General features: G+C 42.9%; 1 protein-coding gene across 6 annotated transcripts; it reads right to left on the bottom strand.

Annotated features, from left to right (window-relative positions):
* Window positions 1-52,455: 52,455 nt before the first annotated feature.
* Window positions 52,456-141,512, bottom strand: NACC2 (NACC family member 2). 6 transcript variants are annotated; one of them, XM_030535143.1, is made up of 7 exons: window positions 83,734-83,855; window positions 82,721-82,960; window positions 80,333-81,259; window positions 68,896-69,063; window positions 64,065-64,170; window positions 63,058-63,155; window positions 52,456-59,360 (listed from the first exon to the last, which is right to left on the bottom strand). In XM_030535143.1, exons 3-7 carry the CDS (start codon window positions 81,195-81,197, stop codon window positions 58,861-58,863), a joined length of 1,737 nt encoding a protein of 578 aa, XP_030391003.1. In that variant the 5' UTR covers window positions 81,198-81,259; window positions 82,721-82,960; window positions 83,734-83,855; the 3' UTR covers window positions 52,456-58,860. The 6 variants fall into 6 exon arrangements, with proteins under 6 accessions (XP_030391003.1, XP_030391004.1, XP_030391005.1 ...); XM_030535144.1 differs by having other exon boundaries at window positions 82,721-82,804; XM_030535145.1 differs by lacking the exons at window positions 82,721-82,960; window positions 83,734-83,855 and adding an exon at window positions 141,436-141,512.
* Window positions 141,513-144,179: the final 2,667 nt, after the last annotated feature.

Genomic DNA, 144,179 nt, shown 5'->3' with positions numbered 1-144,179 from the left:
CTCTTCACACTGTGCTATAAAGCCCCTCTGGTTAGGCAGAAGCAGCACACACTGTCTTTGTTCACACCTATTAGTAAGGATATAAATGTATCAAAAATCAAACCCAAAATTCTATCTCAAGCTAACACACACGTCTATATACTAACAGGGAATGAGCCCCTGTAGTTCCTGCTGAGTCAGTGAGAGCTGTGGATGCTCAGCACCTGTGCAGATCAGACCCTCAGTATCTAAATGGGATCCCAAGAGTTGAGGCACCGGAGTTAGAGGAAAATTTAGAAAATCTGAACTTAATTTCATTGTGCCTCTGTTTTCCCATCTGTAAAATGGGGATAATGATACTCACCCACCTTTCTATGGGGAGATGAATCTCCCATTGATTGATGTTTTCAAAGCACTTTGAAAGCTTGGAATGAAAGAGAGTGTAAAAGAATCTCTAAGCTGGAGGTGGCCATGCTTACCTCTGAGGTACAGAAACATGCTGCTCCATTCATCCATTCAAGGATGGTTACAATGTTGCCTTGGGAAAATATCCAGCATAAACAATGCTCACATTGCTCCAGCTGACACCCCTATTCCCATACAATGGATGGGAATTCATTATGGGTAGAAATACAGGTACCAGTGCTTCCAGTAGACACCAGGCTATACGAGACAAAGTAGCATTCGACAATCCCATGATTTCAAAAACCTCTGGGTTGATCCAACTCTCCTCCTCATGTTCTATTCTCTTATGTCTCACAGCCAATAAAGCAGAACCATTGGCTGATGCGCTTTTGATGGGGAGGATGGAGATGAACATTTGTGTTAATGCTGACAAGCATCATAATTTAGCTTTATGCCAACACTAAAACTAGAGAAAAATTCATGTCCGGGGACAGCTGTGATTTTATGGTAGCAGAATGTGTATTTATTTGCTGGCCTATCCATTATCTCCCCAGTGCTGAATGCTGAATCCCACAACACACATGAAGATGCACCGTAGCATAGCACTGTTTCCTTTCTGTAACAAACCCAGTGATTTTCAACCAGTGGTTCTTGATCTTGTGCTATATATAGCCTCTTAGTACCTTCCTCCTGACTCAAATCAATGGACTCCTTTATGGAGTAAGGTGCTTCTCAACCAGGGGCGGCTCTAGACATTTCGCTGCCCCATGCATGGCGGCATGCACCGAAGCTGCGGGACCAGCGGACTGTCTGCAGGCACGCCTGCGGGAGGTCCACCGGAGCAGCGGGACCAGCGGACCCTTGGCAGGCACGTCTGCGGGAGGTCCACCGGAGCAGCGGGACCAGCGGACTGTCTGCAGGCACGCCTGCGGGAGGTCCACCGGAGCAGCGGGACCAGCTGACCCTCGGCAGGCACGTCTGCGGGAGGTCCACCGGAGCAGCGGGACCAGCTGACCCTCGGCAGGCACGCCTGCGGGAGGTCCACCGGAGCAGCGGGACCAGCGGACCTTCCGGCAGAGCGCCCCCCGCAGCATGCCACCCCAGGCACATGCTTGGCATGCTGGGGCCTGGAGCCGCCCCTGTTCTCAACTGTGGTATCAGAATGTGGCTGCACATTGCGTTTTGGGCTTTCTCACCAAACTTGAAACAACTGGAGTCAGTTCAAGCTCTTTTCACCTCTACACACCTTTAGCTGAAAGTGAAAGATGCTGGTTTTGAGCCACAGCAGGTGTGAGATCAGCAAAACTCTAATGAAATCAGTGGAAATATGCCAGTTGAAATCAGCTGTGGAGCCGGCCTGTTATGTTTTGCCATCCAGATGCTTTCTTTTCTGTATTCCCCTTTACTTTATGTTAAGAGAAAAGCAAATTAAGAGTGAACAGGAGTTCTCTGTAAGAGACTGCACCATGTGTGACTCCTCTGTAGTAGGTGGCATCTGAACACAATATTATTATAATGAATTTGTATTGTGGGAGCACCTAGAAGCACCAGTCATAGACTGGGACCCCATTACGCTAGGTGCTGTACAAAAACCAAATGGCTTTCTGCAGACAATAGAAATGTAAAGGTGCAGTGAACAGAAAGAGTCATATGGCTAAATCCACCACACAAGCATATTTTCCAGCATTCTTCTATATGGAGGAGCATGAAGTTCTAGGTGCTAATGTAACCCACACCCCTTGTGGGTGTGCTGTTCTGTCCCATCTAGTGGGGCGGGGGGGCAGAGGGAAGGAGAGAGAAAGAGAGACAGACAGAGACAGACAGACAGACAGACTGACCTCTACAGCCTTAGCTAATACTCAGCTGGCTTTTAGCTTATGCAGTAGAGGCTCATACACTAAGCTCCAGAGGTCGCATGTTTGATCTGTGTTACACTCCATTATGTAGCGTATTTTCAGGTTCATTGCAAAAGGCCCCATGCAGTATAAGTAACATGGTGCAGCTTTGGAGTCTTAAGCTATGGTATACGACGAGGCTTTTAGCGATACAGCCGTGCCGCTACAGCCATGCCGCTAAAAGGCATTCTCCTGCCGACAAAAAAATACCACCCCTCCCTCACGCCTGAGCGGCCGTGGCTCTCCTGCCGACCATGCGCTGTTTACAACAGCGCTTTCCATTGGCAAAACTTTTGTTATTCGGGGGTGTGGGTTTTTTAAACCCCTCTGAATGACAAAAGTTTTGCCGATGAAGTGCCGGTGTAGCCAAAGCCTTAGACCGGCTGAGCTTATCACACTTGGTGAGACGGGACGGCAGTCGAGAGTTCCCTGAGGAATGCTGTCTTTAGCCAACTCTGCAATTCTTGTTTCTAAAAAGCAAACACGTGTTAGTCAGCTGCTGCATTAAAATTGTAAGTTGAACTCAAATCCCCTTGGTGCAGAGATCATGGAAACCTTCACAAGTCAGCGAGGAGCATTGCACCCGTTATGAAGCAAAACCAATAAGTTCTGCGTCTTTCTGACACTGCTGTCAATATGGCAGCTGCCTCAGGGGGAAAACAGCAAGTGAAAAGAAACCAGACAGATTAGTGGTTTGTGTAAACATTAACTGAGCCAGACTCCAAAATGCCAGGTCTCCCAAGGAGCCTAAATAACACCGCTTCTACTGTAACCTTCATTTAGTCCATCTGATTTGGGTATTAACTGTTAAAATAGAATAAACTTGTTTACACACCTGGCTGTATTTTAAATAGGTTTCATTACTTTGTGACTCTGCAGCTTTCTTTGATGACTAATGACTCAGCAGCTGTTAAAGGCTGAGTGCTGCTGAGTTAAACTTTCATTGAAGGAACTCCCTAGTAGAGCTAAGTGAATTTTCACTGATTTTTCAATTCTGTGGCCAATCCAAAAAAAATTCATTTTGAGTCAAACAAAATGTTTCATTTGACTCAAAACTATTTTTTCCAGTTTGTTTCAGATGTTTATTTACCCTTCATTTCGTTGGGGGATTTTTTAAAAAGAAAATCTAGCTACATTTTGAAATGAAAAGTCATTTCAAAATGAAAAGTCAAAACATCTTTTAAACATTTTAAATACTTTTTCCCAAATTTTTTCAGTGGAAACTCTTCAGTGAAATTCAACCCAGATTCACGAATCATTTTGGTTAACCTGCAACAGCATTTTTCAGTGCATAAAATATTCATCCAAATTTTTTTGCCCAGCTCTCCTCCCTGGGCAATCTTGTAACTTAGGAGGCAGCTCATGGAAATACGGGTGTGGCTGGTGAGAACAGGCAAAGACAGAGGGCAATGTGAAAGGGAAATGAGATCAGGACAGTGGAGCCTAAAACTTCCACCAAGACACAGTCTAATGTTTGTAAGATTAACTGCCTTCTGCATGGTACTTAGAGGGACCCGTATAGCCAAAACTACATCCAATGCCCTTAGCAGGAAATTAGTAGTGATATGTGCAGAATTTAGGGTGAGCATCACAGGAAGTGTCTGAATGCCAAGTGGTATTAGGCTGAATAGTTGCACACCAATGAAAGTGGTGAAAGTTCCATTGCTTGGGTCATTTAAAGCTGTGCTCAAAGGCAAATTCCTTTCTGAGATCCACTGTTACCCTTACCTGATGTTTGTTTTAGCCCTTAGTGTTCAAACTGAGGAGAGTGCTGTGGGGGGGTGGGGGCAGTGAATTTCCTACTTCAGATGGAATTCACACGTCTTCCTGGATACTGCTAAGCCATTCCTCTCAGAGAGATAGATCTTTTACCCCCTGTACCTCTTTTGTAAGGCTGTTTCTGAACCAAATGGCACCACAAGGCAGATATTTTCAAAAAATATTCCTTGAGAAGGTTGCCCCTACATCAGGATACAAGTGATTTCTCTGCAAATAAATCCATCTGCAAATTACTGCAGTCACCGTCCAACCTGCACGCAGCAGGAAAGAAGACTCATAGACTTGAGGTCAGAAGGGACCATTATGTTCATCTAGTCTGACCTCCTGCACAACGCAGGCCACAGAATCTCACCCACACACTCCTGTAACAAACCCCTAACCTATGTCTGAGTTATTGAAGTCCTCAAATCATGGTTTAAAGACCTCAAGGTGCAGAGAATCCTCCAGCAAGTGACCTGTGCCCCACCTGCAGAGGAAGGCGAAAAACCTCCAGGGCCTCTGTCAATCTTCCCTGGAGGAAAATTCCTTCCCGACCCCAAATATGGCGATCAACAACAGAGGGAACAATCCTGCACTGCCTAGGTGGATGGATTAGCTGAGCCCATGAATGTTTCCCATCTCCGCTGCACATGATTCTGTGGAAACACATTGCACCTACTCACCCACTCTGTGTCAACGTCTCGGAATCTTGCACAAATGCTTTGGATCATCTGTAATAAAATACCTGTGTGCCACATATCATGGGGCTGGGCTATAGAGCTGGGACCGGCTGCTGGAAGAAAACATCCTTCCGGATGATGAGGGACCCTTTACTGGCCGCTTCTCTGCTTATGATATACACAGCTGAGTACAACACAGCCCACGGTGGAACTGAATGTGGCTGTAGTTCCTACTGGAATGACTCCAGCATTAACACATCCCTGAAGGGCCATTTCAGTGTTGACTTACTTACCTCTTTGCCCCAGTGAAGTAGCGAGGGGGTGAAAATCGGTGCAGGATAAGGCTCCGCATTACCAAGTCTCCTTTGCAGCACAAGGCTATGTAGATTAGACTGTCTTTGATGTTCAGTCAGAAGACAAAGGTTTTTCATTCCCATCAGGACTCGGGATTGCTGCATTGAAAGACAGAGCAATATTTCCAGCCATGGAAACCCATAAAAAGCAACTGCATTCTCGAAGTAAGGGCTGTTTGAATTATATCTCTGCAGTAATTCCTAATTAAACTGGACACAAACCAGGGAGGGATTATGGAACAGATTACCAAGATCTATATTATTTTGGGGAACAACTATCTCGTTAGCACTAGCACTTCTGCATAGTACACAGGGATATAAAAAAAAAAGAACATAGGGGACTATATTCATGAATATGGAAGCCTTCTTTTCTGGTATTGCGCACTCATAAATGAATCCGCTTTATAGAGCCATAGCAGAGGGGAAATGACTATTCAGAGCCTGATTTATCTGTTCAAAAGCTTTGTGGTACTTCAGATTAATAAAAATATTTAATAAAGAATCAAGATGGTTTGTCTGTAATGCAAAGAGAATCACATCCCTCATATTTTTATTATCGAAAAATTGGAAGCAGGAAGAAATAATGATATAAGCTACTGTATAAATGACAAAAATAGTTGTATGTTATATGCATTGCTGTACAATCTTTTTCTACCCTATAAACATAATATATTCTTATGCCTATTTCAACGGATTCAGTAGTCATATACTGCATTGTGCAGTTTAATACCATCACATCCTCAACAGCTCAGGAAAGTGATTAAATAAGAAATAAATTTTGCTGTCATTGCATTTAAAATCAAATCAAGGATCATTTATTACCCCAAACGAACCAGTTATCCTTCGCTGCTTGTAAGTAGGCTGCTGTTTGCTGAAGCATTTAGAAATGTATATATAGTAAACTCTTTGCATAATAGCTTCTACTATAATATGATCTTTATGAGCCTGCCACTCCAGAGACACTTGGAAGAACCAATAAACAGTACATTGCTTTTTTAATTTAAAGTTATAGTAGGAGACACTTCAGACTCTCTGACTCTCGCTTGCTGTGGTGCAGACTTGGGGCTGAGAAGTTTGGTTCTTGTCATTGTTCCCCTTAACACAATATAACCTGTTGGCCTTCTAGAGTGGGGAGCACATAACTGTGGAGTCTCAAGGCCAGATTCCGTTGTCATTCCCACTCCTCTCCGAATCTGGAGTACCTCAGTTGATCCCCGCAGAGTTACTCAGGATTTACATGAGTATGAGCAAACATAGAATTTGGCTGGCCATCCCTGAGTTCAACACTTTCATCTACCTGTGTGAGAACTAAAAAGTGGCCTGAGGCAAAGACAGATTTTTCATTCCCTTGAAAAAAGCACCCGTGGGAAACTTCAGGGCATTGGCTCCCCCACCACCCCAGTTCGGTGTGATTATCAGGGCCAGTGCAACCATTTAGGTGACCTAGGCAGTTGCCTAGGGTGCTAGGATTTGGGGGGAGGCATTTTCTTCGGCAGCGACCATGGTGGCTGGATCTTTGGCCGCCCCGGTCGCCACCAGCATTTAGGTGGAGGGAGTTGGGGCAGGGGAGCGCAGGGAGGGCTGCCTGCAGCAAGTAAGGGGGGGCAGCATGCAGGGGAACTCCCCACTCCAGCTCATCCCTGCCCCCCCTCCTCCCCAGGTACGCCGTGGCTGCTTCACTTCTCCCACCTCCCAGGCTTGTGGCACCTAAGCTGATTGGCGCCGCAAGCCTGGGAGGTGGGAGAAGTGAAGCAGCGACAGCGTGCTCGAGGAGGAGGCAGGGCAGGAGTGAGCTAGGGCAGGGGGTTGCCTCAGGGTGGAGGGTGGGGGGTGAGGAGCTGCAGTGGGGGGGCATCAGGGCAGAGGGGAGGAGCTGCCATGGGGGGGCACCTCAGGGTGGGGGCTTGGCAGGGGAGGGCACAAGGTGGAAGTTTCGCCTAGGGCACAAAACATCCTTGCACCAGCCCTGGTGATTACACTTGTCTCTATGGTACTCTATACACTGGAGTCACCCCTTCCCTTTGGTTGACAGAGTCCACCTCATCTTGCAGGTTTGCAAGCACTGGTGCAAGAAATGTTTGTACAGCAGTTGGCCAACATGCACCTCTGCAACGATCACAAAATGACTGGCAAGTCCAGGGCTACACTCTGCAGCTCCCATTGTTCTCCGGAGTTCTGCGCAAAGAGTCTGCAGAGGAAGATTCTTATGGCCATGTATGTATTCAGTTCCAGGGAAAAGAACCCACATCTGGAATGGAGAACAGCAGCTAATGGATGCCTTGCCTCCTGCACAAATCCATGGGTGCAGGGAGTTTGGATCTTCCAAACCTTGTCCATAGACAGATGAGCCCTCTCCTCTAGCACTCTGCAGAGGAAGAGTCTTATGGCCATATTTGCATTCAGTTCCAGGGGAAAGAACCCACATCTGGAATGGAGATCAGCAGCTCGCCATGCCCATCCCCTCCACATGTGAGCCATACAGCACACCTGATCCAGGGGCCTTCCACGACACCTTTACAGCCTTCTCCTTTCTGCTTGCATGGCCAACACCTTCCATCTCTTTCCCCACACCTGACCTGAAACTGAGATCCCTGCTACTGACAGTCATTGTACCCTGCTACCCCCCTCTAGATGTGGATCAACATTCAGCAGGTTGTGTTCTGTCACTTTCCTGGAGGGAGACCCGCACTATCTCATTACCAGCTGCTTTCTCTTTGTGTAACTATATATTCCCTCAGGAGGGTCTGAATTATACTGATGCTCTACTTTCAGACATCCTCCTTTATCTTTTCCCTAAGAGCCATGCATCGCTGTGTGTTTAGCAATCTCTTCCCCATGTCTCTCACTGTTGCACTGTCATATCCTCTCGTTAAATATTGTCTTTTCCATAATCCTGCTACACTTTCTCTGATACTCTGCTCACAGCCATTGGTCTACACAAGACCACCCTTCTGGTCTGCATTTCAAAGGACTTTCCAGGTTACCTTTCATCTCATGGACAGGTGGTTTCACATCTCAACTGTTCGATTTGACTGGATCCTGCATCCCACCTTCCCTTGATCCTATGCAGGGCTGAACTAACCCAATCAATGAACCTACTTGTTCAATGCAGCAAAAGTTGTCTGCAACCATCACTCAAACCTGGGATTGGGGAAGAAAAATATGTTGCCTGGTTGAGTTGGTGTTTAATGATCAAACATTGGAGAGCTCAGAGAACATTTTACGGTGCTGTATTTAAAGCAGGGGGTTTGTTTAAGGGAAGTAATTTCTAGCACAGGCACCAGAATAAGTAGCAGCAGTCAGAAAGCTATCAGGATTATTTCAGCATGAGATCTTCTGCATCTCCGTGTTCTGCTTTCTGTCTTCTTGCAGGAGATTACCTCAGTCCTTCTGCTCCTTGTTGATTCTCCTGCTATTCTAACAAGCCCATTCACAACCACCTATCTTTTGTTCTTGTCAGCTTCAAATCCCTGATAGTCTTTACCTCCCACCTCCTTCCACTTGTGAAAGCTACAAACTGCCTTGTCATTATTAGGGCTTTGCCTTGTGTTAGTTAACAGGAGGTGAGAACTCATCTTTTTTTTTCCCATTAGTGAAGGCACACCCAAGGAGAGTGCAATATTTCATGGGATGTCTTTGTACCTCTTACTTTCCTCTCTTGCATGGTTGTCCAATGATGCAACTGGTACATTGTTCCACCTTCTATTTTTTATGGTGCCTGGGAATTCTCATCTATCTGATGGTATTTTAACAATTTCCCATGTGTGCACCTACTGTTCGTGGATGACTAATATCTCCCCTACAAAGTTATGTTCGCCTGTCCCTCAAACATAGCTTAACAGCCATTACTCCTCTTTGACATGATGAGATATACCTCCATTGGTAGTTCCCCTATCTGCCACCTTGGAATATACCCAGTAGGGAGAGAGACACTGTCCAATTTTCCAAGTACATTAAATTTAATATCACTGCCTTGTTAATGGTCCCTCATGTTCTAATGTGTAATATAAGCTTAAAAATTATTTGCATCACCTTCTGAAGCTTCTTTAACTGCTTATGCAATTAAACCGTGCTAATAACCATAATTTTAAAGTCCATTCCTGTTAAAAGATTGTGCCTGACCAAATTTCTTTTGTTAGCTCATTATTTTAATGTCCCTCTCCCCTAGATATTTGCCAAGTTTAGAGTATTTACATATTGTCTTTTGGAATTTATTTAAGAGTAACTGTCACTTCTTGGGAGCATTCCTAATCTATTGTTAACCCTACAAAGTGTCAGCTGATGAGCAACTGATCTCATGCTCCTCATGTGTGAAAAGTCCTTTTAAGGACTCTCTTTCCTTAGAAATTATATATAAAATAATTAAATACATATAATTATAAATTTTTAAAATTTAAGTGACTCAAGAAAAGTGAGGTAGTGACTTGCTAGCTTTGGTTACTCGTCTGGTAACGCTTCATCCAAGATACCATACGGTAACTCTTGAAAGATACAAAACTAAATCTACAGCCTTTGCTTCATATTCATAGGGATTCAGTGATGGATTCATTTAAACTGGCGTAAATCAGGACTAACTCCGATGAAGCCAAGTACAGGTTACACACTGGTACTGCAGGAAAAGTCAGGCCCAGTAGGTGAAATTTCAAAAAACTTTGAAATATACAAGATAGTTTCCATGAACCAACTGTGTCTTACCAGTGGCCTTTAAAAAAAGTTCTCTTGCTAAGTTTTTCTTTACTTACCCGGGAGTTTGCTACTGGAAAACATCATCTTGCTGTGCTGTAAGCATCTCAGTCCTGTTCAGGGACTATGCCGAGGGCATGTTGCTCCTCTGGTTAATTTCTGCCATTTTGATCAGTGTGGGCTAGGTTTGCCTTCCTTACGTCAGCCGTCCTGGCTGAAGTGTCAGACTCAATGCACAATTCATGATGCAATCCAAATGGTTGGCTGGTTGCAGGACTGCTTGCAAAAATCATCAAGAAAGAGAAGTGAACAGCAGCACTGATTGCTCAGAGAATCATCAGAGCTAACTAATTGTTAAGCAGAAGAACATCATCTGTAACAGACACACCAAAGTTTAACAATATGTTGCTTATTCATCTCTGTGGAGGATGTGATGCTAGGAGGATACAGATTCTACCTGGGGTGAATGGCAGTGACCCTGTATTTAGAAGCCTTACACTTTACAACATAATAATCCTTCAGATAATTTTTTGAAGATCACTTGCACCTTCATTGCTTGCACGACACTGAGAGTTGGCAGGGGGACAGCCCACAGATTAAGGAGGTGTCTTTTGCAGGCCCTATGAAAGCCCATGCTGATTGATACCAGGTTTTAAGTGGGACAAATTCATCCTCAAGGTAACTCCACTGAAATCGGTGAGTTACACCAGGGATTTTTGGTGGCTAAGTATAAAATGTGTCTCCTGTTTTTAGCACACTGTGGATGAATGAAGAGTAACCACAGAACCCTAATGTGGGTAGCATTATTTCACTAATCTTATTTAGTTCAATCACATCCAATGACAGTGATTCAGGAGTGCTAATTTAATCTCTCCTTCCTTCTAATTGCTGCATGCTATGAAAAGCTAGGAACTCTTAAATCCAGCAGAATGCTTCTCTCTCCTGGTGCACAGGAGATCTGCCATGCAGTTCTCAGTGTGAGGATGTTAATGTGATAAACAGAATGCTGAAGGGTGACCCTCCCCTTTGGACAATTTACTCCATGATTTTATACTTTCAAATCTTCATAACAGACACATTTCTCCTCTCTAGTTCATAGCGCTGATTCCTAATGCATATTCCATGCTCAGGCTGCACAAGGAGACCCTCTTGACCTCAATGAAAATACCACACAGAGACCATGCAACGGGGCTCTGCAGTGTGCAGTGGAGGTGTTTGCCCTCCAGGGCAGGGGTCGGCAGCCTTTCAGAAGTGCTGTGCCGAGTTTCATTTATTCACTCTGATTTAAGGTTCCGTGTGCCAGTCATACATTTTAACAAGTTTTAGAAGGTCTCTTTCTATAATATATAATATAGATCTATAATATAGAACTAACCTATTGTTGTATGTAAAGTAAATAAGGTTTTTAAAATGTTTAAGAAGCTTCATTTAAAATTAAATTAAAATGCAGAGCCCCCTGGACTGGGGGCCAGGAACTGGGCAGTGCGAGTGCCACTGAAAACCAGCTCCCATGGGCACCTGTGCCATAGGTTGCCTACCTCTGCTCTAGGGGGTAGTTAAGCAAGTTTAAACACTTTCTAGATCAAAGGCACCAAATTCATCTCTGCTGTAATTCTGTTGAATTTGATGGCGTTACAGCAAGGATGAATTCATCCATGAAATCTGTCTATCTTAGATATTTATCTGGTCCCCATCACTGGACTATCTGAGCACTGCTCAGGCTTGAATGTATTTATCCTCACAACACCGCTGTGTGGTAGGCAGTGCTATTATCTGCAGTTTACAGGTGGGAAACTAATGCACAGAGAGTATAAGTGGCTTCTCACAGTCACACAGAGAGTTTGTGGCAGAGCAGGGAATTAAACCAGGGTATCCCAAGTCCCTGGCTAGCACCCTAACCACTGGACTGTCCTTCCTCTCTCAAGCTGAGTTTGACTATCTGGATATTAATGGTTAAGCACTTACACAGGGGTCGATTGTAATACTGCACCACTGCTCCTAGTGATTAGAACCTTAGTTCACCAGTTGTCTCACTGAAGTGAACAAATCTACTTGGGGATTAAAATACTTCTCCATGTGAAGGTATCAGGATCTGGCCGAGGGCACTTTTCATCGGCAAAGCACTTTTTAAACATTAACTGAAAACAATACAACCCCCAGTGAGCAGAAAGTGCTGGGCTTTGCATCATGGTAATTGCTGTGCAGTCCCCAGCTAGTGCGGCGTATTCTATTACACACGGCCTGTTGGCATGTACCATGCTAATTAGAGCTGTGATGGCTCGAGAGTTCATTCATGTTGATAACAGCAGCAAATAATATGCAAGGATGAGTGGTTATGAAGATGCGAAACACACTATCATGAGGAACAATAATAGACTTGCAGGAGACCCATCTTTATTGCCTGCTTGTTAACACTGCAGTAATCTCTGTAGAAAGAGACTTAGCTACGATGCTATAGTAGATACACACATGCAGACCTTTACCTCCACATGGAGTCCCACTGACCCATACGGACTGATCCAGAGATCACTGAAGTCCATAGAAAACTTTCCATTGTTTCAATGAGTTTTGGATTAGGGCTAGTGTGTCTCAACCTGGGTATTGGGGGGTCATGGGATGGGTTTGTGGGGGTCACAAGTGAAGGTGCACTCTTGTCAATCAATTTCATGAACATGCAACTCAGAGGAAATGACTCAAAGTTTCCACTCTGAAGCGGAGCGGACCAGGCTCCAAGCTTCTTTCCAAAGGCTCTCCCTTTGTCTCCCAACACTGTTATGTTTCTGTGTCGTCCTTGAAAACTTATATTCAACTCATTAAGCCAGCGTAAGAAGCCATGATGGGTCGCTGAACAATTTAGCAAAAGGAGACCCTTGATGCTTTAGGACCGTAAGTATTTCAGCTCGTGATTGAAAAAGTCTGCTTTACACTTTTCCCTGGGAGAGCCACCTCACTTCAGTGTGCAAGGCAAGACTTTTATGAAGTGCACCATTTCATCACAGAAAGCTGCAAACAGGCAAGCTGCGTTTTATGACATTCACAAATTCTACAGACTCATCAAAGACCTGATGCAACCCGGAAGGCATTCCTTTTGCAGCGAGTGCTTGCCGATGAAAGAAGCAATAGATCCACATTACATGCAGCGTAATTGTTTTTAATCTTGCAACAAGCCCGCTGTTCTCGCCAGTCCTTGCTTTGGCACAGTCACTGCAGGTAGCAATGCATTTTCCCCAATCGATTTCAAAATATTCGGCAGCTTCAAACAAACATGTTAAACAGTCATTCACTAGTCATGTGGCTAGGCCGCGCTTTACAGAAGAGCATGTTTTCCTCAACTGGAGCATCTGAATTATGTCGAATGAAAGCTACGAACTGTGGTGAGCCAGTTCCAACTGAACAGCTAGGAATTCACACCATTTGTAGCTTTGCTTTCAGCTGCTCACGAATGACATCAGCCATTCATACGCCTCAAAACTGTATCATTTGATAAAGGAATAGCTTGAAGCTTATTTGCCTCTTCCTGGCCAAGCATGCTTGAAACCATGTCATGTGTTGCAGGAAGTCTGAGATTATCAGTTATTGTATGTGCCTTACATATTTGGGCAACACGAGATCTGAAGCTTCAAGAGCATTCTTACTGACATTTCTTGTATTCGACAGCTATTCAGGCTGTTCAAATGTCTCTTAAAGAACTCAAGAGGCTTGTTCTTTCACTGTGGATGTTTCCTTTCCAAATGCCAAATTAATTTCGAAGGTTTCATGCTTTCGGCACTTAGCACTTCACGGCACACAACACAACGAGGTTTATTTCCGATTGTTGTAAGGCCATCCATTAAACAGCAGCAGTCGTATTTGCTGCATTTCGCCTTCCCCACTCCTTCGTTCTGTGAAGTACTTGCTTGAGCTCTCTCTAAAAATGTATCCATTGTGAGGGAAGAAAAATGTACGTACATTATTTGCTAGCGGTGAAAAACAACAACATTGTCTGGACAGGAAGCAGCAGTGAACTCACATGGTTGCGGGAAGACTACTACTATTAATGACACAATATTTGGGGGAAGAAATCTCTGCTAACATAAAAATGTTTAGGAACTGAAATTACTCACTATATTTGCGTAGGTTTGAAATATTAGTTTATTAACGCTGATGGACCAGTATTATTCCTAATTTACTTAATGATATTTAAGGTCGGGGGGTCAACATTTTTTCAAGTCTTAATATAAGGAGGTCACAGAGGGTCACCAGCACAAAAAGGTTGCGAACCAGGCCCCTGCTCAGCAATGCATTTAAGCAGCAAGTCCTTATACCTCATTGATTTTAAGCTTAAAGCTAAGCATGTGCTTTAGTGCTTTGCTGAATCAGGGCCCTCATCTGTAAAGGACTTTGAATGAAAATCTATTTGGATGAAAGGTGAGATATCAATCCAAGGTCACTGTCAGATTTTGAATGGGTCTTCTCCAAGCATAAATGCAAGCACAGTAGTTAAGAAATATGACTTTGTTCCTAAATGTTGGCATTGATGTGGAAGTATTATGAGTTGTTCTATCTCTTGCCTCCATTAGATTAGAGCCAGTGATTGCAGTTTACCTCCAACATCCAATCAGCCCGCCACAGTAAAACCAGCTGGCTGCAACTTTGTTTAAGAAACTTCCTCTGTGTAAGGAGGGGAAAACACCCACAGGTTAATTATGTGTTGTGTTAAAAAAAAACAACACTAGATGGACAGTGGTATACGGAATGGACGTGAGCAACTGATGTCAATCTAGGGGCTAGGTCCAACATTTATTAAAGTCTATTGGCTTCAGTGGAAGTTGGGTCAGGCACGAAGAAGGACATGCCATGTAGTGATGTGACATATGTTGCACTGTGGAGTCTTTGGAACCAGCATCCACACTCCTGTCATTGAGTTCTTGGAGTCACAATCTGGTTCCTGGTCCGGCCCTGGAGCAGAACAACAATGTGCTGCCCTTTATCTGGGGCTTATGGCTAAGCCTCAGTTCAGCAAATTTTACAATAAGCAAGTAAAAAAAAAAAAGAAAGGCAAAGCCAATGGGTAAATGAGTTGTTGCAAATTATTTGCTCAGCTCTAATTATCAAGTTTTGGCATCCATTAGTTAAACTGGTTAATTTTATTACAGAGAAAGCAACAAATCACAAGGCTGACGATAATGAGGATGAGCAGGCATTTAATTATCCGTCTTCTAGACAGAACAATTATTAATTTTAAATGGCAAAAAACTCATTTGGAAAGTTTGGAGTCTGGAGAATTATCACAGCAAGTTTAATATCACTGCCGGAGATCTATGGTCAGAGGCTCCATTAATACCACTAAATCAAGCAAATCAATTCCTACCCCCCACTCCTCCTACCCCTGTAAAATACAGAATTAAAACTAATAGACCTAAAGCCAGAAACTTTGGCTTTGGATCATCTTTGTTTGTCAGCTATAAACAAAGCACTCTAACACCTGTACAATCAAATTACTGAATGACTTGGAAGCTCATTAATCAATGCATAACAGGTAAATACAATAGGGACCTTTCAAGAATGATAGTATCTTAGTTTAGTTTTAGTGTGACAAGCGGATAAAGGAACTTGGGGAGAGGGTTAATTTTTTAAAATTCTGTAGACGCTTTTAAAATAAGCACAAATTTAAGTACCAGTATCATGTTAATCATGTGTGCATCATCCTTGTGCCATGCAGCAGGAAAAGCAACATGGTATTTTCAAATTCAGCAAGGCCAGTGCAATATAAGGAAGACTGACACTTACCTACAGTCTCTTGTCCATGTGGCTTTTCTGGGTTTTCCAGCTGAGCTCATGACTCTGATTTTTGATTGTAATATTAAATAACTGCCCACCTAGGATAAAAAAAATAGTTAAGAGCTTGCAGATACAGATCTGCTGAGGAAAGGCTAAACACATATTGCCTGGCTACGTGACAGCTAAGAGTGGATACGGTAGCAGTCTGCAACTCAAGAGTAAGACCAAGTTGTAGACTGTGGGCTCAGACGGAATACCTAGAGGGTAACATGATGGACTTGAGCAAAGACGACTTGCCACTGAACACGAGGTCCAGTAGTTGGGGCACTGGAATGAGAGTCAGGAGAGTTGGGATCTAGTCCAGCCCTGCCACTAACCTACCATGTGTCCTTGGGCAAGTCATGCCACTCTGTGCCTCAGTTTCCACACCTGTGAAGAGAAGATGATAATTCTGACTTACCTCTGTAAAGTGCTTTGCGTACTTTGGATGAAAAAAGGCCACGTAATAACCAAGTTTTATCATACAGGCGTTCTGCGAGGATAGTCTCACAAAGCAGAAGCAGAGTCTTTCTTGCTGGAGTTACTCAAACCTAGGCCCTGGAAATGTTCTGAAGGGACCAGTCCCACCTTTTTCTGTGGAGATGTGTTGGGTAAAATCCTGGCTCTTCTGAAGTCAATGGGAGTCGTGCTTTTGAGTTCAATAGGGGAAGGATTTCACCCATTGACTCTAGGATCTTTAAGGATAACAGCATGATGTCTGCAGGTTTTTAATTGTTTTACCGAACAAATGCATGGTGCAACATGGATCTAATAAAATCCCAGCGTGGTCAGTTCTAGCCTGGGGGAGCTGCTCTGCTCAGACAAATGAAAGAACAACCCCACAGATAAATAGACTGACCTCCAGTCCTAGTATGGACGCCCTTCTTAGCTGGTTAGTCCCTGGAAGTGAGTCTGATAGATCGATACACGTCAGGGTGGCTGCTCTGCTGCCCGAGGCTGTATGGCAACATTCCAGCAGGGAGTGTTATAACCTCAGCTGGATTCAAGTAAGCATTCGCCACATACAGGGGAGCTTTCAGAAGTGCCCTTAAATAAAATGCACATGTGCTATTAAGGCAAGTCACAGTGGCCCATTTAACATGCTGACTTAACCTCCACTGTACTATGCGGGAGGACTTGTGGCACCCTAGAGACTAACACGTTTATCTGACCATAAGCTTTCATGGACTACAGCCCACTTCATCAGATGCATAAAACGGAACATACAGCAAGAAGATATATATACAGCCAGAGAACATGAAAAGGTGGAAGTTGCCGTACCAACTCTAAGAGGCTAATTAATTAAAAAAATCTTTTCTCCCGCTGATAATAGCTCGTCTTAATGAATTCGCCTCTTAGAGTTGGTACGGCAACTTCCACCTGGCCTGGGAGTGATGGGCCCAGGCTGGCTTGGGAGAAGGTGGGGCTGGGCTGGAGATGAGCTGTTTTAGAGGACAGTCTCTACCAGCAGGATGCTGATGGAGCTTGAAGCAAATTTTAAACTGTGTGGAACCTCAAGGTGCTGCTCTCGCTGATGCAGCATTCCCTGTGGATAGCAAGAGGTGCAAATCCCCGCCCTCGCCCCAAGGTCAGTGGGCTGGATCTGGCCTGCTGCATGCAATAGAATCATGGTGCCAATAAATGGTATGAGGACTGAGTACTCAAGAGTAAGACAGAGCTGACACTGGCATGCTGGCAGCTTCTGACACTCTGGCCATGTCTACATCTAAAATTTTGCAGCGCTGGTTGTTACAGCTGTATTAGTACAGCTGTCTAGGGCCAGCGCTGCAGAGTGGCCACACTTACAGCAACCAGCGCTGCAAGTGGTGTTAGATGTGGCCACACTGCAGCGCTGTTGGGCGGCTTCAAGGGGGGTTCCGGGACGAGAGAGCAAACCGGGAAAGGAAACCAGCTTCCCCGCGGTTTGCTCTCTCGGTCCCGGAGCCAGCCAGCAAACCGCAGGGAAGGAGACCTGCTTGCTCGGGGTTCCGGGACCGAGAGAGCAAACCGGTAACGCCGCGGTTTGCTCTCTCGGTCCCGGAGCCACCCAGCAAACCGCAGGGAAGGAGACCTGCTTGCTCGGGGTTCCGGGACCAAGAGAGCAAACCGGGAAAGGAGACCAGCTTCGCCGCGGTTTGCTCTCGCGTTCCCGGAGCCACCCAGCAAACCGCAGGGAAGGAGACCTGCTTGCTCGGGGTTCCGGGACCGAGAGAGCAAACCGGGAACGCCGCGGTTTGCTCTCTCGGTCCCGGAGCCACCCAGCAAACCGCAGGGAAGGAGACCTGCTTGCTCGGGGTTCCGGGACCGAGAGAGCAAACCGGGAACGCCGCGGTTTGCTCTCTCGGTCCCGGAGCCAGCCAGCAAACCGCGGGGAAGGAGACCTGCTTGCTCGGGGTTCCGGGACCGAGAGAGCAAACCAGGAACGCCGCGGTTTGCTCTCTCGGTCCCGGAGCCAGCCAGCAAACCGCAGGGAAGGAGACCTGCTTGCTCGGGGTTCCGGGACCGAGAGAGCAAACCGGGAACGCCGCGGTTTGCTCTCTCGGTCCCGGAGCCACCCAGCAAACCGCAGGGAAGGAGACCTGCTTGCTCGGGGTTCCGGGACCGAGAGAGCAAACCGCGGCGAAGCTGGTCTCCTTTCCCGGTTTGCTCTCTTGGAACCCCGAGCAAGCAGGTCTCCTTCCCTGCGGTTTGCTGGCTGGCTCCGGGACCGAGAGAGCAAACCGGGAAAGGAAACCAGCTTGATTACCAGAGGCTTCCTCCTTCCACGGAGGTCAAGAAAAGCGCTGGTAACTGTCTACATTGGACAGGGAGTTGCAGCGCTGGTGGTGCCCTGCAGATGTGTACACCTTCAAAGTTGCAGCGCTGTAACTCCCTCACCAGCGCTGCAACTTTCTGATGTAGACAAGCCAAGTCTCCAGTCACAGGCACCACGTACAAACACCTTTAAAGATACCCAGCGGTGATCTTAAGCACAGCTACCCATCACCTCAGGAGACGCACTGAAAGGGCTGCTGCCAAAAACACAAAAAGTAAAAGCAAGGAAGCCTGCTAAACAACCAGTGGGGCTACTGGATGATTGAGATGCTAAAGAAGCACTCAAGCACAATAAGGCCATTGCGGAGAAACTACATGAATTCTTTGCATCGGTCTTCACGGCTGAGGATGTGAGGGAGATTCCCAAACCTAAGCCATTCTTTTTAGGTGACAGATCTGAGGAACTGTCCCAGATTGAGGTGTCTTTAGAGGTGGTTTTGGAACAAATTGATAAACTAAACAGTAATAAGCCACCAGGACAAGATGGGATTCATCCAAGAGTTCTGAGGGAACTCAAATGTGAAACTGCGGAACTACTAACTGTAGTTTGTAGCCTATCATTTAAATCAGCTTCTGTACCAAATGACTGGAAGATAGCTAATGTGATGCCAATTTTTAAAAAGGGCCCCAAAGGTGATCCTGGCAATTACAGGCCAGTAAGCCTGACTTCAGTACCAGGCAAACTTGCCAAAACTATAGTAAAGCACAAAATTGTCAGACACATAGATGAACATAATTTGTTGAGGAAGAGTCAACATGTTTTTTGTAAATGGAAATCATGCCACACCAATCTACTAGAATTCTTTGAGGGGGTCTACAAGCATGTGGACAAGGGGGATCCAGTGGATATAGTGTACTTAATTTTCAGAAAGCCTTTGACAAGGTTCCTCACCAAAGGCTCTTAAGCAAAGTAATCTGCCATGGGATAAGAAAGAAGGTCCTCTTGTGGGTTGACGATTGGTTAAAAGATAGGAAAGAAAAGGTAGGAATAAATGCTCAGTTTTCAGAATGGAGAGAGATAAATAGTGGTGTCCACCAGGGGTCTGTACTGGGACCAGTCCTGTTCAACATATTCATAAATTATCTGGAAAAAGGGATAAAGAGTGACGAGGCAAAATTTGCAGCTAATACAAAACTACTCAAGATAATTAAGTCCCAAGCAGACTGCAAAGACCTATAAAAGGATCTCTCAAAACTGGGTGACTGAGCAACAAAATGGCAGATGAAATTCAGTGTTGACAAATACAAAGTAATACACATTGGAAAACATAATCTCAACTATACATATAAAATGATGGGGTCTAAATTAGCTGTTCCCACTCAAGAAAGAGATGGAGTCATTGTGGATAGTTCTCTGAAAACATCCATTCAATGTACAGTGGCAGTCAAAAAAGTGAACAGAATGTTGGGAATCATTAAGAAAGGGATAAATAATAAGACAGACAATATCATACTGCCTCTATATAAATCCTTGGTATGCAGATGTGGTTGCCCAATCTCAAAAAATATATATTGGAATTGGAAAAGGTTCAGAAAAGACCAACAAAAATTATTAGGGGTATGGAACGGCTGCCATATGAGGAGATATTAAGAAGTCTGGGACTTTTCAGCTTGGAAAAGAAATGACTAAGGGGGGGGATATGATAGAGGTCTATAAAATCATGACTGGTGTGGAGAAAGTAAATAAGGAAGTGTTGTTTACTCCTCCTCATAACACAAGAACTAGGGGTCATCAAATGAAATGTAATGTTTAAAACAAACAAAAGGAAGGTGTGAGAACAACACACAGTTAACCTGTGGAACTCTTTGCCAGAAGATGTTGTGAAGGCCAAGGCTATAACAGGGTTCAAAAAAGAACTAGATAAGTTCATGGAGGATAGGTCCATCAATTAGCCAGGATGGACAAGGATGGTGTCCCTTGCCTGTGTTCGCCAGAAGCTGGGAATGAGCGACGCCATGGTTCACTTGATGATGACCTGTTCTGTTCATTGCCTCTGGGGCACCTGGCATTGGCCACTGTTGGAAGACAAGATACTGGGGTATATAGACCTTTGGTTCGACCCAGTCTAGCCGTTCTTATGCCTTAGTACAAGGATTTCATGGGCACTCACAGACAGTCCAGTTCCAAAGCTTGCTCCCAACACAGGGCATCTGCATCTCCTTGGTACACATGACCGGGCAGAAATGAGGCGAAGACAGAGCAGAGAGAGGTGGGCTGCTGAGCGGGAGTGTTGGATAGAAGTAGGGACAGGTGGAAGGGGAAGCACTTAGCTCTGGCCCTGCTGGTTTGATGCTGGCTGTGGGAGTAAGCAGCACAGACAGCAAAGGACTGGGAGGTCAGGGACTTGCACAGCCTAGAGCTACAGACCCTCAGAGAACTGACTCCACTGGGACACAATGCACTGGGACTTGTGTGTGTTTCTTCCTCCTTAAGCCAAATGAACTCCCCAGCAGGCAGCCTCGCTCCTTGCTCATTCCTGGGACATGCAGCTTCTTTCCAGTTGGCCCAGCTTAGCAAGTGACCCAGCACCAGGACTTCAAACCCATCTGCATTCGTGACCTTGCACAGGATTCTTGAAGGGCATGAGTGGGTGGGAGGGATTGGTTTCCCCAGGAAACGCCCCCACCCCATTCTTCCAGCCAGCCTGATCTCTGCACTGTTCATCGCTGCCAGAAGAATCAGGAGCCCGTGTTGGTGCTAGTCCGGCTCCAGCAGCTCACGCCTGCCAAGCTGCAAAGAAAGCTGTGGAAGGATTAGAGGATCTTGGCAGAAAGTGCTGACGCTGTGCGGATCTGTGGGTGTTTACAGAGTGCTGCAGACAGCTTTCGGCTGAGAGCTCCATGGCTGGAAACATAAGTGAGCAGTGCCCAGGTTTGCTTGCATGAAGCGGTGAAGGGCAGAGAATTCTGCCTCATTCTGGAGGGTGCTCATGGGACACACAAATCAAGTACCCCCAATCTATGCCCTGCACGAAGGTATTTATTGCTTAGGCAGGACACTTGTGTGCCTATTTCAGGGCCTCTGAGTACCCATTTCCCATGGTTAGCTCATTCACTTACACTGTGCAACAGTGATGCCTGCAGAATTAATTCCACACATCCACGCACATTAATACCTGCGTGCAGCCAGGAGCCAGATCCTTTAGTGAAATGCAACATGGTGCTTTCTGAAGCCAACGGCTGTGAAGGATGCAGGCTAGTGACCAGAGATCATGTACCAGAGACTCCTGAGTTCCAGTCCTGGCTCTGACACTGACTCTCTCTGTTGCATTTGAGCATGTCACTTCCCTTTTCTTGGCCTTAGTTTCTCCCTCTGTTAAATAGTGCTGATGATACTGACCTTACAGAAGGGTTGTACATGAGACCATTCAAAACTATTATATATTGGGGAGGGTCTTTCCTTCTTGTTGTAGGAGATCATGTGGCCATTAGAGCGTGCAGTGGTTCTAACAGAGTTGCTTTTCACCAGTAGAAACCAGCGCTCAAATCCAGCCTATGCTCACACGGGAAAAAGAGTGCAGTGGTCATATTTCGATCCGTGATAGAGCCCTGACCATGTCACAAAATCTGCATTGGCAAAGGGATGCTTGCAGCAAGTCAGGAATTAAGTGCATTAGAAAAACTGTGTGCAGGGCCCAGCACTCAGATCAGATGTCAGGGGCTGCTAGAGATCAGGACAGAGCTACACAGACAGAATGAGACCCAAGTGCATTGGAAGAGCTGCCACGCCGGGGGTTAAAAGCCAGCAAAGGATGGGCGGTTGCAGGTCAGGCTAGAGGTGTTTTGGCAGAGCTGCATGGTTTTCCAAGTAGGAATAGGTGGATGTGCTGCAGGCTGGGCCTGGGGCAATGCATTGGCAGAGCTGCCTGGGGGCCAAGGACTGGAATAGCAGGAGCGAGGGGTGAAATTCTTTGGTAGAGCTGCATGGGGAAGGTTTCAGAGCATCTGGCTGTGAAACATCTGGCTCTAGCTTAGTTCCCCACATGCACAACCGTCAAACTCACGTGGGAACAGAAAAGGAAAATCCCTAATGCAGCCCATCTGGGTAGACTCCTGCTGCACTATGCCAAGCAGTTAAAAAAAACCCACTCCAGGCACACAGCTTACCAGCCAAGTTAACACAACCTATAAACTCAGGGCTCAGAATCTCCTGAGCTGGACAGGTTGCATGGAGAGCTTTTATCTGATGTTGTGAATAGAATCTAAAGCGTGGAAAATGCTGGCTTCTGAGCATGCTTTCTATGGATACCCTTTCAGGAGAAGGGACTCATTGTAACCCCCAGCTGAGGCAGCTTCCAAGAGCTGCAACTTTCCTTAACAAAAACCTAACCCAAACTTCTGTTTACCAAAGATAAACTCAGCGCTATTCAGCAGCGCAGCTCAAATGGGCATCCATCTTTTTCCTGGGGACAGACCCATTGTTTGGTAGCACCTTTGTGGCAAATGTTTGTATTGATTAGCTTGGCATCTAAACGATCTATAGGAAAAGAAAAAAAATCCAAACCTCCTCCTTGAAAAAACGAACTTGCTCTCATCATTTATCCCAGGTGGTCAGTAGCACAGATCACATTTTTCAAAGTGTAATTGCAGATAATTGTGCTTCCCCCCCAGTGCCCATCAGCTCGTCTTAGCTGGCATGATAAATGCTAGCTTTTAAGCAAGAATGGATTGATTATTAATAGCTTAGATATCAGTTACAGGAACTGCAATAAAACTAGATTTTAATTTCTCTCTCTATTAAGGAATCTCATGTTTCATTCAATATAGAGAGAAAATACTGGTCTTTGTAAAGATATTAGATTTATTACAGCTATAAAAGACCATTGATGCACTTAAGTATATTTTATATTTGAGTGGGTTTTAAAGAAAAGTTGGTACGGTGTGTACCATTGTCACACCTATGCCTCTAATTCTGCAGCTTTGAGCTGGCCATAATGGGACGGCAGCTTGTCTATAGGCTCCCTGGGTAAGTGATTGTGGAACTGACATTTTGGCTAGTGATTTTCCTTAACAAAGAACCACTTACGCTCCAGGTGGCGAATGACGTGGCAAGCACACGCTTCAAACATAACCGGTGCCTATCTTGTGACAGATCCAACAGTCTAGCCCCCTGGATTTGACCTTCTGTGCCATCTGTGAGGAAAGCTCCATCGCTTCAGCTGTGGCGTGATCAGATGAGTGGCTGATGACTGTAAATGGGGCTTTCCTGACTCCCCTTTGCTGCTGTGGCCTGTAGGAAGATGTAGGCGGCATATTTGCTGGCTCTTGGCTACACTCGTTTGCGAGGGCAGCCTGTCTTCCTCACGGAGCTGCACAATGCCCTTTTCTCGGCTATCGAATGAGTAAGACGTTTAGACTGACATGCTTAACTTGATTGTCTATGTGGATGCAATCGCAATATCGACACTTACACTGGTAGTTTCAAAATGCTTTGGGATGGAAGATGATCTAATGTGTCATATTATTGGGCATTCTCCACCCATCACTGAAATGCAGCCAACTCCCATAGTTGTCCAGAAATACTGTGCATCCCGCGGCAAGGAAAGGAGGGGACCTAAATGCAGGACTGTTTTTCTGCAGGTAAATTGAGAAAAGAGGATTCCAGTGTGAATACAAAGTCAAACTGACGTGAGGTTGGAACAGCACTATAACAATTCCATTGCCACCCCAGAACTTCTTATTTGTGGCTTATCTAATATTATTATATTCTGCAGTTCCTCCTTCTCCAAAAGCCAAGACCCCCTCCCACTTGAGCAAAGGAGAATCTGCACTGACTGTTAGCAGCATAATGCCTATAGCACATGGTGGAGCAGTGATGATCACAAACATACACTAACCAGTTCATTAAAGTACTCACAATACCACTATGCAATCAAAGTTCAGTGAGTGCAAAAATAATTCCAGAGATGTTTTAAGGCTTTAACTTGTCTCTCACAGCCCATCAAAGAAGGAACAACTGCCTATTTTTGATCTGCTATAACTTCCTTGTACTGAATGCCTGTTTGCCATTAAAAATATCGCCCCAGTGTATCAGGAAAATTACTTAATCAGGGACAAGATGCTTCTGCTCTGATTTGTGTCTGGATAAGGAGAAAAAACATAAAAGCTGCCTTGACTGAAGAACATAGTTGTGCATTTTAATCTCTTATAACTTACTTTTATGATGTAATTCTGAATTATGTTATTGCATTTGTATTTAGAAAGCACACCAGCTGGTGCCTGCAGAAACACTCTAAGTTAGGGTTTCCCAAATACACATTAAATTTAGATTTAATAAGACAGTTATCGCATGGGATTTAAACACCAATTGATCATTTATAAAATATATTGCAGCTCAGCAAACCGTGCAATTCGACCATCTTATTACATGATAACTGACACAGAATAAACACACCTTTAATAATCAGCTGCTATTGATGTAACACGCAGCCTATATTCAAGCCCAAGGTTAATTTTCATAGGATAGCAGCGTATGCTGGAGTTCAGCCCCAGGCCTCTTAACTCACCCTCTTCCACATAATGTCTCAGCCCTGTTCTCTTTCTTCTCAAGCACATACATCAACCATGCATCCAGATGACTTGGTTTCTCAAGCCTGTGTGAGTTCATTTCTCACTGGGGCATCATCCGCATCCTTGTCAAAGTCTGATTTATCCCTCTTTGCCTACAATTGAGGTTAACCATGTTGTGACTGAAAAGTGGGAATTACCCTGATTTCAGGGCCCAGCCCAATATCCCAGGCTGGCACTTAGCAGACCTGAAGGAGTCACTGGCCAGGTGAACCAATGAAAGTGACAGCAGGCCCAGCTGAGCGCATCAGTGCCCCATGGACTGACCACCACTCCCACTGGGCCACCTTGCCACACACCACTGCCATCTTCTTAGCTGAGGATGCTGCACCTCGGCTGCCCAGAGGGGCTACTATTTAGCAGGGGATGACAATGCCTCCCTCTCCTCACAAGCTGCCTTCCTCAGCCCACTCAGCTCAGGCAGCGAGAGAAATCTGGAACCAGGATTCGAACCCAGATTTCCAGCATGGGAATGCAGATCAATGACACTTGGGGCTGAGGGAAACTGGCAGCATGATTCACAGAGAGATGCCAGTAATTCCTGTGATTAGCCTTACGTGTTGCCAGGCAAAAAGCTGGCAGAAGATGCGAGGGGATCCATACATTCTCAGGTAGTGCTTGAGATAATTCAGGAAGCTCAGAAGAAAGAGACCATTTCAAGCCCGGACAGGCAAGGGAGGGTAGTTCTCCAATCCCACAGCTAATCGGTACAACACAGAACCACGTGTGACCTGACCTGGCCTCCAATGAGGCCTGTCTCAGCCTGATCCTGCTGCCCCACCAGATAAAGCAGCAGTTCTGCACCCATGTATTTCCACCGGCTTTAGGGGATTTCCGCTGTCCCAGAGATGCCCGTGAAATGGCAGTGTCTCTGGCATAGGGCAGGAGTTGAAAATGCTTCCTTCTAAGAGAGTCATTAATTTCCCTGCACGGCATGCACAATTTGCTTTGCTGCACAGGGAAAACTCCACTCCAGGCTTATTCTTTTAGTGTGTTGGATTATTTTGCATTTTACAGTTTGCTTCCCAGCAATTTCATCCTGACAATGCATTACTGCTTCTCTCCTCCTCTCGCCCTGAGCAATATCAGGGACACACACACCTGAACCTCAGCTGATGTAGATAGACAAGCTCCATTGACTTCAAGGGAGACAGCAGGTGTCTAATGGTTTGAAGACTGCTAAAGTCTGAGAGGCCTGCAGGTTTTCATCTGCTGAAGAGAACCTTGATTCTCATCCCGGGGTGTCTTCCCAGCAGGGATTCCTTAGAGAGACTGCACCACATTGAAAGGAAGATTCCTTGTTTATTTATTTATTTATTTGCCTAGAAGTATATACTAGTGCCTGTAGACAAAGCCCCTTACATTTTACAATCACTGATTAATCGGATATTCAGCCATTTGGCTGCATGGGTGAAGCAGAGGGCAGAGTTTGGACCTGTCGGGGAATTTCATTTTGATCTTCCGTGTGAGTCCTTGTTCTTGGGCCACTTCTGAAGTTAAACTTTCCCTTGTTGCCTGTATTACAAATAAGTGTCAGCTCTGTTGCCCTTGGTGATTATGTCAATCATACCTCACTCATCAAGCCCAACACCTGCTTGGAAAGCAGGAAGGGACCCCCTCCATGTTAATGTATAACATCATTAGCACTGTGACAGAAGAGGGCTTTCATATCACAGGTCTCTTAGCTATGGAGACACGATCAGCTAGTTAAGAACCAGAAATGAATCCCATTTTACACTAGCTATAGCAATAACTATAAAATGTTCTCTCTGCATTAAACTGCCCCTTGAAAAAATACCCACAACTGCTCATTGAAAAATGTAAAAATATTAGCTACCGTATTAGCAGGACCTACATGAAACAACGTGCCCTGGTCTTACACTACCTTAGCTAGCTGACTAGCAAAGAGGACTCCAAGAGCTAGGTCAGTATAACTGCTGGGGCAGGTGACGGCAAAGCACAGTGAACTGTGCAGTCCATAGTGGGTTACGCTCCATTAAGATCGCTGGAGATAGGTAAGTGTTTCATCAGATGGAAGACAACAATCTCTGGGTTTCTGTTTCCCAACCCGTTCTTTTCCTTGTGTATTTTGGATCACAGGCTTTTTGGGGCACAAGGGGTGTGTCACAGGATGTGTGTGTACAGCGCCTAGCGCAGGGTTAGTCACCTAGCTATGTTGGAGGGGTGACGCTTAGACCCCAGCATTTCCTATTGGCTAGCTTGGGCAGCTCCTGACTTAGCATGCTGGCTTCCGTTAATTCCTTTTTTAGGTGCCTGACACCCTCCATGCATTGTACCGGGTGCCTGGGTGCCTAACTCAGGGCTATGAATTCCATGTAGCAGCCTTAAAGTGAGCTGCTGCAACCCTCCCCCCTTGGGAAACTAGCCCTAAAAGTGTATTTTAGTCAGTAAGGGCAGCGGCTCTGGCTCTGATACCCACCGGGAGCAGATCTGCTCAGTGAGCAAGGGGTCATTTGGGGGACTAGAGCAGCACTGTCAACAAAAATCTCCATTTCGGTGCATGTCTGCAGAAGGCATCAGGCCATTTGGCACATATAGAGCCTGCTGTTCCATTGCCTGGCACCTTGTGGAAACACTGACATCGCTGCAAAGTGGAGGTGTAACACTCCCATCAGCTGGAAGACGTTCTGAGCTGATCACACGTTGCACGGGTGTAGGTGACAAGGAGTAGAAGATCAGACCCGGTCGTTTATTTTGAGACAATTACCCATCATGCATTGCTGGAAGTGAGTCTTTTAAAAAATGTTTAAAAAAAAAGCAGCAGCAAAGTTTTTTAAAGTTCAGAGCTGCAGCATGCTGCTCATATACTCTGGATAATTTACTTTTCTAATCAGATTGATTTCCATTCAAATGAATTCTCTTGTCCATCTCTATTCCAGTAATGTTATTTTAAGCATAGGCTGTGTCTTGGCACAAATGTATAATCAAACGATGAGATGCAGAGGGCATTGTGGTACTTTATGGTGGATCAAATAGAAGTTAAATTATAGAAGCTTTTAGGTGCAATAATTTATGTATTGTAACTTTTTTATTGGTCCACAGAATCACATACCCTCCCGGATTTATCTGTCTTCTTAATTTGCAGCTTGGCATTTTTTCCCCATTGCATTGAATTAGACTGATCTAATTTCTTTTCAAAACGGAAGCAAACTTCATTTGGGGTTTGGAATGCTAAATGTGCTAGAGAAAGCCTGATGGAGGCAGCTAGCACAGAGAAGTTAGACATAATCAGGTCAGAAGACCCCCTTTCCTTAGCCACAGCTGAAGTCTTATCCTTGACACAAAAACGCTCTTTCCTTTTGCAGAATTGCCACTTTTCTATTGCAGAATTGAATTGCTTCTGTATATTGACTCATTTTATTTCTTCTGTGCAGAATGTCTTATTTTCACTGGCTGGGTTGTGCAAGGCAACCAGCAATCCCTTCCCTGAATTCAGAGGCCAGGCCAGAATTTAGGGAGAAACCAGCAGCACAGACTTTGTTAAGTTGAAGGAAAAAGGGTGTAGGAAGGATGGTCCAGAGTGGAGTTTGGGAGACCTAGGCTCTGCCACAGGTTTCCTGGGTGACCCTGAGCAATTCATTCAATCTACTCCCTGCTACAATTCCCCACCTGTAAATTGGGAAGTACACGTCCTTCTCACACAGGAGTATTGTGAGGATAATATCCTGTAAGGATTGAAAGGCTATTAGATACTCTGGTGGTGGAGACTATTAAGTAGTTAGAAGGCAAGGGGCAAGAAGAGGAAGAAGGCTGAAAGAGGAAGGGGGATTTGGCCTTCAGTAACTCGGTCTATAAACCAGCAGAAAGGTAGATGATGTCTCACACCTGCCACCAACTCACTGAGAGCTGCTGGGCTGGGAAAGCCAAGCAGGACTTGGTAACAGTGCAAAGAAAGAACTTTCCCCACATTTCAAAGGTGCCTTTGCATCTCCTTAATCAGCACATAGATTTCATTTACCTTGGTCTGGAGCCATATTGCAGACAAGGCTACAAAATATGCAGTGGCTGCATCTTCAGCAAGCGAACCACAGGGGGTCAGCTGACATCTGACCCCTTTCAGGCCTGGCTTAGCAGAGCCAGGTTTCCACAATATCCATGTGCTTTCCTTGATTGTCATCCCCTGTTGTTCTGATGGTGGAAATTGCTGCAAATGCACCATGTCAGGAAACCGAGCTCCTCCGTGCAGAGCTTCCAGCTGATGGCTCCAGGGGGATGAAGAAGAGAGTCTCCTTTGTCATCCTCCACACCTGGGGAGCTATACCCTTCAAGCTGGGAGACAGCATCAGAGTCAGGGGAAAGGTCATGCACTTTTCTAACAGCTGTGCAGGGCTAGGACATTCGTGCAGAGGCCCTGGTGCCCCCACAATGTTCCCTATGCCTACTTCCTTCGAGAACCAGGTGCCATGGCTTCCTAACCAGCTTTTGCCCTCAAAGTCCCACCTTTAGGGAGGGTTTGTGATGCAGAGGTGAAAGCTTCCTAGAGTAACACAGACTCAGAAACTTTGCAGATGGAGGTAGGACAGTAGCACCCATCTGCCCCCACCTAGCCACTCTCCCCACCTGTCTGACCTCACAGCGCAACAGAGCCGAGGGGCTAGCGTGCAGCTGTCCATTTGTTCTCTCTCCACCCACCGAACCCCTCCCCACTAGCACTGGTGGAAGCTGCCATCAAGCCCTGAGTGGAGCCAGAAATTACATGGCTCAGTCTTTTAAAATCCCATCCATGAAGCGTCCTTCTGTTTGAGACACTTAGAGAAAGACCGCAAGTTAATTACCTTAATTCCGGTTGCAGACCTGCTTCATAAATTTGTTAGTTGTTGTCACGTCACTGTCTGCTTCACCGCTCTTGCATCTACCTGAGGACATGACCATTACCGGGGCTTCTCCTGAGGAACTCTCCCTCATTATTGACTTTGTCTTCCTGGTGGGGATCAATATCCCTGGCTGGAGAAAGGCAGGAGCAAACCACAGACTGATTTTTTTAACTAGATCCCAGAAGCCGCCTCTCTTACCAGCACTGAGTGGCAGTAATGGAAAAGCCAAAGGCGATCCTAGTAAAGTTGATTTGTTCTCCTCGTTCTGATGACTTAAAGCAAACATAAAAATGTGCACCTGAAATTTCAAACAAACAATGCTGGTTTAATCGCTCCCATCCTGTTTTGCTTTGTTTAATTAAGCTTGAGTGGCGTGAACACCCTGCCTCGCACCCACAACCTGCCCCCTCCAGTGAGGACACAGGACTGTCTATAGCCTCATGGTGTTTGCACCTTACTACTCCCACTCAAACTGCTCCTCTAAATCAAGCTGCTGAAATTGCTGGTTAGTTTCCTTTTGAAAACGAATGTGTTTGAATTTCTAACGAAGAGTGTCATGGTTTCAGCATGTCAATTTACTTCCCTTTCCCAGCAAAGCCATGCACCGTGGGGGTGCTACGAACTGTCTGCAGGATTCTGGGCAGGACAATAGTTAATTACCAGCATTCATTACTTGTAAGGGGGAAGCAGCTAGAGGCCCCCATCAGGGGACAAGGCTGTACACATGCATAACCAAGAGACGTCCTCCCCCCACAGAGCTGGCAGTCTTAGCATGGGGGTCGCTGGCAGGTCTATGTGTGCCACTAGGGCCTAGTATATGCCCATGCTTCCTGCTAGCCTCTTTTTGTTCCCAAAGCCCAGGCACTGACGTTGCAGACTGCACTCTGCTTGGGAGGGAATGAACGATTAAGGTTTTATTTTACATGCACCACCCAGGGCAGGTGCAGGGTTTGGGACTCCCCACAGCAGCCCAGGCTTCCTGGGCAGCTCTTACCATGGCCCGGCTCTGGATTCCAGCCTGGCCAGGGGGTGAGGCCTTGGCGGGAAGAGGATGGGTAGGGGCAGGACCACAGAGTGGGGCAAGGCTCTTGCATGTGTCCTCCTTTTGCCTATTGTGGTCACCCTACAATTACAACACATACCTCGCTCAAATAAGTCACGTTCTCCAGATTTCCCTTAATCTAACAGTGTGCCAGATCGGAACCTCTTGCTCCCCACGTTGGATCAGACAAGTCAGGGTGGCAGGGTTGCTTGGATGGCTTGTGTGGGTCTAGAGATTTTATTCGATTATAACAGTTGCAGTGGGCTCTGAGTCTAGAGGTAGAAATGAGACAGTGCTCACTGCAGCTTCACATGGTGAGATTCAGCATCTCAAAGAGTTGCTAGGAAGAAAGGGCAAAGTTGCTTATTAACTATTTGTCCGACAGCTGTTAAAAACAAAAAGGTTTAAAAAGACATTGTAAAGAACCGTTCTATAATTTATCAAACGATCAGTTTCGCTTGCTCTTTTCAATTATTCCATTGATGCTGATCTCTGCTCCCCTTCCCAGAATGTCTGTGTGGCATGTTCATTCACTGGTTTGTTTTTGTAGGGTTGCTCAGACAGATTCATAACTAGCAGCAGATCCCATTTGTTATTGTAGGGTTACTCCTGATGAGTGACTGTAGGTTTGCACGTGTTATGGTCACTGAGATGTGCATGCCTGTTTGTGACCAAAAATCATGGCATTATTATTACAAACTGCCAGACAATAGCGTTGGAGGGGTGCTGTCTGCACAGGGAGCTGCGCCAATCCTAATTTAATGCTGTGACGGGTCCAAGTCACAGCCTTAAAACAATATTGGCATAATTGTGTGTGTTTGGAAATGCTGCAGCTCCTACCCATCACCCTTTATTTGTATTTTCTGTCACGAGCGGTATATATCAGCCATCCCTAGCGCTTGAGTGCCGCTCCACAGTCTATTAGAAAATGGCCGGGTGCAAAAGATGCATATAAATAAAGAACTCCATGAAGTGTTCCCCCGCCTTTGATACAGTGAATGTTCTTCTGCAGTGATTTATGGCATCTATGCAATGTTCCTTTCTGACATAAATCTCACAATTCATTCATATGTAAAGAACTAAGGAAAGCAAGAAGCAGACACCTCCAGATCCTGAGGCTATGATTTGCAGTTGAGCATCCTCCCTTAGGGGGCATTTAGTGTCAAAGGTGCACAAGCTTCTGCCTCTGGATCATATCTGTGTGTGTTGGTACCGGGTTCACCCTTAGCTGAGCTATCAAGGGAGGACTGGGCCTTATCTGACAAGGATACTCAAGAAAACAAGTTCTGCGGGAGGGAACCGAAGAAAGAAAGAAAGCTCGGAAATACCAAACCCTGAATAATTCTAGGAACAGCTGCATGGCTGGTGTCGCTCAGTGTGATTCCACTGAATCAACGTCGATTTACACCATCTGAGGGGCTGGCCCACAATGCTTAGCACTTACACGATGCTTTTCTTTCATGGATCTTGAAGCCCTGTACAAAGGTGGCTGAGTGTTATTGTCCCCAGGAAGCACTTTAAAGCACTGGCCTGGTCTATGGTATGTCCCATTCTCAAGGGCATCTGGACTCCTCAGTTCCCCAGCTGTAACACGTGCTAACACGTCTCCTCCCTCTTTGTTTGTCTAATTAGACTTTGAGCTCTTTGGGGCAGGATCTGTACAGCACCTTGCACAGTGAGCACCAACTCTTGGTTGAGGCATCTAGGTGCTATTGTGATATGAATAGTGATAAGAAGCCTGATCTCATCCAAGATCCAGACTCTCCAATGATCTCATGCCCATCGCCAGAGCTTTCTTTCAGACAGAATGTTTGCAGGGGTTGTCTTACTGATCTAGCGGTTTACCTTTGACTAATTGTTGCAATCAGACTTTTATAGTACAGCACTTGGATTATATTGTATTATAAATAACAATACAAATATTAATGTTTCCTCTCCCTCAGGTTTATTGCAGCTTCGGCCATCTCTGGGGACGTCAGACTCCAAATCTGTCATCTCCTCTCTTTTTCTGTTTTGCTCAGGCCAGGAGCTGTGAAGTTGCTGAGCTCATCACCAATGGGTTGGCACAATTTGAGCTCTCAGAAAACAGAGAGACTCTCAGAAAACAAAACATGCCTCTACAGTCAGTCCAGGTTCCAAAGCTGGGCCCCAATCCTGCAGCGACTTGGACATGTGCTTAACTTTACACACAGGAGTAGCTCCATTGACTGAAGTTAAACACATGGATTTGTCTTTGCAGGTTCAAGGCCAATCTGCCTTGTTAACTAATTGTTAACCTGGAAAATGATGAGGTTCACAAAGAAGTTAAAAAAGATGGATTTTCCTTTTTTTCCCAATATATCCTTTTAACTCCAAATCTCCCTGAGGTTTTCAGTGTTTTAATGTATTTTATTTGGAATGTATTACTCTAGTTGCAGATGTGGGGGTTGGAGCAATTTTCATAGTGGGGGTGCTGATGATGGAAACCATGTATTTGGTGTTTGTTATTACTGCTTCAGGCCAGGGGGTGCGGCAGCACCCCCAGTACCCCGACTTCCAGCACCACTGGTGGCAGCTGTTTTAGGCTTTATGTTGTAATCCACAGAGGTTTATGAACCATGGAACAGTGACAAGACATTAAGGAGGTCTAATGAAAACTAAATGGAAAATCCTTTTCCGTGCCACTATTTGCTCTTTGCCAAAGGGTTAAGAGATGAAATTAAAAGGCAAAGTATTTTAAATGGCTGAGAGTAAACGCTATTTTGATCTGTGTGAGATCACCTTGTGGAACTCACAGCTGTAAGATATTCTGAAGGCAAATAGCTTATTACATGTTTGAAAAGGAACAGACATTCATATGAAAAAAGAATAATATTTAATTTTAGGGCCATATCCTCAACTTATGCAAATCAGTGTAGCTTCATTGTAGCCAAGAGAACTATGCTCATTTATATCATTTGAGGTTCTGACTCACAGGATCAGAAAAATGAAAAGGGCCAATGATTCTCATAATACCAGGGCATAAACCAGGTAGGGTTTGGGAAACGTCTTTTGTTTCTTTGAAAAAATGTAGTGAAAATTACAACTTTTTGTTTGGGTTAAAAAAAGGTTTTCATATTTTTGTTGAAAAAATGCAAACCCAAAATTATCTGTTTCCACTGACTTCAAAATGGTAGCAGAAAACCAAATATGGAAATATTTTTACTTTTCAGCCAAACTGCTTTGGGTTTCATTTTTTCAATGAACCACCCCCCGTTCCCCCCCCAACAAAAAAAAAACCTAGTTGAACAGAGATATCTCCAGTGGCAATTTCCATTTTAGACCCCAAGAAGCCATTTTTTGTAAAAAAATAATAATAATAATAAAGTTTCAAATAAAAAATTCCAATCATCTCTCTCAAACCAATCAAGAAGGCAGGAAAGAATTCTTCCGCCCAGCACAGCGCTGAACAATGACAGGCATTATTGTGGGGGAGACGGGTTGTGTTCTTCTCAAGTTGGAGCCTGGATGCCGGAGAGGATTGATTGCTGGTAATGCGCTATCTGAATCACTAATAACAATGTGCTGGCAACAGCTCCAAGCATTTCCCATGCTAAAGCTGGGAATGGTTCTCTCCTGCCTGGGCCAACTCATGCTGTAAACTGTAACCCAAGGAAACAGCCATTTCGTGAGAAGCTCATGGAAACCCCTAGCACTGCGAGCTCTCATTCCAAATCAGTCTCCTGGGCTGGCAAATCCAGCTACGCGCACATGCAGAGTTTCACACAAAAGGGCCCCCACACGGGATCAAACGTGCCAAATGAACTTGCCCTCAATTTTGAACAGTGGTTGAGGATGGCCTTTGCAAGGCCAAAATGGGGTGGAGAGAGAGGGAGATGTCACAACCAAGTGTCACTAGACACAGCCACTTTCGTTTCTGTTAATGATGCCGGTTGAACAATCAGGGTTTGCATGTGGACGTGTAGGAGACACTTCACTTCTCTGGCTCCTCATAATGTGGATTCTACATTAAGAAACCAAACCATGTACAAAAAAGACTGTTTGGGAAAGTGTTAAAAGGAGCCATCATCTTCTATAGGGCAACATTCAGAGCTCAGACCTGGGTTCGACAGGAGTTAGGATGCTTTGACAAGCTCCAGCACAAAGGAGGAAATGAGATGCTGATATTGCTTCCCATCAATACTGAACAGAGAGCAGCAGGATTGCAATTTGCAAATGCACTTTCCAGCCCTGTCTACCAAAAGTTCTCAAAGAGGCCAAGCTGCTCTCTGTCCTGCTCATGAATGGAGCATTAGGGATGGAGATAGTTTGGTGTATAACCCCTTTACCTGCAGGGACCTGCCTTCACATCCTAGTTCAATGAGGACCAAGGGACGTGTGCTGATATCTCACCTGAGGCAGTAACGGGTGCCCCTCTGTGGAACAAAGCACATCACATGTATGATGGAGCACAATCATTAGCATTTACATAGGAGAGGCCAAGGACTGGGATTATTGGGGGAGAGGTGGAGCGCAAGATGCACTGGCAGAGCAGCATGAATACCAAGGATGGGAACAACTGGGGGTCTGCCGTTCAGGACTGAGGGGCATCAGCAGAGCTAGGAGAAAATCTGGGATTCTAATAGCAGGGAGTTGCTGGTCAGGATTGAAGAGCCCTGGCAGAGCTGACCCATATATCTGCCTGCACCATGCTTGGCTCCACCCAGAGCTATTTCGTCTCTCATCAATATGCACAGCATTGTAAAAAGAAAAGAAACTTGCCTTGAGTGCTGAACAGCTCCTGTGACAACAAAGGTTTATGCTGCAAACTGTACATCAAGGATCAGAGTGAGAAGAATCAGCCCCAACCTTGCAATCTTCCCCAGAAAGAGCTACTGTTCCGGGGTCACGCACACTTGGCAGGGGATGGGCCGCTCAGCCTGGCTTGGGAACAGCTAGTACAGCTGTGTTTTTAAAGAGACTGAGCCTCCGCCGGTGTAAGTTACTGCAGCTCCAATGGCTAACCTGCTTTACACCAGCCGTGGATATGGACCAAATACTCTGTTCTGTACTGGTAACTGCCTTAATATCTTTCAACAGCCAGATAGGACCTTGCAACATTTCTCTGATTCCGTGATCCTTAGAACAAACTCATTCTTTCCTCAAGGTGATAAACAAAATTCATCCACTGGTCTGACTAACTAGCCATCTTTTTTTTTTTCTTATCTCCCCTATCTAGAGCCAAGACCTACGGAACCAGGACTGTTAAGTAAAGCTACGGGCAGCCAACAATCACAATATTAGGAGAGGAAAAAATAACCAACCCCAAACAATAGACTCCAACAGCAATTACTTGGGCTAGCAAAGCCTGCTCTCTGTAGGGCATTGCCGGAAGGTGCAACTGCACACTACCCATGTGACCTCCCTACACAGTAGCATCAGCGGACCTACTGGGATATACGCTGGCCTCTGTCTCCTCTTCCACCAAGTGGTTTCTAAAGACAAAGAGTCAGTTCTGGTGCTGCCTGTGTCACTTCTCCAAACCACCCGGGTCCCCCGATCCCTTTTTGCCATTCAAACAGTCTGCATCTTTTATGCCACAAAGATGTAGGTAACACTAGAAGAACTGCATTTATTTATATATTTTTTCAAATACTCAGCACATTACAGGAGCCAGAGCTCAGAGCATGCTTAACATGTTGCTATTTAAAGTTTTTCCTTTTCTGCAATGTTCTTATCACTTCTTATCTGCCAAAGACCAAAAAGCCATTTTTTAAAATAAAGTTTTAATTGCTACTAAGAGGTCTAATCCTAGTCCCATTCAGATTTCCCCGTTGAATTAAATGGGACTAGGATCAGACCCTTAAGAAGGAGAGTTACAGAAACCAGCATTTCTACAACTCTAGAAATCACCCTGTCCTTTTCTAAATCTGTCCTTAAAACAGGCCTGGAACTGTGATGTGATACCTCCTAATCACTCCCACTTGGCATTGATTAAGCAAGCTAATGGCTGAGGCTCCTGTTTTTCTGCTAAATGCTGTTTGTTTAATTACGGGGTGGGCAAACTTTTTGGTCCGAGGGCCACCTGGGGATGGAAATTATATAGTAGGCCATGAATGCTCACGATATTGGGTTGGGGTGCTGGAGGGGGTGAGGGCTCTGGCTGGGGGTGCGGGCTCTGGAATAGGGTCAGAAATGAGGATTTCAGGGTGTGGGAGGGGGCTCCAGGCTGAGGCAGCAAGTTGGGCAGGGAGGGCTCTGGGGTGGTGCTGGGGATGAGGGATTTGGGGTGCAGGAGGGTGTTCCAGGCTGGGACTGAGGGGTTTGGAGGGTGGGTGGGGGATCAAGGCTGGGGCAGAGGTTTGGGGCATGGGAGGGGCTCAGGAGTACAGGCTCCAGGTGGTGTTTACCTCAAGCAGCTCCTGGAAGCAGTGGCATGTCCCCCAATCTGGCTCCAACGTGGAGGCGTGACCAGGCGGCTCTGCTCACTGCCCCACCCACAGGCACCGCCCGTACAGCCCCCATTGGTCTCAGTTCCCAGCCAATGGGAGCTGCGGGGGGCAGCACTTGGGGCAGGGGCAGTGTGCAGAGCCCCCTGGCTTCCCCTATGTGTAGCAGCTGGAGGAGAGACATGCCGCTGCTTCCAGGAGCCACGCAGAGCCACGCCATGCGCAGAACGGGGCAAGCCCCCAACCCCACTCCCTGGCTGGAGCACCCGAGTGGGGCTAGCCCCGGACTCTGCTCCCAGGCCAGATTAAAACGTCTGAAGGGCCGGATGCGGCCCCAGGCTGTAGTTTGCCCACCTGTTTTATTATCTTGTCTTCTACCCATCCTCATCCTGTTTGTCTGTTTCATCCACCTGTCGGATCCTGTGCAATACCTAGATTGGGAACTCCCTGGGGCAGGGACTGTCCGTCTTTTACCAGTCTGCACAGTGCTTAGCACAGTGAGGCCACAGCTGGTGTCCTGAGCCCTACCAGGAACCCCAGATAATTACAACAGAGCTTATATCATAGACTAAACTGCAAAGAGTCTCAGTGTTTTCCAAAAGGTCTAATCTGCAGGAAGCTGCCAGGCAGTGATCAGAAAAAAGATCTGGGGTATTGGTCTCTTTTCAGACTGGCTGCTTGGCCATTTTCTCTCTGGGCATATAACAGGCAGGGCTCATTTAGCCACTCCTATAGTTTAAATCTGGTTCTCAAGAATGAGTGGGGCAAAGTAAACGTTAGTTGAAATATAATCAAATTTATTCACTTTCTAGTAAGTGTCTCAAACAAGGATTTATTTTAGATTAAATAAGGCAGTTATAGTATGTTAATAAAATATCAGTTGGGCATTAAAAAAAGGTAAGGCCTATAATCACATTAAAATAAATAATGTATCTGTAACAATGTAACAAAGGACCTGCTGGTGCCTCTCTGAGAATTCACAGCCACTTCCAGAATAAGTTTCTGTTTGATATTCATGAGCTATGCGGACTCCATCACTCACAGGTGACACAAAGTGGGATCTGAATGTATTGGGGGAGGGGAGTGACAGGCAAAATTCAGAGTGAAAAAAAAGGCAGAGCAATTTGTGTAATGGAGGGGAGACTTAGAGACAATGGGGTCAAATGGAGATGTCCCAGCTTGAGACAAGTGGGAGAAAGAAACAAATGAAGGTACCAGACATTCTGTCAGCTAAGATTTTTGGGAACTTTGGGGTAACTGGATTGTGCACGTGAAATCTGGTGGGTGGCAGCTGCCCCAGGTACGCCATGGTGTGCAGGGGAGCAGGTTGGTGCAGTGAAGATGACATCTGACACAAGGCAGCTATTGCAGTTTCTTCACTGGCCAGCATCCTTATAACAGCTAGAAGTTCCCCAGCCTAACTGTCCTACATTTTACATCACCTCGTCTCCCAAAGAGGGATTGCAAGAGATGTCTATACATTTACTCGTCACCCTAGATATCACAGACCTGGGCAGTGTAGAAAGGGATCATATCTTTAGGGGGATTAACTGATCTGGAACAATTTTTCCCAGTGTGAAGTCAACCAATCAGCTTCTTTAAGAAACTGTCTACTCAGCAAGCGGATACATATTTTGGATGATTGAACCATTAAGAGAGTTAGGGATAGGTCCATTTATTGGAACTATTCCCAACACCGGATGTTCAGGACATAAAAGGATCTGGGTCTGAGACAGCCCTGGGCTTTTGCGAAGCCAACACTTCTGCAAAACCAAAACTGCTCTCTAATTTTGCACCTTGCTGGGCAAAAAGATGAGCATCCATCAATAAAGAAACAAGAGGCCCCCAGAATCTTTGCAATTCAGTGGAGGCTGTAATGGATGGAACAATTGCATATCAGTTTTGCTTTTGGGGGTGGGGGGAAATGACTGGTCATTGCCAAGCCTTGAGAATATGATTTTTTTCCCCTGGAAATTCAAGAATCTTTAGCTCTCTAATTTATCTCCAGAATGCCAGGTCTATCTCTCCTCATCTTTCAGCTCAAGTTGTTAGTCAATTACAAGCTTCTCTCAGGAGCATAGCGCATGGTAATTTCAGACATCGCTGTAATGCTACATTATCATTATTGAATGTATTAAAAGAGGGACACCGAACAGCATCAGGAATAGATCTGTAATGATTCCAGTGATTAAAAGCCTAAAGTGATGTGGTGGAAGAACTAAGTTAATTGACAGTATAAAGTTTTAGTGAATAAAGTTCCTCTACCATGTTTCCTTCAGGAAAGATTTTCAAGAAACTGAAGACTTGCTGAAGTAGGCCCTTTCGCCTTCAGATCCTTCCTTCTGTAAATCAACTGTGACTGCAGCATAACACTTAACAAAAAAAAAAAAAAGAATCCCCTCCCTCAACTCTATAGCAGAATTTGGTGCTACAGAAAGTTGGGGGTAATATTATCATAGCCATGAGCAAGGTGCTGCACAAACGTCCCCACACACCTCTCCGAATGTATGCAGTAACCTACCCTTCTGCCATGCTACGCCTTAGCTCTGACCCAGCTGTGCTGATGGGCCTCAGTCCTGACCTGCAGCACTCTTCTGCCAAGCTACCCCAGCTCTGCCAATGCGCTTCACTGCTGACCTGCGCTACTGTCTATCACTGTAGGCCTAGGTTTCTGGGGAGCTGACACTGCAAATTGCCCATCCTACTGAGTTGTACCACAGTGGGCAATTGTTGATTGATGTCCACTAGGAACTAAAGCCCAGAGCACAAGCTCCATTGTAACTGGTGATCTCGGCCAGGACTGAACATGTCACGAGTCTCTTTGGAAGTGATAGAAACTAAACTAGAAAAAGCAAGAAGAGGGGATGACACCGGTATAATACAGAGGTATAAGGATACCAGAACAGGTATGCTGGTGAATCTCCCTGTATAGACAAGCCCTCACAGGGTGGAGGATCCAGCCCTGATATTGCTCAGGGTCAGGCCCATCAACTGCAGACCCCGAAAAGCGCTTGGCCACATGGAGCACTGTGAGGCTCTGTCAATGAGTTGTGATCACACGTGTTCAGCTTACACGTGACAATGTTTTCTCTGCTGGCCAGCCCAGTGAGCAGCTTGAGCGCTGCAAACTGAGGTCTGCCTTTCGGTGTCGTGCGGCATCACCCGCAAACCTGACCCAGCCAAACTGGGGTTAGAACAGGTTGAAAAACCCCAAAGATTCTGCTTGGGACATTTTGAAAACTAAATTTTTTAATTTCCTGAAAAAAATTATGGTTTTTTACACAAAAAAATGAGACCCAAACCTGATAAATAATGTTTTTCAACAACCTTTTCAATAAGAAAAAAAAGCAGTTTTCAAGTAAGACGTTTCAAATGTCAAAAATAAATAAAATTAAATAAAAAAAGCCAAAAATGTTTACTCAAAAAGGTTTGGTTTTTCCTCAAAAATCAGAAATGTTTTGACCAAAACAAGGGTTACCCTGAACATTTTCTTCTTGGTTGAAAAGCTGTTTTTCACTGGACGATAGGAAAAGCAGCTGTGGCCTGGTGCTAAGGGAGGTGGTGTTTTAAAGTGAAATATTAGGAGAGAATTCCACCAGTGACAGCAAGTGGGCCATGCAACAGAAGTAGAGTTGATCAAGTCACCAAGAAAAGTTTAGAGAGGACGTCAATGGGATGAGGCAGGGAGAAGTCCTGTGACACACAGGCGGTCCATCCGCATGACACACAAGACTTCTCACCGATTCAGCAAGGAAGAGTGTAGGTATATTACAGGGGGAGTTATGTGGCTGCATATCTGAAGGCAGGGCTGACTCCAGGCACCAGTTTAGGAAGAAGGTGCTTGGAGCAGCCAATACAAAGGGGAGGCACTCCGTCCGGTATTGGGGCTGCATGGTATCGGGTCTTCAGCGGCAATTCTGCGGCGGGTCCCTCATTCCCTCTCTTCCTCTTTGAGCTGCCGCAGAATTGCCGCTGAAGAGGAAGAGAGGGGAGGCCTGTTGCCGAAGAAGCAGCGAGATTGAGCTGCCGCCGAAGTGCCGCCGCTCATCATTTTTTTTTTTTTTTGGCCGCTTGAGATGGCAGAAGAGCTGGAGCCGGCCCTATCTGAAGGTAAAGATTCTGCATCTGGAACTTAGTCAGTTTCGTCATGATGTTGCCGGAGCCAGAATAGAATCCAGCTCCCTCTCCAGTAGCTATTTTGCCTCTGCAGGGTTAATAGGAATAAAAACGAATTGTGATCATTGATGTCAGTGAACATGACTCTGACTGCACAGAACGAGCACCCCGGCTGAGTAAGAGGCAGCCATGTTTACATGACCTTTTCTGCCCGCACTAGCACTTGAAAGTGTCCACGTGAAAACATGACTCAGCCTGTGGGGAGGACATTTTGTTGTCTGCAGCAACTTTTAACATGAAAAACAAGTGGGTCATAGAGTCTTAACGCTGAGCAATGACTTCTGATGAGGAAAATGGAAAACCCAACCCACTGGATGGAACATTATGAACCTGTGGCCGCATGGACACAGAGATAAATTTTTTGGACAGGCCAAGTTATAAACTATCCGCTCTTTCTAGCATCCGTGCCAAAAACATCTACTGACGGAAATACAGTATTTGCAAGTGAACAGCCTTAAGACAGGCTCCCTCGTAACTCTGCCTGTGCTTAATTTATTCATGGGAATCATTTTAATGTGACATCATACATATTCATGCAGATATTGATTGTGATAGTAGAAAATATTTGCAGTGTTCTGCAGAATTATGAGGCCAGGAGCTCACATATCCTGGGAAAATCCTTCCCGCCCAAAAGCAGAGCCTCAGCCCCCTCCAACTCCAGGACATCCTGCTGTGGGTGATCGCAAGGATCACGTCTTCAGATGGGGAGGGGATTTGGCAGCAGATATTCCCTTTGGCATCATCCTTCCACTCAGTCCCATAGGGCTAAATTAACATGGATGGAAGCTCAGTTTAATTTACACTGCGGGTGTGGGTGGCATGTTCCTCCCAATGCTCAGGGGATGGCAAGTCAGGGGAAAAGGAAACTGAAAAAGTTTGCCCCAAGTCCTATGAACTGGGTGGCCAAGTGTCCGGTTTTTGACTGGAAAGTCTGGTTGAAAAAGGGGACCTGATGGTGTGGGGTCAGATCTACTGACCAGACACCCAAAATCCAGTTACTGTGGGCAGGGAAGGAGGGGAGGCACCAAGTCATCATCCACGCCAGCCCCTATTCAGCCAGGGCCGCCTTCCACCTGCATCAGGCAGCTGCAGCTCCCAGCCCTGGCTTTGCAGGTGAGTCCCGCCTGACCCATGCAGGGAGGGAGGAGAGGGGAAGAGCAGTGAGCGACGGGGGGAGGCGAAAGAAAAGTGAACAGGGTGGGGCCTCAGGGGAAAGGGCTGGGGCGGGACCTTGGGGGAAGAGGTAGGGCATGGGTGAGGCCTGGAGGGAAGGGGCGGGGCAGTGGCAGGTCCTCAGGGGGAAAGGGTGTGGAAGGGGAGGTTCTGGCATGCCTGCTGGAGTGTCCAGTTTTTAAATATTACAGAGTTGGCAACCCTATGTATGGGAAGAGTTTCATACAGCTCTCAGGGCTCCTGTGGAGATCAAAGTCCAGGAGAAAAGGCACTAGACTGGCACTCAGGAGACCTGAGTTCTAATCCCAGCCTGCCACTGACCCGCTGTTTGCCCTAGGACAAGTTGCCTTCCCACTGTGTCTCTGTCTATGTAGACTGTAAGCTCCTCAAGGCAAGGCCTATATCTGCACAGGGCTTAGTTCAATAGGGCTCTGATCTAGGCTGGACCCTTCAGGTGCTGCCGAAATGCAAATTAAAAAAAAAAGAGAGAGTCCATTTGCCTGTAGTCCTGCCATCTGCTTCTTTCACTCTACGTCCCTGGTACTAGGTACGGTATTGACAATCTTACGCAGTCTACATAAATCACAGCTCTTCAGTCTCCCTGGGCCAGGCAAAGGAAAGGCAGACTTTTCCTAAAACTGCTACTAAATGGATGAAACCTTTTTCCTATTTGCAGTGGGTTGGTTCCACCAGTTTGTCTGGGGTGGGCTAGGGATTGCTGGCCTAGCCCATTTCAAGCTTATAGAATTTCTACAGTATAATGAAACAAACATTATATGGCTGTTTAAAAAAGGCCACCTCCCTTTTTCCCTCTCCGCTTTTCTCCAGTGACATCGTTTACTTTGTTAAATAACTCATTTATCTTTTTATACTCTGCAGATCATAATACACCCACTCTGACAAAAGCGCACACCAAAGACCTAATTTTAGAAATGGTGTTTATAAGTAATCAGTTTGAAATACTGGAGCAGCCATATGATGGTTTTTCTGAAATACTGACGTTTGCAAGAAAGCTGCTCATAAGGAAAATTCTGATTATAACAACTCATTTAGAATAAATCAGTTTGAAATGGTTTATATAACTCAGTGGGATGTGTTGTACATAAGAATCCAAGTTTGTGTTCTCCCTTCGAAGAGAGGAGATTAAATGAAATCCCAAATGCTAGCAGGTTTGGGTGGGTTTTAATTTTAATATATATATATATTTTATAACTAGAGGAAATGCAGCATTTTAACGATTTTGTGGCCAGTTGGGCTAGAGAGGAGAAAATGAGATAAATTTACAGAGAGCAGAATTCTAGGTCTCACAGCCTCTCCTGCTCGCTCTTTTCTTGATTTTGGAATCATTTTTCAAGAGCGAGACCGACAGTTGAGCCTATTTTTTCCTGCTCTTGCTTATGATTTTAATGCCACATTATCCCTGCCCTGATCAATGGTATTTTACACACCGTTACTAGTGTGCGCTCGTAGGCCCAAATCCTGCAAAGACTTATCCCTTTGTGTAACTGCACATTGTGGGTAGTACTACACTGTTGTGTAGCACTGGCAACTTTCTTCCAAGTGCCTGCTCATGGCTGGAGATGGGCCTGCAGCACCCTGCCTCTGTTTTTCTAGGGCTGCCAGGCAGCTGGTTTTCAACCAGAACGCCTGGTTGAAAAGGGATCCTGGCGGCTGTGGTCAGCACCACTTGTCCTGGCTCTGGGGGCTCCTGGAAGCGGTCAGCATGTCCCTTCGGCCCCTAGGCGCAGGGATAATCAGTGAAGCTCCGCGTGCTGCCCAGCCCAGAGTGCCAGCTCCACAGCTCCCATTGGCCAGGAATTGCAGCCAATGGGAGCTGCATGGATGATGCCTGTGGGCATGGAGCCACCTGGCTGCCCCTGTGCCTAGGAGCCAGACATGCCAGCTGGTTCCAGTAGCCGTGTGGAGCCAGGGCAGGCAGGGAGCCTGCCTTAATCCCACTGTGCCACCAACTGGGAGCTGCCTGAGGTAAACACCACCTAGCTGGAGCCCACCTCCCGATCCCTCTCCTGCACCCCTCTCGGAACCCCCTCCCACATGCAAATTCCTTCCCGGAGCCCACACTCCATAACCCTTCCCACAACCCAACCCCCTGCCACAGCCCTGAGCCCCCTCTTCCACCCCAAGTCTCTCATCCTCTGCCCCATCCCAGAGCCCACATCCCCAGACCCCACACCCCTTCCTACACGCCAGCACCCTGCCCCAGCCCTGAGCCCCCTCCCACACCCAAATTCCCTCCCAGAGCCCACACTCCACAACCCTTCCCACACCTCAATCCCCTGCCCCAGCCCTGAGCCCCCTCATTCCCAGCCCCACCCCAGAGCCTCCCCCAGCCAGAGCCCTCTCCCCCTCCCACACCCTGACTGCCTGCCCCAGCACAGAGCCCCCTCCCACACCCTGAACCACTCATTTCTGGTCCCACCCCAGATCCTGCTCCCCAACCCCTGCCCAGTGAAAGTGAGTGAGGGTGGGGGAGAGCAAGAGACGGTGGGGGGGGGATGGAATGAGTGGGGGCCGGACCTTGGAGAAGGGGGCGGGGCAAGGGTGTTTGGTTTTGTGCAATTAGAAAGTTGGCAACCCTAGTTTTCCCCCTCTTCATGGCCCTTTAAGAACTCACTCATATCAACAATAGTTCAAACAGCTCCCTATTGGGGTCCAAGGTATTGAGTCCTCTGGTGCATACAAGCCCTCTAGGTCCCAGACTCAGTGTAGTCTCTCTCTCTCTGTGCTGTATGTTGTTTTGGGCTAATCAAACACATATTTTTCAGCCCATCTGACCCTTACCATCTCTCCCAGGCCTACCTACCAGGAGAGCTTTCCCCCACTCCCTCCTCCTCCTCAGCTTTCCTCCTGTAACAGTGGGCTGGCTAAGAGAAACAAGCCAGGCTCCTGTTAGCCCTGTTCCAGGGGAAGAAGGGTAGTAGTTGGGCTGGCTGAGGGGCTAATTACCAGAGTGGATCCACCTGCAGGCCTGGGTAGCCAGCCTGCCCTGTAAAGCTGGCTAAGAGACAGGAAGCAGGGGAAGTGTGGGCTCTAGATCCCTGCTGGCTGGGAAGTTAGCAGTCTCCCAGAGTGTTGGTCTCTGTAAATAATGGGTGGTGGGAACGGACACAAACAGTAAAAGGACATGGGTGCTGCACCTCAGTTGGTCTCTAACTGCGTTTTTGGAGGGGCTGGAAGGAGACACCACTACACCCCCGTTGTCTCAGGGCCCTGCAGGAGGTGTCTTACTCCCTGCAGTGTCTCCAAGCATAGCTCAGTCTCCTGGGCTTTGCCCCTTTAACGGCAATTTCCTGCTCTTTTATATGGGGAAATCACCCGATTCACCCAGGTGTGGCTGGTCTTGTAATCAGGGCCAGCTTAGCCTCTGTCTCTCCTGCTCTCAGGCCTCAGAACATTTGCAGAATTAGGGGCTTAGACCAAAAGTAGTGGCCAAAATATTTCTGTAGACACATGTGATACAGTCTGATTGTCATAATTCACACATATTTACTGCATGACCTTCAAGGTAAAACATCACTCAGGCACTGCATGCACTGCTGTAGCTGTGAGCTTCATTGCTACGGCAAATTTAATTAAAGCAGAATTAAAATAACCTCCTAGGAGGCTACCAAAGTATTAGTCTGATAAGAACTCCACCCATAAAGAGACTGCTAAATTTAGCTCTCAATTTATATTTTGTTTTTAAAAAGACTTGTACAAAACCCTAAGATCAATGGAAACTTTGGAATGGCTTTTCACAATTCCAGCATCAACAGATGTTTTTGTAAACAAATGAATATTTCCTCCGGCATTGTCTGCAACAGTTAGAACCAGAAAATGCAACTGACTATAAACAAAAGTGACCCTGACTTCCTCGATTTTCATTGTCATAGCTGAGAGAAATGCAAAAAGTAAACAAACAAATGAAACCATGAAAGCTAATGCAATGATTAAGATTCTCGGTTGGTTCAGTCTCCATTCTATTCTATTCTTTCTCCCACCACGATTGCTGTAATGTCCGAGCACATTCCAGCAGTGCATTAAGCAATGTGACTAACATTTGACACATGTGGTTTGTTCTTTCTCTCATCCTCTCCTCAGGCGGAGAACTGTGTGTGCAGTGCAGGGTTTTTGTTAAGTCTGGTAATTTTGTTCAATGGGGATGCTGCTCTGTGTCTGTAGCAAAGAAGGCAGATCAGAGAATGTGCTCCTTGCACTTGGAGTGGAAGCAGTGAGGTTTTGAGGCCCTCAGTTCCTGTAGGAGTTTGTTCCATGTGACCCATCTCGAGTCTCTGCTTCTTTACTGAGGCTGCCCGAAGTGTCAAGGTAGGATGAGCAGTGTGGGCAGATATCCGTTAGGAAGAGGACTGAGAGCCAACACATTGCACACAGGCCACCTGATAGATGCCAATTGCTGAGCAGCACCAGCCTGAAAGCCATGAGCACGAGATGATGGTCTCAGCTCCCGTCAATCCCCTCAGCCAGCCAGTTCCACTCCAAAAAATTCCATACAAGGGGTGACATTATCTGATTAAAACATGACCACATAGATCATTGTTGCAACCACTGTAATATATTTGCAGCAAATCTTGCACAAAGGTTGTCAAGTGAGGTGTCTATGAAAAGGTTATGATTTGTTGGTTATGGTTATGCTATCTGTATGCATGTATCATTTTTGTATTTGAAGTTATAGACTTGGATTTCAAATGTTTGCTCCTGGGATAACACCCACAAGGTAATAATCAACACATCTTGGAGGGACTATTCAAATTGAGTGGCCAATCAAAAGAACATTCAACTGACAACGGTGGCCAGTGATATACAGGAGATCAGACTACATGATCTAGTGGCCCTTCTGGCCTTAAAGTCTTTGACTCTATGATTAAAGAGTTAAGCTGCATCCACATCCGTGAAGCAGATTATTATTATCCCCATTTTACAGATGGGGAAACTGAGGCATGGAGAGAGGTGCTGTAGAAAACCCTAAGGAAAACACATGGGCTATGGCAAAGCTGGGGACATATCCTTGATCTCCCAACTCCTAATCTTTCACAGCAAGAACATCCTTCGTGTTAGCATCGGGTACCCAGCCCTCTGGTTCCCATGCCCAAGGCAGTACGAGGGGGCCTGAGTTGCATTGACAAGTGCCATCAATAGCAGGAATTTCTGGCATGATATGAATGGGCGATTGTGTACTACCTATGCACTAGGCCAGTGGTTCTCAAACCTGTCCAGACGACTGTACCCCTTTCAGGAGTCTGATTTGTCTTGCGTACCCCCAAGTTTCACCACACTTAAAAGCAACTTGCTTACAAAACCAGACATAAAAATACAAAAGTGTCACAGTGCACTGTTACTGACAAATGGCTGACTCTCATTTTTACCATATAATTATAAAATAAATTGATTGAAATATAAATATTGTACTTACATTTCAGTGTCTAGAGAAGTATAAACAAGTCATTGTGTGAAATTTTAGTTTGTACTGACTTTGCTAGTGCTTTCTACGTAGCCTGTTGTAAAACTAGGCAGATCTCTAGATGAGTTGATGTACCCCCTGGAAGACCCCTGTGTACCCCCAGGGGTGCACGAACTAGGCAACTGGACTGAGACACAGCAAATTCATTTCACACAGGGCAAACTGAGCTATCGGCCAGTAAAGGCTTTGACCTCAGCACTTGAATCTGACAAAGAACCAGAGAGCGGGTTTGGGGGATTGTGACTTCAATGTTTTTTAAATGAGAAAATATTCTGACGCTTAAGTTATTTCCATAGAAACTGCTGCAGCAAATAAAAAAAGGGATGGTGACGAGATAATCTTCAGTAAAGCCAAGTCTGGAGGAACACTGACCTGACAAATGCTAATTTTTGTGGTGATGTTTCTCACGGCTGGAATCTATATAAAACCACCAAACACGACACATTTATCGGTTCCCACCATGTAGTACACTCACCTCTGTAACTCCTGTAAATGAATCTATAAACCTATTTCCCGGAGGTGGGCACATGTACATACTGGATCCTAAAAGCCCCCCCCCGGAAAATACAAAATCTCAGCAGTTGCTAGCAGTGGTACAATTTAAAGTTCAATATTGTAATCACCGCTGCATTGTGGTGCCACAGAGAAGGCATGTGTGGTGCAGATAATCATGGCAAACAACTCCAGAAGCAGATAGCAAAGAAAGTGACCAAATTCGGGAAGGATGCGTTACCCAGAAGCCACTCTTTCTGTTGTGAGTTATAGCAGTATTGCATTTCTACTCCTTTCCATCAGAGGTACTTTAGAAACAAACCTCAAACACCCTGTTTGAAAGGAAGAATCACAGATGAGTAAACTGAGGCACACAGAGGTTAACAGGCACACACTGAATCAGTGGCAGATTCGGGAGGGAGGCAGAGAGCAGCTATAAGGAAAAATACCAACTTTTTCTCCAGTAGGGCTGGGAAGAAATCTAGGGAAAGCAGCAGAGAGCAGGACACAGGGAGCAACATGAAAGAAAAATGAAGTTAGCGAGACCTCAGAATGTCCTGAAAACTCTTCCCCAGGAGACAGAATTCCTCAGCTGCCCTCCCTGGTGTTGGTCTAAGCTGTTCGAATGCCCAATGATATGGCTCTCCGTCTCCTTCCAAGCCCCTATGCATTTCTATGGCAACCCTTTCAGTCACCTCCCACCGGATGGTACATCACTCCCAAACAGGCCGGCGGGATGATGCAAGATGCACCCTGCAAAGGCTCTGTCATATCAGGACCCATAAGATTTGCTCCAATGTGCGTCGGGTAGTAAACTGCCCATCAGCATGTCTATGCTGGATGCTGGTTGGGTAAAACGGAGCAGAATTTGAGTTTGCTATGGTGGGCAAAGGGAGACAGCTGCCAGGTTACACAGCATTAATGCTTCACTTTCAGAGGCTGAATGGAACATCTCACTAGCACATTTGATTCACTGGAAAATACTCTCTTCTATGGGGACTGAAGGTGGAACCCATTCACTTTCAGAAGAGATCGGAGGAGAGTATCAACAGCTAAATTGTGAGCCATAGAAGAGGGAGCCAGTGGAGGGATTCAAAGAGGGGGTGACATGGTCAAAGCGACAGACTAGGAAAACGATCTCTCCTGTGTGTGAAATTCACCCATGTAGTAAGCCCTATTTTGAGGGCTGATGTGGTGCTCACACCTTATATTGGTGCTCTGTGCAAAAGTGAGTTTCATCCAGAATGTGAGGTGCATGACAGGCTCTGCCCCCTCTTCCCTGACAGGTTTTGAAAGCAGCAGGAGTAAAGATGATCTTACCAAGCTACACACTGTCCCGAAAGAAACCAGATGAAAGTGTGTGTTCTAGGAGGCAGATCTCGCATGCCCCTGCAGAATGCAGCTCCTGAGATGTGATTTACCGTCTTCTCATACAGCTGGAGGCAGAGGGCAGGGCATTCAATGCCTAAAAGCCCCATGACGATGCAGACTTCCTCCAAGACAAATTCGTTCTCTTCTCCTCCAGTTCCGCCACCCTCCTTGCCAAACAGCATTATTTCTCCAGCATTATAGATTCCCATGACCACAGTCCCAGCTGGTTATTTTCTATCTTTGAATCTCTCCATAAGCCCAGCCACATGGAGAGGGGGTAGACACGCCCCCTTCTAAATTTGCCAGGCTCTGTTACTCATATAAAATGCCAAATCTTGGGTCCTTATGGATAAGAGACGCTCCTGGAGTGCCACTACCTGCTCAGTACTTTAATGAATGAAACCTTTTTTGCTTTCAATGTAAGCTCAGCTGTATGGTGGGAAAAGCTTTAATTTGTTTTGTTCAGCTTTCCCATATTGCTGTCTCCTATCCATTTATCTTAGTTTTATCCTACTGCCCATCACCATGGTATCTGGGTACCTTCCGTGGAAAGCCAATGGCAATACCAAAGCCTGGAGCACTTCTCTTTTTGATTTTTTAGATTATATTAATTTCCTTAATTTAATTTATTCATTTCGGGGTGGTTGGGGGACTTCATTGTGCACACTCTCAGTTCTGTGCACGCTGGGGATGTCTTTTGGCTCATTCTTTGGCAAATGAAGATGGATGGTACCATTAACACGTTATTCTAATAACTCATTTGCATTACGGGACAAGGAATGGCAGATATGGTATGCAACGTGCATATTCATCTGAATTTGCTATTGGAACAAGAGAGGAGACAAATCTGTGATAGAGCCAGCAACACGTCGGACAAGTGCAATGGAGTTCAATTTACTGGTAGGAGGAAGCAGAGTGTGTGTACACTGCTCTATACATCATGTGAGCCCTGTACCCCATGGGCCAATGGAAGCTTCAGCTGCTGCTGAAGTGGTGAAAGATCTGGGCATGGTTTGCGATCAGCTAATGTTATCCATTTACCTGTCTGTGCAGTACAAAAACAAGCCTCAGAGGCTCTATGAAGCAAAAGCACCTGAATTGTCTGACTCCTTTGTGCGTATGCAAGGAAAGACTGACCTTTTATTGATAATCTCTCCATATAAACTGACTGGGAACACAGATCAGCCCACGAGCCTAGCCTCCATCGCATACTTGTTACAAACATGCGGCTTTGTGCTTTCTCCCACGCTGCCCCTCATGTTCGGGAGGAGCTCCTCGTAAACATCAGGAAGGCTACCTCTACATTCACCTTCAAATCGCACCTTAAAACTCCCCTTTGCTGTGTTGCCTACTTCACACGTGACATGTAGACTGCTTGCATGCACGCTCGATTGTGCTGTCCAATATTTTCTCATTGTCTTCTTGTACTCTCCCCTCCCCGTCCCCACCTGCATGTGTCCATTTGTTGTATCTGGTCCTATACTTTGTAATCTCTTTGGGGGCACGAACTGCCCTATTTAACGGAGTGTGTACAGCGCTGAGCACAGTGGGTCCTGCTACAAGACTGGGGCTCCCAGACTGTACAATACAAATAATAAATACTAACACCACAGGAGTGTATCCAGAAATGTGATTCACACCAGGCTACTCTTGGAAATGTCTAGCTAGGATTTCAGAGTATTCATGTAATACTCCATGGAACTTTTTTGCACTTTTTTTTTCTATTAGTACTATACCAATAGAACCTATTTACCTACCAGCTGTGCTGAATTCGATACTGTAAATGTCCATTTTAAAAAATAAAACATGCAGCCAACACTATATACACAGCTGTCGCAGGCCTTTACGGAGCAACGTTAGTCATCTCTGCTCAAACCTTCTGACACCCTTCTTGTTGGCCAGTTGCCTCCTGGCAAACAATCAGTTAAACAAGCCTACATACACCCATCCACATAGGCCTGCATAGTGCAAAGCAGGTCTCAGACACTCACTCAAATGTAGAACTCTATAAAATTCCCGTGGGCCCACAGCAGTGCTAGATTGTAGACATTTGGGATTGTTGTAACTTCATGCCATTAGCCGTCATTGCCTTTGTGAAGGCGACATACAGTTTTCTGTTTTTTTAATTCTAAGAATGGACCATTTAGATGAGTATTTGGCATATTACAAGAACAGGGCAGAGATCAGACTGTAGAACTGTTTTTCTTACTGCAGGTTTTATGGGATGGATACAAAGTCAATGGGAATCTTTCCACTGACTTCAGTGGATTTGCCTCAGACACTTATACCCAGGCATAGAAAACCGGCAGTCATTTTGCTGCTCTTCCACTATGTCTGTACTTGATTCACTCTAACCCCTCTCCCTGCCTCTCAGCGCAAGATCTGTCATTTTTTTCAAAGCCAAAATTCATAAAAGACCATCGTGCCGCCTCATCCACTCACCAGAGACTTCTCATCTCTCTACCGCCAAGCCGCCCACTCATGATTATGAACCGTTGTCGGGGTCCACATTCCAAGTGGGGCAGGGGAAATAAGGCACACAAGAGCTTTTAATTTAATTTACTTTATTATTTTGTAAATGTGAATTTTACAATTAATGATCACATCTGATTCTTTTCTTTTAATGGATTTCTCATCATATGAAAACAGCTATGAGCACACTCCGAACTCTTGGGGTTTATTTATCTTTTTAGTTACTGATATATTGTGTCAGCCATGGCTACAAAATAACAGTCTTAACTCTACGGAGTAACAGCACATAAATACTAGTGAATAATGCACAATTTAAAAAAGCTAGCGTCTTTCGTGGCTGAGAGCTGAGAAACATAACTCAGTGGTACTGTGAAATTTTTCGTACAGCACAGAAAGGTTTTTTTTTGTGTGTGTTTTTTTTAACAGTCATGAATTACAGTACTACTTAATACCCTATACAGACTCCTTAAAAACAACCTTGTACTTTGTCTTTTTTCCAAACATTCTGTCCAAAGGATTAATGTTCTATTTGAATCAAGTGCCATCCAAATGTTCAAGTAAAAAATATTTATACATTTATACTTAGGGTTTTTTTTGTTTTGTTTTTTTTGTCTGCTAAAAATAGTATTGCAAGTTTTGGCTTTTATTTTGACATAAAAATCACAATCCTGTGCAAAATGCTTAGAATGGAAGAAACTGATCAGAACACTTGAAGGTTTTCCAATTTGAGTGCTTTAGACTTTAACGTTTTTTTTTATATTTACTTTTTTTTTAAACCCTCATTTTTATAACCATCTCGAAGCAAGCCTGAATATCTTGGGCATGGTAATAATCATGTCTGGAGCTTGCTTGTTGACATAATGACGAATTTATACAGCAGAAACACTTTGAAACAGTAGTTGAAGCCCAAGACAGCTATGAACTCTCAATTTTCTGTTTAGAATTTACTGCCAGTAGAAGCAAACAGGGGTTGTCTATAAGTTTTCAGTTGGTTAATGGGCCATACACCCTTCTCCACTTGCAGCAAGATATTTCCATAAAAATAAGCAATCTGAACAAAACCTTAGCAGTAAAATGACTGAGAAAATGCATCAGTCCTTTGCAGAATACCATGTCTAGAATGCTATGATCCTTTAAACATGTGTTAAATAGGGAACAATTCCAGTTTTGTGTTGCTGTTAAGAAAAGACTGTAATAAGATGAGCTTAACCCTTTGTTTCTCTTTCCATATTAAAGCACTGCACTATGCAAGAGAATGAATAAGAGGAAAGAGAAAGATTAAAGTGTATGCAATTGCGCATGAATCCACTGGGAATTTAGACAGCAATAATTCTAGCCCCCTTACGAGAGTCTTCAGTATGAACAGACTGAAAAAAGGTTACTCTCGCTAAGGAAGCGTCAAAGCAAACAGTCCAAACACATGGCAAAATGGACCCACTTTTCACTTTTTGAGAATCTAAGGTGAATTTCTTCATGAGTTTTTCCCCCTCTCCTCCAGGAAGTAAAGAGGAGCATTCTTAGGAAAACACAGTGGGCCTGATTTTCTTCTCACTTTCACTGGACTTCCACCAATGCAACTCCACTGATCTTAGTGGAGTTACTACTGATTTACACCAGCATATATGAGGAGATCAGGTCCAGAAAGACTGGGCAACCTCCAATAAATGGAAGGTTTGGCTTTGATTCAACCCTGCAGTAAGAAGATGCCTATCAGTTTGTGAAACCCCATCCCATGTTGGTAACATTTTCGTTACAAATCTTAGCTAAAACTGGAATCGCACAGTATTAACACAGGATGGACAGAGAGACAGTAGAAGGTCATGCTACCCCTCTACACAGCAACTGTAATCAGGACACTGTTCTTTAATTTGAGCTAGCGAGGAGGAGAGAGTCCGGGTTCTACACCATATGGCAACTGCATATAACTTGTAAGCTTAAATGCCATTCAGTTTTTTCAAAAGGTGCTTGATATAACTTTAGATATATAATATACATGTAATATTGCTAATAGTCAAGCATATGAATAAAGGTGCAGACATACCATAAATATTGATGCTTCGATTTGTACTACCAGATCTAAATGAATGCAGTTTCATATTCACATTATAAAGCAGCCCCAAATTCTATGATTTAAAAGGTGTCGTAAACAAAGAGGAGGGAGGATTTGGTTATGATCTGATTTTCTTAATCTGTTTTCCTGGGAAAAAATGATCAAAAAATTCTAAGGCACTCAAGAAAGCCCCATACAATCAATGGACTGCTCTGTTATCACTTTACATTCAGTATTTTAAAGGGATTATTTCCCCCTCAAAGAATACAATCATCATCCATATACATTTTCAAACATATCATTAATCCTCCACACACAGGAAACATTAGTGCAAAATGCTTGCCCTCATCTACCAGACAAGGAAAAAACCCTCCACCCTTCACATTTTAAAAGTTTGCCTTTCTAATTAAAAAAAATAAAAATAAAAAATAAAAGAAATTACAGGAAGTTGTGCTAGATATAAAAATATATATTTTTTCACTGTGCAACTTGACTCTCTTCAGATTCTCTGTCCTAAGCCATTCGATATCATTCAAGCACTTCTGCTGCTAACTCAGTCTAGGGTCTCCCAGTTCAGGGCATTAGGTGCATTTATTTTGCAGTTAGGTTGGTCCAGAGAAGCTTTAGCCAACTGTGAATCTCAGTTGGAGGGTTCAGTAAATTTACTAAACACTAAAAGTGCCACACAAAAGAAGGCGGGATTTTTAGTATCATTTTGAAAAAATACATAAAGGGATAGTCAGTACTTAAACTGTCACTCTGATTATAGGACTGACCTCCCCAGGGGCAGGTATGTAAAGCAGAGACTTAAATCTTGTATCTCTATTTCCCAGCTCATTGAATCTCAGACTTAGGAAAGTTGCTGACTTGCAATGAACTCTGCCAAGTAGCTGAAGGATCTGCAGTAAGAATGGAAGCTCACTGAGAACGCTGCTGACCCACCAAGCCTCATTTCATATGGGATGCGCTACCATGAGGTTTGGGTCAGTCTATTCGAGACAGATTCCCAGCATTTATCTGGGGTGACAGTGAAATGGCTAAAGAACTGGACCAGTCAATTCCCTGAAAAAAGCAGCCCCGGGCAAGTCTACTTCCATGGTCCCTAATAAGATTTGTTCCTAGGGCCATATCTTGACAAGTGGCACCTAAGCACTAGTCTACTATGCAGCTCAGAAGGTGCACACTCTGTCTGATATTCTGCCAGTCACTTGGATAAACCATGCAAACAGGGCACAGGGCGAGCTCTGGGCACCGCATGTAGGAGAGAGCGGGCATTTCAAACATAGCAGGAGGAAAATTTTCATTTGCAGAGGTGGGCAAAGTAAAAATATGGCCCACAAATGCCCTACTCTTTAATATACCCAAACAATACCCACTCAGCCACACAACTTTGCATAGGTCTTAAGGGCACCAATCCATGTGACTGGGGAGGGCAGAATATTAGCTCAGTTACATCTCAAGAGAGCCAGATTCAAATCATACAAAACTGAGAGCTACACAAGATGTAAGGTAGAATAGACCCGGCGGTGTATTTTATTCAGGGCAAATCGAGAAGAAGGTTGGAACACCTTAAGTCTTGGAGAACTTTGCTAGTAAGATGCAAACAGCTTCAAGTATTGAAGAAAAAAATTGCCAAAGGCTGGGTCACACCCTTTCCCCGCTTTTACATGGCGAGAGGAGTAAACCCCTGAGCAAAGCGCTGTCTGTGAATTCAGTTACCATAAACAACTAATAGCCTTTGCAGACGACTATTTGTGCACTTTGCACTTGTTCATAGTTTCAAACTTTGTTTTTACAAGGAATTGTAAATAACTTTAAAGCAGGCATTTTAGTCACAGTAAAAACAAATGAAAACAAACAAAAACAAGCCGTATTTAGCTTTCATATCACTCCCCCTCCCCCTGAATCTTAAAAGCATTCCAAACTCAGCATTATCAAGCACCAGCTTCATGCCGACCAGCACCTGGTATTTCCCTTTTCTACATACACCACTGTCTCCATGCTGGCTCTCAGCACATACTCACAGTCTCCCTGACTCCCATCCAGGTAACCTTGCAATCCTCTCTCGCCTCTGCAAGTAGTACAAACTTAATAATGGAACTCACGTAAGCAGCTCGGTAATGAGAAGCACAATTTGGGAACTGCGTGCCATGCTTTGCACTCTGTATGTTTTCAGAAGTTCTGGGGATGTCGTTACTTTCCAGAAAAGTTTACTGTCACTTTGGGGATTTTCTCATCTAGTCTGACCTTCGGTTTCAAAAATGAAAGCACTGAGAAGTCAACAGAGAGAGAGCATACGTCCAGCCACAGCTCTGGAGGACAAACTTGCATTACGACTTGCGCATATACCTGTATACATACCAGATGCCCTTTCACTTAGCACACGCCTCTAACAGTCAGCTGTAACACAGTGTATGTTATTGCATAATAATGCATGCCTAAGTGTCTTGTTAGACACAGGGCCAAGAAGGCAAAGTGCCATAAAATGTACCCAGAAGAGCATCGAAAGGATTTCTTTTATAAGTGATCAAATATTTCCCCTGGAGTCTCCTTCCATGAAGAGGTATTTGGAGTGAGAGGGTAGAAAGAAAAAGTACTTCATGGAAGGACAGAACCAAAAATTATGAAAACAAATCTGATTTTTCCCTTTGTATTTAATGTACTCTAAAAGTTAGAAACACAGGGCAGGTTACAGGCCTCTATAGGAGCTTACAGACTGTGGCAGCTGTCAAGGAAACCAAGTGTTTCAGCCTAGGCCAGTTTGATTTTGCCAGACATCTCTGGAGGAAGAGTTGCTATTTCAAGCAAGTCAGGTCTCTTTGGAGCAAAGTTTTCTGTTGTTCAGAGTAAAAAGAGTGAGGTGGCTTTCTGTCCCAGTTGCCAGTAATACTGCTTTTGGAGCGGCTGAATGCATCCTCACAAGCTGACAACTCAACTGCATTCTGGCGTGTGGCTTGGAGAAAACTAGTTTCCTGAAAGCTAGGACTTTTGTCTCCTGCAGGGCCCAGTTACATTTTAAAAGGGGTGACGGGTGGGTGGGGGGTGCTGGGGGAATCTTAATTTTCTTTTACCCTATCATATGCACCTCAGTGTGAGGGAGGGTGTGCTCAATGGTGCATTCCAACCAGTGGAGAGCTGTTATTAGTGCATGCCAACAAGTTAAATCAGATCACTTCCTCACGCCAAGTCACGTAACAAGCACACCACTGGAAACTAAATTCATTCAAACCATTACCAGGTACAGCTGAATTCTCACTAAGGCTCACTCCATCTGCCTGCTACACTTGCTTCCAAGTATCATTCCCCCACAACCTTTGCCTATACCTTTTTTAAGGAAAAACAATGACGTATCTATCTATATCTAGATCTGTTTTCCTATTTCTGCAGTTCAGTTTCTCTCTGAAACTGTTACAATCTGTCTCAGCAATTGGACTGAAATTAAATATTAAGGAGTATTAGCCTAGTAAAGAGGTGGCCAAGGGGTTGCCCGGCAAGTGGGCCAGTCGAGTGACTGTTCGCTCTCATCACTGCCACACGGTGGAAGAGGTGTCAGGAGGAGGTAAGGTTGTAGAAGCTGATTCAATCAAGAAGGTCAGTGATATAAAGCTACACCACGTCCTGGCAAGGGGGGGGAAAGGAGGAGCAGCTCCAGGAGAGAGACACAGCAGTCATACTGCAGGAGAATATCACAGCCAGGGTCTCAATCTGCAATTACCACGCAGTCCTCTCAACTCATACAAATATAAAATAAAGGTGTGGCCACTCCTATCCTATAGCAACTAAAACCAACAACAAATCAGCGGACAGACACCGAAGAGCCCTCCGACCTTGGTTACAGCCTCACACTTAGTAACACTAATGTTAAGGATCTGTTCTCTGATCATTTAACAAGAGACTTTTTTTTTTCCTAGCAATTCCCCACCCTACCCTGCCTTGTTAGGGCCAATTGTACAGACAAAAATGACTAAGTCAGATGACTTCTACCTTAACACATCTTTCTTTCCTGTTAAGTGACGGTAAAACTTTCTCTAGAGGAAGAAGTTAATGATGGCTTTACTTTGGAGCTGAATAATGCATGGGGTGGTGATGATGCGGTGCAGCAGCAGGGAGTGTCAAGCTTTTTTCCTCCCCTTCTTAAAAAGAAAAAAAAAAAAAAGCTACAATCTTATAGGCTAATCTCAGGAATATCAAAAAGGAGCCCAATATTTGTTTTCAGTAGGTCGCCATAGACCTAGTCATTTACAGTGTAACGAATGCAATTATTTCCTTCATAAATTTTAAATACAAGCAGAATAAAAATCACATTTTTTTCAGGCAACAGTAGCAGTTCAGTAGGTAAGTGGCTTGATCACATTTTTTTGTATTAGTAATGCATGCAAGCAGCTTTAGTATTACGGACCCCTTACAGGTCACAAAATGTTTTCTCTCTTTTATAAAGTCCCTCCATAAGTACCATCTTGTCTTCTCACTGGAGTTTCTGGCCGGCTAGTGGAGCCGGCACCTTGTTCGAAAGGTTGTGGAGTGCTTTGGGTATCTGACGCCATGGCATCTGTTCCAGCTGCCTCCTGTATAACAGAGCCAGCCCCTTCGGCATCCTCACTCTGTTCAAATGATTGGTTGGATCCATTGCTTAAGTCGACATTTACTGTGTTAGTTCTCAAAGCTACTATAGTTCCCGAATCACTCCTCCTTTCTGCATAGATTCGCTGCTCAAAGACTTGAGCGGTGCTGGGCTGGAATTCCGGATCCAGGGGGACACTGTTTGTTGTGGAGCCCATGACTGTGCGGTACATCTCCATCCCTTCCGGCAACATGGACTTAATCTTCGGAAGCCAGCGCTTGCGGACTCGTCGGGCGTTGGTGCACATATCGGCTGCAATAACATTCATCTCACTTTCCTTAAAGCTTGGGGCAAAATTCTGACAATACACTGCAAAGACAGGGATACATTTCACTGAGAACTGCTGCATACGCAACACAAAGAAGTTTGTGTGATCAAAGCCTTTGTCCCATCTCAGCGCTGTACCACAAGACATCAGTAACATCCAGCTATGGTTATCTCTGACAGAAAACATACAGTTCTATCACAAGAGCATAATTGTTATACTATATGAGACCACTGGTTCATCTAATCCAATATCCTGTTTCCAGTAGTTGTACCAGATGATATAGAAGAAGGTACAAGAAATCCCTTTATGGACAATTATGGGACAACTTATCCATAGAGGAAGTTTATTGCTAAAACCCAGGCAGTTACCAGCTGGCTTACACTGAAACACGGGAGTCTGTATTCCGGATAGTATCACTACTATCCAATAGGCAAGTCCTCGCCTTAAATTACTCCCAAATTTTCTAGTAGGATTTTACTAGACATTTATTTAGAGGTAAATCATCACTAAACCTGTTGTGGGGAGAAGGAGTGAGTTCTGCAGCAGTGCTGAATGGGATGTTATCAGGACAGTAAAGGTACCCGTCAGTGTCTGTATCAGGACTGGGAGTGGCTGGGTCATTACACAAATTGAATCTATTTCCCCATGCTAAGTATCCTCACACCTTTTTGTCAACTGTTTGAAATGGGCCATCCTGATTATCACAACAAAAGGTTTTTTTCTCCTGCTGATAATTGCTCATCTTAATTAATTAGCCTCTTAGAGTTGCTACGGCAACTTCCACCTTTTCATGTTCTCTGTCTGTATATATATCTTCTTACTGTATGTTTCATTCTATGCATCTGATGAAGTGGGCTGTAGCCCACGAAAGCTTATGCTCAAATAAATGTGTTAGTCTCTAAGGGTACATCTACACTACTCGATCTATCGGGAATCCATTTATCACGTGTAGTGTAGACATGATAAATCGATCCCCGATCGCTCTCCTGTCGACTGCTGAACTCCAGCTTGGCAAGAGGCAGAAGCAAAGTCAATGGGGGAGCCGCGGCCATTGATTGAGCGCTGCGAGGGAGCGAAGTAAGTAATTTTAATTCGATGTAAGATACGTCTACTTCAGCTATGCTATTCTCATAGCTGAAGTTGCGTATCTTAGATCGATTCCCTCCCGTGTACACCCGGCCTAAGGTGCCACAAGTACTCCTGTAGTTCTTGGCAGTCACTTCACTGAGATCTCACTGTATATTTGGAGTATTCAACTCATTCCTTCATTTAACTATCAGTAATTAAATGGGTAACATACAGATTTAAAACCCCAGGATTTTTCTGGACATAAGGTCTTGCCCTATTGTCCGCAATCCATTTGGCCCTGTACTATCATTTCAGGGCATCCATAGCTATCAAAATTCCAGTGGAAAGTGCTGTCATCTCCAACAGCAGTAGTGGAAGATGCCCAGTGCTACTTGGGGGGTGCTCAGCACCTTGCAAGACTGAGCCATTAGTAGGAAAGCTCTTCTTTCTCAGGGACTTGGGCTTTGCTTTGTAAAGCACCACGAACCATCTGTGGCTCAGGTAATAATTAATGCAGTCCAATATTTCTGACTTTTACATATCAATTAACGTCTTCTGCTACCTCTTCGCCTCCCTCCACACCCTACAGATCTGTAGTTGGGGCTAGAAGGCCCTTAGAGTTCTGCAGCAGAACAACAATTAGGGCAAGGAAAGATTTATTTAACAAATCTAAAAAAAAGTGCACTCCACTTCCATTTTATAGTGAGATATTTACATAAAGATTTACTATCCAGACAGACTCCACTGAGGGGAAAGCATGAGAGGACACTGGCTTGCACTGCATACCAAGCATACATTAAATAGGCTTCACGGTACTAAAAGACCAGCTTTTTCTAAACCACAGAGTTCCTCACTTGCAGTCAACCCCAAGCACCATTTGCTCTACTAATGTGCTTCTTGTATTCAAAAGAATTACTGTAATAGGCAAATTTTTAACCACTTGTAGCACATATTTTTAAGTATAAACATTCTTTTTTTTTTTTAGGATGACAACTCTCTTAGGATTTCTGTATTGTGACCATTAGTTTTCCCATATTCAGAGCATAGAAAATGGGCCAGATCCTCAGCTAGTATAAATCAGCATAGTTCCACTGGCTGGCGCTACACATTTAGATATCACAAATACAGGAATTAGTTCTTAGGATCTCAGACACTGAAATCATTGAAGTTAAAGAGCATTATTTATCAGTTAAAATGTATAGAGTCTTACCTTCTGGCCTTTTGGGACAGTTTCAGGTTTTAAAACAGTCAAATCCTATTACATTATCAGCTCTAAAATGGATTTTAGTTCCTCTATATACAAACTGGATAAACTGCTTGATATTATACAGAACCATGGTCAGTTTCCAAGTTTAAAAAAATGATTTTTAAAAAAAAGCTATTATTGTTTACGTATATCCCTTTTAAAAGGTAATTATTTGCAGAAAGACTTCCTTTTTTACTTACAAAATAAAAAAGATTTATAAACAAGCATTTTCAGGGAAATAGGCTGTGAAACACAAATGCTTATACCCAAATGATGAAATAGATTAATCCACCCTAACAAATTCTGATGCAGACTGCAGAATTTCTAATTCTCAGTGGCCAAATTACTCATTAAGAACAAAAAACTGTGCCATAAAGCAGTGGTTCTGAACCAGGGGTATGTGTACCCCTGGGACTACTCATGTCCTCTGGGACAGGTTTAGGGGGGTCAGAAATGCAGGGCTGGCATTAAGAGGTGGCAAGTAGGGAAACTGCCCTGGGCCCCACACTATAGGGGGCCGCTGCAAAACTAAGTTACATGCTTCAGTCCTGGCAGCAGGTCCTGGGCTTCAAACAAGGCTCACAAGTGAAAAACAGCCTCAGTATCGCACTGAAACGTTAAGTACAATGCGTCTATCCAATGGATTTATTTTATAATTATATGGTAAAAATGAGAAAACAGTCATTTGTGAGCAATAGTGTGCTGTGACACTTTTGTATTTTTATGTCTGATTTTGTAAACAAGTAGTTTTAAAGTGAGGTGGAACTGGGGGTACTCAAGACAAATCAGACTCCTGAAACGGGTACAATTGTCTGGAAAGGTTGAGAACCACTGCCATAAAGCACTGCAACTTTCAGACACAGCTATGGTCAGGATCAAGGAGGAGCAGACAGAGAACCACCGAGGGCCTATATGGAAAATCTCTCCTTCAAATATGGTTTGGGACTTTGGCTCTGATCTGCATGGGTGGATCCCTGCATCTACGTGGATCTGGCTGCAGACTCAGAGCCCTAGTTTAGTAAAGTTATTTCACATTTTGTGAAACGGACTGTTTCAGTTATCAAGCATGTAAGCCCATGAAAAAATAACCCCCATTTAAAAAAAAATCTCATCTATTAATAAAAGTATTGTACTGCAAAATTAGCGATTTAAAAAAATACCAAACAAAATTCAAGATAATGTGAACAATAATGTTCAGTTTCAAATTGTCAACACAAAATACTAACTTTGGACAGATAATTTAAAGTATTTTTTAAAAATAGTGAAAAGATTTGAATTTTCACATAACCAATTTCAATGTATAAGGTCCCAATTATTATACACTCTTAAGGGCCTTCCCCGGTTTAAACTGCAGCTCTTTCCTAAGCTTTTGTTTTTGCCAGACTGTTCTAACACGGCAACAGTAAATGCCCCCCCCCCCTTACATTTCACGGCATTAAGAACCCTGCTGTCCAGGGGCTTCCTGCTCGGATCACTCGTGGAGGACCGAATTCCAGTTCCACAGCTATTGGCGAGTGTGTTTCTGCAAGAAAGGGAGAGAAATGCAGATCTTATACCCAGGATTTCAGGTAAGAGTGAAAGTTTAAAGTGATGCAGAGAGATACTGTCTTACTGAGTTTATTCTCTTTCAGGTAGCAACCAAACAGTATATTTTTCAGTTGAGGAATCAGAAAAGCTGGCACTTCAGACCATAGGCGCTGACATCTTGGTTGCTCTGAGACTCAAGCACCCACCAAAAAAAACAGGGGGTGCTTAGCATGCGCAGGGCCAGATTAATGTTTTGTTGGCACCACTCCTGGCTCCGCCCAACCCCTGCTCAGCCTCTTCTCCCTGAGGCCCCCGCATGCAAGGGGAAAGTGGGAGTGGGGAGGAGTAAGCAGCGGATGGGGTCTTGGGAGGGAACACAGGTGAGGGTGACACAATCCGGGCACCGGAGCCCCTTCTCTTTGTGGGTCTGGTGCCACAATGCCATTGTAAACCTAGTACTGAGCACCCATGAGTCACAGTGTTGTTGACACTTTCCCATCCAAAAAGCTACAGTGAGACGTAATGTCTTTAAATTGGGATGTTAGTGAGGACATCTTGTAGGTGAGTGCAATGATTTTAATATACTGTAATTCATGATAATGTAATTAAGTAGTTCATTACTATTTTAATAATGATTACATTGGTAAGATACCAATGATATACACATATTCAATAACTGGAATATGAAAGAAGTGTATAAATATGCTGAAAATAACCTACCCCCAAAACTAGCAGAGTCCTCCCCCATCCCCCAAACACACACACACCTCTTCAAAAGCACCCACTGGCAAAAACAAAAGTCAGCGCTCGTGCTCCAGATTAACCCACTGAAAGAAGAAAAGCAAGAACAAGTATGGGGAAAAAAGGCTCAAATTAATTTTTTTTTTGTCAAAAAGGAACATACCGGTCAAAGAAAGTGGCTAGAAGACGTCTCAGAAGAACCTTATGTTTGACACCTGCACATAGATGACAGTTCATGAGCTGTCCCCGGGTGATATAAACGCCTGAGCCTGCAAGAGTTAAAGTGTACAGAGTTTAAAACCCACACCCTTATTTTCCCTAAAGCTTTAAATCTCAGTACAGAATGCAACACAAAATATTTCTGTTTTCTTGTTTGGACTGCAAACTCTTCAGGGGAGGGATGGTCTCCTATTATGTGTTTATAAATGATCTGGAAAAAGGGGTAAACAGAGAGGTAGCAAAATTTGCAGATGATACAAACCTACTCCAGATAGTTAAGACCCAGGCAGACTGCAAAGAGCTACAAAAGGATCTCACAAAACTACTTGACTGGGCAACAAAATGGCAGATGAAATTCAATGTTGATAAATGCAAAGTAATGCATAGTGGAAAATATAATCTCAGTTATACATATACAATGATGGGGTCTAAATTAGCTGTTACCACTCAGGAAAGAGATCTTGGAGTCATTGTGAGTAGTTTTCTGAAAACATCCACTTGATGTGCAGCAGCAGTCAAAAAAGCTAACAGAATGTTGGGCATCATTAAGAAAGAGATAAATAATAAGACAGAAAATACCATATTGCCTGTATATAAATCCATGGTACGCCCACAACTTGAATACTGTGTGCAGATATAGTCACCCCATCTCAAAAAAGATATTTTGGAATTGGAAAAGGTTCAGAAAAGGCCAAGAAAAATGATTAGGAGTATGGAACAGCTTCTGTATGAGGAGAGATTAATAAAACTGGGACTTTTCAGCTTGGAAAAGAGACGACTCGGGGGGGATATGATTGAGGTCTATAAAGTCATGACTGGTGTGGAGAAAGAAAATAAGGGAGTGTTATTTACTCCTCATAACATAAGAATTAGGGGACACCAAATGAAATTAATAGGCAGCAGATTTAAAACAAACAAGAGAAAGTATTTCTTAACACAACGCACAGTCAACTATGGAACTCCTTGCCAGAGGATGTTGTGAAGGCCAAGACTATCACAGGGTTCAAAAAAGAACTAGATAAATTCATGGAGGATAGGTCCATCAATGGCTATTAGCCAGGATGGGTAGGGATGGAGTCCCCAGGGCTGGCTCCAGGCACCAGCTAAGGAAGCAGGTGCTTGGGGTGGCCAACAGAAAGGGGCGGCACTCTGTCCGCTATTGGGGTGGCATGGCCAGGTCTTTGGCGGGAATTTGGCGGCGGGTCCCTCAGTCCTTCTCTTCCTCTTTGAGAGCTGCTGCCAAAGTGCAGCTGAGGAGGAAGAAAGAGAGTGAAGGACCCACCGCCGAACTGCTGCTGAAGAATAGAGTGGCGCGATTGGGCTGCTGCCGATCAGCTTTTTCTTTTTCTTTCTTTTTTTTTTTTTTGCCTCTTGAGGCAGCAGAAAACCTGGAGCCAGCCCTGGGTGTCCCTAGCCTGTTTGCCAGAAGCTGGGAATGGACAACAGGGGATGGATCACTTGATGATTTCCTGTTCTGTTCATTCCCTCTGGGGCACCTGACATTGGCCACTGTCAGTAGACAGGATATTGGGCTAGATGGGCCTTTGGTCTGACCCGGTAGGGCTGTTCTTATACAGTGCCTAGCACAACAAGGCCATGATTTCAGCTGCATTCTCAAGGGACTGCTGTAAGGCATATAAATAACAGTAACAATGGTTGGGATTTTCAAAGAAGCCTGAGCGAGTCAGGGGTCTATGGGATCTGGGCACTCACCCCCTTGGGGTCTAGTGAGAATCACAGCCCATAATAATAATCCCCTGATTTTATCCAAACAGAAAGAAGATCCACTGCAGTCTGGTGAAAGGATCTGGTTACATAAAAGACACACAGTGCTATGATTTATTTCATTTTAAAAATGATCCATAGCAAACTACCATTCTTCCAGAGCAACCATCCATTTGGCCTTTCCTTCTGTCAAGGAAAGAGCTGTAGAATACACATTTAAACTGAAAAAGGAGGCTGGCATGGAAGAGAGAGATATTTATTTTACAAATCCATTTATTTCCAAGAAACACAGCACAACCCTCGCTGGTAATTTTGGTGAGCTGGGAATTATAGTTTCTAGTGCCCAGGAATTCCTGGGTGTCAAATATATTGGCTTAAAGTATGTTTGTAGGTGAGAAATCAACCTTGCTAAGGAAGCTTTACATGTCCAGAGGTTTGAAAACAGACTGTCAGTGTTTTATGGTAGGTCTCTTACCCTTTCATTATCGAACACTTGTATATAGCACATAACTTGCAAAAGCAAACCTACTGCATGCCTCAAAATCTGCCTGCTTACGCAAAGATGGGGAAGTGCATATTTTCTTTTCACGCACCGTTACAATATAAAAGTTATTTTTTTTAATAAAGCTTAAATAGTAGGTCATATCTAGAGCTGGAACAGACTAAGTTCTTGCAGATGCTGAGATATACAGGAAAAATAAAATTACTTCTTGTGTTTCCAGGGAAGCCTATGCACGATTAGTTCTGTACTTACCTTTAAAATTAAGAATAAAAGAATATTTAAAAAAACTAGTGGGACAGACTGAGTAAACCTGGAGCAACTGCACTGAGCTCAATAGAGTAACTCCCAATTTACAATGTAGAAGATCAGTGTTTGCCCCTTTTCCTCTGTGTGAAATGGAGGACTAAACAACATCTGAGCTGTCCTGGGACAGGCGGTAAAATGACTGCTTGATCTCTTACCAGGTGATGGTTAGCTCCTTTCCTCTTACATACGGTTTTTGGAATACAAGGGTAAGAAGGGGAGACAAACAAGTGGCACGGTGGGATTTCTGAACCTTGCAGCTTCTCACCATGCTCAGTGCACACTCTGTCTATCAATCAGTTTTACTATGATCATTTCTAGAGAAACTGGGCAAAGTTTTCAGAATCAATTATGGCAAGAAAAATCTGATGGAAGGAAGTATTTAGTATATGGAGGTTACTAAACTTTCAATGAAAGATTTTTCTTATGTACTTTGGGCAGAACCACCCCCATCTGTTTTTGCTAAGTTTGACACTGTAATTAGCCGCTAAGCCTTTATTTGTTACAGTATTTTGAGAGAGAAGCCATCGGAGAGAATGCCAGATGTTATCAAGGGTAACTTCACTTTAATAAGTAAAAAATAATCCAGGCAGGCACTATCCAAGATATGAATCTACTCTTTTCCAGATTGAAAAATGTAAATCAAGCAAAGATACCCTGAGCCAATTTGCAGTTCTAACTGTGAAAATAACCTGCATCACTTTATGTCTTTAAGTCTTATATAAAATGCAAGTACATACAAACTGAATATTCCAGCTACAAAATAAATACTCGGTGTTTTATGCTATTGTACAGTGGGTGCATTTTATTTCTGCCATCCACTGAAGAAAATATATGTCCTTGATCAGAGAGAAACCTGTCTAGCTAATTTTTTAAATTAACATTCCTACAACAGGCTGAAAATAAATGTGTGCTACTCATAGTATTGTATCCAAGCTATAAAATGATCAGAAAGAAAGGACAACTGGTTTGGCTCGATAGCACTAACTCACTTTTCCCGTCTGTGACGTTTTCCGTCAGAGGAACTCAAAACACTTGACAGGTATTAATTAATCCTCACAACTACCTGTGAAGTTAGTAAGGGCTATTACACAGGAATTACACCACCTGAATAGAGTCACTTCTGGGGTAGAAGACAGCAGTTCATAACACTATACAACAGTGGAGGCAGGAAGTGGAAAAGAATACCATATCCAACTGAAACGGCAATGGGCATTTAGTGAGGTAGACTGTAATTACCCAAATTGGAATTTAGTCTGGACATCAAGGTCAACACATCCCTCTTACATAACAGTGCCATGGGATGTTTAATGGCCACCAAAGGACAGGACTACAGTTTTAAGTCTTGCATATTTTACATCTGCATCCAGCTCTACAACTCCAGTATATCAAACCTAAACAGTACCACGTCTCAGCTTTTTGAATGCCTAGCCAAAATATGCATCCAGGTCAACAGTAGCTGGATTTGGCTGAACCTAGAGAAGACTGAGAAGAATCTGATGGACAGAGGGAAATGCTTCAAAAACCTTTGCCTCCTCTCGAACATCCCACACTACCCAGGGTATCTGTCCTTAGAATGTTAAATTGGTTTCCAGCCTTGGGGTCCTATTGCCTTACTGGTAATTGGTTGCCAAAATTGACCAGTTCCACCTGTGACTAGTCAGAAGATTACAGACTCATCCTTGCCCCAGATACACCAAATGTGTCCGTAGGGATTGATTCTTGCAATTCATATCTAGGGAGAAACCCACAAGCCCAACACTGTAATCTTTTACCCACTATTAAAGTTTTCGTTGTTTTAATTAAAATCCAAAATGTCTTAATGTGTGTTCATTTCTATAAATCCCACTTCCACTGCTCTGTAAATCTTGACATTTGATAGGTAAAACATTTTTTTTCCATCTGTGAAACAAAATTAAAATACAGTTGTGATGCAGCCCATACCAATCAGGAAGAATATAAACTTAGGGAATTCAATTAAATGCTAAATTAATTCAATTGAATAATTCCTGCTAATGACACATTCTTCTAACAGTGAATTAAAGGAAATTTAAGATGTTCTATGTTTTTTTTCCCCACTGATTAGTGATTGGTACATTTGTTCATAGTAATACACAAAAAAGGAAAATTTGCATACAATATGTCTGATTGCAACTAAGGTTCAAGGGAGATAAGGGGTAAATTCTAAAAGGAAAGATGTCTAATCTTCAATTATTCTAATGTTAAAAAAAAAAAAAGCTATTACCTGCAACAAGTTCAAGTTTTTCTCCGGGATCTCCCTCTGAGTAGAGTTTTGGGTGGCACCGATATCCAATTTGACTGATAAGACTTGCTGGGAGAGCAACTAAATCACGTCGAATGAGGACACACGAACGACTCTCTAGTGGGATCTGCTCTGGCTTCTCTTGAGCTACTTGAAAAAGAATTAACAGGGAGAACTGTTAAATGTTTTTAAGGTGCAGGATCCAAATAAACACGGCTCGATTTTGATGATTCAATATCTTTTTCACAACATTGTTCTTGAAAACAGTTATCTACTCAACAAGAATGATCATTTTATACGTGGAGGCAATGGGCACCCTTATGCTGGAGCCAGGGCTAATATCTGTGATCTTCAGAATGAAGCTTCTCTTGTTCTTATGTTTAAACTCAAGGTCTTCCTTTTTTCCTGATCCCTTTCTGAAAGAATAGCTCATGTAGGAGCCTTGTCTTGAATGGATTCTGAGAGAGGGATTAGTGTAACCTAACTGTGCTTTATTTTTTTTAATCATTTAGAAAAATTGCTATGTCTGAACATCTGAGATCACTCTCTAAATGTGGACAAGTATACAGAATCAGCTTTCTAAAGAGAAGACACAAACTATTGTATGCAACTAACCAAAAATAAAATGTTATGCAAATATATTAGAGGTTTCCCAAAAAGGCCATAAATTGCCCCATCAGGTTAGTAGCTACGTCCCTATAATAACTACTTTTCTTTAATTTTCTGCTGCTGAAAAACGTTATATACACGCTGACAACAAAAGTTAATCTTAGCATCTCAATATTATCCGTCAGCACTCACTTTCCTAAAGCAAAACGTGATTCCTACGTTTCCTTTCCACTCCCATTCCCACTTCCAAGTGTCTAAAATTTTATCTCATCACCACCAAAAAAACCAAAGTTTTATTAAGCTTTGGCTTTAAAAAAAAATTACACTGACATACTAGGATATTGCTGCAACTTCCCTTAAAATATTTAGTTACATACAATTGATGGGGCCTGCCACTGCCTTTTAGCAGATGTTAATACTAAAAAGGTAAAACAAATGAGTTACTACGAACAAACTCTGCACAATGCTAGGTTTTGTGAACATACAGAGGATTAGCTTCCCAAAACGTGTTTATAATGGAAGTCCATTATCATGCTTAAAATTACCTATCACAGCAAAACAGGACTCATACAGATGTGCATAGGTGCTAACTGCATCATCTACAATATATTTTAAGCATTTATAAATTATAAAAATACATCCAACTGTATAATGGTCTACACTTTGATCAACAAGTTTTGATAACATACGTCAAACGCTATACATATGATCAGGACTGCTCCTTGAAAAGGACAAATACACCCTTAATACAATTGAGTATAGATTTATAATTCTTTTAAAAAAAATAGTTAGACAAAAGCATTGGATCAAACATGCCATCACTTAGCCTCTTAAATGTATCTTACTCTCATTATTTTGATGTTTCCCATCCTTCAGGTAGAATAGCAAATCTGGGGACTTCTGTGTAGTTGTTGTTACGGTTCCCACAACAGAAAGGTCTCTTTTACAAAGAAGTTAGTGTTCTAACTAGGACATATCCTGCAGTGTTCTATTATTATGTGACAGCATATTATAGGACAAAAAGTTGTAAAAGCCAACAAAATGTAAGGCTATATTGAGTACCAGCGTAATGCAATATTATTCTTAGGTGAGAAGCCGTTTAAAATGGAAAGTTTTTGTTTGTATGAGATGTGTGGTTTTGTTTTAAGAATCATGGCATCAGCAGGTATCTTCTAAAAAAGATCATCTCAATCTACCAGCACACCCAGAACAACAGCCTGGTATTACCATGAATGGATGAGGAACTAATAGTGGATGTAGGGTGACTAGAAAGCAAATGTGAAAAATGAGGACGGGGGTGGTGGGTAATAGGTACCTATATAAGAAAAAGACCCAAAAATCAGGACTGTCCCTATAAAATCGGGACATCTGTTCACCCTAAGTGGAAGAACAATCCAGACGATATTTTAAAGCATAATTTCTCCTACCACTACGGCCTGATTATCTATGCAAAGTAGAAGTACTTTGTAATGCTGATGTGCAGCTCACTTACATAAGAAATTTGCACCAACAGAAATAATTTTTCTGTTTCAAAGCTCTTACAAGGAGAATGTCCAAATATTCCGATGCACTATTTTAGAATGAAATTGCTGGTTCCTGTGGTGGAAGTATCTAAAGGGCTGGTATCTTGCTGGTGCTTTTGGACATTGAGAAAGGAAGGATATGAACTGAAAAATATTAGAAGTATTTAATTTAAATAAATCAAGAACTGGAGAGCATTTTATCCAGCACTAATATTCAGACAAAAGCTACTCTAGTCTCCTTACGGTCCCTTTGGTTTTGCCAAAATTGCTCATATAAGCACACACCAATAGCACAACCGTCACTGCAAAAATATATCCTGGGGACAGGTTCAGGGACACTGCTTGCAGAAGGGTCCAGTTCTTCTCTCCCATTTAGAGCCAATGAACGAACACTATATACTGCACACCTTTGCATGACTCCCTATGACAGGGAAGTATTCAGGTATAGCACAAATACCATACACAACATTAGGGAATACAGGGGTCATTTAGGTTAGATGTCTGATGTGCTTAATAGATGCTGTTCAGGAAAAGGATAGCATACGTTTAGGAGTCAACAGATATCAAAATCGGGCAGCAGTTTTTTTTTTGTGACGCCCCAATGTTTTTTAAATGCAAGAGCCACAGCAAGGGATAAAGATTAGGCCATATTATTTCATATTGCTTGTGTTAATTGCGGGCAAGCTTGCCAGAGAAAGTGTTCCAGCAGCTTGTCAATTCTTTCTACACAGTCATGGTTTATACTGCTGAGCAAAGGCATAAAGTACCACACACACAAAAACAAAACTCCCTGCACTATTTGTTTAAAGCTGCAATTATTATTTTAATTAATGGCTTTGGGTGAAAAAATGCAAAAACTATTTATTGCCACTTTAAAAACTGGCAGAACATAAGCTGTTAAAAGGGCAAGAACATAGAGACATTAATTTTCCAAGGGCTGTTAAAATGGTTCCATGTTAGTGTCTTTATAAAAAATAAAATTAAAGTCAAGTTAAAGAGCTGCAGTAATTGTAGAGAAAGTATCCTTGAACAGTTGCAGCCAATAGAGCAAAAATCCAAACATTTCACAACAGAAGGCAGATACTGTGGTTTGTAACCATCATACTTATACATTTTAAACAAAAACATTTAGACTGAGATTGTGGTTAGTTACTATTTTCCATAACCACATAGATGTGATTTTAATTTATCTTACTAGATAAAGTTTGTTAACAGCTTTAAAAGCAAGCAAAGCTAAAACATGATCCCCATCAATGAATTAACAAACAAACAATAATTATTTGCATGTATAGAATGCTTTTCATACATATATTTCAAAGCACTTTACAAAGGTTGGTACCATGGAAAACTGAGGCACACGATGGTTAAGTGACTTTCCTAAAGTCATACAAGTAGTCCTGGAATAGAACCCAGGCCCTCTTTCTCCAACTCTTTATGCATTTCTTTTTCGAACTAACTGTTGTAATTGCAGGAAGTTAAACAACATACATAACATTCAGATCAGCAAACAAGCTGCACCAGATGACAGACAGTGGATTGTAAGTTTCTGTGCATGTCACACAGAGTGACTCTGAAGGTACATCAATTTTTGGGCCGGCCAGTCTTGATACTGCAATAATAAATAATGCAAAGAAAGCAATAGGATGCAGTCAAGAGACTGTACTGCCCCGGTATTTGTTAACTTCCTAGAGTAACTAATTCCAGCTGAAGCTGGTGTCAGTCCCATTTCCTGAAATCCAGCTACTTGGTCTGAAAAACAACTTTAACTAATAGTACAGACAACACTGATCTGCCCATATTGTGTTTCTGGAGATACACACGCACACACACACAATATTGGGAAATGTCAGAGACATTTTGGCAGAAAAAAATATTGTTCTGATTTATTTATAAGTGCCCTGTGTGTTTAAACATAAGAACCAACAACAAGGCCATAGGTGACTTAACATTCTCTTTTCTGAACCAAACCGTCACGAGACTTCAGCCAAAATTTGTGCTAGAAAAAAAACCCACACAGCGTAATCCAGATTAATCCATTCTAATATAATCCGATACTGTTTCTCTTGCTTATTGCCTCTGTCTATAAAAAAAATCTCGTTTATATATGGACACATCTCATTTGTGGATTTTGTTTTGGTTAAAGAATTAGTACAACTCAAAAAAGATTAAACAAACTTTATCAAAGATTTAGGTCTTTTTTAATGTTACTGTACTTCAATTCAATGTATATTAATCACTGCACACAGAACTGGAGCATAAAAAAGCAGGGTACAAAACACTTTGGCCCCATGTTTTCAAAGAAAGCAAGTCTATTTGGCCTTTATGCTCTACAGAACAGGATAGTATTCATGTCTAATTAATTTGTATCTTCGGAGGGCAGCTGCTCCTCTTCCTCTGAATGAAATGGCAAACAATGTGAAGTATTGTCTAATATAGTTTTGTACTAGACCAAGAAAGCAGCTTACCAGCTAACGCAGAAGAAAACAAGAAACAATTTAAAAGGCAGTGGAAGCTATGAAGTAGCACCAATATATTTTATTTACACAAATATATATTTGAGTCTGAAACTTGGAAGCATTTCATAACATGCGGCAACTGAACTACAAGAGGACACAGCCAGGATTTCAGTATAGAAAACTACCTCAAAGCTCCCTGATTGGGTGAAAACTTTGTGCCAAATGCTGGGAAGTGCTGAAATTAATAGGAATTACTGGCACTCAACAACTTGTGGCATTGGTCCCTTCCAGCACCTCCTTGGTGGTGCTGAGCGCCTTTGTTCCACAGGCCCTTAAGACGCACTCTGCTTCGCAGAGGTCTGTTATGTAAGGTCTTCCATTTCTAAGCATCACTGTTTTAGCTGGCAATGGGCTGTTACAAACCATTAGATCTTTAGAAGTATTTTATTATTACCTTTTATTACACAGTTCTAAGAAGCAATAATCCAACTGGCTATACATTTGTAAATATTATTCATATGATGTTAAAAAAACTAATACAAATTAATTACTGTACGTATAAAAACTTTTTAAAAAGTAGAAGTTATAAGCAAAAATGAAATTCTGACGACCTAGACAATGAAGAACAGGTTAACTGGCAGGGCTGACAAGAAAGGTAAAAGGGGGACAATTGTACCTGAACTCCGATCTCAGCCCCCTCCCTATATCTGTAACTGGGTGAAATGGGAGGGGCTGCAGCCCCAGCAAACAATGTACTATGGCCTCAAATGTCTCTTGATAGGCTGTTAATGGGCCTAGTGCACATGCATTCGTTCAGAAAGAATGACAGTAATATGTCAGTGTCCAACATTTTCACACTGGGATGCCCAAATCATGTAGTTAGGCGCCTACTTACGTACCTAAATAGGTGACCTCATTTCAGAGGTGCTCAGCACCCATGTCTCTGATTGACTTTAATGAGCATTGCAAGTGCCGAGATTTTGATGTCTAATTTCAGGCATCCAAATTGGAAACTGTTGACTGTACTCCCTAAAGACCAGTTACTTTAATATCGTCTTGGCTCTTGCCAACTCAAGGAGCAGCAATATCAGTTCCCCCTTGGAGGTTCACAACTCCAGAGGGTTTCATCTGGATTCTCTTCTTATTCTTCTCATTCACTTTTCTCCAGGGTAGGGAAGTATTATTGTTCCTATTTTACAGACAGAGAACAGAGAGAGCAGCTGAAGTTACTCGAGCCTGGTCACACAGGAAATGTGAACCCAGAAGTCTTGGCTCCTAGTCCACTGTCGCGTCCACAAAATTATCCTCTTCTCACCTATCATGGGTGACTGGAATTTTGAAGCACACACCTAGCTGCCCTCTCTTCCCCACAGAGTCAGAAGTTTCCTTTCAAACAAAGAGTTTACAAGAATCCCTAAGTCACACTTGCTAGGTAGCGGAAATGAAAACAGTAGCCAACATCAGCACCTATTTTCACAGATTCTTAGAAGATTTACTGGCAAGCGGCATGTATGTTTCTAGATAAATACACGCACGTGTGCATGCACACAAGAAGAAAAAATGATAATATAGTCTACCATAGAACTATACACAGTTTACTAATGGTGCCTTTTGCAGCAGTATACTCAAATGTAGAGATATGGTGTGTGTCCTATTTATACACAGAGTTAATCTGGAAGAACAGGAACAATATTATTGGCTTATAAATGCCCATATCTTGCCTTTGTTTCAGATCTCAGACAGGAGTGAAACATCTGCCAGTCTAAAATTAAACATCTGTGTTTTACTGTGAAGAAACAGGGACTAGAAGTTTAATGCCAAAAAAGGTCTGATGCAGAATGACACCCATGTGGATCTTAACTTTCCTCAGGCTGCCGAGTCCTTAATAAGAGGGAGAATTTCTTGCCTTCAGGTTGTTTTCTGTGATTTGGTTCATACAAATTCAGAACAATTCACATCGATTAGACAGGCGGCTGCCAATGAAGCCAAAGATTTTCCACACCCTCTAGTCGGCATTACACCTTCCCCCTTTTTCCCTCACAGCCATTAGAGTATTCCCACTTTTACAATAAGAAGATAAGACCAGCTCTGTCTGATGAGTGTGATGCCCTGTTCATTTCAGAGACCCATTTTCCTCTTTCTCCTCTATGTTTGTACCTAGTTTGGTGTTCTTTTATATTTCCTGGAAAATATATTAATTCTTGGCTTCTATTGACTGCCTCCTGCCTGATCCTAAGGGTCAGACTACTCATTGATCTGTATCGGAGGCAACTGAATCAAAGAAAGATGACTGCAGTTAAAACAAGCAGATTTATAAAGATTGCAATTATTTGGTTTCAAGATGTTCAAGGGATCATTGCTACTGGCTGTGGTTTAAATTGTAACATTTACTTTCTAAGTTTGGTCTGGGATCATCTTCATACACTATGCTATGTATCCTCTCACTAAAGATTTTGGATTGTTTCTTGCCCTTTTTCCTTACTGTCAAGAAATCAGAGGGCCAGAAGAGAAAACTATTCTCTTAGCTAATTACTGCAATTTTATCCTATAACAGCTACTTTAGATGAACTTTCAATGAAACATGCATGTGCCAGTTTGGTATTTCATAACTTTCAGGTCCATCCTTTATACTCTAGAAATTCGTTGCATGAGGATTTAAAGACACTTGGTGCAATTTCACTTGTGCCTGTTGAAACTGAATAAAATCAAATACACCTGCTAAACAGTAAAGTGACTGAAAAGAATATGGTTTGATATTGAAAGATGATGAGCAGCTGAAGTTCCATTGAAATCCTTTCAGGATCAGGCCCACGGTGCTAGAGTTAAAGCGATAAGTATTTTGCTTTTGTTTAATCTCCTACCTAGTTGCATACGTCTCAAATCAAATGCTAGATTCCATATGAAGACTAATTAGTTTCTTTACGGCCTAAATGTTCTCCAAGTCTGGACCTATTTACAGAACAAAGAACCATCATATGGAAATGCTACAAATGCACACCCACAAGTTATGCAAACCCTGATGATGATAAATAATAATAATAATAATAATAATAATACCCAAAGCCAAACACACATACACAATTCTAACATCCTCTGACTCTATACTGGAATGTGATGTGAGGAATGGCCAGTTTCTGAAGTCTGGTCTGATCCAGAATGGCAATTCTTATATTTCCCTCTGAAAATGAGGGACTTCTTTCATTACAGCTAAGCTTTAATTCTTACATCTGCAATGTTTTTTAGAAGGGGAGTCAGCCTTCCCCTGGATTTATTTTTAGTTTCTTTTGCACTTCAGCATTCCTTATGGTTCACCACACCGTGCCATTGTTTCTAAGTCAGCTACTTAATGACGCTTAAGCTTTACTCTGACTTTCTACCATCAAAGCCCTTTGCCAAGGTCATGAATTTGCATGTTGTTTCTTTCATTTGTGCCGAATTTCAGAGATTCAGTCTGTTTTTTCAGAAAGGCTTTTACATGGGAGAAAATAAACAAGAATCTACAATACCCAACTGCTTTCAGAACAGACCTAATGAACAATGGCCAGGACCATCCTATGAGCCTTCTTCACTGGCATTCAGCACCCTGCAGAACCAGGCCCCGACATGGAGATGAAAGACAACAGAGGACACTGAACAAAAACTTCAGTTTCAGCTTTAAATGTCCCCTTACAATGAAGCAGATAAATATCTCTAACAATGGATACCTGGCACCATTCTGAATTACACTAAGCTGTGCAAGGAAAAAAAAAAAAGAGGGGTGGGGAGGTCTGTGTGCTCCTTTTTTGGCTCTGTTTTTGTTTAGACTCAAAAGGCTCTTGGAAACTTTGGCAATCACTGTTTTACACGGTCTTCCCCTGTCTTTTGTGAGATTGTCAAGATCTATGTGCCGGGAGCAAGATTAGCTTTTCCTCGCTCTTCCATGTTGTAGGGTTTTTCATTCTGTGTCTTTTGAAGGAAGGTTTTATTCAGAGTCATTAACACACAGTGAGAGTTACACAAGTCCATAATCGGATGGAATAGCCTGAATTTTCATTTCTTTTTTAAATCTTTCCTTCTCTCATCCCCAGATTTCAGGGCAGCCTGGGACTATGGCTATGGTTAAAAGAGAAAACCCTTTTTCAATGTGCTTGTGCAGGAGAGACATGTTCTAGCTAAAATTTTACTGATTATAACCCTGGGGGAGGGGGCACTGGCTGGCCCTTCAAGTTGGACAGAATGGTGACAATGCGAGCTCCTACTTGGTGTGAACTCCTCTGTCATTCCACCGTACCTCCCTAGACAAACTACCCATGGCTATGCCTTGTCCAGCAATTCAGAAGCCTACTCACAATCTGCATAGGGAGAAAGAAAATATTACTCCTCTTCTGGATCATCAGATCCAACCTAAAGGCTAGACAAGTGAAAAATTATCAAAGCCGGCAAGTCAGCTGTTTAAGTTTTCTATTTTCTGAGTGGAGCAGCTCTGTTTTAATGTTACACAGTAATAAGAGTTATATGCAATAGCCTGCTGGCTTAGTAGTTGCACACTGTACCATCCTATAGTCTTCTGTGTGTCTACTGAATTTGTTCTGTTCTGCTATTATATAAATAGGCCTCATGGCTGAGAAACAAAATATTGTATACAAGGGTATAATCCTGTTTCTCTAAAGAACAATGTTAGAAATGCTCAACATTATGAAGACAAACACTACTCAGTCATAATGCTCTGCAGTGGGGAAGATGGGGGGGGGGACAGGACAAACATCCATGCAAACAGCCTCAGCTCTGTCCAGTTAGATGGAAATTTTGAAAAACGTCCTATGCATCACCAACATCCTCCATCCCACCAACTAGCTAGCCAGCCGAGGACTTTACAGCAAATATACAGTGCACACATCATTCCCTAGAATTCCTTAGTCTATTCCTTTCTGAAAGTTTACAGTCAGTACAAGGAATTTGGATTCTTTCCTCAGAAACGGCAACTGAAAGAGCAGACTGGCTTTTTAGAAACTGTTTTAATATTTAAAAAAAAACCAAACACCTCAAACTTTGCCAGTAGCAGTATTTGTGGTGAGAGTGAAAAGGCCAGTTTAAACAAGATACAGTTTCCCCTACACCTCCAGTAAAACACATGGCAATGATTTCTTCTCATCTATCCACTTACAGATTTGTACAGCAAGGACGTTACTGTTCAAACAGAAGTTTGGGGTTCTGTTTTTATGGAGAGGGTTGGAAAGCCACACTTGGGAGTGTCTTGGTGCTGAGAATTACCACCACCATGAATTACATAACTGGATCAAACAGAGGTTGTTAATGCAACATTTTCTACCCATCTCTAAAAATAAAATGGTTCCAAGGAAAGGAAGCCAACTTTTCAGCATATGTGAGAGAGCTAATATTTTCAAATTAGTCATTTCTGATCCAACAATTACAACGGGAAATAGTAACAGTGAAAACTAAGCACAGACTAAAGAAAATTCTGCATTGCCAGCTTGACAAATCTCAAAAAAAACATGAAATATGTTTCCACCCAGGAACTGAATACAAATCAAAGCTGCATTCTCAAACACCTGCAGCACCAATTAAGAGTCAACTGCGTTCATCCAGGAGCCTCTTTTTGGAATGCAGAAAGAACATACATCTCCCAATATGTTCTTTTGAAATGCCTCAGAGAGAAATGCTAGCTGCTGAGATTAGATTCCCCACATGTTTGCTACCACATTGCCTCTATCCTCCTCTCTAGCCCTCCAAAAAAGCCAAAACAAAACAGGAACCAGAGACATTTCCAAATGTCAGTTCAAGATCTTGAAGATGAACAAGGCCAATACAGTTGTTTTTCAGAAAAGTTTATCGCTTGTGAGGGAAGCAGAAAAGAGAATGTCCCCTCATATACTCATACTGCAAAATCACAACACCTGTGTCTCCTGGGTGGCAGAACCCAGTAGTTCCTTGTCTAGCAATTCATTGTTGAGAAAATGTTCTCCTTTAGCTAATGCTTTCACAGTGCAATACTAGCAGGTGATGAGTTAGGTTAATGAAGACCTTTAACTAGTCCGATCAATTATTTCTGAAGGGAAAAAGGGAACTTAACTGATAGCATACAAGATAAAAGTCTTGGCTGGGATATCTGTGTTAGGGATAGGGGGAGAAAGGTTTGTTTAAATTCTTTCTGATATACCAGAAATCTGATTTATTTGAGGTATTTGGATGGAGAGAGCAAGATATACATTATAATTGATTTTTGTAAAAAAAGGAGGGAGTAGTGGGGAAATAAATGGATGAAGTGATTTGCAATTGGATATAAAGCCTTTCACCTTCAGATTGCCGGTCCTAATCCAAACCAGGATGGGTAGTGGTTGAGGTAGCTCTTGGATGACCTACTGTATGTGAAATTAGTTGGCACTCTCAGTTCAGCAGTTAATGGATAGGTGTCCATGTTACAAAAGCATAAAACAAATGGAGTCCCTGGCTGAGACTGCCAACAGGAGGAGGCTAAGGATTAAATAGACTATGGTCACTGCACTACACTCTCACCCCTACATGTGGTCTCTCCAGTTCTGAGAAGAGGCACATTAGTGGAGCGATGGTGGTGAATTTTGTATTGTCTTCTGCCCATGCTATACATGTTCTGTGGATAGAGAATTCAAGTTTCCTGGGCTGTCAGACCAGCAGTTTTCAACAGCATTAAATTCACAAACACAAATCTTCATGTGTAAGCAAGCAGGATATAAAAAAACCTGATGAACAATCCAAAAAATATATTCTGGACAAAGGAGAAAAGGACCAAGTAGCAACTTAAAGAGGAAGAGAAAAACAAAGGGGTTAGGGAAAGGGAACATTTTGGTATATTACCTGAATATCCTCCTGAGGATTTGATGTACATCTGACCATACTGTTCTTCGACCATAGTATCATAAGCCTCATCATCTTCTTCATCCTCCTCATTGTGGTAGGAAGTGGGACTATCAGTAGTTGGAATGCTGCTGGCTCCTGGGCTCGTCCTCTCCCCTTGGGAGTACTGCACTTGCTGTATGTTTGGGATGAGAGTAGCTAAGCTGGGCATTCCATAGTATGAAACACGAGATAACTTTAGTGGAGCAGCATTAGAAACGCTCCCTCCTGTACTATCCCGAGTGCTGGCTTCCAAGGGTCGCTTGGCAGGAAGGCCTGACACTGCTGTGGGTTGCAGCTCGAGATTTTCGTGTTTCACCCGGGTGAGGAGCGGGATGGGCATGGAAGGGGACATGACGTAGGGCACAGAAGCAGACTGCAATTGGTTACAAGGGCTCTGAGGTTCCGAACTAGGATCTTCTATCATGGTGGTTTGAGAGTCACAGTGGGGAGAACTCACTTTGAACATCAAGTCTGTCCCTTTTTCTACGATATGTTGGATCTGTAGGAAACCTGCAGTATACATCACTACCAGCTGTTCACTCGCGGCCATTGTGAGTTTCCCAGTGTAACAAAATGAAAGGATTTGCTGGAAGCAGGCTGGTGGCACCGTACCTGGGAGCTCAAATGCACTTTTGCTGTTCCCGCTAAACAAGTCTCTGAAGTACAGGCTGCTGGCTGCTAACACTGCACGATGTGCCTTGAAGGCTTGGCCTTTGACAACTATGGAGACATCACAGTAAAGCCCCAACAGCCTCTGCTCATTCAGGCAGCCCAAGACGGTGTTCCCAAAGTTGGGAATTTCTATGTGCAGCATCTGTGACATGGCTCAGGATTAGTTGGAGCTCCTTAGACATGCAGTGCAGAAGTATCCAAAGTAGGGCACATCTGAAAAGTGAAGAAGGCAGGGAGAAAAAAAACAGCATTTTTAGACAGTTCTCTGCAACAAACAAATAAAAACAAAAACAAACAACCTAACACAACTGAAGACTCAAAACTAAACCTAAGGGCTATGTACAACACCAACTGTTTATAAAATTACTTATTGCTGTTTTTAAACAAACTTTTTAAAACAATGTATTTAAATATTCAAATATTCTCAATTTTTTTTTAATTTATCATTGGTTCTTTCCTCTGGAGTTTAAAGTAAACAGGATAATATGGATGGTAACAGAGCTAGAATGAACAGCAAGGTAGCCCTACTAATATTCAACAGACCTTTGGAAATGGATAAAAATACCTGCTGAAACTCAAGATGAAATAGTTACAAAACAATGTGCCATTTTGTCTGAAATAAATATAGCATTCTGTCTAAGCAGTTACTGCAATGAAAACATATTTTCACGATCCTAGACAATTCCCCTACACTTGTTTTAAAAAATAAAATATTCAGAGTTAAACTACTTCTAAGTGAAATTACAAATGCCATTTCATTGAAAGGGTATCAAAATTAAGCCAGGTAATTGAGCCCAAACAAACAAAACCAAGGTACTGCAGTAAACTTAACATCAAGTCATTTGTTTTTTCTTTTAAATACAGACGAGGGCAAGAGAGTCTCCACATACGTCCCCCTCCGGCCAGTGCCCTATGTTCTGTTCCTGGTCATATTAAAAAGGGATTCTGCAGGGGACATAGTGCAAGTCTAATCCAAGACGAGACACGCACCCCGTAATAGGAACAACTCCATCTTCTGAAATCAGAAACAGGACTCTCAAGAATGCCTCTGAACAAACTTAGGTAAAAAAAATATATCTTCAGCCTATCCGACTTTCGACTTTGCATCAAATAACAGCACACAGTGTGCTGGTTTAGGGTATCAGCACCTTTTGGGGATGAGAATAATTTCTCCTTTTCGGTACAGAAAGAGGCAAGCTCTGAAACAAGCCCTATAGGACCAGTAAGATTAAATTAGGTAATTTTAGTGCATAAAATTCCAGAAAAGCCGATCAGTGCTTATTAGCCCAAATAAAGGCTACACCCCAAGAATCCCCTGCCCACCATCACCGTCCCCCCGACTTAAGAGAACAGAAGATCTCAAATTATGTTTGCACTTGATGGTACTGAGTAAATTGTGTTTAACTAGCACCAAATCCTCATGACGATGGCATAAGTAGTAGTTTACCTGGTAATTTTTTTTTTTTTTTAAATCTCCTCTGAAAAGAAAAATAACCTACAAAGAACTTCTCTGTTCACACTGCTGGAAAAAAGTACTATCTGGAAAGCCACTGAGGACAAGGAAGAAAAGAGAACATGCTCAAAGCCAATTTAATTGTATCTACATGGTTTAAAAGAGATTTCTTCAAAGCAAGGAACTTCTATGCCCCCTCATCTGATACCATGTGAACATACCTTAAACAACGAATGATCCAAGGTACTGCTGCTCAGTGAAGGATCTCTTAAGTCCCTTTTTATTGCCTCCGTCTGCTACACTAACTGCAGCAACGAAGATCGTTCAGGGGGGAAAAAAAATAGCATCAAAACCTCCGTATGTATCTGCTGTAGCTTAAGCTTTCACCAAGTCAAATCTCGACGGCAGTGCATAGCATCTAAATGAATAGGCCGGATGCAGATTAACATTCAGGCTGCTCTCTGCAATGAATAGAGCCCTTTGATTAGGGACCTGAAGTAAATGCCAGTTTCAAAGCGAAGCTTTAAAAACAGAGAAATATCAGAGCCAGAGGAATGCTCTCAGTGTTGGTACAAGACAGACTTTTGATGAGTCACTGCAATGCAAACAAAGATGGCAGAAATACTGTACTGTATGCTGATGAAATGCTTAGTGGTGCCACGGCAACTGAGACAGGTTTTAAATTTATAGTGCAGTTTTGCATATGAATTACGCTATAAACTGCCTCCTCTGCCATCTAGTACATCCAGAGTGTCAAAGCATTTAAACTATTCCAAACAGTCTGCAGAGCTGGCACTGCTGCTGTTTAACTCCTCCAGCCTGAGGAAGAAATTAGTCAAAGGAAGCACATCTGCTCCAGAAAACACTACCCATCCCACTAAGGGGGCTTCTCATTCCTTCACTCTGGTTCAGACCTCTCTGCCCCATGACAACAGATGAAAGGTTAAAAACCTCTACAAGTATCTCCCCACAACAAGCATCTAAAAATATGTGTCTGGGGGGTGCCCAAATCAGTACTAAATAAAGATGCTTCAGAGCCCTAAGTGCATATGGAGCAACATTCATGGTCCCCCTCCCCCTTCCTTAACACACAAGAAAGCTTTTCAAACACAGGAAAACGTTTACCCCTTGGGAAAGCTTTTCAGTCTGTGGCTGCATCCACTAAAAGCAAATCCATTTGCTTAAGTAATGAAATCCTAGTCACATTGTCTCCCAGATTCAAATTTTAAATTACCTTAACATTTATTGAGCATGCTGGTGCTTTTTCTGGGAAAGGGGGTGGGGTCTTGCGTTTCTTGCTTGTTTCCTGCACGGAATGTTTTTTATTTCAATTAATGCTCTGTGGTTGGTTCCAATTCCTCTGCTCATATGGTGTCACAGATAAAATTCAAAACTTAAAAAAAAATAAAGATTAAATCAGGCCACCTTTAGTAGAAAGTAGCTACAGATAATGCAAATATGTGGGGCTCTCCCCAGTCACTTCTTATTTAGTGTGTGCATGCCTGGTTTTTACTGTTCATATGTATACTTGGTGCATTAAATTCAACTCTGCAGAATCAAAGCAAAACACTGCCACTTTTGAGATTACAGAGGTTGGAAGCAAGCCTGGCGTTTCTTTTCATTCCAGCAAAAGACACTAACACATTTACAGGACTATCAACCTCATAACAATACTTGGCAGTCCTCTAATCCTTCCAGCCAAGGATCTCAGAGCGCATTGAGAAGACATTAACAATTTAATCCGAACACACCATGAGCCAAGTTTTCCCTATTTAGCGGATGAGGAAACTAAGGCACAGAGTGGTGCCCAAGGCCACACAACAATTCTGTGCACAGCTGGGAGCAGACACCACATCTCCTAGCTCCTACTCTCATGCGCTAACCACACTGTCCCCACCTCCCCTTCCAAGAATTGTCTATCGCTTTAAAAATAAAACAATCCTATTTGAAAAAATGGAGATTTTCCCCACACCAGTCATTCTCTCCAAATTTCTGATTGTATTTCAGGGTTTCTCTTGTCATCACCTCTGCTGGATTCAAGGAGAAAAGGAAACGTTTGGGATCATGGTCTCATAAGAGATTTAATTACTATACAGCGACGTTAACCCAGGGAAGCAAAACAGCTGCTCTTGATGTTGTTTCCCACTTGCTAGAAGAAACCTCAGCAGAACTGCATCCCAGTGGATGGGTTCAAACCCAGGGTCCTCGTGCAATGGAAAACGAACAGCAAAAAAGTTTACCACTCAACCTTCTATGAAGGAAGCCATGGCTATATGGCAAGCCAATCCTGGGTCAAGAATGATCTCTCTTTTCTTATGGTACGAGCTCCCTTAGAGATATATGAGAGATTAGGGAAGTACCAGATGGTACCTATTTTTCTGGTACTCAGTCAATCCCCCTGGTTCTGAAAATTAGACAATGCAACATGAATGGAAAGAGCTAAAGTCGGCTGATCACCACAAACAGAAGTAGCCAAGAAAAGGTACTACAGAGTAGATAAGCATGGTTTTCTTTTAACACTACAGATGAATCAATTAGTGGAGTCAATGGGGATATCAGACAAACAGATTATTTTGCATGGAAAATGGAAGAACACACCAAAACATCTTATGGGGAAATTTACAGCAGAGTTTCCTTAAAAAAAAATAAGTCAGTCAGATTTGGAGTATAGCATTGAAAGCTTCAAATTTACATGCAACTTTCCTCATCTGCCACCTCACCCAGTTGCTTACCCATCTTTTGTATCTACCATAACATCAGCTAGAAGTAACTTCTTTTAGTGGTGCAAAACAGACCAGGTTAAAATCGGCATTCTTCCAATGAAATTCTAGAATATCATCTTCTATGACAAGCCTGTTAAAGATTTCAACCTACTGTCTGCTCCCCATTTTAATACAAAATATGTTTGTTACCTCTTAGAAATGCTGGGTGGGTTTAGCTATGATGGAGTAGGATTTTGTTTGCATTTTCCCTTAAAATAAAGAAGTCGTGCCAAGAAGATACCACCACATTGTTACCGCCAGAAATTAGGGTCACAATGGTCCAGAATACACTCCTTAAGAAGTACCAAAATAACACTAGACAAAAGACTTCACCTTAAACCACCATGAACTGCCAGAGCTTGAAACGGTTTTTAAGGCATGTCTACACTGCCTAGCAGTTCAGACTATGGGGTTGTGAAATCAGTACACGCCAAAGTGCTGTGCTGTAATTTTCTCGTGTACATGCTGTGGGCGGTTTTTGTTTGCACCTGCAGTGCCCACGAGAGGGAACTGCAGCGCAGCACTTTGACGAGCACAGACATTCACACCTCCATTGTTCAAACTATAGGGCAATATAGACAAGAACCTGGACTTCCAGGGGCATTCCATATATAGTATTCATTTGTTGCTATGATGTTTCATGAAGGATCCAAATTTAAAAATCGCACCATTCTGATTACCATCTTGCCTCAATCAAATTAAAATGACAATTTTAATTTCTGATATTTCACAACCTGCCAGGTCTAGAAACACTATGAGAAAATTAAAGCAAACGCTGTCAGGACTAGTTAGGGTGACCAGATGTCCCGATTTTATAGGGACAGTCCCAATATTTGGGGCTTTGTCTTATATAGATGCCAGTTACCCCCGTCCCGATTTCTCACCCTTGTTACCTGGTCACCCTAGGATCAGTAAGCTTTTCAAAGCACTAGTTCTGGACCAGTGTTCAGAAAAATGTTTTCTGGTCCTTGGCTATCTTTCTTCCACCCTTTTAGGGCTCATGTTCTACCATGGTGAATCCAACTGGTGGAGAGAGAGCTAACATAAAGTAATCTTGGAAGACTGAATAAAAACCACAAATGCTATTTGTCACTGTACACACCTGAAGAACTTGCTGAGAGTTTCTGACAATGGTAACATTGTCTTATACCTGACAGGTCTTGACCTTCCAAAGTAATGCTAATCTTTCTCCAAACTCTTTGTTCAGAAAAAGAGGACCAATAAGTCCTTTGAATTGATTAAAATTTGGTTTTCACTACATTAACCTTGCGAGTTCCCTGTTCTGAAATAGAATGAAAATGCCTTTAGATGTTAAAGGTGTAAATTACTGTTTCACAATACTGCACCAAATGGTGCTACTTCTGTGTAATCAAGTCCTAGTCACTGTATAGGGCAATACAGGTTCTTCTTCACGTGGTCAGTCTGAGCTCTTTTAAATTGTCTTTTATTTTAAGAATTTTTAATCAGACCAAGAAAGTGTCCCCACCTCCTATGCACAACACTTTAGCTCAAATGGGAAAAAATGTAACTAAATTTGATTTTTTTTAAAAATAAAGAATTAAGATGCATTGAAAGTCAACTGAAAGAAAGATAATTTTCTTTTCTTGCTGAAAACCTCTTGTTGGGAATGTTTAGGCATCTAGCAAAACAAGTTTACATTACAACATATTTTTAGGAAAGCCATAGCCCTAGTCTTAACACATTCCTAAAAAGTTTAGGCATTATTTGACATAAGGCATGTTACAGTTTTGTGAATATCCCTATACTGCTCTGTTGCAGCTACACACGCACTTTGGATGCTGGAGGTTTGCTTCTTCTAAATGACTTGTTTGTTGAAATGCCTGAGTGGTCTGGACCACACTAACTTTCCCTGAGGGAAAAAGTTATCTACTTAGAACAAGATGCTACCATCACAGCTCCTTTAGGAAGCAGAAGTAATGAAATAATGTATTTAAATGGTCTTTTCCTTAGACAACCTATAAAGCTCAGAGACAACCAAAGCACAACTTATTTATTTTAAAAGAAAGATCCCTGTCATAACTGCTTTCTTAAAAGTAAGTTGTACTGAAAAGCAGCTGGACGTCAGAAAAATAGAAGATTCAGTGACACTCTGAGGGCTGTAAACAAAACTCTACAGAAAAGCTTTCACAGCTATCCCCAGCCAAAACTCTCATCAAAAGAAAATAGCTGAAAAGTCCTGCCCTTGAAAGCCCCAATGGGTCAAAAGAAACTTCCCTTTCTTCTGTAAATGAGGAGAGAGAAAGACAATCACACCCTTCAATTTAAGGCTGCTAGGGGATTTCTAGCATGGAAGAGGCACATTTGAAAGGAACAATAGAACCAGCTTCAGAAGGAAAAAATGAACAGAATTTTCTCTGCTAAAAACATAATGGTGCAGGAGTGAAGCAGGATGCCTAATTCCCGTTTAAAACTTAGTCACCAAAATATATGGTTCTCCTTTGGCTCATCCTCAACCAATTAACTGTGTAAGGTTCCCTTACTCCTAAATTCCTTAGGAAATCCAAACGGGAACGGGAGGGGTACTTATGGTTAACAGAAGCATAGACCCTTCTCCCCACCATTTCTGAGGAAATACATCTTCCATACAGGACTAAGGAAAAATATGCAATAGTTCACTACAACACTTGGTGGCTGAATTAGTCAAGTGCCTACTCATTGTAACTCCAGCAAAAAGGGAATACCAATATCGAAAAGATCGTGCAGATGGGGGCTGTAGGGATACAGAAAGGGGTCAGCGATACCACTCTCCACAATAAGGAAATAAAACAGCATTGCATGTTTTTGTTTGTCTCCCCCAAAGAACATTAATTACAAGTCACTGTCTTTTCAGCAAAGAGGGTGCGAGGAACTCAATCACAAACATGAAATTGTGCAAATGCCAGTATAATTTAATGCCAGCCCATCAGGAGAAGGAAAACAAGTTTATCTTCAGTAATCAACTGACAGTAATACTGAGAATCTTTTTTTTTTTTTTTGGCTGCATTTGTTTCTGTAGCTTCAAAGCATTGAAAAGGAGTAATGATTTATTTTGAAATGCTGAGTTGGAAGCAGTGACCAATGCTAATCCACCCTATTTTTAGTGTAGCAGCAAGTGACAATTGGTGAATAGGATTAATTCTGGTTTATTAAGATAGTAGAAACTAATTTTGCAAATATTAACAAGTAGCATGCAAACAGTGCATGCAGAACAGATATGCAACACACAGGACAGATATATTTGGTTTATGATTTTAAAAAATGAACACAGAAAGGAATGTATTAGATGTTCACATACCTCAGGGGAAGAGGGGAAAAGATGAAGTTAATTAAATTAATGCTGGTAATCTAGCCTAACAAAGTGAGCACAAATCCTTTATTAAAGGAGCCCAACATAACAGTTACTTGGAGCTTTCCTCCTGAAATTACAAAGCACTCCAGCAGCAGCCTCTGATTTACGAAGAGATCTGTCATACTGCAAGGTGAGTCACTTGCACAGCCTCAATGAAACACTAGCGCTTGAGGTCATACAGTCACACTGGATTCTGTCTCAAAAAGTACAGTAATTTCATCAAGGCAAAGCATGCTATTTCAATTATTTTGTAATTTTTTTTTCTTATTCACCGCAGATTTTAAGAGCTTATCAAATCAAGGACAAGCAAATCTAGAGAACAAAACATTTACATTTTTGCAGGTTGCTACAAGGGAGAGGGTGAGGCATAGATATAAAATAAATAAAATTATTTTGCAAAAATTTAATTTTAACAATCTAATAAAAGCTTCTGAAGTCCAGGCTAACTCACAAACATAAGCATCTCCAGAGAGAACACTGTCTACTATTATCATGCCTTCTGCAAAAAAGTGTGCCTTTCCTGCATTCCATTACAGACATTAATTCATATCCATAACACATCAAAGACAAGTGTCATGCTGAATTTTATTACCCTCACTCCTTCTACACAACAGCATTTGCTAGCAGTATATATCCTGCATGACTCAGTTCTACCATCATGGCAATACAGAACAAAAAACCTTAAAATAAGTACATGTCTTAAAAGGTCAATTAAGAGAGCTTACAAAACATCAGACGCCGCTTCTTGCTTGAGCTCATTACCTAGTATGGTGGAGCTGCCTGTGTGATTTTTTTTCTTGTGCAAGTTAGCCTGTGAGTCAGCATTAACACACATGAGAACATCAGGAATACTGCCTAGTTCTGATGCAATGGAGGTTGTATAAAAAAAAGTGCACTCCGTTTGGACAGGAGCCTGTAATTCAATTGCTTTTACTTTTCGATTACTGCATAGTCTACTGTTACCAAACTACATAAAAGAAGGGAACTTTGCTTACATATGTGTCTGAAATTAATCACTTCTTACTTCTGGCTACAGTTTATTTTCTTGTGCTTAAAAACAAAACAATATGCATAATATAAATTAACCCTTCAAGGACAAAAATCTCTTTGAAGCTATTAAGATTGCCTCTTTCTGTACCATTTCCAGTGTAAGCAGACAACACTGCCAAAAAACTTTTGGCCAATGAAGGCATTTATACATTAAACTTTTAATATGCTCTATAAAGTGAAGCTACAACTGCATATGAGCTTGATCATTAATGGAAATATAAGCTTGCCTTTAAAGGTTGACATAAAGGAAGTTAAATTCTACAGGAATTTAACTGCATATCTAGCATCCATGGTCACATGAGAGCTATTTCAAAGACTGTTTGTGCATCTGGTTGTTGATCAAAGGCACTTAAATTGACAGCAAACATGGTGAAACCTGTGCCAGATTTTATGTGAGGAACTAAACACCTGATGAACATACAGTGCTTTCCACCCAGGTTATGAAAGCTCTTTTAGGGCACATCTTGTGTACAAAATTACAACAAAGTTGGCAAACCACCACATGAAAAGCTTATTAGAACAGTGTTAATTACAACACCTTTTTTATACACATCCATATGTTTGCCTCCGCGGACTGTATTTTTAACTGAATGTGGGATGAAATATTGGTGCTACAGTACAGGAGTTCAGCTCTCCTGGATCCCTAGGTACTGATTTTTGGGAGTGGAGATCCAACCAAAAACCCCACAGATCATATACTGTATTTAGCCAGATGATCTCAAAGAGTTTTAAAAAGCCTTTGTACATTATTGCGCCATTCACATGATCTACATCCTCTAGATGGCAAAAGGGGTGAAGAGAAGATGGGTCATTTGCCAGTTACATGAGTAACAGAACCCAAGAGCCCTGATACTCTGGTAACAAACAAACATTGCCTCTGTTAAAGACGGGTAGAGAAGTACGTATGTATATATGCCACACACAATAGCTAGGAGAAGTAAGATTAATATTCCCATTTACTGTGTCTAGTTACAGTAAGGATCACCACAGTGTGGTTTTGAATCACGTGAGCTGCAAGATCAAGGTAAAAGTGGCAACGACTAGGGTGGGAGAGTCACCTTTAACTTTCAGTTTCTGACTTTTCTGTTCATGTTACAACACTCTGTGTTTTGAGTATACAACAATTACAGGTTTGGAATCTGCATTGCTCTTTGTTATCCACATTCTACTGACCCAACACAACATAATGGCTCCTTCAGAATTTCAGTGCACTAATTTTCAAGACATATACCTGCAATGCATCCCACAGGCAGCCCTGAAACACTTACAGTCCACAGGGTAACTACCAAAAGGCACAGGGAAATTACAGGATTTTCAAGGTAATCCTAGAGTCTGAGAACTTTTCGTGTTGTGCCACAGATGCCAAGATCACAAGCCCTGTCACCATGAAAAGTGCCAGTGAATATTATAAAGGGAGAAGGAGAAAATCTACACAGACAATGACAGAGCAAGCCCTACAACCGCCCAGATTTACTTAAAGCACAAGATATATTTTCCTACTTTTTTTGAAATCATATTTGTACACTTTTTATTTGTTTATCCCTAAGTACCAGAGAAAAACCTGGAGATTGGAGGGAGAATGGTAAGGAAATCTCTGGGCTTTCAATTTCACATTGTAAGTAGATTATCTTCACACACTAATTTCACCTCCTATTAAAAAAATGATGTTTGTTTTATAGATGATTGAACATGGATTAATAATCCAATGGATCATAATAATGTTCTAAATAAGGTTTTTATTGTTTTAAGAGCAAGTGCAAGTTAAAGCACTATAAATTCCTATTACACTCTTGTAGGAAAAGCTAAGTAGCTATTAATTGAATGTCAATAACCAAAAAAAGAAAAAATGTTATGGTCCAATTTTCCCTAAACATAAAAGTATCTTAAAACAGTATAATCCTAGTGGGTTTTTTCCCCCCAAAACATGTGCAATTATTCAAATACAGACAAATTGATTTTTTTTGAATGTAAATTGCCTCTGGGCCAAATCCTTGTGTGCCAAACTTCTTAACTACTACAGTACTGCTCGACAATATTTCAAAAGAATTTAAGTGCTGTTTTGAATACTGCTGACAATCTTCCTCACCCAAATTTGTAATTTAAATACCTTACATTTGAAAAGCACTCTCCCTGTGGCATACTTAACTCCCCCCTCCCATTCTTCATGAAAAATTAAGCTTTTCTGAGTATCTCAGGATTTTCCTAGCCCTGCCTTATTAAGGACCCAATCCTGCAAACTGCTGTGTGATTTTTGGCTGGACCTTTGTGCCCACATGGATCAATGATACACCACATCACATAGCAGACTGTCCAAGCAAAAGAGCTTGCAGAATCAGGGCCAAAATGTTTAGGCGTTAAATGTTCCTAAATCTATTCTCCAAAGGGCACTTCCTGTGTTTGCAGTTAATAATTTTCATCTACATAACACGGTACATCTGAGGATCTCAAAGCCCTTAGATATTAATGAAGCCTCACAGAACTCCTTTGGTGTAACTATGATACCCATTTTCAAGACAAGAAGATGTTAACTTAGTTGTCCAAGGCCATTTAGCGAGTAAACGGTTAAACCAAGAGTTAAACCCCATGAGCCCTGGCTCTCAGTCCCACACTAACCACTAGACAAGACTTTCTCTCAAATGACTATAGTGTGTGTATAAGATCATAAGAATTTTATGTAGATGAGACAGAGTGGCGAAAAACAGTAAATTTTTTTTTTCTGGTAAGTGTGATTTTTGTATGAAGCAGTTCCATTTTTGCTGAAACATGTTTAAGATTCCCATTCAGTACTGCAAAGCACCTTGAAAGGTCAGCAAGCACTTTTATATTCTCAGAAATCCATCTACAACACTGCAATAGATTAAACGGATTGACCTATACAAGAACTGAAACAGCCTCTATGAAATAATCTATCTAAACTCTTTTATAGCTGCAGCAGTGTTTGTCACAGGCACATTTGAAAATAGTACCTACCTACTGCAGCTGATACAGGGCTTGATATGTTTTAAATAATGGTCATGGTCTCTTGGGATGTAACCAAACATGGAAGGAATAGCTGCAGAGCAGAGAATACAGTACAAAGATAAAATATGCCCATATTAAAATGTGTGCAGAGCCCTGTGCCCATTACTGAACTCATTAAAGACAGCGATACTTTGTAACATACTCTAATCTTTAATATTCATAGCTTGGTTAATTTGCATATCATGCCATAAATAGTTGAAGCAGAGGTAAAACACAAAGCGCTCTACTTGCATTTCTAATTATGCCTAAAATCAAATGTAAATCATAACACATCCAAGATACTGAAAATATTAAATTTGCTGTCTTGCAGTTAAAGTCTTTTTTTTAAAAAACAATTCTCTGTAAAAGAAAGACTCAAAGAGGGTTCTATGTATGTGTATGAAGGATTGTATTGCCTTACGTTGCCAGTTAACATGTTCACGCTATAACCTTGGGAGGAAGAGGAAAAAGATGTGCAATTACATAGTTGGACTCAATTACCTAGCAGTTACTGTCAATTCTTCAGGCTGAAGGTTACCAAGGTGCCAAACCTTCCATTGTCAAGCAAGCTTTGCTATTGCCATTTATAATGCTTGCTGCTAATCGGCTGTTTGTTTGCAAGAGGAGAATAAAGGAAGTTATGTTCATATTTAAGGTACTACTGCAGAACTTTTTTCTGTAAACAATATTGCTGTGTCCTTGCCAAATTTCATCAGTATACTTGGAAAAACAAAAGATGTTTCCCCTTTTCTGTTTTTTAGATATTTTCTCTGGTTATCTCATAATGTTCCACATCAATAGTCACCAAAGCAAGAGAAAGACCCAATGATTTGTACCGTCTGCCAAAAACAGGAGAATTGGAAAGTGGAGACTGTTGGTGCCATTTGTTAGCTCAGGGATTCTCAAACAGGGGGTCGGGACCCCTCAGGGAGTTGCGAGGTTATTACATGGGAGGTCACCCCAAACCCTGCTTTGCCTCGAGCATTTATAATGGTGTTAAATATATTAAAAAGTGTTTTTAATTTATAAAAGGGGTCCACTAAGAGGCTTGCTATGTGAAAGGGGTCACCAGTAAAGTTTGAGAATCACTATGTTAGCTACTTGCATCTCATCTCATCACCCAACGTGGCCTTATCCGTTTACTGTAGTGGTTTTCAAACTTTTTTTCTGGTGACCCAGTTGAAGACGACTGTTGATGCCTGTGACCTAACAGAGCTGGGGATGAGGTTTGGGGTGCGGGCTGCGGCTGTGAATGAGAGGTTCATGGTGTGAGAGGGCCACTCTGGGCTGGAGCAGGGGTGTGGAAGTGGGGCAGGGCTCTGGGCTGGAGGTGCAGGCTCTGGGGTGGGGCCAAGGATGAGGAGATTGGGGCAAGAGGGAGCTCTGAGTCTGGGGCTCAGGGCTGGCGATTGGGGCATGGGCTTACTTCAGGTAGCTCCCAATCAGCAGCGCAGAAAGGGTGGCTAAGGCAGGCTTCCCGCCTGTCCTGGCACTGCGGAAGTAGCCAGCAGCAGATCTGGCTCCTAGGTGGAGGCATGCAAGCAGCTCTGTGCAGCTTTCGCCAAAAGGCACAGCCCTCCCGCAGTGCAGAGCCAGTGCTGGGAGGGGGGAGCTCGCGGAGCCCTGTGACCACACTGCCTAGGAGCCAGACCTGCTGCTGGTCGCTACCAGGGTGCAGTGCGATGTCAGAAGAGGTAGGAACTAGCCTGCCTTAGCCAGGCAGCACCGCCGATGGGACTTTTAACAGCTCGGTCAGCAGTGCTGACGAGAGCCACCGCGACCCAGTGCCTTACATTCCACCACTCAGTACAGGTTGCGACTTGCAGTTTGAAAACCACTGGTTTACTGCACTGACACTGCTAGCTGGAAAGTAAAACTGCGTATGTTTAATTATAGAAGAACTATAAATTTCTCTTCTCAGTTCCAAAAGGTATCTGTGCCAACCTCTTCCTCATCTCCAGTAAAGACAGATTGCTAACTCACGTGCTCACCTGCTGACAACTAAGGTGAGAAGATGATAACTAAGATGTAGCTTGCTGAGGAGAGCAAATTTAGGGAAGCACAGTAAATTGACAGTAGCCACTCACGCATCTAGCCAGCTTCCAGATTGCGTCCAACAGAGTAGGATCCAAAGGACGGGAAACATACAGTCAAGAACCAGCTACAACACTGATATTTCAACCCAGGATTTTCTGTGATTTTGCTGAAAGGGTTCGTGTCTACACTCAACTCTGGGGGTCGGGGTGGGGTGGGATGAGAGGGGGAGAACAATGGCATCTGTGCATGCCACAACATTTGAGCCTGGGTTTCGCTTCAAACTGGCATCTCTGTGGTACCCTCTTCCAAGACAGAGCTCAACCAATGCAGAGTAGCCCCAGATGCACCTAGGATGGTCTTTCACTGCTATAACAGTTCATGCTTAGTGTTAAAACAGTTAAGGATTTCCTTCATCTACCAGCAGCCAACACCAGGGCAAGCAGATCATCATGCTAACTATTAAAAAAAATTGAGCTGATTATCACTACTACAATGGGCTACCGTTGCTAATTTAAGCTTGGGCTAGGATGAAACAACAGGAGCCTTTTTCTTCAGAATAGCTGGGAATTATATCTTAAGTTAGGGAAGTAAATTTGAAGAACAGCTAGAATTTGGGATTCAACTAAAGCTTTAGAGCTTTTTGCCAATTTGGCATTACAGGACTGTGTGAAAAGAAATCACCTGACTGAAAAGTTAGTCCTGGAAATGGAAGAATTTTCTACCTCCAAGATCTTTGAAGCTGCTAACTCACGTTCACTAAAACCAAAAGAGGCAAGAGATTCAGGGAAAAACAGGTATCGTAGATTGCTAGATTCTATGGTTCTCAGCTCTGCAAGAGTGAGAGGGAAAACACTGCTTCCACTAAGTTACTGAGACTCTGCAGATACAATATTCCATTTTTCATCTCTATTTTTTCCTATATTTTACACAAAACATTTAATTTCAATTTTTTCCTCTTGTCATTGAGCAGGAGGAATGTGCTCCTGTGATTCAGTCCAGAGCCAGGAAGAGAGACTGGGAATTCAGGATAGAGATGATGGGATCTGCATACAACTAGTGCTCTAGGCTCTCACTCATGTGGGATCAGGTCAACCCAGTGCTCCTGTATGGAGTTCTGAAGCTGCAGAGCTCAGTTAACACAAATGGACGTTGCAGGTGCCCACCAGTGGTAAAAGACATGGCAAAGTCTTTTAAGACAAGTTAAATATGAGTATCTAACTGGGTAAGTATGCTGTTTAATGGAAAGGGTCGGCCCCCACAGCTCCCATTGATTGCGGTTCACAGCCAATGGGAGCTGCAGAGCCGGCACTGGGGTGGGGGCAGCACGCAGAGCCTCCTTGGTTGCCCATGTGTCTAGGGGCTGCAAGGACCTGGCAGCCATTTTCGGGAGCCACATGTAGTTAGGGCAGGCAGGGAGCCTGCCTTAGCCCTGGGCCCACGCTGCGCCATCGACTAGACTTTTAACGGCCCAGTTGGCAGTGTTGACTGGAACCTCCAGGGTCCCTTTTTGACCAGGCGTTCCGGTTGAAAACCGGACACCTGGCAACCCTAACTCCATCCCATGGGTGATTAAACACGACAGCCGCACATACACCCAGCTGCAAGAGCATCATTAGTGTATGTGCTTTTGAATTCCCTCTTCCGTCCCCTTTAAAGATACTTTCCTCTGCATGTATGACATTCACCTCAGCATTACATAGGTATGTTTGCATGGAAGTGGAATAAAAATCTACTTATGGAAACTAAATTTATCTTTATTATTCTCCATCACATGGTGGCTGCTGCTAACAATCAAGACAACAGTAATAAGTGCCTGTGCGTTGTTATAGTTGCACACACACAGCAATCATTACAAGGTTCAGAGCATGGTACAAACAAACAATGCCAGGCTTAGCACACTACAGCAACACACATTACTGTGGCTCTGTGTTAAAATGTTCCTTCAAGGCCTCTCTCAGCCGAATAACCCCCGCATTGAACCTCTTTAACAGTCTCGTGTTTGTAACACACAGCACAATACTGAAGAGCAGTGCAGGATCCAGGTGTCTTTCTGACAGAGATGGCTGGCTCATAGGTTACCAGGGCAGTTGAAAAGCAGCTAAAACCTAGTAGGGATGCCTACGGAATGATGGGATTGAGAAACCTGCATCATGTGATGCTGAACCTTTCCCACAGAAGGCATTGCAAACCCTTCCTAAAACACCCCGCGGGCAATTGCACAGTGGGTGCACTGCTCTCTGTATAGATGCAAGAGCTGCTACAAGGAGCACAGTGTGGACATGCAACAGTGGTTTAATTACAGCGATGGCTGTACATCAACATAACTTAAGTTGACTTAACTCTGCAGCGCAGACATAGCCTAAGAGAGGTGAAGTGATTTGCCCGTCTGTAAAACAGAACTAACAATACTTTCCTACCTCACAGGCATGCTGTGAGGCTTAATATACGTAAAGCAATTCAAGATCCTTGGATAGAAAGTATTACTACTACATTACTGTCAATGGCATAAATAATCTCTTTTTAAAAGCTTACTCCTTTATCAGGCACAAGTGGGTCTTGATTTTATGGAAGGCCAAGACCATCACCGACAAAAGCATGGATTGTAGCACAACAGTGACCTCAGGGACCCAGATATCTATGCTTTTTGCCCACTCTTCTCCATGTAAAGGACCAGAGCAGAGTTCCTTGGCAACTAAGACCCATAAAACAAAGACATAATCCTATCTCCACAGACCTGACCCCACAGTGACATTTTTATCTTTGCTGCTACGCAGGGGCACATAATGCTCCTCTGAGGGAACCACTCTAATAGCACATTTCTGCTCTGAAGAAGCTCAGAACCTTCCTCCTATATGTCCACAAAAGTAAGTAGCTATGCGAGGAAAGCATCCAGGGCGCACACAGTAAAATGTGCTGTTACAGAGCTATGTTCAAAGCTCCAGTTAAAAATCAAATCAACCAAATCTCAGTAACTAGGACAAAAATAACTTCCTGCAAGACAAATTTTAGGAAACAGCAGAACGCGTGAGCTACATGACAGATCAAGGTGAAGGAAAGATGGTTTACTGTTATCTACATTCTTTGTAATTTTTTCACTTTTCTTTATTTTACCGCTGGGACATTCACTGGGGCATCATGCCATTATTTTAAGCTTCTTGTGTGGCTGTCCTCAAGAAAGCAAGCATTTTTCAATCATCTGAACTCAACTAACTGATTCTAAGCAAAGAGTAAGCTAAATATCACCAAAGGGAGAAAGGTAATCGGATTTTCAAGTCAGACTACTATTGAATCTATGCAATATAATCACCATCACTATGTTTCCCTGTCTTAAGGCTTGTCTACACAAACATTTAATTCTCAGCAAGCTGGAGTATAAAACTACTCTGCATTAGCCTGCCAAATGCTATCTGTACAAGTGGACCCTGCCGATGCACAACAATAGTTTGTCAACGTGTTACCTGCTTTGAACCGGGAGTAGATAAAAGCGCACCACAGGTAGTGCATGTGACCAGGCTTCACACCGACAGTTAATGCACGGCAGACTAGATTCATACCACCCCAGCTTGCCATGAACTAAATGCTTGTGTAGACAAACCCTTAGAAAAAAAAGACAGAAGACACTGCTGAGAATGAACAGATGAAAAAAAAATTACATTTTTCGTCTATTTTCTTAATTTTATGTTGTTTCCAGGGCAAAGAAACTCCATCAATAGTGGGGGTGTTAGACTTTGATCCCACTGAGTCCCCCAAAGTTCTTGTATTAAGATTATTACTAGTAACCTCCTCCTGCCTCCTTTTGGAGCTTCTGTTTCCATTTCAACTGAAGTATAGTCAAAAATGGTACAGATTTTATCAGAGTCAGAACATCTTTTTTGTAGTTTCTACCTTAAAGGAGTTGCAGAAGAGAAATCACAAGTCACTCCACAAGGTGACCATTTACCCCTTTTTTCACAGTTAATACAATCTGCTGCATGTAGAGAGAAGTGAAAGCAAGCTGCTCAGAGTGTACAAAGCTTTTTCGCTGTTCATATGTACCCTGGCATTTTGCCCAGACCTATTTTTAAGCCCATTTACTAGAAATCCCACAAATTAAAGGAAATACGGATAATGTTGTAAGAATCCTTTGGGCCAAATAAAAGCTACACATAATTTTCCTTGTGCATCAGAGTAAGATCCTTAACCACAAAAACCAGATTTCCCCAAAGCTCTTTTGCAACAGTGAAAGAATCTTGTTTTGTAAAAAGTTGCTTTGATTCGCTATAGGATTACAAAGAATAATGGCAGACACCACTGCTTAGTTCAATATGCCTTTGAGCTAAAACTGTAAAAGATAATTACTGTTATGAAACAGAAAGGTGTTAAGAGAACACAAATAATATCTATCTACATATAATATCTATAACTCATGAATGGTTATTGTTAATGACAGTGAGACATGCAGAATGGGCTCATAGAGAAAAGCTTTAAAATAGTTACTGCAGTATTTTCCTCCACACAGGAGACTGCCACGTATTTTTATTTTCTAGTTTCTTTCAAAATGTAAGTTAAAATTGTTCATAAAAGCCCAACAAGCACTAGTTAAAGTCTGCAATGGCACAACAACATTCTGTACCCGCTTCCCTCATACTGCTCAGCACAGTCCGCTCCCACATTCCTTGCTATTCCAGTGCTGAGAAAACACGAAAAAATTGTACCAGATATTCTTCTGTTTTGACTTTCTACCCACATGGCAAATAATGAGACCGCTAAATTCATTTCACTTGTACATAAAACCAGGATTTTAAGTCAGGCACATCTCTGATGGAGCTTCTTGCATTAACCGGTTCATTAAGTGAATACTGGGTTGTACCAACGACCTCTTTTGTTTCTTACCAGTAGCTACATCATAATACCTGCCACCTCCTTACTGGGTCTAAGTCATAGTGTTGGGGCTTGGTTCACTGCCACTACTTGCCTCGCAGTCAGCTGAAAACACTAATCCACAAGCAGTAGTTACAGTAAAATATGAAAGGAGAACTGCGCACAATGGTGGCTATTATGACAAGTCTAGATGTCATACAGTGATGTGTCATTGCATCATCGTGCTGTGACTGGATGCAGTAAAAAGAACATGGAGAAAAAAAATGATCTGAAGAACTTATCCGCAAGAGAGGCTACTTCTTGGTGCTCCCCACCCCAATTTCTACAAAATGCCCTCATTTGGATTTACGCAGTGTTGTTGTAGCTGTGTTGGTCCCAACATATGAGAGATACAAAGTCGGTGAGGTAATATCTTTTATTGGATCAACGTCTGTAGGTGAGAGAGACAAGCTTTCGACCTTACACACAGCTCTTCTTCACATCTTTATGTAAGAGATAAAACTTTATTAGTCACTAACATAAGTCTGATACTGCATTAAGAAAAATAATTCTATTAGTTCTATTAAAAAAACCACCCTTTGAATCTCTAGCACGTGACACTCCACTGATAAGAAACTAACATTAGTCTAAATACCATTATACTACATTCTAAGCAAGAATTGGCCAGGGCTGACATATGTTTAATTAAGGACATGATTTGGTCATGGAGGTCACGGATTCCATTACTTTAACAGATCTCCATGGCTGGCTTCAGCCTTGCCATGACCATACCCTGATTTTGTACTTTTTTACCATGACTGCCCTATGAATTTTGCCTAATTTTACTGTGACAAAATCATATCCATATGTATAATAAAATAGTTCTACTGAACCTTGTGACTCTAGTAGGATATAAATATATACAAGGAGGCACAGAAACATTTGGAACAGCTGCAAAACAGTTTAATGATATCTATGTAGAGCCCTATGTGTGTTCAAACATGGTCTCTGCCCCAAAGGATTTTCAGACTAACTTATAGGCCTAGGGTGACCCACCCGCCCCGAACTGGGTGGGGCAGTCCCAAAATGCAGAGTTCACATCCCAGTCCCAGGCTGAATGATTCCAGGACAGCATTTGTTCCGGACTCCCTGCAGTACCAGGCCGCACCTGCCCGAGGCTCAGGAGCAGTGGCAAGCCTCTTCCCGGCGTGTGTGTGTGTGGGGAGGGGGGGCTGAGGTGGGCCTTAGTCCCACCTTTCCACAAGACCCTCCTCTCCCAAGATCTCGCCTCCTGGCCAGGCCAGAAGCCGGAGCCAGGCACTAGTAAGAGCTGCCCAGCAAGTGGGCCAGGGGCTGCACAGGGCAGGGGGAGCGGCCTGGGCTCCCTGAGTCGCTCTTATCATGGCCCCGCTCCAGCTTCCAGCCTGGCCAAAGGGCAGGGCTCCTACATGTGCCCCGCTTTTGCCTTTTGAAAAGGTGGTCTATGTAGGCGACACTCTTCTTGCCTTATTCATGTGAATAGTCTCACTGGGAATGTCTACTCTGCAACATAAGCCCAGGATTAGTTTGACTCGAGTAAGTTGACCGTGTTATGGAACTCTGGGCTTGAGCGTCTACATTGTATTTTAACCCTATGTTAAGACTTTTCCTAACCCATGCTTGAACCTGGTGTCCACCCTGCAGTGTGCAGACCTGAGTCAAAGTAACCATATCCCAAAGTTCCCCCTAAAAATGGCCTCTCTAGTCCTAGGACCATGGTGCACTGTGGGAAAACTTTGCTGCCCACCCTGCACATTACCAGAAAGCAGCTTGCTTTGCAAAAGGCTTGATCGGTTTGCTGTCCATTGCAAACCCAAGAGGCTCTCTAACAGTGTATTTGCAGATTGATGATTAAGAGAGAATGAGTTAATGCTGACCTAAGCTGCTGCCATTTGCAAAGGGTGGGCATGACTTCCATTTTCAATAGAGTAGATTGCAGATTACTGGAATAAACAGGACTAAGGAAGCTGTCCCAAGGAATTGTAGGATACTTCCTGCTGACCCCTGGGACCTGAGTCTAGTGAAGCTGCATCTATGCTGCAAAGCAACAGGCCCCGGAGCTTGTGTCCCAGCTTAACTCGAGCTCAGACCCTACACTTCTGCAGAGTCCTGGGACTCTGGACCCAAGCCCTGGGTTAGCACAATTGCAGTGCAGACGTAAGGTGGGCTAGTCTTGAGCCCGAGCTCAAGGCTGCGCCTACACTGCAGTGTAGACACATCCACTGACTAGCTGAGTAAGTGACCAGGCTTCTGCTCTAATTTAAGACATATCTGGACAAAAGAGGACAGTAATAGTAGTAAAGTCACATGGTTGCTTCAGTTTGTAATGCACATGTGCAAGTCAGGTGAGTTCTGATCCTGCTTCAAACACAGTATACCTTGTAATAAGTCCAAACTTATCACCTACTGGGTTTAGCTTTACTTGTTTTTAACCAAACAAAATAAACCCTAGACTAAGTCTTTTTCTGATGCTTGGCTGCTCCTAAGGAATTCCTCCAGGACCTCCTCCATCCCAGTCCCTCATTCCCTCTGTTTAAGGCAGAGTCCCCAGCCACTCTTAAAATCTGACTGGATTTTACAAGACTACCTCCCAGGAAGTCAACCGAGCTCTAGTCCTTCAGCTCAACAGAGGAGTCTTGCATTCCGTGACACATTACAGCAGAGTGGCAGTTCCAAGGATACTATTTCAAAGCTTTAACCACATCCACCTAGAAGGAATCTTCAGTATAGAGTTATCCCTTTTTACTGCTTCTCATAAAGTAAAGATGGCTGCAAATCCCTGATAAGTAAATTACAATAAACATTTGCACTAGGGACTTTAGAAATATATTTTAACACAATGGCCATAGTTTTAAAATATTCAAAGAACCTATCAAATCAACTGAGCAATACCTACAGTAAGTTTTGGTAAGTTTTAAGGAGAGATTAGCAAACAGCTACATGTGTCAGCAAACAGCTACATGTGTCAGCAAACAGCTATAATTGTGGTTAGCTCCCTTGGACTGTAGGGATAAGGAAAGGGGCTGTTTTTCAAATGAATATGATACAAAATGAAGCAATCATCATTATACATGGATCCCTCTTCACTGTGGTTCATCCCCAACCATCACTTACTAGGTCTCCCTTACATTCGTTTAAACTTTCCTTTAAAAAAGTAAAATAATTATGCAGAGGATTAATGAGTTTTTCTACTCTACAAAACGCACCAATCCAAACAGGTAAACACGTCACTCTGGGACCCTTTCTAAGGTTTACAGGTTTTGCTTGAACAGCAAATGTTTTTTCCTGCCTGGGAAAATATTAAACCACTAAACTTGTGATGCCAACTCCGTTTACTCCTATTTTATGTTGCTTCTCAGATGGAATCTAATGAGCAATTTAAATAGTGGAGTAAGAATTCAGTGCCGGTCAGCGACACAGCCCACCAAATTTTAGCTAGACCAACATGTGTCACAAGTGAACAAACAAGCAATTTTGTTCTAGCTTGCTGATCTTCCAGCCATTATCCTGTTTATTTGGAATACAGATTATCCAAGCAGATAACACAAGACAGTGGTAGCCCTCTATTCCCTGCCCTCTCTCAAACATACATTTTTAGGTCCTCAGGCCAATAGGACAACCAGCCTCAAAAGTAAGAGGGAATGGTGTGTGGGGTTCCTCAGAACCTAGTGCTTTCTGAACTGTGTGTTGGACAAATGGGATTGCTAAGAACAAAACCCAAAAGCCAAACATCAGCTGCTTGAACCCATTTTTCTCCCCACAACGGCCTTAAATTTGATAGAACCATGAAACTGACATCTTATTTCAAAGCCAGAGAGTATAAAGGTATTCAGTAAAAGTTGAAACATCTTTCAGTTCTTCATCCAATCAACAGCTTTTAGTAGCCAATACTCATATTATTGTATTTCAGCACCATAGCATCTTACCATGCCCATATTATTAACACCAAAAAAGGCCTTGTTTCCTATTTGCTGGAATGTATGCCTTGCTTGTCGAACTGCGGGTGCACATGACAAATCCTATTTTCCTACTGGACCAGACCAATGGTTGTCCAAGCCCAGTAATCCTATGTTCACAGCAATCAATAACTGAAGTTTCCAAAGAAGGTGAAAAAGCAATCCTAGTGGCTATGGCTAGTTGTTAGGATGTAATATACTGGAAGCAGGTGTAGTTACTTTTGAAATCTGTGAGATCATAGTATGCTATAAGGCATGCAATTTTACTATCTTATTCTATAGTCAGAAGAATAGCTAAACAAATATTATTGATCATAAAATTCTCCTATCCCTTTCTTAGTTCAACCACTGACTCCGATTACCTGCATCAGTGAGTTCCACAGATACACTACCTGTGCATGAAAACATTTATTTCCTTTAATTTGATTTTTATTTACTGACCATTAACCTAGAGTAAATTTTGGTCTTTTATTATGGGACAGTCTGAAAGGGGGAGACTGAACAATGACAAATGTACTTTTGATCTGGAATACGTCATGTCATTGGACTGATTGATTAGAATCAGACTTGAAGCTGCTAAACAGATGCTGCTTCTAACTCTTTAGTACAAAATGGTCCTCAGCACAAAATTCAATACAATTAGAACAAGCTCAGAGGGATTCTGAATATTCACTTCATGAGAAAAACATAAGCTCAGGACACATAGCCTAAATTATTTTGCATCCCTAGAAAGAGCACAACTTCTAAACCAGGGATGAGATGACATCCATTTTAATCTTAACTTCTCCTGTGACATGACCAGGGCTTTTCTTTATGAAGATATTCTCATTTCCTCTTAACTGTCAGAAAAAAGAATATGTATTCCTAGTAGTATACAATTACTCCTATACTGGGATTTTCTTATGGGCACTTTCATTTATGCAAGGGCAGCCTATTTTAACACTGATCATTTCATAAACTTACCAGGGAGTCGAGTCTAGTGGTTGTAGCAGAGACTAAGAGTCAGGACTCCTGTGTTCAAATCCCCTGCTGACACTGACTCTCTGACTTCAACAAGCATTGGAGTGCATCCTGTGTGACCTTATGCAAATCACTTCACTGTGCCTCAATTTGCCAATTTCTAAAATAATGACCTACCTCAGAGGGCTGCTTGGCTTTAATTTATTAAAGGTGATGACACATTTTGAGATCCTTAGATCGAGAGGCAAAGAATTATAATTGGGTTAATGAAGGAAGGGTAAAGCCTGGATGCAAGGAGCCTTTCACCACAAAAGAAACCATTATCACTGCAAAAAACAGAAGTAGGAGTGATTTGCCTCCGTTATTTATTTTTTTAAATCTTCCTGGCCAGTTAAAGACCCATTGCAATTGTGAAATCCAGGAAAGTTTGCTGCAACACTGTGTAATACTTACAAGGCAATTAGCCAAAAAAAAAAACAACCCACAAAAATAAGTTTTTTTGCCACACAATTCTTACCACTTATTATTAACCCACTTCTTAAGAAAGTCTGCTGAAATAGGTTCCAAAGCTGAGACATGTCAGCTTGGCAGAAGGAATGGAAAAAAGAAATAGCAGCATTCCTAGCATATGGTGAGAAAGATCCTCAGCTGCTGTATATCACAATAGCTTCTTTCAGCATAGCTCCATTAATTTACATCAGCTAAGGATATGTCTGAAATGTAGATCAGCTCCTCACAATCTTCTCCAGCAATGGTAAGAGTCATTGATGATTTCCCTGGTCCCCTCTGCATTTTTATACTCTTGGACATGGACACTGAATTGTCTTGCTGGTGCAGGCGACCTTTTCATCTCTCGTTCCCCCAATATCTTTCTTAAAGGCTTCTTCGTGGAAACTCTGCCTCAGATGTGTCAACTTCCACCACTAAACTTGACTCTTGTAGCACTTGACTCTGTAGCTTTCTAAATAAGTCACAGCAAAAACAAGATGACAACTAGTGTCTTCTGGGCAATGTTTAGGAAGAATAATGGAACTGTTAGATTCCATATTTAGTTGTAAAACAAGTAAAACTTGTTTTAATGTTATAAACTTACATCCTCTTATGTTTCATTTACGCAGCACCTTTCTTTTGAGGATGTCAAAGTGGTTTAGAAACAATAATTAAGCCTCACTAACCCTCTGGGAAGTAGGTATCCACCTAACGATAAAATTGAGGGAGAGAGTGGTTAAGTAATTTATCCAAGGTCACACTCTGAATCAGAGTCACGATTGAAACCCAGGTGGCCCTGACTTTCATTCCCTTGTTCTGAGTTAATAAGTAAATACATACATTAATAATAAAGCTTTCAAATAAAATTTCCATTAAATCACTCCCCCCACCCACACACATCACCTTTTGGGAACTTGGGGGATAATAATAAGGCTACCAATAATGCAGCAAGTATCCAAAAAATTACAAAAGAAGAAAATAGACTGCTAAGTTGAAAGGGAGTCAAGTGTTTGCATGGTGTTAATTGAGAAATGAATCCAGCTTTAAATATAGTAAATGGGAGACTATTCTGAATCACCTCTTGAATTTTTTAATGCTACTCCTGGGAGCACTGAAGGTAAATATGTTAATTTGACTTCAATCATGGTTTAGGAAAAAAAAGCACACTGTATTAGTTTAGGGTACCAAGTCTTAAAACTATTCATGCATTTCTGCATATTTTATACTCAGCAAATAAAGTTCCAAGGAGGCTGTGAAATTATTCTGAGTAAGCAATAATGAGGCGTGTATTATATAAACCTCATACTAATGGTAATTTATTATTAAAATTTAAAAATTATAGCAGCCACATTTCAAAAAGAGTCCTACAGCAATTTTTCTTCTTTTAAGAGGGAAGGGAACATTTGTAGGACTGAAGTCTGAGGTACCACCGGTTTTATACATTCTACAGACAGTAGCCATTTACTAAAGCTATACTACACATCCTTCTGGAAAACCTTACTCTTTGACAATTCTGTAATTATCTCTTCCCAAGTACACCACCATTTCTATGATAGCTACAGTGAGGAGTCATGTCCACCTGTTTATTACATAGTACCCGGACAGAGAAATTGCCTTGGTTTCAACTGAAGTTCGTAGCCACAATACAGTTCACAGACTGATATTTCAAGGAAATGTATTTCCCAACATGGAGTAGGAAGCAGAAAAATCAACAGTGCTACAAATCTGTATTTCTCACAGTGTTTTAAGAGCTATCAGACCCTTGAATTCTTTCAGTGAAGATACTCACTTTTTTGGGATCTCAACTAAGTTGAAAAGAGGGCAGAAATCAGAAAAGGAAGTGACATCGCATATTTTTGTGCATCCTGGCCAATGTGATTGCTCTCTACAGCATGCTCTTTAGTGCTTTTTCCAGTTCAGAGAATAACATGGTATGCTGGTACAAGGTAGGGTGACCAGATAGCAAATGTAAAAAATTGAGATGGGGGTGGGAGGGTAATAGGTGCCTATTTAAGAAAAAGCCCCCAAAATCGGGACTGTCCATATAAAATCGGGACATCTGGTCACCCTAGTACTAGGTGCCTGACACCACTTAAAAAACTCAACCACCAACAACCTCCAAAATAAGACATTATATAAAAACTCAGTAACTTGAGCGATAGTCTCCCACAGGTAGCAGTGGAAGCACCATTCCATAGTCTAACAGACCTCATTATTTGGAAATTCTTCCTATTTAACAAAATCAAAAATGTAGGCTGGAAAATGTTATCATGTTACTCCTTCCTTTATTTGCCTTGGACCATCCCAAGGAATTTCTTGCCCTACGTGGTGTAAGAACCTTTCCAATACTAACAGATTGTTATGTCACCCCCACAATGTGACATGAAAAGTTATATATATTCAGTTCTTTAATCTTTTCTTGTAAGTCAGTGGTTTCCAGACTCTCAACCCATTTTGTTATTCTTCTCTGCAGTACCTCTCAGTTCAAATGGCATCTTTTTTATATTGATATGCTCATCATTGCTTACTGTATAGATGAAGCCACAGAAATGTCTACCACTCTATCTCTCTTACGTGCCTCTGGTGTTCACTGATGTATGTCAGTCTACTTACAAATCTGGGGAAATAGACTTCAGGTGTCAAAGAACTATAGAAGAGGGGTTCACTTCAAAGGTTATAGGAGAAGTAACACCAAATTTCTATGTCAGATATATAAAATAGCATTCAAGTACATTATCTGAAAGATACAGAAATATCACACTGATAAATTTTATAAGAGTTAGTGTCATGATCTTGGGAATCTGTCTATGTCTATTGGAAAACAATCACAACTGTACATACAAAATGATGGAGTCTAAATTAGCTATCACCAAGAAAGATCTTGGAGTCACTGTGGACAGTTCTCTGAAAACATCTGCTCGATGTGCAGAGGCAGTCAAAAGAGCGGATAGAATGTTAGGAACCATTAAAAGAGATAGATAATAAGACAGAAAATATCATAATGCCACTCTATAAACCCAGGGTATACCCATCAATACTGCATAAAGTTCTGGTCATCCCATCTCAAAGAGATATATAGAATTAGAAAAACTACAGCGAAGGGCAACAAAAATGTTTAGGATATGGAACAGTTTCCATATGGGGAGAAATTAAAAAGACTTGGACCTTTCAGGTTAGAAAAGAGACAACGAAGGGAGGATATGATAGAGGTCTATAAACTCATGAATGAGGTGGAGAAAGTGAACAGCGAAGAGTTATTTATCTCTTCACATAACACAAAAACCAGGGGTCACACAATGAAATTAACAGGCAGCAGGTTTAAAACATAAGAAAATATGTCTCACACAAAGCACAGTCAACCTATGGAACTCGCTCCCAGGGGATGCTGTGAAGACCAAAAGTATGACTGGATTCAAAAAAGAAGTAGATAAATTCATGGAGGATAGGTCCATCAATGGCTATTAGCCAGAAGCTGGGACTGGATGACAGGGGATGGATCACTTGATGACTGGTATGTTCATTCCCTTTGAAGCCTCTGGCACTGGCCGTTGTCAGAACACAAGATACTGGGCTAGAAGGACAATTGGTCGGAGTTCCCAGTATGGTCATTCTTATGTCCAACTTATTTGCAGTATTGTTGTAGCCGTGTTGGTCCCAAACTATGAAAAAGACAAGGTAGGTGAGGTAATATCTTTTATCGGAACAACTTCTGTTGATGGAAGGTACACTTTGCTTCTTTCCCCAGATCTGAAGAAGGGCTCTGAGTAACTCAAAGGCTTGTACCTTCTAGCAACAGAAGCTGGTCTAACATATTACCTCACCTACCTTGTCTCGCTCTATGCATAACTTATAAATTCTGGTTGATGTACTTGAAGTATCCCAGAATACCTCGGTATATGTGAAATCAGCTATGTGCTGTCAAGGTTGTGCCTCACATTCCCCAGACCAGGAAAGATAGAGTTATCAAGGTTAATGACTGAACTATGACCACTGAACAATGGGTATGCTAAGGAGTTTTGCCTGTGGTGGGAAACCAATTCAATCAAGTTTTGCATGCAGGGCTGGGGTCAGAAGAGTGGAAAATCTCTGAACAAGAGGACAAGGAACCAAGTTATTGATGCTAGCAGAACCCATTTTTTAAAGATTTTTAAAAGATTCAGATCTGAACATATCTGTTTTTTTCCCATGGTCAAATCTTCTCGCAAACAGGAAGATGGTTCTGGATTGACTAGGTGGCTAGTCCCGGAAATGACCAGATTGAAAGATATCCTGGGACCTTTCCTGGCAACCATTACGAATTGGAGTCCTTAGATGCCACTGTAATAGAAATAAACAACACGGACATATTGTTTGGCTTATTCTTCCCTTGTATTCATCTTTTGTTACGAATCAAAAGGAGCCTCTGGAGGGTATTTTAAAAATCCCTACCTTACAAACATGTAAAAAAAATTTAGTTGCATCCGTGAATATCAGGAACTGCTTAAAGGACCCATAGCAATGTTATAAGGCTATACATTTAATCTACTAAAGGCTCCATCCTGCAGTTCTCACACACAAATCACTAACTGAGCACATTATGGATTAACTTCTCTACATGTTTCTTTAAGGAAAATAGAACACTCAACCAGCTTGGAGGCAATGCAAATCTATTTAAAAAGGCAATTCTTGTAAGTCAGGGATCGGCAACCTTTGGCATGCGTCTTGCCAGGGTAAGCACCCTGGCAGGCTGGGCTGGTTTGTTAACCTGCCGCGTCCACAGCTTTGGCCGATCATGGTTCCCAGTGGCCACAGTTTGCTGTCCCAGGCCAACAGAGGTGGCGGGAAGCAGCGGCCAGCACATCCCTCAGCCCGTGCCGCTTCCCACCGCCCACATTGGCCTGGGACGGTAAACCATGGCCTGTGGGAGCCGAGATCGGCTGAATCTGCAGACGCGTCAGGTAAACAAATTGTCCCAGCCTGCCAGGGTGCTTACTCTGGCGAGTTGCGTGCCAAAGGTTGCCAATTCCTGTTGTAAGTAATAGAATTTTGAAATTTCGTTTAAAAAATAATGTTCTTATGCCAAAGTTCAGTCCAGAACAGGAGTAATATGGGTACATTAATTCACTGAAATAGAAGGATTTCAGGAAAAAACATCCTCAGGTTAAGATCTATTTGATCATGGAATAGTCTCCAACAGTGATGAAAACCTTACAGCATTTAACAGACAGGACAGAGCACTGGAAAATTTACTACAGGGCAGGGGGACAGACTAGGTCACTTAGAGTCTCTCTCTTCACTGCTTTTAACTTTATGATTTATAATAGAGATGTTAAAGACCCTAGTTTCTTACTGGTTTCCAAGACACATTTATATTATTTACAGAAATAGACCTATGCAGAGGAAAAACAAGTTATAATTGATAGAAAATGTTCGGTATTACATAAGAAACTATTAAACAAAAACATTGGTGAGGAGTTTTAAAGTTGAGACGGTAAAAGATCACATCTCTTTGTATAATCAGATTCAGAACTGTTCAAACTGGGCAACATACCTTAGCTTCCCAGAACAAGTCTGATGGAAAGGGGACCAAAAGGAAGCTGTTCTGTCTTGTAAGGCCAGCTGCTTAGCATGGCACTGTGACCTTTTTGTAAGTGCACTAAGTGAACCCACTGAGAAGGAAATTCAACTTCAGAGAATTTCTGCATCTCAGCTGGGAGGAACACTGTTTTTTATTCTAATTTTCTGCTGCATCTTCATGCCTGATAAATCTGGTCATTATGTGTCCTGAAAAGGTCAAACGTGAACAGTAGAACAAGCTGCTGAATCAAAAGCAGAAGGCTTCCCTTTACAGTAGGGAAAACAACACTTCTACAAACCATTATGAAAATGGCAATTAAGTTACCTTTCAAGAGGGTTTTTTCACATCTCAACTCACTTGGATCTCAACTCCTTGCAACCTCATCACTACACCCTCTGGTGCTTGGAAAGAGACTGCTTTTGAGAAACAAGAACCAGCATGCCAGGAGGTAAATTGGAGAATCATTCATTCCAGGAGAGGATCTCCATAGAGCAAAATATCATTGCTACTGTACACTGAATTTTTTCAGAGCTTCAGCTAGTAGACTCCCATTTTCTAATACCAAATGCAGTTTACCTTTGAAGGGGGATATGTTTTTATACATTCCAATTTAGCCTGACAACCTCTCTTATGCTGTTATAGAGAAGCATTAGAATGATTTACACGGGGGGAAGAAGAGAATCAAGATCTTAACAGTATCACTGCACTTGACATTACAGACTCCAGCCTGCCAATGAAAATGGAATTAGACCAGCACCATCACCACTGTTCATTTCATTGGATAAATCTACACAATCCAAACTATTGTAGAAACCCATTGTACTCCAGGCTATTCTATACATCACAGAGCTTAAAAACATTTGCTATCTTTCTCACTTCTAGAGGGAGATGAAACAGACATATTTATATTAGAGTTTGAAATGCAGAAAACTACCATTCTAATTCTCATGCCATTCCCTTGATATTTTTTCCCAGAAGGAAAAACAGAAGATGCTTTCCATAAGCAGAGGATTTCAGCAGCTAATTTTACTATCACTTATGGTCAACTTTATGACTAAGATTTCATGCTGACTATATTAATCCTGTCAAATTTCAGAGAGCAAGAGAAACGATACTGTATATTTTATGGCTGCAATAACTTCTAAGCCATTAGACATGCATGCTGACATGAAAGTAATCAAACTGATTTTTCCTCATTACAATGAAGAATTTTGTATGAGCAAATAGTCTTTCTGACACAGGACTGAAAACCCCAAGAACCCTGCACTCAACTCAGGAAATTAGGAAATCACCATAAGACATAACTCAGAAATTTAGGCATTCTGCTTACTCACATGTTATTTTCACTAAAGCAGAAAGGAACATATTAGTCAATCAAATGATCAACAAAAGACAATGCAAGGAATAAGTTGAGGTTTACAAAGAAATGCAGACATTACAGAAGATGCAATTAATTGTTTTTCCAGGATCAAGGGCTCCATTATTCCTCTTACCTAGGAAGAGGCAATGATCTCCTTATACAATATAGCAACTCATCCTCTGCATTTAAAAATAAAAGTACTTCACTATCAGAAGGAGAATAAGATCAAATGGTGAAGGGGATAAAGTTTATGACACAGAATTCATTCCAGCTAGGAGCTCTTCTCAAGAGCCAATGCTGCATTTTTGCTGAGTGACCTAGAAGTATAGGTGGACACATGGATGTGAAGTTATGGAGGGCTCAAGCTGGGGGACTGATCTCACACTTTCCAGAGGTCCTGACACAGATAGGTTCCTATGCGGAACATGGTCAGTTAACTAGTTCTTCAGTATTGTAGGATGAGGCTGTCACTGTCATCCCAATAGATTCTGCAGCTCTGAATCAGCTGCCTGCATAAAAGTCATTTTTTGCACTGGAAAACAACGTCAGAGGAAGCTTATTCCCAAGGTTTGGAGGAGGACTTAGATCTACAATTTAAAAAACCTCCCACACAAACAAAGGGGGGTGGGGGGAGTAGCCATCGGAAGTGAAAAACTAAATCATGTTCCAGGATGAAGAACCCTCCCCTCTGAGAAGTCATCTTTCAGCCATTAGAACTCCCACCTGCGCTATTTCAGACACGGTCTCCTTAAAACACAGAGTTTGTGTCTAGTATCAGTATCAAAGGTCAGCAGTAAATTAGAGAGCCTTTTAGGTCAAAAGTTCAGTTGAGAAAGGAAGCTTAGTTTTCAACTTGACCTTTCCTCCACTCTTCCAAGCTTGACAGAATAAATACTGAAGTGGCACTTTTAGCTTTGGATCCTGGTACTCTTGTCCATTAACCTGCAGACAGAGCCAGCAATCTGTACTACTAGAACTTTCTCCTCTTCAACATCCTCATTTTTCTGCCAGAGCTAGGTGAATGGCTCACAAAGTGTAAGAACCTGCTGCGATTCATTTTGTATGTTTAAGTTGGTATCTTCTTCCGGTCTTATAACTATAAAGACATTTTAAAAAGTCATTACTGCTCTTAGCATTTTGAAATCTTACAGAAAAATTTGCATAGATTTATAACTAGTGGATATATAAAAATGTAAACCTGTTTTGAATATCTTCTTGGACTCAAACCAATTTAAAAAAAATTTTTTTTAAATGAATTTTGAAATGGGGGAAATTTTGAACTCTAGCCTCTTACTATACTAATAAAGTCCACCCAGATTTGGAGAATGGTACACACTTCTCCAGAACCTCCTTTTTACCCTGGTTCAGCATTCCTGCTTGTTCTTTGCTTCCATCTATTTTTCTTCTCTTTTAGCTCTATTATTGGGACATGATTCAATATCAAACATTTTGTGGCTTCACCACCCTCTGATTTCAACGAGAAGGACTATCTCTAACCACTGATTGTGAGGGATTTTTGAATTGTCTTGCCATTTATTTCTGTACTTTGAGCTTTCACAATTAAAAAAGTTTAAATAGCTCCACTATTACACTGAGGCATCCTGTTAAAACTGTATGAAGCACCTGCATGATTGGAATCCAGTATAATAGAATGTACTTAATGTTGTCTAAAATCTTGTTTGCATTAGTCTATAATGGCAACATTATTCAACAGTGTCATTTCTTATGCAAACAAACTTTGAAGGTATCTTAAAAGGCACAAAAATAAGGAAATTGGGATTCAAGGCTGAAACTTTAACCTTAATTCATCTTATTGTGTTTGGGAAATCAAGAATTTCCAAATGGTATCTAGGAATATTGTAAACTTCGGGTCAGGGGAGTGAACTCATGGAGTTTTAGCCTTTGGTTTCCTTGCATTTGCCAGCAGCTTAATTATAAGTAATTTAAAAACAACGCTGGTCTGATAATCATAGTACATTCAGGATTGGACCGCTAGTCCAGTAAAGTCCATTACAAACACCCACTCGCATTATCTACCTAATTTTTTTTAAAAGGTCATTTTAAAGCTTACTGTTCATGGAGCACCTTTAAAGCTCTTTTAAATTGGGCAAAAAGCAGTTAATGAAAAAGTGGTATATGTAGATTGGTGTCATTAAAAAAGTTGCATTAAAAAAACAAAGTGCCTAAACAAGGCCTCTCCCAACCAAACCAAAGCAGAGTGTATTTTTTTTACAATCCACAGTAAACAGAGCTGGCCTATAGGCCAACAATATACCAACACTTACCAAACTGTTACAATGAGTAGTATTTGTGATGTATTAACAGCCCACTTTCGGAAAAAAAAGGTCATCTAATATACGAAGTCTAAAACATTTACTTGTATCAACCTCTGGCCAGTTCTCCTTTTCAAACAAAGATCACAAGTCAGCACATGACATACGATATCCAGTCAAAAATTAATTTCACCTGAACTTGTAGACCCTTCAGTTACCAAGAAGTAAAGAGCACAATTTGCATAATCTTGAGTAGACACAACTGGACACGTGATTGTTGAAACATGGCAATTGTTTTGGGGACACTGCTGTAAGAGCATTCCCAGATACTAGAACTGGTTTTGACACAAATTATTTCAAGAGATAAGCATGTTATTTATCAAAGAATCATTGGAGCAGAATTATCTCAAAACTACTTGAAAGTTACACAAAACGCCAAAATTCATAGTTTTGCAAGTGTATCAGAAGTCTCCCAAGAGAGGCAGTGAACAATATCAATGAGTTTCTCATGACCTTACAGCGATTGCCATGACAACACAGTCTCAATCCTCCAAACATGGATATTCATTTGCACTAGTGTGATTTAGAATAATTAGAGTGAGATTCTCTGAGCTCGGGAGACAAGAAGTGACAAAGCAAATGGAGACGGTAATGCTGTACAATGGTTCACGAGAGCAACGTCTGAATTTCGAAGGCTGAGGAAAGCAGTTCCAAATTTAAATGTAAAGAGAAGAAAAAAAAACCAACACTCTTCAGAGCTGTGTGACCTAATTTATAAAACACAATGTCAGTTAGAAAAGCTTTTAAATAAAACATTAAGCTAGAGGTAATTTTAAACCTGGTGGATTTTATTTTACTCAATTATTTTCTAATGCTTCAAGAATAACTTCAAGAATAAATATTAAAAAACCCTCAATCAAGAGTTTCATCTAATTCTTTGCAAAAGAAATGAAGACATTTTATACTAAACAAAATATCCCCACTATGCCAGACATGAGATCATTTTTTTCTTGAAACTTTATTTTCTATAAGTTGTAGGAAATTCTTCAAGGTTTTAATACTTTCTTTGTCCATTCGGAGGTTAGTTTCTTAAATAAAGATTTATGAACTCCTAAATACTTTTCTGTGCTGTTTAGAAACAAAGTGGTATATACTGTCCATTAGATTCAGAGCAAGGGAGTAGAATGTGTGACTCCCATTAGAAGACCAGTTAGAGAACAGCTCACAGGGTGGGGTTGGGGTACCACTGCAGAATTTCACTGAATTTGTGCAAAGACCCATTTTTCCATGTCACAGTCATTCATAGTGGAACCTATGGCAGTCGTCCTGTTAATTTAACTGCAATTTTCATACAACTACAAATAACACATTGACTTCAATGGTGAAATATATATTTTTTTCTTCATTTATCTGACCAAAAAGGAGAACTCCAAAAGGCACGGGAAAAAGTACTCCAAAATTACTGAAGTAATTACATTCTTCTAGAAGCATCGTACTGTAATTCATTATAGAATAACCTGTGCTAAACATTATTATAATTCATTTCCAAGACACCTATTATTACACATACTCACAAATTAAACTAGCCTGGAATAATTATTTATCCTGCTCAGAATCTGCATGAACAATTGAGATTTGGACTCTGTTAGTCAGGAAAATACTTTTCCTGCCTCCCCGCACAAAAGGAATTTTTTTTTCTCATTTTAACCTCAGTTTTGTAGCTGTATGATACATAGCACTGCATCTAAAATGTGCATTTGTAATGCAGGTGTGCCAGGGATTTATAATCAACAGTATAGCAGCCAAGGCTCGTCTACACTTCAGTTTTGTTGTGGGTCAAGTTGAGATATTTACTGTTAAAGCACCTTGCATCCACAAACAAAATATTTTGTTGTGGATTGCCTGGCCTTCGGATGCATGGTAAGAACACCTCCTTGGAAGCGTGTTTTCTCAGGTGTGGGACGATTTTCCCTGCAGCAAAGCATGTGTGGCTACTAAGCTCATTATTACCCTGTGTGCTGGCAAACTGGGTAACGGAGGAGCATAAATAGGGAAAAACAAAGGGAGAGAGTTTGATGATTAATACTGCAAGTGCCCTTCTCAGAAATACTGTAAATTAAACTTTATTTCTATATGTTGCAGACTTGGGTACAGGTATTTGCCTCACCTATAAAAACTGTAATTTGGAGTCTAGGAAATACCACCTGTATTTTTAAAGAATTTTGAAACATCTTCCTTGGCTACCAAGGGTAGTTTGGTGAGTGTTTTGCTTCTCCCTCAGCCCCATTTGATAATATGATGACATTACTTAGACTAAAAAGAATGTGATGTTTCACTATACAACCAACTGAGCAGTCACTTTTTCTTCATACAGGTCAAGGACTGTGGCACGTTTTCAGATTGTCCTGATCTTAGCGAACAGGAGCTGCTAACAGGGAGTTTTGCAAGGGAGTTTGGAAGGGGAGTAGGAAGGGAGGGGGGGTCCCTTGTCAGTCTCTTCTGTGACCCATTGGTCCCCTGAACCTATAAACTGAGCCACATCCAAAACCTTTCTGTTTACAGCAGAGCAGAGCGGACAGGGAGCTGTAGACAGGAATTTGAGAGAGTTTGACAGAGGGAGGCTTACAATGGTGAGGAGGACCCGCAACACCTGTGCCAGCACTGCTTCTGTCTCCTCCACCTGCGCCTGTAGCCAGACAGAGCACCAAAGCATGGATGCTTTTACCCAGATTCTGGTGTGGGCTTGCAAAGACTGTAATCTGCAATTTCCACTTACTGATATCCAGGCTGGGGATGGCATTCAATGTGAAAGGTGCCTACTGGTGGAGTCTCTCAGGCAGCAGGTGGGAGAGCTACAGGAGGAGGTGGCTAGGCTGAGGAACATCTATATCCATGAGCAATTCCTGGACAGTATCCATGTGGAGACAGCTGACGGTGCTGTCCCAGTTGACAGGACTACCGACACACCAGTGGAGGAGGAGATGCCTCAGGGTGTATCTGACACACCAGTGGAGGAGGAGGCTCAGGGTGGACACAGCCAGCTGGTTACTTCTAGCAGCAGGCAGTGCTCCACCGCTGCTGCGAACCCTCCTGCTGTGGTAAAAGATAACCGTTATGCTCTTCTTGATACAGGAGAGAAGGAATCACCCCCAACAGTTAAGGAGGTGAAGCCTCGTACCCCTAAGGCTGGGAGGTCTGCTGCCACCACTGATAAGAAACGTAGGGTAGTGGTGGTTGGAGACTCTCTGCTGAGGGGGACGGAGACACCCATCTGTCGCCCTGACCGTTCATCCCGGGAGGTATGCTGCCTGCCAGGGGCCCGTATCCGAGATGTTACAGAGGCATTGTCGAGGATTATCCAGCCTTCTGACTGCTACCCCATGCTACTCATCCATGTGGGCACAAATGATACTGCGAGGTGTGACACTGAGCAGATCAAGAGTGACTACAGGGCTCTGGGAGTACGGGTTAAGGAGTTTGGAGCGCAGGTGGTATTCTCTTTGATTCTTCCTGTTGACGGTAGGGGTCCGGGCAGAAACAGATGCATCGTGGAGGTGAATGCCTGGCTGCGAAGATGGTGTCGCCAGGAGGGCTTTGGCTTCCTCGACCACGGGATGCTATTCGAGGAAGGACTGCTAGGAACAGATGGCGTTCACCTTTTGAAGAGGGGAAAGACCTTATTTGCGCACAGACTGGCTAACCTAGTAAGGAGGGCTTTAAACTAGGTTTGACAGGGACAGGTGAGCAAAGCCCACAGGTAAGTGGGGAACAAAACCTGGGAGATGGGTTGGAAACAGGAGAGAGCACGGGCTATAATGGCAGAGAGGAAAGAAGGTCAGGGCGAAGCTGGGAGGCAAGATCAAACCAGTATCTTAGATGCCTATATACAAATGCAAGAAGTATGGGTAATAAGCAGGAAGAACTGGAAGTGCTAATAAATAAATACAACTATGACATTATTGGCATTACTGAAACTTGGTGGGATAATACACACGACTGGAATGTTGGTGTGGATGGGTATAGTTTGCTCAGGAAGGATAGACAGGGGAAAAAGGGAGGAGGTGTTGCCTTATATGTTAAAAATGTACACACTTGGACTGAGGTGGAGATGGACATAGGAGACGGAAGTGTGGAGAGTCTCTGGGTTAGGCTAAAAGGGGTAAAAAACACAGGTGATGTCGTGCTGGGAGTCTACTACAGGCCACCTAATCAGGTGGAAGAGGTGGATGAGGCTTTTTTCAAACAACTAACAAAATCATCCAAAGCCCAAGATTTGGTGGTGATGGGGGACTTCAACTATCCAGATATATGTTGGGAAAATAACACCGCGGGGCACAGACTATCCAATAAGTTCCTGGACTGCATTGCAGACAACTTTTTATTTCAGAAAGTTGAAAAAGCTACTAGGGGGGAAGCTGTTCTAGACTTGATTTTAACAAATACGGAGGAACTTGTTGAGAATTTGAAAGTAGAAGGAAGCTTGGGTGAAAGTGATCATGAAATCATAGAATTTGCAATTCTAAGGAAGGGTAGAAGGGAGTACAGCAGAATAGAGACAATGGATTTCAGGAAGGCGGCTTTGGTAAGCTCAGAGAGCTGATAGGTAAGGTCCCATGGGAATTAAGATTGAGGGGAAAAACAACTGAGGAAAGTTGGCAGTTTTTCAAAGGGACGCTATTAAGGGCCCAAAAGCAAGTTATTCCGATGGTTAAGAGAGATAGAAAATGTGGCAAAAGACCACCTTGGCTTACCCTTGAGATCTTGCGTGACCTACAAAATAAAAAGGTGTCATATAAAAAATGGAAACTAGGTCAGATCACGAAGGATGAATATAGGCAAATAACACAGGAATGCAGAGGCAAGATTAGAAAAGCAAAGGCACAAAATGAACTCAAACTAGCTATGGGAATAAAGGGAAACAAGAAGACTTTATATCAATACATTAGAAGCAAGAGGAAGACTAAGGACAGGGTAGGCCCACTGCTCAATGAGGAGGGGGAAACAGTAACGGGAGACTTGGAATTGGCAGAGATGCTTAATGACTTCTTTGTTTTGGTCTTCACTGAGAAGTCTGAAGGAATGTCTAGTATAGTGAATGCTTACAGGAAGAGGGTAGGTTTAGAAGAGAAAATAAGAAAAGAGCAAGTAAAAAATCACTTAGAAAAGTTAGATGCCTGCAAGTCACCAGGGCCTGATGAAATGCATCCTAGAATACTCAAGGAGTTAATAGAAGAGGTATCTGAGCCTCTAGCTATTATCTTTGGGAAATCATGGGAGACGGGGGAGATTCCAGAAGACTGGAAGGGGGCAAATATAGTGCCCATCTATAAAAAGGGAAATAAAAACAACCCAGGAAACTACAGACCAGTTAGTTTAACTTCTGTGCCAGGGAAGATAATGGAGCAGGTAATCAAAGAAATCATCTGCAAACACTTGGAAGGTGGTAAGGTGATAGGGAATAGCCAGCATGGATTTGTAAAGAACAAATCGTGTCAAACTAATCTGATAGCGTTCTTTGATAGGATAACGAGCCTTGTGGATAAGGGAGAAGCCGTGGATGTGATATACCTAGACTTTAGTAAGGCATTTGATACAGTCTCGCATGATATTCTTATAGATAAACTAGGAAAGTACAATTTAGATGGGGCTACTATAAGGTGGGTGCACAACTGGCTGGATAACCGTACTCAGAGAGTAGTTGTTAATGGCTCCCAATCCTGCTGGAAAGGTATAACAAGTGGGGTTCCGCAGGGGTCTGTTTTGGGACCGGTTCTGTTCAATATCTTCATCAACGATTTAGATGTTGGCATAGAAAGTACGCTTATTAAGTTTGCGGCCGATACCAAACTGGGAGGGATTGCAACTGCTTTGGAGGACAGGGTCAAAATTCAAAATGATCTGGACAAATTGGAGAAATGGTCTGAGGTAAACAGGATGAAGTTCAATAAAGATAAATGCAAAGTGCTCCATCTAGGAAGGAACAATCAGTTTCACACATACAGAATGAGAAGAGACTGTCTAGGAAGGAGTATGGCAGAAAGAGATCTAGGGGTCATAGTAGACCACAAGCTTAATATGAGTCAACCAGTGTGATACTGTTGCAAAAAAAGCAAACATGATTCTGGGATGCATTAACAGGTGTGTTGTAAACAAGACACGAGAAGTCATTCTTCCGCTTTACTCTGCGCTGGTTAGGCCTCAACTGGAGTATTGTGTCCAGTTCTGGGCACCGCATTTCAAGAAAGATGTGGAGAAATTGGAGAGGGTCCAGAGAAGAGCAACAAGAATGATTAAAGGTCTTGAGAACATGACCTATGAAGGAAGGCTGAAGGAATTGGGTTTGTTTAGTTTGGAAAAGAGAAGACTGAGAGGGGACCTGATAGCAGTTTTCAGGTATCTAAAAGGGTGTCATCAGGAGGAGGGAGAAAACTTGTTCACCTTAGCCTCCAATGATAGAACAAGAAGCAATGGGCTTAAACTGCAGCAAGGGAGATTTAGGTCGGACATTAGGAAAAAGTTCCTAACTGTCAGGGTAGTTAAACACTGGAATAAATTGCCTAGGGAGGTTGTGGAATCTCCATCTCTGGAGATATTTAAGAGTAGGTTAGATAAATGTCTATTAGGGATGGTCTAGACAGTATTTGGTCCTGCCATGAGGGCAGGGGACTGGACTCGATGACCTCTCGAGGTCCCTTCCAGTCCTAGAGTCTATGAGTCTATAAAAGTGAAAAAAGTTCAGTATTTTATGTCAAAATTGAATGTCAGAATCTGTTATAATCTAGTATTCTGAATAACTTCTATTTTAAATGAATGTCATTTGAAAATTAGAAATACAGCTACTGTATGCAGGAACAGCATTTTGTGATCTGGTGCTTCAGCACAGTTAGAAGGAACAAAATTTAAAGGACATGCAAGGATCATAGTACCCAGTACAGAAATGTAACTACCTCTGGGGTGCAGCACAAGCAGCTGTTTAATGGCACACTGCAAAAGTACAGCAACAGCTTATGAAAAGGAAAGGGGACTTTTGTATCCAACTGAAAATGCACAGGAAATTTAGGAAGGCAGAGATCATCTGCCTAAGTGAGACGTTAGCCAGGAAAGCAAGGTTAACACCGAATACTTTAAAATGAAATGCAAAGGGATATGTAACAGCCAGGTCCTCAGTTTGTATGTATTAGCTGAGAGACAGCAATTCCAACCATACCACACATCCTTGCACAGTGATTTTGCACTGGTTCAGTACTGATTCAGAGGAAAGCGCACCATCTAAAGATTCATGAACGCCACTTCCTCACTTAAGTTATGATCTGGAAAGCTAAAAGCAGTTGACGGTATGGCTGCCAGTCATATCCAGGATTGTTTATCAGTGTTGCAGAAGTAAACAAATGCAGAGTCGAATGTGTGACTGGAAGCAGAGAAAGAGGGGAGATTTATAGTTTGTCATATTGAAAATGGAATGTATATGTAACATTTCAATGAGCGTGCCATGAGAGAATTAAAGTTCAACTCTTAAAATATGCTTAACAGTGTTCCTTTAAAGTCTATAAAAGGAAACATTTATGAAACACACAAACCCAGAAGATAAAAAATTCCTCTCTGCCACCGTATTTAGGTTAAAACATCTTACTACCTTAATTCATTCTGTGACACAAAGTTTTTTTTAAACTGGATTTATTTCTTTCACAGTAATTAATTATGTAGGTCCCACTGTATATCTAAATATTCAATCAGTGATGCATTACAAGGGGTGCATTTGTTATCACGAGATGCCCAAGGCAGGCCATAGGAAGCATGAGGCAGAGCCAATTGTTAGAGCCAATTGTTGTAATCACTCACTAGTATAATTATCACATCACATCCACACTCTGTGGCCACTTTTAGGGTATTAAAGTTCTCTTCTGTGCTACCAAAATATGTATTTCATGTGGGCAAAAGGCATAATAAGTGCACATATCCAGCCAAGCTCTGTGGTTCATACAGAATGTCCCTCAGACAATCTAGATGCTCTCTCAATGAGAGCTTCTTTCAAACATACAAATGCAGATGTGTCTGCCTATTTCTTTGTATATTAAAGCAGAAAATAAACCAGGTTTAGTATTCAACCATTTACAACAAGAAAAACTCTGCAGCTAGACCTAGCGCCATCAATGTCCGAACGAACGTTCAGCTGAAGTTGCTTGATGAATGTTGTTATTTCCAGGCTATTTATTTAAGTTAGTTTGATTTTAAAACATTGAGTTATCTAGCCATACACACAAAAATCATGTGAAAAGTTTCTTGGCAGGTGAAAAAACACATTTTTTTCATGATGTGGTACTTCAATGACCAATCAGAATTTTACTGATCTTTCTCAGTCACTTATGTGTTGAGAAATAGCCTGTGAAATTTCAGTCCAAAAGCTACAGTTTTAAGTGCCTGAAAAATTGGGTCTTACAGTGAAAATATCTTCTTAATCTCCACTGTAAATCATAAGCCTATAGAGATTTTAGTTATTTAAGTAGTTCAGAGTGTTTGTGAAAAAGAGTCTGTTTTAACCAGCCATTAATCTATTGTTCGGGCAAACTCTGTGTCTGGTTCCTAAAATGATCCTCTGCTTTCATTTTAGTAAAGACTCTTGCTCATATACCATGAAAGGGAGTAACTTTGAACAATGCTAATTTATAGTAAAATATACGGTGTGAAAACCTGACTCCACTGAAATTATTAGAAAAACTCCCATTGACTTCAATGAGGCCAGGATTTCATCTAAAATGTGCTGATGCTTGGAGAAACGAACATAAGCAACCCAAGATCCCAATCCTGGAACAAGTTCTGTGCATGAACCCCCTTGTGACCGTGCAAAGTTCAAGGCAGTATTAGGGCTTCAATGCAGGATCCACTAAAACTGTACCAACCCCTCAGCCTTTAGAGTAGTTTAAACTGGCTACATTTATAACAATAATATTGGCTACTAATAATGTGTTAATTTTATAGTACTAGTACATTTTACCATTAACAAAAAAAGCTACATGCTGTATTGGTAGTGGTGTGATACAGGCACCTGTCCATTAGGAACGGGACTGAAACCATCAAATCATTTCAGAGAGCAATGAACAGCCATTAAATCAGTGGTGGGCAACCTGCAGCCCATCAGGGTAATCCACTGGCAGGCCAATGTTTGTTTACATTGACTGTCCGTAGGCGTGGCCGCCTGCAGCCCCTAGTGGCCGCAGTTCGCTGTTCCCAGCCAATGGGAGCTGCGGGAAGCAGTGGCCAGCATGTTCCTGCGGCCCGTGCCACTTCCCGCAGCTCCCATGGGCTGGGAACGGTGAACCGTGGCCACTGGGAGCAGCGGGCAGCCATACCTGTGGATGGTCATTGTAAACAAACTGTCTCGCAGCCCAGCAGTGGATCTCTCTGACGGGCCGCATGCGGCCTGCCCACCACTGCATTAAATGACAACAACTTTTGGTCAGAACCTACTTGGACTGGACACAGAACAACCACTTAGAAAAGAAAAAATTCCTGTCCATTACCAGCTCCAAGAGGTGCAATATCCCAACCTCCGCTATTTTAAAATTCATACTTTATCATCTGAGGTTGAAAAAATCCAGTAGAAAGGCACAAATGGATTGTGCTAGTAAGCAGAAAAACTGTTACACCTTCTAAATGAAATTTTGCCAAAAGCTTCTGCACATTTTTTGTGTCACGCTTTGCATTATGAAGGAAATTTCTTTTTAGAAGAACAGGAGAATTATTTGCATAATATTCTTTGCAAGTTAATATCAGTCGCTGATAATGATCTCTGCATAATGCAAAAACGTTTGAGAAGACTGTTACAACACTAAGTAATCATATTTTAAATTATGTTTCCTTTTATAGAAAGGTGTTGCAAAAACACACAGACATGAAATCTGTCTGTTGAAGCATTAAGAACCACCTGACCATCTTCCCACTATTCTACTGTTACATATTGCAACACTGGCTTTCAAAATCTTACAAAACAAATTATACTGCAACAGTCTGGCTTCACAGAAGGCAGAGCTTTTTCCTGTGTTGATGCTACTGCACATTAGATTTCACAAGAGCTTCTGATGCACTGTATAAATTAAAGGAAGATCAAGAACTTAAGTTCTACTACAAGGCCATACCAACTAAGGCCCAGATTCTTCCATCCCTGCTCATGTTGAGTAGAACCTTGCCACTGATCTAAATGGGACTGCTCCTAAATCATGCTACTCCTCAACCAGAATAAGCGAGGCAGAATCTAGACCCACTTTACTTGCTATCTGCCAGGTTGTTTTAGCTCACCACTGTCCCTTAAATTTCTCCGCGTGTAATAAACCATTTTAGTAAAAGTGGACAATGTGACCAGACACCAATAATTGATCATAAAACTATTTCCAGAGCACAAGAAATTAAAACTGCACAACCACCACCACTTTCCCCCGACTGAATGAACCTGTTCTCATGTGCAAATGCATACTACAAACAATGTGTGCAGGAAAAAAAAGATATCCTCCTTGACCTCAAACAGCTTCACAAACCTTTTTGTAAGGGTTAGGTGTATCTTATCCAGGCAAAAAAGACCTCAACACTTCTTACCAACATCATGGTTATGTATCTCCTTAGGCTAGGAACTTAAGGATGCTCTTTAATTAAATATACAGGATAACATCCCATTCAGATGTGGGTATAGACCAAGTATATGTGTCAACCCACACCAACAGGAATCTAATACATTCTCATGTTCAATGCATAATGTGAGACTAAGATTTAACAACCATAACCCATCATTTGAAAATGAACTAACCTTCTCTGGTCAAGAGTAAAAATCTAAATACACACTCAGAAAGACATCAAAAGCTAAATCTTACCTCAGACTAACCCACACATAAAATCACATACTTCTATTAGCAAAGCAGGACAAATATATTTCTAACTGTATGTACAATATAATGACCTCAGACTCAATTTACTACAAAGACTGTATTCTGCAGAATTTAAATTGATACAATTCCAATGAACACTCTTGAAATCAAATGTCCTCAGAGCCTGCCTGTATCATCTTCAGAATCAGTCAGGGAAACAAATTCACTTGACCATCAACCATTCCCCCAGAACCTTAGCAGGTACTACAGGCATAAGCCAATTTCAAACCCTGATAAACATTTTTGGCCACTCACAAAGGCAAAACTAAAATTAAACAGCTGAGCTACGTAGCCTGGGCACAATGCAAACTGAGAATTTCTAGTATTAAAACTCTGCTTGCAATTCCTGTTGCTTTTCATATTAGATTCTGCACTCTTGATGCAGAACATGTAACAAATAACTGTACCTGTTCCTTACCCCTTTTTCCACCCTTGTTGTTAGTGGGTATGAAGTGAACAACTTCCCTTATTCCATTAAGGTCTCAAACATTCAAGAACTACAAGCAGCCTCAAGATCCACATCTAGGGTGGCCAGACAGCAAGTGTGAAAAATCAGGATGGGGGTGGGGGGTAATAGGAGCCAATTTAAGAAAAAGCCCCAAATATCGGGACTGCCGCTATAAAATCAGAACATCCGGTCACCCTATCCACATCCCAAATTCTCTTTTATACCCATAATCCTTAAATTACAGATTGCTAGGCAAATTCCCCATGCTTTCTATTTGGCACTTGAGACCAGTTAACATGAATGAATTCTCTACCCCCTTTTTCAGTTTAAAAAATGTCTAAGTATTATATCTGAAGAGCTGGCTTTGGACTCCAGCAAAGAGACCTGATTGCCTAAACTAGCCAATACCTCATACGGAACAAATGAAATGCACTTGGGATTAAATGCCAACAATGTGGTCTTTGCATTACAACACATAAGTAAGACATGATCGCTCCTCCAAGAAATCACTGAAGTTTTCTTCAGAAGGCCTGAAGATGTCACAGGCCTCATGCAAGTCCAAGATGGCTGCTCACCATCTTGGAGGATTACACAGTAACATACACAACCTTAAAGTCTTCAATGCAGATTTATTTCCGTGGCAAAACAAGTTTGTGAAGACACAGTGGGGGAGATTCTGCTGCTTCACCCAAAGCAGATGGGAGATAACCAGTTCTCCTCTTTTGTAGTTTACAGATTTCAGCTTAGGATGTTTTACTCATGTTTGCAGCATAAATGGTAACAGGGCTGAGTGTTCCATTTTACTCTGTAGTAATCCAGCTCTCTCATCAGGATATATTCCTCCTTTGACTCTGTAGTTTATTCACCCACACACCCATCCTATCAATTCAATACTCTGTCCAGATGCTGAGAATGACAGTTCAGTTCTTTAGCAAAGGATCTGTATTTACTACTTCTCTAATATCCTATAGTAGGTGTAGATGACTCAAGACTTAATTATATAAAACAAAACTTCACAAAAGAACTTTTAAGAATTTAATATGTTTAAATTTGGGACTAATTAATAGTGTGTTCTGGATGATTGAGAGGCTTGATAATGTTAAACTGAACAAGTACAGTCTGCTATACTGAAGAGGACATGGCAAGATTCCTAGGAACTGTCTGGTAAGTCAAGAAGTTCTGTGGTTCGATTCATCATGCAGCCTGTACATTAGTCAATCGTACTCCTTAGTCTATTCTGGAGAACAGGAAAAACGATGGCTCCATTCCAAATACTGTGTACTCTGAAGAAACCCTAATAATCACTTAACACGGCTCTTGTAAAACCTCAAGAAACACTGAAACTCTTCACTATTTTGGAGGAAAAGATGAGAATTACTGCAAATAATTCTTTGCCATTCTATTATAACCGTCCCACATAGACCTTAAAAACAGTTTACAAACAATCTGCAATACCCCATATTACTATTCTCATTTTACACTTGGGTAAACCGAAGAACAGGAGTAGTGATCCATGTCCTGTCAGAGAGTCAACAACAGAGACAAGAACAGAACCCCAGGATTCTGACTTCAAGTCCTCGGTTCTAGCCACTGAACACCACTCTCCCCCCAAAAGAGCTGTACACTTACTAGTGGGATACGTCAGCCTTGCCCAAGAAGCACCTGGCATCTGCATCTCCAATTGCGATTAACAGGAGTTGCTGGTGAATAGTGCCTATCAGGCTCAAGTAATTAGTAAACAAAATTTAACGTATTATCTCAAGCTATACAGCATTTTCAAGGTTTTTCCTTCCCTCTGCTACATTTCAAAACATGATTATTCTGTTCTTTTTTAAAATCTGAATTAAAATAAAAGTCAAAGCTTTGTCTCTTAATCAGAAGTTAGGGAAAAAGTCATAATAGCTCCATTCATCAAAAGCAAACTTGGTAAAGTAGTGGGTACAGCTTATACTCATAAGGAGAGAATGAAAAACACTGAGCTGAGGAAGAGTTAATGGACAGAAATAGAAGATAGCCCTCTAAAATATTTTTTTTAGCAACATAACTGGCTATGACGCTGTTTTCTCTTTGTTTACCTTCTATGGAAAGCAATATAGAAAGCCAAAGTAATGCACTCAACTACTTTCTTATGAGCTTTGCTCTTTTTTTAAAAAATCCAATTATAGAACAACTTTCTCAGCAGGGGTCAGTATAGAATAAAAATCACCAAAGTTAACATACACAAGACCAACAAAGATTAATGTCTACATGGTTTCAAAAGTAGTACAATGCAGATTTCATTAACATTTTAATTGTAATGTATATCTTTTTAATCTTCTTTCACACTAATGGTTTTATATGAGAAAAGAAAAGAAACAGAGAATAAAAAAACTGCTGACAACAAAAAATCAACATGCAAAATTTAACAGAAGGAACTTAATGCTGTAATGGGAAATGAATTAGATGTTGAAAACTGTGTTAATGTTGCATTAAAGCAGAGATTGAATTTCTTGACTCTTCCATGAAAACAAAGTTAAGGTTACAACTTTAAGTCTGTCCCTTACACAGACACACTACAATAAGATTGTTCATTATAAGACAACAGAACATGTACACCTAAAGTTTTAAAAAGGGAGAGTTAAGACATTGCACTGTACAGTTTAATTTATTTAAAGAGCAGCATCTTAGGAGGAGAGTTCTAGTCTTCTTCTTGTCTATTACATTATGCTTTTCAGTAAATTTAATATTTCTCTCTGTTGTATGAGCATATAAGTATGTAAAGATAAAAGTTACACACACTTAGGTCTTTTTTCCATTGTACAACCAAGGTTGGATGATAAAGTAGAGTAGAGCAGGAACAGCTATTTATACCAATGTTTGATAAGTGCAAATGGAGCTACACTGGAGCATCAGAAAAGGCGTAAAACTTGCAGAGATGCATTTTTACCTGAATATCCAGTCCTCAGAACAAAAATAATCTAGGATGAAAATCAGCATGAGAAATTTCAGCACAAACTATAATTGTGTATAAGTTGTGAAAATACAGGTTTTCAACAAAAGTGCCCTCTCAACCATAACTATAATAAAAACAGATAGGCATAAGTTCTTTACACAGGAATAAATATAGGTTGCAAAGCTTGATGTGCTCAATGTAAAATACAGAAAGGTTTCCAAGTAAGCAAACTTCTAATGAAGGATTGTCCTTATTTGTGAGGATTCCATTCCATCAATGAACTGAACCACAAACCTCTGCATCCGACAGAAAGGAGAATCTGCTTGCTCTCTCTCTAAAATGACTAGCTGCGCCCTGTAAACAGCAGGCTGGCCCACAATGCTTCATAGACCTTTCTCCCTTGGAAGTATTTAATCCAACTACTTGCCAAACCTAGTTATGTCTAGTTTTCAAAAACAAGTGACGTTTAGCATTATCAAACCAACATAACCCACCAAGTCTTTCAAGCATACAGCTGTTGTCTTTCAAACAGAAATTTCTGTAATTCCAATAATGTATTAATGCACCTGGGTGGTACTGTATCTGTCATATCATAATTTGAATATGGGGCTCAGCACCTTGCAGGGACAGGAACTCAGAAGACAAATGCTATCCCCACCATAACTTTGGCATTGTTACATTGACACTACAATATGTTCTTCTTGACACCTCTACAAGAGGTTGTATTTTCCAGCCTAACTGTTTTTTCTAGTGCATCACATAACTATAGTATCCTGCGGCATAGGGAACTGGCATGCGAAACACATATCCACACACAAAGTACGTAGCTTTAGGCTGCCACATGTGTCTCTAATAAATCTTGTGGTGTTAAAGCATTTATGGAAAGAAATCATTGCTGGTGCTGGACGACACGACCCCTTTCCATACAAGCGTTCAAACCCACTATCTTGAGAGAGCACAGGCTCTGTTATATTTAACTTACAATTCTTTGCACATGCTATTCTTCAGTTTGCTGATGAATTTTTGCCTCCAGACTCCCAAGGATGGAAATCATCTGGCTCCTCTCCCTAAATCAATAGAATCCTCAAAGAGCTCTGATTGCTACAAATTAGTTGCTACAAAGTGAGGTGATTTTTTTGCTGTTTTTACAAATGATTAATAGGTCCCCATATTGGCTTTATTGCTGTTAGGATGTCACTGTGAGGTAAAGTATTTAATCTCAACCCAATGACTATATATGGTCACTTTGATGGAGTCACCCCCTCCCCCTACATTCTGCTGCCCTTAACTCCTGGCACGTACTTCCAAAGCAAACTGGCAGTATTTGGGAACTGTGCCACTAAAGCAGAAGTCAGTAGACTCCCAATGTTACCATGAACTCCCCCCTTTTCCAGTTAATGCTTTTAAACACCCCTTAAAGCTAGAAAGATTTTGAAAAGATACATAAAGAGAAACTTTTTAAAAATACTTTGAAGTCATTTTATAAAAGAAAAAAGTGTCAAGTTACTTTTGTTTAAATGTAGATTTTATAATTATTGCTTAGAAGTTTAAAATCAGCCCCTCTTGATGTTGAAAAGTGTGTTAATTTATTGAGCCTGCATACTGGTTTGTTATTATATGATTGCTTGTGACTCCTGGACTGGTGTCAATGATTCCCACAAACCTGGGGAAAAAATGCATGGAAACATTTTTGTCTGGTTAGGAAAGGAAACATAAAAATTTACTTTGCGTGAAAGTTTCTAAAAAGTAGAATTTCCAGACCATTTAGAGGATTAGAAAATGATTATTTCTTTGGACAGTACTCTGAACATGGAAAGCACAAAATACATGCCAAGAATTATTACTGACACAGTATTTCAATAAGGTTGCAAGGTATTTTAAGTCTCAGTAAGTGTACCAAAAAACTTGTTTCCTTCCATGAATCAGAGTCACTGGCAGCCAATCACTGTCTCAAATCATATCCCTCTATGGTGAAAACCATGTGAGGCAGCAGTGTGGTACTGGGGGAATTTCCCCAGCAGATCTCCAGAGATATATGGGAAGCCAGGGCCTTTGACAGAGAGGTCCTGTACTTCCACACCATATCCTACCCCAAGTATCCCCAAGCAGTGTAACTCTTTTGCAGACACATTGCCAGTGCCTGCTCTCTGCCCGCCCTGTCCCTAGAACCCCCAAATAGTTAAGCCACAAGGAAAAGATAACAGTTCTAGGCTGCATTATCTTTCCTAATTACTATGAAACTGGAGAACTCAGGGTCTAGTATTTGTGGTCAGGAAAGAATTTTCCCCCAGGTCAGACTGGCAGACACCCTGGGTTTTTTCACCTTTCTCTGAAGCGTGGGACATGGGTCACTTGCTGGTCCGAACAAGAGTAAATGGTGGATTCTTTGTAACTTGAGGTTTTAAAATCAAGATTTGAGGACTTCAATAACTGAGCCAGAGGTTATGGATCTATTACAGGAGTGGGTGAGTGAGGTTCTGTGACCTGCAATGTGCAGGTCACACTATATGATGACGACGACTCCTCCTGGCCTATGAGGGGTTGGGAGAGAAAATGTGAACGCTCCCCCACTTCCCACGCAGCCTTTCCTCCACTCCTCACATCAGGCCTTCAAGTTTCCACCCTTCCCTTCACAGAGACCCTGTATTCTGGGAAAATACCTCCACCCAGTCTGCAGTGATGGGGGAGGGTGAGAAAGGTCATGATATCGCAGAGGTGGCTGAGGCTAAGTCTACACTGCAGCTTATGTAGGCATAATTTATGTTGCTTAGGGGTGTGAATAAACCACCCCGAGTGACATAAGTTACACTGACATAAGTGCCAGTGTGGACAGTGCTATGATGGAGGGAGAAGCACACCTACTACCATCAATGGAGGTGGTTTTATTATGCTGACGGAAGAGTTCTTTCCCGTCAGCACAGAGCGTCTTCACCAGATGCAGTGCAGCTGCATCACTGCAGCATGTATGTGTAGACATGCCCCCAGTCTCCCTCCATAAGGAAGGGGGAGACTCAAGCTCAGAGAGTTCCCTTTGTGCACTGATCTATGTCACATGATCTGGCTGCGTAGTAGGAATTTTATTACCTCTGTCCCCATTTAAGAGAAATCACATGACAAAATGAGTGCAATACCTCACACCTGAAGTCTTGGCATGATTCTTTACCCCTCTGTAAGATCATGTCATTTAACAAGTTAAATACAGCAGATGTGGATAAATACAGTGCACGATTTAATATTTTAAAAAATCTCCGCCTTTAAACATTTGCTTAATTTAAAAAAAAAAAAAGTTGAACTTAAAACTTGCTAACGAATCACAGTTCCCAGCAAATGAGCAATTACAGTTGACAATGATTTATGCCTGAAGCAAGCTGGGAAACATATTTTGCAAATGATCTCATCCACAGGCAAATGTGGCATGACACTTGATTTGCTAAAAAAGACACAAGGTTGTCAAAATTCCTGTCACTTTGCAAATAAAGTCAGGTAGAAAGAAAATGAAGAGCCTCGCCCTCTTTAGCATGGTTAACCTATTTCTCAATGTGCTTGAGAAAAAAAAACTTTAGGTGTTTCCATCAAACCTAGTTATTGACGCTCTGATAAAGAGCAAAGGTTAACTGAACTGCTAAGACTTCACAGAACTAACCTAAGCAATGTAGAAGAGATGGCCCCTGAGTGACTGTAAGGCTGCAATTCACAAGAGTTGCTCTGCTGGCATCATAGACACCAGCAGAGATTTAGGGTATGTCTACAATGGAAACTTCAAAGCACTGCCACGGAAATACTCCCACGGCAGCGCTTTGAAATGCGAGTATGTTCGCGTGCAAACACTGGGAAAGAGCTCTCCCAGCGCTCCTGGTAAGCCACCTCCACGAGGAGATTAGCTCCCAGCGCTGGAAGTCTGTCTACACTAGCGCTTTAAAGTGCTCAGACTTGCTGCGCTCAGGGCAGTCATTTTTCACCCCCCTGAGCCAGCAAGTTAGAGTGCTATAAAATGTAAGTGTAGACAAGCCCTAAGGAATTGAACAACTGCAATGCACAGCACTTTCCCTGGCCATCAGGAGTTATAGAAAGCTTAAATAATCAAAAGAAACAATATATAATAAAGATATCCGTGTTTGAGTAGAAGAAAAGACGTGTCTTTAACTTTCCATTTTCTTCAACATCTACATGAGTTTTGTCAAATCAATCAAAAATGTTAAACAGTTTAACTGTCCCTTGAAGTGTTTTGTGACTTATATAATCACTAGAGCTCTCTGAAGCTATTATTCCTTTCTACCTCACTAAACCCCCTCTGTTTTCACAGAAAGCTACTAACAGGTTGCCTCAGCTTAAATTCAAAATCTGGGAAAATTATGGCTGAATCTCCATTCTAACCTAATTTTGTCAGGCCCGGGTATTTTTAAACACAAGCACTCTAGGGAGATAGCCAATGGTAAAGTCACATCATCATTTTGTAAGATTGCTTTGCTAAGTTTATCCACAATCCAATGACTCCAAACAATATTTAGCAACACACCAGCCTATTGTGTCAGAGAGCCATTACCAATTTAAGTACTATTGTGCCAATAAAGCCAGCTTTCAAATAAAGTACATATCTGCAGACGTGCACAGCAGAGCAGAAACCGTCTAGGAGACCTGGCAGGGAAATCACACTTTATAAGAAGATGGTCTAAAATAAATATTTCCATTCCACACAGTGAGGGTTTGCAATCTGATTGGAATAAGCATACACAAGTGTGGAAGTTTCTCTGAAGCTAACCCAGATTTCTTCGGGGGTACAACGGTGAGCTGAACAAGTGCTCTTGTGCTATTTCTGGCACTTCTCAGAAAACCAACTGGATATACCACAAAACAGCATCTTGTCTCTCGGCACTTTGCTGCCTGATCCTAACTGAAACCTGGGGCTAAAATCTGAAGTTTACAGAGAGGTTTGTTTTGAGTCTAGGCCTAGAAACAGACAAAGGCCATGTCTACATCTAAAATTTTGCAGCGCTGGTTGTTACAGCTGTATTAGTACAGCTGTATAGGGCCAGCGCTGCAGAGTGGCCACACTTACAGCAACCAGCGCTGCAAGTGGTGTTAGATGTGGCCACACTGCAGCGCTGTTGGGCGGCTTCAAGGGGGGTTCGGGGAACGCGAGAGCAAACCGGGAAAGGAGACCAGCTTCACCGCGGTTTGCTCTCGCGTTCCCCGAACCACCCTGCAAACCGCAGGGAAGGAGACCTGCTTGTTCGGGGAACGCGAGAGCAAACCGCGGCGAAGCTGCTCTCCTTTCCCGGTTTGCTCTCTCGTTCCCCGAACCCCCGAGCAAGCAGGTCTCCTTCCCTGCGGTTTGCAGGGTGGTTCGGGGAACGCGAGAGCAAACCATGGCGAAGCTGGTCTCCTTTCCCGGTTTGCTCTCGCGTTCCCCGAACCACCCTGCAAACCGCAGGGAAGGCGACCTGCTTGCTCAGGGGTTCGGGGAACGAGAGAGCAAGCTGGGGAAGGAGACCAGCTTCGCCGCGGTTTGCTCTCGCGTTCCCCGAACCACCCTGCAAACCGTAGGGAAGGAGACCTGCTTGTTCGGGGAACGCGATAGCAAACCGGGGAAGGAGACCAGCTTCGCCGCGGTTTGCTCTCGCGTTCCCGGAACCACCCAGCAAACCTCAGGGAAGGAGACCTGCTTGCTCGGGGTTCGGGGAATGCGAGAGCAAGCTGGGGAAGGAGACCAGTTTGATTACCAGAGGCTTCCTCAGGTATGCTGGGATACCTGCTTATTCCACGGAGGTCAAGAAAAGCGCTGGTAAGTGTCTATACTTGATTACCAGCGCTGGATCACCAGCGCTGGATCCTCTACACCCGAGACAAAACGGGAGTACGGCCAGCGCTGCAAACAGGGAGTTGCAGCGCTGGTGGTGCCCTGCAGATGTGTACACCTCCTAAGTTGCAGCGCTGTAACTCCCTCACCAGCGCTGCAACTTTCTGATGTAGACAAGCCCAAAGATTCAGAGGGAAGGAGCATTCTTATCTTCTCCAAACCAGTTTAAACATCGATGATCAGAATCCACATGAAAGGCCAATTAATGCAGTAAGACAGTGCTCTTCACATCTTTGGGCTGACAAAGTTTACAGAATTAGAGCCCGACATGAAGTCGGTGCTAATGGCACCATTTCATATAAACTGAAATCTGTCGGAAACCTAAAAGATTCCCAGGGTAAGGAAAATCCAGACAGATCAGATTTATTATTCAATAGTGGCATGAAGTTGCTTTCATTTTGCAGAAAGACATTGTCATAGCCTGAAAAAGAAGCAAGTGTGAATTGGTCACCATCACTTGCAGGAGTACTTTTATACACACGTTGTCAGCATGCTAAATATGGTTTTATCTTGCATGTCTTCTATACCCTTAAAAACAGAGAGAGAGAGAGAATTAGTGTAGCTAATAATAAGCAACACAGTCATAGAAAGGCTTCTTCCAAGATCAAACTTTGGGAAGCTGGAACAACTGGGCTTAAACTCCATGAACAAAATTATTAAGATAACTTTAAATTGGACTCCAGTACTTGAAGTTTTCACCCATCTCTTATCCACATCAAGATCTTACATTTCAGATACTATATATTCTAATACATCACAATTCAAGATCCATTAAAAAGCTGCCATCAAGTAAATTTATGCCACCAATTTACGTCTTACAGAAACTGTTTCTCAAAAGGTACGATTAATAGAAATGTCTATATGTCTGGCATTTTCTCCTTTAAATTCTAATGGAAATGTTTTTGTTTGGTTTTCAGTGCTCCTTTACAGTGTTTGCAAAATAAACACTGTAGTATTGTGCACCTGCAGAAGAACCAGAAGACTAAACTTCCTATAGACTGGGTCAATTGTTTGTTTATTGCAACAGTCCAATTTAAGAGAAGTTCAAAGCATAAACATTAATGGTGCAAAATTAAGTGAGATTTTAGAATCCACAGTGTTTTATTAACTAGGATAATTACATTTGTTTTGTAAAATTATGTTTACCTGAAATATATATTATATATTTAACCTGAATGTCCCTTTAATACTGTTCTATGCCTTTTTGTGTATTTTTTAACTAAAGAAAAAAATTCACATTTCATTACAGAAAATGTATTACTTTAAAAAATTGCTAAAATTTGCAAGGAAGAAAGATTTCAACTCCCACAAGTTCATTCCTTCCCTTGGGCATTCCAATTCCACCACTCCTCTTTCACATAACCCCCCATATGAAACCTCGATTTTGAGACTATTTGTTGTTTTTACACAATGGCATGAAATCTTCAGTGGACCATGGAATGACATTTATTCCCAGGAAAATAAGGGCAAGGTCCCTAATTATCTTGTATTTGCCTCTCACTAGAGGTTGAGCTATTATTACCTCTACTGTTCATAGCTTGAGGATATGTGCTGACTGTTTTAGGCCTGGCTAACAACATATATTCAAGTAAAAGGTAAAAGGTTTAGCCTTAGTCTGTTTAAAGCTATTCAAAAGTAGATATTCAGCAGTTGAATGGGCTTGTATTTTTGTTTCATTTTAACTATACTCATACATACATTTTAGCACTGCTTCTGGATAGCACTGAGCATTGTTCGCTCTTACTGAAATCTAATAGGCCTGGAGGGTGCTCAGCATCTCACAGCATCAGGATCCTAACGCTTTGTATGAAGTATGACTAGATTGTTTCAAGAATCACATTAGATACATGATTCCAGAAACCCACTCTTCATGCACTGGAATATTAACTTCTAGAAGCCAATATGCAACTGAGAGGACAGCAATAATTCAGTTTTGTTTACCGATTTCAACTTCTACTACTGTTTAATATTTTAGTTTGAAAAGGTAAAACAGCATGCCAGCTCATCAATTACTCAGGACACAAGACAGACACTTGGCAAGCATGAAGTGCATCAAGCTACTCACAATCTCACAAATGCCTTTTGAAAGGAGGAAACACACAAGTAAATATTCAAATTAATGAAGCAGTGTGTAATGGAGACTTCATTTTAAGTGTTCCTGTACTTTTCCTGTGAATACATATGGGTGAGTCTCACATACTGAAGTACAGAATGTACTGCTATCATTTTATTTTCTATAGCAGTGGTGACATTTGGAGAAGTCCTTGAACAGGGCAAATGTACTTTAACTACAACATGCTGCCTACTGCAGTATCTACCGTAACACACCAGCATTCGGAAAGGCACTTATCCAAAAAAAATCCCAACCCAATAAAGTACCACTATTTTTTCCACACTTCTACATCAACAAGCTGCTTAACATTCTGTGTCTTGCTGACCACGTGAGATAACATAAAATAATACTGGAATATTATAATACATCTGCTCCGCACACCCCCCGCCCCCAAAAAAACCCACAACTGCAGTCATTTGAATGATAGCATCCTTTGCAAAAATGTTATACCATTATTCATAAACTATGCATTTGGGTGTTTTTTTGTTTTTTTTTTTAAATCCCTTTACCTCAGGCCATACAATCCTCCAGTACCAAGAGTGCAAACATCTATACAAACACTTAGAAATTAAAATCAACTAAGCACTGCAGCCACTTCATTAATGTGTTTCTAATTATAACCTGTTTCTCAAATCCATTTTGCTAGGTGAATAGGATTTGGAAAGACCATAGGATCTAATCAAATTCTACCAGAAGATTCAGCTTCTTTTCTAGGAAAGCTCCAATACTAGGAGAGGAGGTGTGCTTTGGGAAGTAACTCTCCCCCACCCACCCCCAAGCAAACAAAAGAAAAGAAAAAATAAATATCACCTTTTTACACTAATGGATGCTTTACTCCTGGTTACACAAAACACTTCCTTATCTACATCTCCAAATAACTGCAATTTGACATTAAGAAAAAGACAGCACAGCTCATCATGTTATTTGAAGTAATTAATTTATGTTTGTGTCCCTGACTCCATGAAAGGCTAAGCGGTTTGTTATAATATTTACTGTGTCTGTTCCTTCAGTATCAGGGTTAAAATCTACTGTATTTATTATTTATTTTTTTAAAATGAGAAAGAAAAACCTGTTTACTGAATGCTCACTGAATTAGCGACATGGGGCAGAAGACTGTTTTATATTTTATTGACTCAATACACTTACTGTATTAAAAGCAGGACCTGCCAGCAGCAGGAAACAGCAGTAAAACCTCAAAGGAATTTTTTGGGGAGGTTAAGAGACAAAGTCCAGGATATGTTCCCCCATATTACAGAGTGGATTAAAATATCTCTCGTAACTATTTGTTAAACATTAGTAGAGTGCTGGGCATTGTACAGAACAATGAATTACTATGTACAACTGGACACAATCCTTTTATCAAATGCACCAAAGGACTATCAGTTCTTTTGAGGGCAGGGCAGAAGGAAGGAAGACAACAATACCCCTAGAGAAGAGGAATGTGGTGTGAAGGGAAAAAAAAATCACTCCCAGTGGACAGGGTGAAGAAAAAAAAGTCTCTGTGCTGTTTCTTGGGCAGGAGGAATTCCCTAGGGAGGATGTGGGAAAAGATGGGGATTCGGGACTGGCTTTATTCCCCTGGGAAGGACAGATGGGAGACAGAGCAGGGCAGAAACCCGCTGCAACAGTGAGAGGACTGGAGCACGCAGGGGTGCCTCAGCTATAGTACTGGAGAGTGGCTTTTCAGGGGTAGGGTGTGGGAGATGACAGGAGAGGCGTTTTCCGGGTAAAGGGTGTGGGAGGGTAAATTCCTAGGGTTAGGACAAAGGCAAGTCCAATGAGATCAGAGGGAATGGTGTGGGGGGAAACTCCAATATGATAGGGTGTCAGGAGAATTGGGACAAGTCCCCTGGAATGAAGATATTGGGATGACTCCGCTGTATATGGACTCCGCTGTATACTCCATTGGATGAGGAGGAGTAAGGGGTGACAGCCATAGGGGGGAGTAGGTTGGGACTGAGCCTCATGGATGGAGGGTGAGAGGGCCTAGGCAAGCGCTAACCCCATGTTAGGGGGAGAGGTAAGGAAATAGAAGGGTTATTGTCCCAGCTGGAGGGGCAAGGTGTTTAATCCCTCGGAGGTGACTGGTAGAAGTGACTGTGTGGGGACAGGTAGGGGTTAGTCTGCTGTTAAAGGACTGCACTCTCATGCAATCAGTGGGGCCAGTTCCCCTGTGAGTGGACTGAATATGTTGGAGTTGAGTCCCGTTTGAGAGGGAGCTCTTCTCCCCCCACCCCGGAGGCAGCATAGGAGGTGCGGGGGGGACCCTCTGGTGCAAAAGAGGGGTGGGTGGGGCAAGCTCTCTGTTAGAAGGGGCAGAATGAGGAGGGTGTGATCCCCATGTTGGGGGACAAGCAGGGGCAAGGCCCATGTCGGTGGGACAGAACATCAGAGAGGGAAGAAGCAAATCCTCTGGATGATTGGCGGGGGGAGGGGTTCATGATGAGTCTGCTGTGGATTGGGAGCAGGGTAGGTGGGGACTGAGCCTCTGTGGGAGAATCCCCTCTGGGATGTAGGTTAGGAAGAGAGCACCAGGCTGGGGGGGTTAGTCCTCTCTAGAGAGAGAAGAACTAGGGAATAGGTGGGGGATGGCTGCCCTCTTAGGGGGGAGGATAGAGGAACCAAGTCTGCTGAATAGGGTGAGCAGGGGAGGGATGTCTCCCTTTAACAGCAGTACGAATATGACACACATACCCTTTGAGGGGGTGACTCTCTGGAGGCAGGTGTAAGTTAGGGGTGGGTAGTTCCTGCAACTAATAGGCTAGGGGACAAGTCTCCCTTGAGGAAAAAGGGGTTGATTCTTTAGGGGAGAGGATGAAGGGCAACCTCAGGCAAGGGGGTGACTTGGGGGGAGGTGTAGGATGGGGTGCGAGCCCCAGGGGAGGTGGACCCAGCCCTAGGGGTGAGGGTGGCTGGGGGGGCAAGCCCCAGGGGAGGGGAGGTAAACACTGGTGAGGTGAAGTAGGATGGGATGCAAGAGCCCCAGGGGAGGATGGGACCCTAGGGATGGGAGTGACTTATGGGGGGGGTGTGACCCCAGGGAAGGATGACTCCGTGGGGGAGTAGGATGGAGTGAACAGTGCAGGGCAAGCAGGGAGACTGAAGGGGTAGGTTGGGGAGAAGGGGAGGGGGATGACTCGGGAGTAGGTTGGGACAAGCACTGGGGGAAGGGGAGTAGGAAGGGTGAACACTGGTGGGGCAAGGGGGATGATGAGGGAGGTTGGGGCAAGTCCCGTGGGAAGTGGGCCTAGCCCTAGGGATGGGGGTGAGAACCTGGGAAGATGGGCCTAGAGGAGGGAGGGTGACTCTGAGGGAGGAATAGGCTGGGGCAAGCCCTGGGGAAGGATGACTCAGAGGGAAGTGGGGGGCAAATGCCAGTAGGGTGAGCGGGGTGACTAGGGTGGTAGGTTAGGGAAAAGGATGATGGGGGGGAGGTTGAGGCAAGCACTGGGGTGGAAGGATGACTCGGGGGGAAGGAGAGAGGGTGACTCGGGAGGGGGTAGGGGAGCAAACATTGATAGGGCAAAGGGGTGACTGGGGGATACAGTGGGGGGAGGGAGGAGTTGGGGAGAGGGGAGCAAACACTTGTAGGGTGAGGAGGTGACTGGGGAGGTGACACCCAGGGGGGCGAGGGGGTGACTGGGGTAGGTTGGAGCGGGGGGACAGGGTGACTCGGGGGGGGAGGGGAGCAACACCCGGTGGGGCAAGGAGTGCAGGTTGGGGCGGGGCAGGGGGTGACGGGAGGGTGGGGGAGTGACACCTTAGGGGGAGTGAAACTCAGGGGGCGAGGGGATGACTGGGGGTAGGTTGGGGCGGGGGGAGGGTGACTCAGAGGCATTAGGAGAAGTGAACCCCAGGGAGTAAGGGGGGGTGACTGCAGGGGAGGCTGGGGTGGGGGATGGGGGGCGACTCGGGGGGAGGGGAGAAAAGCCCGGGGGAGGTGAGGGGGTAACTGGGGGGTAGGTTGGGGTGGGGGACAGGGGTTGACTCTGGGGGAGGGGAGCATCACACAGGGGAGCAGGTTGGGGCAGGGCAGGGGGAGCGAAGCCCGTTGGGGTGAGGAGGGTAGGGTGGGGTGGGGGTTAATGCAGGGGGGTTAAGGGGAGCAAATCCCAGAAGGGCGAGGGGATGACTCAGGGGGGGCAGGGTGTGACTTGGGGGGTAGAGGGGAGCAGGTTGAGGTGAGTGATGGTGGGGGTTAGGGGGAGCCAAGCAAAGCCGGGGAGGGAGAGGGGGATAGGTGATGGGGGGGTTAGGGGGAGTGAAGTGAAGCCCAGTGGTGGGGAGGAGGCTAGGTTGAGGTGGATGATGGGGGGGTTAGAAGGAGAGAAGCGAAGCCGGGGGGGGCGAGGGGTGACTGAGGGTAGGTTGGGGCGGGGGGGTGACACCTGGGGGTGGCGAGGGGGGTAGGTTGAGGTGGGACAGGGAGGTGACGGGGGGGTTAGGGGGAGCGAAGCGAAGCCCAGGGAGGCGAGGGGGATAGGTTGGTGCAGGGGGGGACTCGGGGGGTTTGAGGGGAGCGACGCCTAGGGGGCGAGGGTGGCCGGGGGCAGGTTGGCGCGGGGGGGGCGGGGGTGACGGGGTAGGCTGGCGCGGGGCGAGGGGGACTCGGGGTGGGTTGAGGGGAGCAAAGCCCGGGGGGGGGCGAGGGGGGCCGGGGGCAGGTTGGCGCGGGGCGAGGAGGATAGGTTGGGGCGGGGGGGGCGGGAGGGACTGGGGGTGGGTTGAGGGGAGCGAAGCCCGGGGGGGCGAGGGGGGCCGGGGGTAGGTTGGGGCGGGGCGAGGAGGATAGGTTGGGGCGGAGGGGGCGGGGGGGACTGGGGGTGGGTTGAGGGGAGCGAAGCCCGGGGGGCGGCGCGGGGCGGCACTCGGGGGGTTTGAGGGGAGCGAAGCCCGGGCCAGGGGGCGCGTGTCCCCGGCTGCGCTCCCGGGCAGGGGCAGGGGCAGGGGCAGGGGCAGGGCCCGGCTCCCGGCGGGCAGGGGGCGAGCGCCGGGCGGTTACCTGCGGGGCTGGCTGCCCCACGGACGCGCGGCGGCTCCCTCGGGCCTAGCGGCGGCTGCCCGGCTCGGCGGCAGGAAGTGATTCCAGCGGCTCCTCACATGGACTTTCCCTGACCTCGCCCAGCAGCGCCGAGCGCCGCAGCCAGGCAGCTCGCGGGCGGGGACACGGGGCGCAGCCGGGGAGCGGGGCTGATCGCGGGCCCTGGCCCGCCCGGCACAAAGCGCCGTGGGGCTGGAGCCGGCTGGCGGAGCCCTGGCCCTGCAGGCGCCACAGGCTTTCCCCGGCTCCCAGCCCCCTCCGGGGAGCTGCCTCCCCCGAGCCAGGCGCTCCCTAACCCTGCGGCTTGGGCTAGCATCGGCCGTACACTCTGCTGTGACATGCCAGGGGCAGGGATGCAGCCACCAGACTCCCCCCCAGCCACGCGTGTCCCCCACGAAGCCCATAGATAGTGTCAAGCTGGGGACAGCGGGCGCTAGGGGTCTGGACTATGCCGTACATGGGGACATGCCGGGCGGGGATCAGAGGGGTTTGATCCTCAAATGTAGCGCTTATTATTTTTCAGGGGAATTAAAAGGGGAGGGAAAAGAGGATCTGAAATATGCACACCTCGGCTTCCCAGTATTCAAAGGGTCCCTGCGCCTACTCAGGGTAGGAACACACACTGCACAGTACTGGACCCTATTCTGCAAGCCTTTTGGGCTGTGAACTTCCACTGAAGTCAACAGGCTTTCCACTCCCAGACCATCTCCAAACTGGGCCCTAAGCACGCACAATGTGCTCATTATCATTGCATGTATTAATTATGCTGTTTAGTCATATTTAAAAAAGACAGGGGTTGATGAAAACTTAAGTTTTTAAAAAGCACGTGGGTTGTTTCTACCATGCTGCCTGTTTTGCTGGGGAGGCACTCCGCAGAAACAGCTGCGAAGAAACCTCATAATCCAACTCCAAATCCTCACTCAAAACTCTGCTTTGCCAGTATGCCTATAAAAACTTGACTAGCTAGGCTACTGGTGTGCTGAGACCATTACCTATCACCAATATTGTCTCATTGTTTCCTTGTGCCCTCCTGTCTGTATCCATCTCTTGTCCCTTGTCTTTTACTTAGATTTTAAACTCCTTGTGGGGCAGGGAGTGTCTTTTTGTTCTGTTTGTAGTGCACCTACCACAATAGCATTTTCATAAAATCTCATAAATTGGAAGTGGAAAAATACCTGAAAACTCAGCTAGTCAATTCCCCTAGCCGGTACAGAATTGGTTCAATGGTGTATTCTTAAGTATTCTCTACAGTCTAGTTCTAAATGTCCTAGACCATGAGGCTTCTACCACATCTTTGGAAAATTGGACACAATCTAATACAAGTATTCTGTTTGGAAATGCATTCCTGTATCAAGCCTGAAATTTCCTTTGCTCAAGTTCATGTCATTGCTCCTAGATCTACCCCTTAGACTGCACATAACAGTTACCTATAATAAGTGAAGCTATTTGCTGATTCAGGATTTGTTTTATTTTTTAAAATATCCAGAATATTTTGAACCAAAACTTGTAAATGATCTCAGTGGTTTTTTTTATCCTGGATTTAAAACATCCCTTCACTAAGACTCCAATTCTGCAAATGCTTAGGGATATGCTTAACTGAGTAGCCCCCTTGACACATGCATAAAGTAATATATATGCATAAATGTTTATGATATCAAGGCCTAATTAATATTTTTTCTTAATTTAAAATATTTCTGCATCTTTTTATCTAAAAGTGTGAAATCCTGCTGACAGCTACATCACAAGATTTTCAGATTCTTAATTGCCCATCTCTCTCTCTCTCTCAAAAAAGAGAAATTTCATTCAAAATATTAATTTCAAGGAAGAACTACAAGGATCACCGAAGGGATGGGAATATTTCATATTATAAGAACATTCCCTTTACTCTATTATCTTGGCTAGATGAAGCTTTCAGCCAGAACTCAATTATGATCTGAAGGCTAAGATAAAGAAAATTACTAAATCTAAAATAATAACAACAACCCTAAAAAACCAACCCCCCCAACCTTATTGTGTTTACAAGAACTAAAGAGAACATTGTCTGTGTAATTCTTTGTGTTAGGGTACGTCTAGAGCGATTTCTCGGGGATCGATATATTGTGTCTCATATAGACACGATATATTGATCCCTGAATGCGTTCCTGTCGACTCTGGAACTCCACCAGCGCGAACTGCGGTAGCGGAGTCGACGGGGAGCCGCAGGGGGAGCCGCGGATGTTGATCCCGCACCGTGAGGATGAGAGGTAAATCGATCTAAGATACTTCGACTTCAGCTATGCTATTCATGTAGCTGAAGTTGCGTATCTTAGATCAATTCCCCCCCCCCAGTGTAGACAAGCCCTTAGCCTCATCTTTTAAAAGAAAAATGTTGATTGTTAGAGGTTCCTATTAGTGTAATCCAAGCAAAAGATTGTCTCCTTGTACTCTCCTGTCTGTAACTACTGGTTGTCTCTTATACTCAGATTGTGAGATCTTTGAGGCAGGCACAATCTTTTTTGTTCTGTGTTTGTACAGTGGGGGCCTGATCAGTGTCCCTCTAACTTTTCCCACCCCTGTGCGGAATGAATTTTGTATGTGCACCAATATGAAGGTGATGTGTGACATCTGGGCTCCCATTAGGCAACATTTTCTGAATGTGTGTGTTTTGCCAACACAGGACCTTTTTTAGTTCCGTAGACTTGCATCAGAAGGGGTGAGAATTTGCA

This window comes from Gopherus evgoodei, chromosome 16 (genome assembly GCF_007399415.2).
Source record: "Gopherus evgoodei ecotype Sinaloan lineage chromosome 16, rGopEvg1_v1.p, whole genome shotgun sequence".
Lineage (NCBI taxonomy): Eukaryota > Metazoa > Chordata > Testudines > Testudinidae > Gopherus > Gopherus evgoodei.
This window is presented reverse-complemented; position numbering and strand designations above follow the sequence as displayed.

Bases quoted from the DNA above. Each gene is read 5' to 3' on its own strand.
- NACC2 (XM_030535145.1), bottom strand. From the start codon at position 81,197: ATGTCACAGATGCTGCACATAGAAATTCCCAACTTTGGGAACACCGTC. The intron at 69,064-80,332 runs GTAATATACCAA...TTCTTTTTCAAG, and splicing joins ATCCTCAGGAGGATATTCAG to TAGCTCAAGAGAAGCCAGAG. The intron at 64,171-68,895 runs GTAATAGCTTTT...TAACTCTTGCAG, and splicing joins AAAACTTGAACTTGTTGCAG to GCTCAGGCGTTTATATCACC.